This window comes from Symphalangus syndactylus, chromosome X (genome assembly GCF_028878055.3).
Source record: "Symphalangus syndactylus isolate Jambi chromosome X, NHGRI_mSymSyn1-v2.1_pri, whole genome shotgun sequence".
NCBI lineage: Eukaryota > Metazoa > Chordata > Mammalia > Primates > Hylobatidae > Symphalangus > Symphalangus syndactylus.
The window spans coordinates 143,891,101-144,035,279 of NC_072447.2; positions in this window are offsets into that span (position 1 = coordinate 143,891,101).

Consider the following 144,179-nt stretch of genomic DNA (forward strand, 5'->3'; position numbering starts at 1 on the left):
CTTCTTTCAAGACTCTGCTCAAATGCTACCTTGTCAATGAAGTTTACAGTGACTATTCTATTTAAAATGGCAACTACTCTTTTCTACATTTCAGACTCCCTTATCCTGCTGTACTTTTTCTTTTTTCCTTTCCATAACACTACTCATTGTTTAAACATACTTATTAATAGAATGATCATATAACATTTTGCAAAAACTGGGTTATTTTTGAAAATGAAAGCGGGTGCTATTAAATTATCCCAGGACAATAGATATAAATTTCGACTTAGTAATTTATAATGATTTTTACAAATGTTATGTTTCCCTTTGCTGGTTTTCACAAGAAAAAGGATCATTGAATGTTTTGTTGTTTACTTATTTATCTCATGTGCCAATAACAATGCCTGACACATAGTAGATTATCAATAAATATTCTCGAGTGAATGAATCAATAAAAATAGGTATAAAAGATGTTCATGGCCAGGCGTGGTGGCTCACGCCTATAATCCCAGCACTTTGGGAGGCCGAGGCAGGCAGATCACGAGGTCAGGAGTTCGAGACGAGCCTGGCCAACATGGTGAAACCCCTTCTCTACTAAAAATACAAAAAATCAGCTGGGCATGATGGTGCGCACCTGTAATCCCAGCTACTGGGGAGGCTGAGGCAGGAGAATGGCTTGAACCCAGGAGGCAGAGGTTGCAGTGAGCCGAGATCATGCCAGTGCACTCCAATCTGGGTGACAGAGCAAGACTTCGTCTAAAAAAAAAAAAAAATTCATTATCTATATAAAGTACTATAGATCTACATCTTAGTTAATTTGCTACTTTTTCTAAGGATATCTATATACGTTTATAGATACATATGGTGTGGAATATATACCTGTATATATGTGTGTATACACACACACACACACACACACACACACACACAGATATATATTTAATATCAGCCAACCCTCCCCACTTTACCCCATTTATTCCCTAGGATAGAGTAAAAGATAACTCTGCCATATAGTTTATGTATACTTTAAAAAGCTAAAGGCTGATTTGAAAGATAAACATGATGTAGGGACAATTATTACAAGAAAGTTGAAAGGTGCTATTTGTTTAAAAAGACTGTTTTTTTCCATGAGGGTACATGTCCCTGATGAGGGTTTACAGATGCTGACAGTCACCTCAAGGAATTGTTGATGCAGCTGGACTGAAAATTAGCATGATGCATGTACAAGGATGTGCAGTGGAAAGCAAGGTAATACTCTTTCCTACAGAAGAAAAGGGGCTGGGCGCAGTGGCTTAGGCTGGGTGTGGTGGCTCATGCCTGTGATCCCCAGCACTTTGGGAGGCCCAGGCGGGCGGATCACCTGAGGTCGGGAGTTCAAGACCAGCCTAACCAACATGGAGAAACCCCGTCTCTACTAAAAATACAAAATTAGCCGGACGTGGTGGCGCATGCCTGGAATCCCAGCTACTCGGGAGGCTGAGGCAGGAGAATCGCTTGAATCCAGGAGGTGGAGGTTGCAGTGAACCGAGATCGTGCCATTGCACCCCAGCCTGGGCAACACGAGTGAAACTTCGTTTCCAAAAAAAAAAGAAAAAAGAAAAGAAAAGGTACACTATCTGTTAGTTGAGGAGTAGACAGGAAGCATGGAGGAATTGAGAGAGTTCCTGCAAAGGATGAGCCGCATGGAGTGGAAGTGGTATCTGGTGAGAAGACAATCAATTGGTAAGAGTTAAATTAATGGTTGAAGTAAATTAACCCTTGTCAGGCTATACAAAATTCTTGACAATTGGAAACAGCCATTTCTGTACTTGTACACACTGTGCATCCACTCATCACTCCATCTACTCTATTTATTGACCTGTTCTTGAATGAATTTTTGGCAGAGACCAACATACAGTGTGCTATTATCAAAGTCAATGCGTGAACTGAATCCAAATACAAAATGGTTTAAATTCGATTTTGCTTACTCTGTAGTTTTGGAAATGCTTAGATAACAAGAGTGTGCAGTTTACTTATAAAGCCAAAGCAAAATCAATAGATAAGCTTTCATGCTTCCTTTCTCAGTTGATGACATCAATGGGAATGAATAAGCCAGAGTCTTGGCTTTTAACCAAATTTAAAAACAATAAAGCCTTATTGGGTAGGACTTTGTGGGCCTTTTATCTTCCTCCCTGCTTTGGTAAATCAGGTTTGGTTGAGTTGGTTTTCCATGCATCCCACCCCAACAACATCTGAAATATCTTTTTCATTTATAATGTTTTTCTTATACTCCAAGGATGTATCACAGAACAAAGGCAACAAAGTTTATTGGGTTCAGCTAGATCATGAAAAAAGACATTAGATTTTCTATTTAGGCATTTAGCAAATCATAGGAGAAATCAATATGTGAAGAAGTAAAACCTTTACAATTCCAGTAATGGAAAAGAGAGAAAGACTGTTTTCTACCTTCTTTTGACTTATTTTATGAGAGTTCAGCCTTCTGATAGCCTTAGGAAACTGGCCTCTAGTTCAGATTCATGTTCAGCTTTTGTGGTTTGTATTACCCAGAGTTGCGAAGTCAACTGTTTTGTTTAAATATTTAAAAAGTACCAAACTAGAAATACAAAGCCTGAGCGGAACTAGGCACATAGAAGGAACTCAACATATGTTTTAATTTAATGTGAGATGGTTGATATATTCTGTAAGCATATTCATCTGTCAATCTGTCTGATGCTAGGTAGCCTCCTAATATCTGAATAGCTAAAGAAGAGATATAAATGTATGAATATCACAGTCACAGACTCAAATATGCTAAAACATAACTTACTTTATTTTTATGTTAGTGAAAGCATTTTTTTTCCAAGTGCTTAGTCTACCTTATTAGCAGTAGAAAACAACAATGACCACCACCATAGCAACAGGAATAAAATCTTTAATTTAGCTGCTTCCAGGTAAACTCAGTCCAAATCTGTGATGTATTAATTAATACAAATTAATAATCTATCCACATTCAGATTTAAAACATCTCACATTTTTTCTCCCTTCTTCATCTTTTTGCACTTTCTTTTAGGCTTTTGAGCATGGTGATAACGCTATTGGGAACTTGGCTTATGCTGCTGTTATATGAGGTTTTTGAGGAAAGGGCCTCGAAATGCTCTCTTCTTGATTCTTATCTGTGTTGATCCTATTGGGCAATCCTACTCCAGTTGACCTTCTCTTGTATATCCATTATGAAAGCTTTTGCCTGAAAGTAACAAAAATCCAGTAGTTCCTCAAAAAAAGGATATTTACTATTTAGTAATAAGAAAATCTAGACACAGATGGACTCAGGGTTGGTCTGGAAGCTCAATGACCCAGACTCTTATTATTTTTCTTCTCTGCCATTCTTTGCATGTTGCTTTTTCAATTGTGCTGCCCACCTAATGATCACAAAATAGTTGCTGCACATCCCAACATCACATACTCTTTCCTAGGCAGAAAGAAGTGGAGAAGAACCACTATCAGTAGCTCTCCTCTTGTATATGCCTCTTTTATCAAGAAAGCAGCGGGTACTCAAAAACTTCCACTTAGGTCTTCTTGGCCAGATCTGAGTCACAGGTTATCACTTGCTGTGAAGAAGGCAAGGAAAGTGATGTTTTGGGCTTTACATTCTCTATAATGGGAGATGAGCCAGGGAGATAGAGTTGAGAACGGTATTTTGAGTGGCCAGCCTTCAATTTCTGCCATTATTAGTCTGGTTTTTGGTATAGGAAATGTGCAGTACTTCCTGAGAGTGTGATTGAGATGATCTTTGAGAGAATGACTCGGTTGCATCAGTATAAATTTTTTGATCCCTGAGGGGGACCTTTTGTGTGCAGGAAATGCTATTTGCAGTTACTTGGTTTTAAATTAATTTATTTAAAAACCACTTAAAAAGTAGTTATTTTTCTCACTTTTAAGTGTAATTTAAAACTCTTAGTCTATTCCATAAATCCTGTGTATTTTATCAATCCCTTGCAAGGCAGCCTTTGATTAATGTTGGATCAACTCAAGCTGAACAGACTAAATTCTGCTTAATTAAAAGAACTTCTAAGCGTAAACCCAGATTCCTCAATTCTTTTTAGCATTTCAGAGTACATGTTAAAGTCTAATATATCAACAAAGAAACACTGGACTGAAATCAAACTTTAAACAGAATGGACCTAACAGACAATTATAGAACATTCTACTCAGCAACTGCAGAACATACATTCTTCTTATCAGCTCACGGAACATTCTCCAAGACAGACCATATGTTAGGCCAGAAAACAAGTCTTAATTAATTTTAAAAAATTTGAAATTATAAAAAGTATCTTCTCAGACCACTGCAGAATAAACTAGAAATCAATTCTAAGAGGAACTCTCGAAACTATAGAAATACATGGAAATTAGACAACATACTCCTGAATGATCTTTAGGTCAACAAGGACATTAAGATGAAAATTTAAACAATTTCTGAAGCAGAGGAAAATGGAAACACAACATATCAAAGTATCTGATTTTCTTTTTAAGCACTTCAATACCTGACCAGGCAAACTTACGATCCCAACAAACAGAAATTGTAAACTGCTTGAACAACTCTTATATATTTAATAATTTAAACTTGTAAATATAAAGAATCTCAAGTTTTCTCTTAAATATTCTAACACATTAAAAAGTAAATTTAGTCAAAATATTTTACATCCTTTAATGAAAAAATGACAAACTAATAAAATATTTTAAATGAGAATCTGTCTGTTCTGTTTAAACTGTTACTCTAAAATATGTCATATTCTCTTAAGCATCAAAAGCACATTTAATACCAACTGCACACACATTATTCTGAATTTCACATACTGGTATTCATACTATGGACTTTGTTAACTTCATTATATCTGTTTTTTATTCCAAACCTCCCTAAGATTTTTAAGGATACTTAGTTTCAAGGAGAGTAGCACATCATCAGGCCAGGCAAGCTGATTTTGTCATTACAAGGCAACTGAGATCACTTATGAGCCAGAGATTTGAGGGTAGGATGCAGTACAGAGTCAATAGCATTCCAGGGAGATACTATTTGTGTGCAGTTGTGTAAACTAAGCTTCTTGTTTTTGTCACTGTGGTGAGAGGAAATTCAGAGACCATGTCCTTTAGCTAGGGTTGGTTTCTTGTAAGATCAAATTGTACCCTTACTTAGATCATTCTTCTGTCATCATTACCATCATTTGAATAGATGAGAGTCTTCAAACCCCTTATTCCCCCAATTCATAGCTAATGTCCTTGAACTGATTTCTACTACCTGAATGAATTCAGGATTTTTTTTGTGCTTTCCCATCTGAGCTACCATTGGAAACTCTGGTGCTACCAAACTTGCAGGGGTTTGCAAGCAAAAAGACCCTCTTTTTGCCTAAGTCTCCCATATACATGATAGCCTATGTGCTTTGTCACAATAGGCAGGTACCTCTCTCCAAAGCTTGCTCTTCTTTCTTCCCCCAACCCGAATTCTGTGAAGGATGGTGACAAATCTTTGGCTTTCCCCTCTAAAATGTCCTTCTACTCTCCTCAGCTCAAAAGGTGGGGGTGAAACAGTAAAGAGAACGCTGCGTGTCTGAATGCTCTTGCCTTTTGAACTTAGAGGCTGGACATTCTAATTTCTTTGTTTTTCTGGACCAATATGTCAACTATCTTCTGGGTTAATTTTAGCTCCATTTCTCACAGAAGAATTTGTGTGTTGGGCAGGGGGGTGGTATATGGGAGAAGAAAAGGACATCAGTTCAAGACTCATATAACTACTTGGCAAGCCATAGGGGAAGATAGAAGAATTTCTGTCACATCTTCTAAGTAGGCCTATGATTTAATAGCTAAAGCAACTATAAGGGGATCTGACAGTTTAGGATGAGAGTATCTTGCAGATTTATTGGAACCAAGGCCAGTGGCTTCTCTAAATGTAGCTGATTCCTATTCTTTCACGAGTTCTCCATAGAAATGCCACTGCATTGAGGTAGTTTTCCCTGACCCCTCTGGCCAGGCAAAGTCCCCCTCTTATATATTCTCAAAGTTATCGTGATTTGTCTTTTAGCACAAATTGCACATTTTGTTTAAAGTTTGCCTTAACCAGTAGACTGTGATTTCTCAGGGTACCTGGACCTTGCCTCTCTTCTTTATAGCTCTCCTCTCCAGTGCCTGATACTATATTTGGCCCTCAGTATCTGCTGAACAAATATTGGATGTATGAATAATTGTTAAGTTTTTTGGTGAGTGAAATACAGTAAACGTGAACAGTGGATTGTCATCTTTTGAATGCATGAGCTTGGGCAGTGGACTTTTGGTTACCACACTGAATTCTTGAACTTGCTGGGCAACTTTAATTTTCACCAAGTTTTTTAAAGGTCATGGGATTTAAGTGGAAGGCATGGTCTCAGGAGATGAGGGCATGTCTTGGCATACACAGAATGTGGCATCCTCAGTTTCCAGGAAGGATGACTTTTTTTTTCATTTCTGTCAATCAAAAACACAATGTTATCTTCGGTGTTTAGTCAAATAGATTGAATGGAGTGATTTTACCGATCTGTTGAAATTTGTTAGTCGAGAAAGACTTTTATAAACTCTAAACGGGAATTGAGATGAATCTAAAGCTTCCTTTCATTTTGTAAAGCAGGGGAATCTTCCGAGACCTATTTTCTCCCTGACATTCTTTTATATAATGGATTTGAGCAGACTAAAGATGAAACAGAGATTTTTTTCATGTCTTTTGACCCTGAGACATTTATATGAGAGAGTCTTTTAAAACATGAATATTTTTGGCTCTAACAACTGCACCTTTGAAATGGCATGAAACACAGTGTTTAGAACTGCAAATATCACTGACATTTCTAAAGTGCGAACAATGTTTAATAGCACGACAGAAACTGTATTGCTTCTGCAAGAACATAGATATTCTTTCAAAGTTGATGGCATTCAAGAGTTAAATAAGTAAGTGGAAAACTCACTACAGACTAGTCTGTGTAACCAGAGGTAGGTATCACAATTAGGAGGATCGTGAAACTCTTAATGCTTCAGTAAATATGCCAAATATCTGTGGCAGCCTTCTGTTCTCTGAGCCCAGATTGCTGCTTTGTAGGTAGGTATCAATCTTCACTACTTACTATGTTCAACCTTTCTGAATCTGTGATCAAGATCCATCTGTTTGACTACATTTATTAGTGTATTTTCTTATGACATAAATCCTTCAAAAATTGTCATCTCCAAGTAGGGTCATGATACCTGCTGGGTTATATTTGTTCAACACGATAATAGTATAATAGTCTTTAACCACAGAACACAGAAAGTAAAATATGCAAAATAAAAAGTTGTGTACATCTACCGAGGCCAGGGCTGCCTTGGGAGTAAACAGTGGTGCTCCTGACGGATTTGTCGGAAAGGATGGTAATTATGAAAGATGGTTGTGGCTCGGGAGTAGCAGGCTAACCTTTGACTCAGAAAAAGGAGCTGGGGCATGTGAGCTCACTAAGCACTTCTGAGGCTTCCATCCTGGTGATATGCTTGCTTAGTGTCCAGCCATAGAAAATAAAGTGGAGAGAAAAATGATTGCTTGCAAATGGCAGTGCAGTGGTGGCTAACCAGCCAGGGTCTACCACTGTTTTCATTAAGGAAAGAATTTGGTGATCCCTTAAAGATAGGAAAAGTGCTTTTTAAAATTTGGACAGATTTTAATTTTGAAAGATGTGATGCTCTATCACCCGCTACATTTTTCAATTTTTCATGCGGATATGTCTCTATAGTTTTTGCCCTTACAGGTTCTTTTTCATCCTTTTTTATGTATTTTCAGAAAAGAAAATGGAAAACTAATTTTTTTTTTTTTTTTGAGATGGAGTCTTGCTCTGTCGCCCAGGCTGGAGTGCAGTGGTGCGATTTTGGCTCACTGCAACCTCTGCCTACTGCCTACTGGGTTCAAGTGATTCTCCTGCTTCAGCCTCCTGAATAGCCGGGATTACAGGCACCTGCCACCATGCCCAGCTAATTTTTGTATTTTTAGAAGAGATGCGGTTTCACCATGTTGGTCAGGCTGGTCTCGAACTCCTGACCTCATCCTCCCAAAGTTTTGGGATTACAGGCGTGAGCCACCACGCCCAACTGGGAAAATAATTTCTACTTTTAAAATGACTTGAATATCTCCTTGAGGCTGGCTGTCTAAGAGGCAAGCATTTCCAGCAATCCAATCTCATGTAAAAAGGCATAGAACGTCAAATCGGGAAAGGACAGTTCTTTTATTTTACAGATTAATTTTTTTCAATAAACATATTTTGAGTGCTTATAGATAAGCAAACTAGGGTTCAGAAAGGTTGATGACTTAGCCAAGTTCATACAATCAGGCCCATATTTCTTCTTTTATATTTTATACATATCAACTTTCATGTCACTGTTTACAAGTATTTTTAAATTTCTGTTCCATCTTTTTTGTTTGTGCTATTAATTTACTCATCAATATTATTGTTATTTTGTATGCGTATGGATTGACCTCATGTTTAACAAAAGCTCACTATATTCTCTCACATCTCATGTCTTCTGCTGTGATTATTTTCTTTTTACCTGAAGTTCATACTTCAGTAGTCACTTTAATGAAGCTACATATACGAATGTGTACGTGTATACACAGACACACATACATATATATGTATACATATAACAGCTTTATGATTCCTTCTCCTATTTTGCAAATGAATATTCATACTATTTATTCATATTAATTCATCCTTTCATTTATTTATTTCATCCAATAGACATCTTTATGTATGTGCCTACTCTAGGGTGAATACAGTTTTACTTTCTAGTGAAACAATGGTTAATAAAAATTACCGTAATTGTTTTTCTTATCGAACTTAATCTCTAACGGAGAAGGCAAACAGTAAAGAAATTATCACATAAATATATAAGTGCAAACTGACAAGAGAGAATAACAAAGGACTTAACATAAATCCAAGAGAGAGGATAGGGAAGCATGGTCTGGCAAGACCTCTTTGAGAAAAAGAAGTTTAAGTTGAAAATTAAAATTAGGCCAGGCGCTCACGCCTGTAATCCCAGCACTCTGAGAGGCCGAGGTGGATAGATCACCTGAGGTCAGCAGTTCGAAACCAGCCTGACCAACATGGTGAAACCCTATCTTTACTAAAAATACAAAAATTAGCTGGGCGTGGTGGTGCGTGCCTGTAATCCCAGCTACTTGGGAGGCTGAGGGAGGAGAATCGCTTGAACCCGGGAGGTGGAGGTTGCAGTGAGCCAAGATTGCGCCATTGCACTCCAGCCAGGGAGACGAAGCAAGACTCCATTTCAAAAAAAAAAAAAAAAAATCCTTGATTCAGAAGTGGCATATATACTTCCATTTACAATCTAATGGCTAGAACGAATCACATGGCCAAGCCACATGTTGCAGAATCTTCTCAGCTACAACCTGACAATGCCAAAGATGGCCAGGAGCACCACCATAGGGAGCAAGTTGGGTTTAGTATTCATGAAGCAGGAGAGAATGCACACCATAGGAACCATGAGGCCTCTCAGGAAGAGGGTGTTAAATATTACTTATTATAAGTTTAAGGATTAAGTTAGGTGATATGGAGAAGGGTTTAAGGAAGTATGACTTTCCTCTGGATTGGGTGTGTTAGAAGGCAGGGGTAATTTTATGGTTGGGTACCTTAGTAAATCTAATCTAGGAGTGAAGACGAGAACGGGCTAAGGCTGCAATTAGTGAAGAAGCAGTAATCACTTACATTGGTCAGGATCAATGGATGCTTGATCATTTTTGTGACTTGCACAATGTTCATAATTTATTTGTATTTAAATGTGACTATAGCGTGGTCTTGTTTTTGTCTTGATCCATCATGGTCACATCACAGAGTGGCTTTGGGGGTAGGAATAGAGGCAAGAAGATTGAACAGAGTCATACAGCAACAGAGAGGCCTTGTTTGACGTTGATGTTCTATGATATTGCTCATGGTCAAAAGGAGAACATCAAGACCTTTCTGTGAGTGACAAGCCAGCTGCTAGCAACACCCAGGCCAAGCTGATAGAACCAGGATAGCTCGCTGATGTCAGGACTGCTATTCTCTTTCTCTAACTCTGTACTGTAAAGGGCAGAACAAATTTTTGTGAACAGCTATTACCTCTTACATAGTAACTAGGAATTTAAAATTATGTACATCTGGCAGGCAGGTTTTGTGAATTTCTTCAGTAATACTCAGCTTATCCTGTAAAATTCTGTTTTGTGTCTTTCCCTACCACACCTCTTGCTAGATGCCAAAGTCTTCAATGAATGAGGCAGAGTGACAAAGAGTTGGTAAATGATTGCCATAAAGAGGGGGAGGGGCCGGCATAACTGGAAGACATGAGCCTCCAAGGAACTGGTTCTGTATTTTCCATAAGTGAAGTAGATGGAAATAATTGTCTGGAAGTGATGCTTGAGAAATATGGAGTGAAGGGAAGGCAGTGTCCTCATAGAACAGCCAGGTTCAAATGAGGTTTTGGTGGTGAAACTATCAATTGACACGTGGCTTGGGACCTTCTACTTAAAATGTGTCCCACTGATCAGCAGCATTGTCATCACCTGGGAGCTAAGTAGAAGTGCAGAATTTCAGGTTCCATCCCACACCTACAACATCAGAATGTGCATTTTAACAAGGCATGCAGGTAATTCAAATGCACATTACTGCTGGTGAAGCACTGGTTTAGAATTTAGAGGAACTCGCCAACATAGATTGGGAGTTCCAAAGGTCATAGTGGAAGGCTTTGGGGGTAGGAATAGAGGCAAGAAGATTGAACAGAGTCATACAGCAACAAGAACACATACTTTCTTTACCCCTTCAGGCTGCCTTTCAACCTCCACACTCGCCTGCGACTCTCAGATACGACAGATCTTTCCCATGTCACTGCACTGAACAGTTATTTTAAGCAGTTTGTCGAAAATGATTGATTACAAAGGTGTTATTTTTTCCCTTCTCATTTTCCCTACTTTCTCAATTTCTGACAATGTGCATGCTACTTTTATAATAGGACAAAGTAGTATAAAATATATATTAAGGAAATACAGAAGTGAAAAGGGATTAAAATGTTAGGGGGTGCCATGATTTGCTATTCTTCAAGAACTGGCCTGTCAGCTGTTATCTGTCTGCTGACCCATTTACAACCTCCCGTTGTTTAGAAATCAGTACTATCTCTAGAGATAATAATGAGACCTGTAGTGTCGACTGAAGTTTCAGAATTTTTCTCCTTGCGGTGACTTTTCCTATGTGATTTGGCTACCTCCCTGATGCAGAACCTATCTGAGGAAACCTCTGTTAATCATGTGGTCAGGGATAGCTCACTGATTCTGCCAGGGTGTGGGAGGGCTTAGTAAAAGCAATTTCTCTCTGTATTTTTTCTTTTATTGAGATGGAGTTTCGCTCTTGTTGCCCAAGCTGGAGGGCAATGGCGTGATCTCGGCTCACCACAGCCTCCGCCTCCCGGTTTTAAGCGATTCTCCTGCCTCAGCCTCTCGAGTAGCTGGGATTACAGGCATGCGCCACCATGCCCAGCTAATTCTGTATTTTTTAGAAGAGATGGGGTTTATCCATGTTGGTCAGGCTGGTCTTGAACTCCCGACCTCAGGTGATCTGTCCACCTCGGCCTCCTAAAGTGCTGGGATTACAGGCGTGAGCCACCGTGCCTGGCCAGCAATTTCTATATTTACAGAAGGAGATGGTCACTTCTGTGACCATCCACGAAAAAATAACTGTTGGAAAACTTGGAAAGCCATCCATGAAACACAACTGTTTAGAGATGCTCATAGAATACTTTTATTCTCAGATGCTTTCAGTTATTGGAGCCATGTACCTACTACCAATTGGAGTCTTTTCATACTATTCAGAAAGACATTTCCTTATCCTTTAGCTCAAAATATATTTAGCCGTCCTATGACTCAGAGTTACAGTTCTCTTCATCAGTTCCACCTATTCTGCCGGAAGCAGCTGAACTTCTTTATAATTATAGAGTTTTCTATCATCCAGCTTGCAGAACTTAAAGAGAATCTTATCTCTTGACCCTTTCTCATACCTGACTTGTTCAAATACAGCACTGTGAACCTCCAAATGGCACAAAGTTTCTAACTTAAGTAGAAGTCAAGTGTGACTTTTCTTGTGGAGCGATGATTGTTAATCAGGCCAGATCTTGTCAGATTTTTGGAATGGGGATAAGTAAAAATTGGGATAAATCCATCTGTGATGGGAAAGACAGTATCAGGTAAAATGCTCGTATAAGACAGAGCTGGCTAGAGTTGACAATATTATCTATTTCCAGTTTTTACATCATTCACTGTTAAATACATACCCAGTGTCTTTCATTGGACAAATAATATTTCCCCGAAAATTATTTCTTTTTAATCCATGTATGTAAGAGTAATCAATAGTTACACTAACTCTGTTTAATAAGCGTTAATTCTGAAAAGAGTCCTGAACGGTGCTCCTACTTTTGTAATAAAAAATGTTTTTCTTACCAGTGTTTTTTAACATGTGGTCTAAAAATGTGTGTCTATGGCTGGTCTGGACGTGGTGGCTCACACTTGTAATCCCAGCAGTTTGGGAGGCCGAGGCGGGTGGAACACGAGGTCAGCCATTCAACACCAGCCTGGCCAACATAGTGAAACCCCATCTCTACTAAAACTACAAAAAATTAGCTGGGTGTGGTGGCGGGCCCCTGTAATCCCAGCTACTCAGGATGCTGAGGCAGGAGAATCGCTTGAACCCAGGAGGCGGAGGTTGCGGTGAGCCAAGATCACTCCACTGCACTCCAGCCTGGTGACAGAGCAAGGCTCCATCTCAAAAAAAAAAAAAAATGTGTGTCTATGATAGCAGTCACTTGGGGTGCCTGTTAAAGATGCAGATTCCTGGGTTTTAACTCAAATCTACTTAAACAGATTTTCCAGGAAGAGGCCTGGTTATCTGTATATTTATTAAACACCTTGAGTAATTTTTTTTTGTTTTTGAGACAGGGTCTCACTCTGTCACCCAGGCTAGAGTGCAGTGGTGCAATCACTGCTCACTGCAGCCTCGACCTCCCCGGGCTCAGATGATCCTCCCACCTCAGCCTCCCAAGTAGCTGGAACAGCAGGTGTGTGATACCATGCCTTGCTAATTTTTGTATTTTTTTGTAGAGATGGGTTTTGTCATGTTTCCCAAGCTGGTCTTGAACTCCTGGGCTCAAGTGATCAGCCTGCCTTCCCCTCCCAAAGTGTGGGATTACAGGCATGAGCCACTGTGCCCTGCCACCTTGAGTAATTCTTAAAGTGCTTGAGAACTTATTAAGCACCTTGAGTAACTCTTATTATCAAGTTAGTTTAGACCGGGCGTGGTGGCTCACTCCCGCAATACCAGCGCTTTGGGATGCTGTGGTGGGCAGATCACGAGGTCAGGAGTTCGAGACCAGCCTGGCCAACATGGTGAAACCCTGTCTCTACTAAAAATACAAAAATTAGCTGGGCATGGTGGTGGGCGCCTGTAATCCCAGCCACTCGGGAGGCTGAGGCGTATCATTTGAACCTGGGAGGCAGAGGTTGCAGTGAGCCAAGATTGTGCCATTGCACTCCAGCCTGGGTGACAGGGCGAGGCTCCATCTCAAAAAAAAAAAAAAAAAAAAAATGGTGGTGGTTTCTTCTTAAATATGCAAATTCTTGGGTCTCACTGACTCTGGGAGTGGGGCTTATCAACAGGGAACCACAGAATTTTTAGTGAAGAACTATGTCTTTAGCATTGACTGTTTACCTGATCCCAAAAGATAATTTCTTAAGTGTATCAGAAGTTCAGAAATATTTTCAGAAGGGCTCTTCAAGTTGAAAATGAAATATTTAAAAGCTTAAAATTATATTAAATTATATAAATGCTGGTGAATTTTACAGCCTAATAAACCCACATTTCAGAAATAGGTTGATAAACTATTTTAAAACATTGATAATATCTACAAGAGAATTACAGAAAAATTAAGTAAAAGAACTAATGCAGTATAATAATATAATAATTATGACAACAGATATTTTTCCAGCCCTTTACATTTTAGAGAAAGATTTACAGAGAATATTTTTACATGAGTCATCTTATTTTATCTTATAGCTACTGTGAAGCCTATATGCACAGATCAGGTTTTATAGTTCAAGAAGTTGGGGTTCAAGATGCAAAAGACAAGTGGCAGTCAGGAATAGAATTTGTCCTTTTTGCCTGAAGCTTCTTCTAATCTACGTATGACCCAGTTCCCTGCTGTTGCTGTAGTTGCTTTCCTATGGTCCACAGACTCTGCTGCTTGACAGCTGTCCTAGGAGCTGCTAAGCATGGTGTCTTACAATCAACCAACCACAACCAGGGGACTTCTAACTTTAAGGATATCCCATGCTTATACAACATAGCATTGCTGAGGCCAAAGAAAAGAGGTTCTGCTACTCTAGGTCTTCAGATAAGATAGCCTAGAAGAATTTTTCTGCACATGATTCTACTTCCAAAGAATCCTCACCTTCATTTCTTCAAGCAGGAAATGTTCTGAGAGGGAGTCTGCCTTCACCACCAAATAATTATTATAAAATTGTTATTTTATGGACTCCTCTCAAATGGCTACTCGGAATTCAACCTTGTGTTGTCTTTTTCTGTATATTCTCTGCAAGGAATGGTGGAAGTTGGTGGGGCAGAGACACACAGACAGTGACTTGGACATAACTCAACTGACTTGCTATTTTGTCTACTATTAATGCTCTTTAGAAAAAATAGAAATTTTGTGCAGGGTATTAGAATATGACAGAAAACAGAGTGGTATTACCTTGCCAGATCTTCCATCTTACATTTCAGAAACAGCACCACCTGTCTATATATTTTGGCTACATTTAAAAGGTAATAATTGTCTCTTTATTGAAAAAAACAGCAATAATCTTGGGAAAAGAGTGTAGAAAAATGTTTGAGAGAAGAATGTTGTATATCTCACATAAACATTTCTAAGAAAATGTTTGGGCTGTGCATGGTGCCTCATGCCTGTAATCCCAGCACTTTGGGAGGCCGAGGTGGGTGGATCGCCTGAGGTCAGGAGTTCGAGACCAGCCTGCCCAACGTGGTGAAACCCTGTCTCTACTAAAAATGAAAAAAAAAATTAGCTGGACGTGGTGGTGGGCGCCTACTCAGGAGGCTACTCGGGAGGCTGAGGTAGGAGAATTGCTTGAATCCAGGTGACGGAGGTTGCAGTGAGCCGAGATAGCGCCACTGCACTCCAGCCTGGGCAACAGAGCGAGACTCTGTCTCACAGAAAAAAAAAGAAAATGTTTGCTTTTTGATTAGATACTACATGTTCCTACCCACAGAAATCCTCAACCAGGTATGTACAGCCTTTCTACTTATGAATAGGTTACAGGCTCCTAAAGGCTTTTCTCAAGTCCATTTGTTTCTAAGTTCAAAGTTACACTATAAAAGTGACTGCTAATAACAGTTACTTGCGGTATCTGATATCACTCTTGCCTTGGAAGAACAATAGTTTTATTCTAAGTATTAAAATGGGTATAGTCATCCCTTGGTATTGAGGCAGATTGGTTCCAGGACCCCCTTGGTTACCAAAACACAGGGCTGTTCAACTCCCTGATATAAAACGGTGTAGAATTGGCGTATAACCTATGCACACATTTTTGTACATTTTAAATTATCTCTAGATTATTTGCAATACACAATACAATGTGAAGACTATGTAAATAGTCATTATACTTTATGATTTAGATAATAATGACAAGAGAAAAAGTCTGTACAAGTTAAGTATTTTCAATCCTCGGTTGGTTGAGCCTACGGATGCAGAAGCCATGGATAAGGAGGGCTATTTCCTATAAGTAGATGTTGGTGAGGTTTCCTCAGGTATCTGTGGGCAAGAGAATAATTTAGAGGGAGAAATCTAGGAGTGACTTGTAAGTAATTAAACGTATCGTTCTCAGATTGAGTTATTTTTCTCATTTGTGGCTTAACCCTTTTCCAAAAGGGGAAGAAAAGGCAGAAATGTGTTGCAGTCACAGCTTTCCATTCCAGAAACTCCTCTGAGCAATGTTAGAAGTAACACTCACTAGGCAGGTTCAGGCTTGACAGAAGACGGAGTGGGAATTGAAGAAATAGGGGAAAGATGCACCTATGTGGAGGCAAAGGCAGGAGTAATTTTTCACCCATGCAATGACAAGTAGTCAAACATTGGTTTAATTTGAGTTTGCTTTGTGAGGACAAAGCCTGTTTGGCCCTAAGTAAAACGTTTCCACTTTGAAAAACATTTTTTGGGGTTACTGCTACAGATCAGGAAACAAAAACAACAATTTGAGGTTGAGAGAGAATTATTACATGAGAAAATGTTTAAATTTTTATTTTATGAAGTATATGATTAAATGTGCTGACGTTATTTGTGAAAGTTGCCTCAGCTCGGCCGGGCGCGGTGGCTCACGCCTGTAATCCCAGCACTTTGGGAGGCCGAGGCGGGCGGATCACGAGGTCAGGAGATCGAGACCATCCTGGCTAACACAGTGAAACCCCGTCTCTACTAAAAATACAAAAAATTAGCCGGGCGAGGTGGCGGGCGCCTGTAGTCCCAGCTACTCGGGAGGCTGAGGAAGGAGAATGGCATGAACCCAGGAGGCGGAGCCTACAGTGAGCCGAGATCCATCCACTGTACTCCAGCCTGGGCGACAGTGAGACTCTGTCTCAAAAAAAAAAAAAAAGTTGCCTCAGCTCAAGAAAAATATTAGGTACCTTAATAGAATATAAGAAAACATGGCTTAGATTTAGATATTGCAACAAATAAAATGAAAGAGCAGGAGTGTTTGCATGAAATGCTGCTAGGGAAATTCCTCTCGCCCAAAGTAATATTATAGAGGGCTGAGCAAGCTGTGATAATTGTCAGTGCTGATTATATCAGCATAGAAAAACAGTCTATTTTAATGGTGAATTCTTGCAGTTAATTACTTATACTTCCTTAGTAACTAATATTTTTATTTTAAGAGTTGATTTTCAACACTTACATTGTGAATATTTGATAGGGGCATGAGTTATGGGTTTAATTACCTTCATGACTTTTGAGAGTTGAATGCATTAGAATAAAAACTATAATTATTTATCACATGGAATATACAGAAGCCTTTCTATTTATGAACAGGATCCAAGTTTTTAAAGGCTGTTCTTTAAGGCCTTTTGTTTCTATGTTCAAAGCTGCACTATAAAAATGACTGCTGGCCATGTGCAGTGGCTCACGCCTGTAATCCCAGCAGTTTGGGAGGCCAAGGGGGGCGGATCACTAGAGGTCGGGAGTTCAAGACCAGCCTGACCAACATGGAGAAACCCCATGTCTACTAAAAATACAACAATTAGCAGGGTGTGGGAGTGCGCACCTGTAATCCCAGCTACTTGGGAGGCTGAGGTGGGAGAATTGCTTGAACTCAGGAGGCGGAGGTTGTGGTGAGCTGAGATGATACCACTACACTCCAGCTTGGGCAACAAGAGTGAAACTCCGTCAAAAAAAAAAAAAAGGAAGGAAGGAAGGAAGGAAGGAAGAAAGAAAGACTGCTAATGACATTTACTGGTGACATGCAGTTTTACCCATTTGTTCTGGCTTATGGCTGCTTCACATCTATGCAATTTGGTAATTCAAAACTTTGTTAGTAGTTTCTGTAACACGGCAGGAAGCACTGGATAGTGTGAGATCCAGATGCTTGTCCTGGTACCACTAGTGACTAGATTTGTAACTTTGAACAGGTCCCTCTATCGCATTGGCTCTCAATTGATCATCTGTATTCTGAGGGATCTAGACTAGTTAATCTTGATTCAGGTTCTAGTTGAACTCCTCCTTAGGCTATAGATTAAAGCTAAATCACACACATATATGTCACACTGTTTATATTGAAATATTTTGATGTAAATTACAGACAACATAAATCCTCCCTAACACATTTTACGAAGCCAGCATCGTCCTGATACCAAAACCTGGCAGAGACATAACCAAAAAAGAGAATTTCAGAACAATATCCTTGATGAACATTGATGCAAAAATCCTCAATAAAATACTGGCAAACCGAATCCAGCAGCACATCAAAAAGCTTATCCACCATGATCAAGTGGGCTTCATCCCTGGGATGCAAGGCTGGTTCAACATACGCAAATCAATAAATGTAATCCAGCATATAAACAGAACCAAAGACAAAAACCACATGATTATCTCAATAGATGCAGAAAAGGCCTTTGACAAAATTCAACAACCCTTCATGCTAAAAACTCTCAATAAATTAGGTATTGATGGGACGTATCTCAAAATAATAAGAGCTATCTACAACAAACCCACAGCCAATATCATACTGAATGGGCAAAAACTGGAAGCATTCCCTCTGAAAACTGGCACAAGACAGGGATGCCCTCTCTCACCGCTCCTATTCAACATAGTGCTGGAAGTTCTGGCCAGAGCAATCAGGCAGGAGAAGGAAATAAAGGGTATTCAATTAGGAAAAGAGGAAGTCAAATTGTCCCTGTTTGCAGATGACATGATTGCATATCTAGAAAACCCCATTGTCTCAGCCCAAAATCTCCTTAAGCTGATTAGCAACTTCAGCAAAGTCTCAGGATACAAAATTAATGTACAAAAATCACAAGCATTCTTGTACACCAATCACAGACAAACAGAGAGCCAAATCATGAGTGAACTCCCATTCACAATTGCTTCAAAGAGAATAAAATACCTAGGAATCCAACTTACAAGGGATGTGAAGGACCTCTTCAAGGAGACCTACAAACCACTGCTCAATGAAATAAAAGAGGATACAAACAAATGGAAGAACATTCCATGCTCATGGGTTGGAAGAATCAATATCGTGAAAATGGCCATACTGCCCAAGGTAATTTATAGATTCAATGCCATCCCCATCAAGCTACCAATGACTTTCTTCACAGAATTGGAAAAAACTACTTTAAAGTTCATATGGAACCAAAAAAGAGCCCGCATCGCCAAGTCAATCCTAAGCCAAAAGAACAAAGCTGGAGGCATCACACTACCTGACTTTAAACTATACTACAAGGCTACAGTAACCAAAACAGCATGGTACTGGTACCACAACAGAGACATAGATCAATGGAACAGAACAGAGCCCTCAGAAATGATGCCGCATAGCTACAACTATCTGATCTTTGACAAACCTGACAAAAACAAGAAATGGGGAAAGGATTCCCTATTTAATAAATGGTGCTGGGAAAACTGGCTAGCCATATGTAGAAAGCTGCAACTGGATCCCTTCCTTACACCTTATACAAAAATTAATTCAAGATGGATTAAAGACTTATATGTTAGACCTAAAACCATTAAAATCCTACAAGAAAACCTAGGCAATACCATTCAGGACATAGGCGTGGGCAAGGACTTCATGTCTAAAACACCAAAAGCAATGGCAACAAAAGCCAAAATCGACAAATGGGATCTCATTAAACTAAAGAGCTTCTGCACAGCAAAAGAAACTATCATCAGAGTGAACAGGCAACCTACACAATGGGAGAAAATTTTTGCAACCTACTCATCTGACAAAGGGCTAATATCCAGAATCTACAATGAACTCAAACAAATTTACAAGAAAAAAACAAACAACCCCATCAAAAAGTGGGCAGAGGACATGAACAGACACTTCTCAAAAGAAGACATTTATGCAGCCAAAAAACACATGAAGAAATGCTCCTCATCACTGGCCATCAGAGAAATGCAAATCAAAACCACAGTGAGATACCATCTCACACCAGTTAGAATGGCCATCATTAAAAAATCAGGAAACAACAGGTGCTGGAGAGGATGTGGAGAAATAGGAACACTTTGACACTGTTGGTGGGACTGTAAACTAGTTCAACCATTGTGGAAGTCAGTGTGGCGATTCCTCAGGGATCTAGAACTAGAAATACCATTTGACCCAGCCACCCCATTACTGGGTATATACCCAAAGGACTATAAATCATGCTGCTATAAAGACACATGCACACATATGTTTATTGCAGCACTATTCACAATAGCAAAGAGTTGGAACCAACCCAAATGTCCAACAACGATAGACTGGATTAAGAAAATGTGGCACATATACACCATGGAATACTATGCAGCCATAAAAAATGATGAGTTCGTGTCCTTTGTAGGGACATGGATGAAACTGGAAACCATCATTCTCAGTAAGCTATCGCAAGGACAAAAAACCAAACACCGCATGTTCTCACTCATAGGTGGGAATTGAACAATGAGAACTCATGGACACAGGAAGGGGAACATCACGCTCCGGGGACTGTTGTGGGGTGGGGGGAGGGGGGAGGGACAGCATTAGGAGATACACCTAATGCTAAATGACGAGTTAATGGGTGCAGGAAATCAACATGGCACATGGATACATATGTAACAAACCTGCACATTGTGCACATGTACCCTAAAACCCTAAAGTATAATAAAAAAAAAAAAAAAAAAAAACAACAACAACAAAAAAACTATGCAGTGGCATGGTTTTTTTCTCCCGTTTTGTATCCTTTTTTGACAAATAGTTCTGCAGTTTTTTCTTGGTATACTGGTCAACCCCCACTCCTCACTCCCACTACCCCACAAATAAAAACAGGTGGATATTCTGCTTAATGGTATTTATAACTCTAATTACAGCACACTCCAAGGCTGAGAGAAAAAATAAGTAGTAATTGTTTAGAAGGACAGGGTCTACCTGGAAGAATTTACTTAGCCATTTGCAGAACTTCCTATCTCTGGATTAGAGTGTATCAACTGACATAGTATTTTTACAGTAAACAAATAATTCCCTAGGATTAAAATTGCACTAAAAATTATGGATTAAAAATCACACTGAAGTTTGTGTGCATACACTTTATATCATACTTGGTGCTATGGACTGAATGTTTATATCCCTCCAAAATTCATATATTGAAATCCTACTTCCAAATGTGGTAGTATTTGGAGTGAAATCTTTGGGAGACAACTAGATTGTGAGGATGGAGCTCTGATCATGGAATTAGTGTTCTTATAAGAGAAAGCTTGCCTCCTGTCTCTGCTTTTTGTCATGGAAGGATACAATTAGAAGACAGCCGGCCGTCTTCAAACCAGGAAGTGGGCCCTCTGCAGACACCAGATCTGCTGGCACCTGGATTTAGACCTCCCAGCCTCCAGAACTGTGAGAAATAAATGTTGGTTGTTTTACCCAGTCTATGGCATTCTGTTATATTAACCTAAATGCGATGAATCTTGGTATCTTCACATTAAAACAGTGATTGTATCACAAAAGGTAGCATTATTTTGATTACACACAACTTTTTAACGGAAAGAATAGTTACTTTATTGGAATAAATGAAGTGCTGCAGCTGACATCCACATGAGTAAACATAATAGATTGCGTTCCCTGAAAACAAACTCTGAGATGGAGAGTTAGGAGCAGGTTAATTGTTAAGTCCTCTTGGGACATCTACCTGCATGGAGGTGAGGAAGGCAGGATTGAGTAGAGGGAGAAGCTGGCCTCGGTTGAATAGGGGGAGAAGCTGATCTCAGGCAACCTTATAGAGAGTTCTGAAGCAGAGATAGACTTCAGAGTTGTTCAAATGGAGGTAAGGGGGCTAAAGCTTTGCATGTGGTCTTCAGCCAGCCATGAGCCGTGAGACAATCTTTGGGAGGAGGCATGAGCTTAGGTTGAGACAATGGCATTCAGTCAAAAAGGATGACTAGTGAGGGTCTTGGCTGTCAGCTATTAGCATCTGATGAATCCATCTGTCTTCCTTTTCCCCCCTAATAGCACATAAGTCAAGAAAATACGGGTGGAGCACAACAGTATTCACTCTTTACCCTGCTCTTTTTTTTTTTGAGACAGAGTCTCGCTCTGTCGCCCATGCTGGAGTGCAGTGGTACAATCTCGGCTCACTGCAACCTCCGACTCCTGGGTTCAAGCCATTCTCTTGCCTCAGCCTCCCCAGTAGCTGGGATTACAGGCACGTGCCACCATGCTTGGCTAATTTTTTGTATTTTTTAGTACAGATGGGGTTTCACCATGTTGGCCAGGCTGATCTTGAACTCCTGACATTGTGATCTGCCCGCCTCGGCCTCCCAAAGCGCTGGGAATACAGGCGTGAGCCACCGCGCCTGGCCTACCCTGCTCTTTATAGTGTCCCTTATAGTAAGTTTGCCCCATCTAGGAAAGTTTGTCCAGAAATCTGGTTGGCCATACTTACCTTATTTCCTGGAGAACATTCTCAACATCAAGAAATGTTGGAATGGTTTCTCATCCACACAACTGACATTTTGGGCAAAACAGTTCTTTGTTGTTGTCCAGAGCATTTAACAATGCTTAGTGGCATTCCAGTGTCTACTCATTAGACACAAGCAACACCCCAACCCCATTATTGAGACAGTCAAATGCCTAGGTAGATAAAAAGGGGTCCCCGGAGAATTCTGACCTGCCTCACAAGTGTTTACATCGATGCTTTTGTGCAGACGAGGGAACCTGCCCGGGACTTGTCTGGGCATGCCCATAGTGGACTGGAGCCCAACATGGGCATTGGGGGAAGTGGGTAGAGCCACAGGGTATTTGCACCTTATGCAGGGGAGAAGCCTGCTCTCTTCAGCTCCCGTGGTGACCTGGGATTCAATCTGTGAGGTGGAGGGCCTGTTAGGAGGACATCATCTCACTTTGTTGAGGTTGTTTCTTCTTTTTTTCCTTTTTGCCCAATAAAATCCTGCTCTACTCACCCTTCAATGTACCCGCATGGGGTACATTGAATTTTTCTGGGTTGTGTAATAAGAACCCAGGTTTTAGCTGAACTAAGGAGCAAAGTACTACAACATTATGACAATAAAAATGACTTCAGAGATTGCCAAATATTTCTTGGAGAGAAACATTTCTTGATGTCGAGAACCAGTTAGGATCACTGAATTTCAAAGATGATTGACTCTCTAGGTAAGTCTGTTATGCCAAGGCCAAGGACCTAGTTAGGAAAACCTGGCACTCCAACACATGAGATGGAGAAGTATGATTGTATATCCTAAATACTTTTGATTCCCGGACTCCGCTGAGCCCTCACAGACTGCAGAATGGTCCCCCATTCTCTATTAAGAGCTAGCACTACCTCTGTGCCAGAAGACACTGCAGAACCCTTGTCATCTCCTGGTTATCAGGCTGATAAGTAGGGTTATGTTACAATTTAATCCAACTGGACATGCAATGAGCATGATAACAGAGGTATGACACTATACCTCAAAGAAACTACAAGAAGTAGGCAGAATGTACAAACAGGAGCTGAGCTGTGTGACTAGATGTTGAAGATGCTTGACTAAGGAGATTGGATCATAAAACTAGACAAGAAAGAGTTATTGACTTGGGAGCACTCTTTCAGAACACTGATTTAATATCCATCTTAGTCCTTTCCAGCTGCTATGACAAAATATCAGAAACTGAGTGGCTGATAAACAACAGAAATTATCGCTCACAAGTTCTGGAGGGTGAGAAGTCCAAGATCAAGGCAAATTTGGCATCTTGTAAGGGCCTGTTTCCTGATTCATAGATGATACCTTCTAGCTGTGTCCTCACATGGTGAAAAACAGGAGGGCCTATCTCTGAGACCTCTTTTATAAGGACACTAATCCCATTAACAAGGGCTCCACTCTCATGATCTAACCAACTCCCAAAGGCCCCACACATTGGTGGTTAGGTTTTCAACATATGAATTTTGGGGAGCTCTGAAATTCAGTCCATGGTAACACCCTAGCAAGAACTTCAGGGAATGGTATAAACTCACTGCTTGGGAGCCCCCTAGAAACATGGATAAAGCAATGGCCCATTCTGAACAGGTTTATAATGTTATGATAGACAGCAGACAAAAAGATTAAACGGCTTAGGAGGGTGAAAATGCAGGAATGGATAGATGAGACCAGACCTACCAGAGGATTATAGTTCATGACAAGGCTATCAGGAATATGCCGGTGAGATAGGTAATGGTAGCATTCAAAAGTTCAGTGGTGGTTTTCCTCTGTAGGCTATCACTGATGGTAGGAGAGGTTGTCATGGAGTCTGTTGATAGTAATGAGGAAGATGGGGTCATGATTCAATAGTGGCCAAATGGGAGGCTTAATAACCAGAACCCAGGGAGTCATAATTACTGTAATAAATAGCCATGTCCTAGTGGCAGCCAAGAGGGCTTGACTTCCGATGAGTATGAAGAAGACTAATAGAATATAGTGTCCCTAGGCATCACTAGGAACAATGAATGTACTACTATATATATATATAAAATCAAAGAAAGGAAAGGTTAATTAGTAGGAGGCTGAGAACATTACCTCAATAAAAACTCATGCTACCTTGTCCAGTTATTGAATTTGAGCGAGATTTCAGACATATAATCTACTGGCTGAAGTTTGCTAGATATCTGGAAAGAAGAAACGTGTAACACTATGGCAAGCATATAGTGTGATGTTTCCTCTGATTCTTCCCTAAAGGGACCCTCTGGCCATTTACTCTGGTAACTGTACACTAGGAAAAAAAGGAATAATGAGACACTTACAGGACTCCTGGGCACAAGTTCTGATTCAATATTGATACCCAGAGACCCATATCATCATCATATCCCCTTTATTAGAAAGGGGGGCACATGGGGCCAGGTGATAAACAGGCACCTGGTCGAAATCTGGCTCATAGTGGGTCCAACAGGCCCATAGACTCACTTGATGATTACTTCTTCAGTCCCCAAAGATATAATTAGTACTGACATACTTCACAATTGGAGTATCTCCCATGCTGAGTTACTGGCCTAGGGGGTAAAAGATTTCATAGTGGTCAAGATCAAATGCAGACTTTTGAATCTTCCTTCTTCCCATCCAATGTAGTAAATGAAAAACAATATTACAACCCAGGGGGAGGATATGGCAGATTAGTGCTAATCTTAAAGATCTAAAGGATACAGAGTGGTTGGAACCTATTATATTTCCATTTAATTGGGCGATCAGGCTCCTGCAGAAACAAGATAAATCCTGAAAAATGACTGAAGACTACTGCAAGCTCAACCAAGTAGCAGCCACAATTAATGCTGCTGTGTCAGCTGCGGTATCATTGATATTTCAGAGGGGAAAAAAGGCCAGATTGATGTTAAATTGCTCTAGCATAGATGTATCATATGGTACACCAATATGATGTTTCTGAGGAAACAAATATTCAACCCACAGCACAAGGCTATAAAGGATTGTTCTCCAACTTTTCTGCGCACAAGAATAGGCAGAGTGCTTCACATAAATGCAGATATCTTGGTCCAAAAGTTTTGGAGCTTGTGGGAGGTGATGCGTAAGATTGTGCATTTTAATGAGAAGACCAGGTTATTCTAATGCAGGTGTCCTCAGGCCACACATTGGAACATTGACCTAAAAGCAAGCTCTGAGACATCACTTAGGGGATATCACTTGACCCCACTGCTAATTACCTCATCTTCTGAGTAAGGCTCATAATTCCTACCCTGCCTACCTCAGAGAATTGTTGCCAATATTCTTAGACAACTACTTGGGCTACTACTTGGTTAAGTTTCTGGTAGCCCATTGTTATTTATTATGATCCATTCAGTTTATATAGGCACCTGGCTGATGAATTTAAATGGGGGTATGCAGCTGGGCGCGGTGGCTCACTCCTGTAATCCCTCACTTTGGGAGGGCGAGGTGGGTGGATCACCTGAGGTCAAGAGTTCGAGACCAGCCTGGCCAACGTGGTGAAACCCCATCTCTACTAAAAATACAAAAATTAGCCAGATGTGGTTGTGCATTCCTGTAGTCCCAGCTACTTGGGAGGCTGGCCAGAATTGCTCCAACCCGGGAAGCAGAGGTTGCAGTGAGCCGAAATTGCGCCATTACACTCCAGCCTGGGCAACAGAGCGAGACACTGTCTCAAAAAATAAATGAATAAATAAATGGGGGTATGCTGGGGACCACCACCCTTGCATTTTTTTAAGTCTTTGAGAGTGACATCAATTTGTCATTTCTTGTATGAAATGAAATATTAATTTTTTTAAGAGACGGAGTCTTGTTCTGTTGCCCAGGCTGGAGTGCAGTGGCGTGATCTCAGCTCACTGCAAGCTCCGCCTCCTGGGTTCACGCCATTCCCCTGCCTCAGCCTCCCAAGTAGCTGGGACTACAGGTTCCCGCCACCACGCCTGGCTAATTTTTGTATTTTTAGTAGAGATGGGGCTTCACCGTGTTAGCCAGGATGGTCTTGATCTCCTGACCTTGTGATCCACCTGCCTCGGCCTCCCAAAATGCTGGGATTACAGGCGTGAGCCACCGCCTCGGCCTTGAAATATCATTTTTAATTTACTATTTTGGAGAATAGGCTCCAGTGGTTGTGGGCAATTAGCAGTGAATGATGCAGCTGTCAATTATCTGCAGGTGATATTTCCAGTAGTTGTGGGATGGGTATGTAGAGGCCAAAAGGGAAAGCTTCCCCTTCACTCTCTGAAAGTTCACTGAAAAACCAATTCATAACAGGCAGATTAATTGGAGAAAAGGTACACTGATTTATATAATGTGTACACACCAGAGCCTTTAGAATGAAGACTCAAAGATACAAGAAAAATTATCCATTTTTATGCTTCAATTCAACACAGTATGTATAACTGAGCAGCTTAGCAGCTTAACCTCAAAACATGTTATAAAACATTTTTTTCCTTTCTCCTTTCCTTCTCCTCCCTCCCCTCAGTTTCAAGATGTAGCTCTCAGACATACTTTACAGCCTCCAAATGTTTTCTTTCCCTTCCGTTTTCCACTTTATGCCTCCATGCCTTATGCACATTCAATTACCTAGATCCTTGTTAAGCACACACCATACTCACTTATCTGGTCCTATATTTCCTTACAAGCTTCACGGGTCAGATCCTAATATGGACCAGACACCTCCAGAATTCTCTCTCCAGTAAAAGATTACTTCAAGGCCGGAACCCACTCTCGGCTAGAGATTAGCTGCAAGATTGACTGTGATTAATTTGTAACCTCGTTGGGCCACGATGGCCCCTTCCCCAGATGAAACAATAATTCAAGATGAGCCATCGGAGCAAGTCAAGTTGCCTGGCACCTCCTATCCCTGCCTTGCCTCTTCTGCATTCCAAACCCTTAAAAAAAAAGTACTCCTGCATTCCTTCCACAAATTGAAGAGTGGAATTGTTTTCTGCCCTTCCCCTTGCTGGCACAGATAATAAAGTCTCACTCTCTTTTTATCATACCTTGTTATTATTTTGGTTTATTTCTATAAGTGGCAAGCAGCCAGACCCTTTTGCTGGTTACATATGGAGAGCCATGTAGAAATAGGATTGGACTAAAAGGTATGAGCTAATGATAATGGACTGGGTGGAGAAACCCCGCAGGACTTATCTCTCTAGACTCTTCTTAGCCTCTCTGAGAATACATTCCTTCCTTCTGGGAGTGCGGCAGGGCCTTCTCTAGAACGGGGTTCTTTGACCTATAGTAAAACAAGGTAGGTCAAATGATTTCTTTATGGCTACTTTTTACACAGAGAAGTGGAAAGAAATAGTAATATTTTTGGGTTTTATGGCTGGCTTTAAGGAAAAGGGGTTCTGGTTTCTATGACCCACCTTGGGGAGGAAGGGCTCTAGTTTCTATGGCTAGCCTTGGGGAGAATGGGGCTGAGATACAGGAGGGCAGAAGGTCAGAGAAAAACTTTTGCTTCTGAGGCCATCATTTTGGAGTATTGTTTTCTGAGCCCCAATAGGTTTAAGAACCCTTTAAGAGGAGATCTGGGTGGAGAACCATAGTATCCACCAAAGTAACCAGTAGGGCACATCGATGTATGTATGGATTTATACATGCATGCACCCGCATGCGCCTACAGGTGCTTGTGTTTTAAGAGGACACTTTTCTTCTATGTGTGCAATCAAGATGTCACAGCCTTCAGAGTGGTTCTGAGTTTCGATATAGTTTAGGTCACAGGTTATGGCACAAGGAGTACTGCTCTTGAGAGGTCAAGGAATATGCTGCTCTCACTCTCAAAGGGCCATTTCACAACAACACGGCTGCAAGTCCTTGTCCACTTTTCACAACTCTGGTAGCTGAGTACCAAGCTCTGTTGTTTGCTTTGATTTCTGGTGTAAATTGCTTGGCAGTTTCACTAGTATTATCTCAGTTGATCTTGGCAACCATTCTCTCAGGTAGGCAGAGAAGGAATTATGAGCTTTATTCAGCAGATGAGGAAATGAGGACTCAGAAAGGTCAAGTGATTTGTCCCAGGTCGAGTTTCAGAGCTTGCTTTTAAGTCAATGTTTCAATGTGTGTGGCCTGAGGGGGCACCTGGGTGAGAATCGCCTGAGCTTCTTGTTAAAATGTGCATTCTTTTTTTTTTTTGAGACAGAGTTTCGTTCCTGTTGCCCAGGCTGGAGTGCAATGGCACAATCTTGGGTCACTGCAACCTCCGCCTCCCGGGTTCAAGCGATTCTCCTGCCTCAGCCTCCCACGTAGCTGGGATTACAGGCATGCGCCACCACGCCTGGCTAATTTTGTATTTTTAGTAGAGATGAGGTTTCTCCATGTTGGTCAGGCTGGTCTTGAAATCCCGACCTCAGGTGATCAGCCCGCCTTGGCCTCCCAAAGTGCTGGGATTACAGGGGTGAGCCACTGCGCCTGGCCAAAATGTGCATTCTTAGGCCTCGCCTCCCATATGTCAACTCCAAAACTTATGGACCAGGAAATTTGCGTTTATATAAAGCATCCTACTAATTCTTGTGCACAGCAAAATCAGAGAAAAATCCCTCTATCTTTGTTCTATGATTTGAATGTTTTTCCCCTCCAAAACTCAGGTTGAAACTTAATCTCCAATGGGTCAGTACTGACAGGTGCATTGTTTAAGAAGTGATTGGGTAATGAGGTCTCTGCCTCAATGAATGGATTAATCCATTCATGGATTAATGGATTCCTGTGTTAATAAATTAATGGGTTATCACAAAAGTGGACTAGTGGCTTTATAAGAAAAGGAAGAAAAAAAAAAAGAAAAAAGGAAGAGGCCAGGCACGGTGGCTCACACCTGCTATCCCAGCACTTTGGGAAGCTGAGGCAGGCGGATCACAAGGTCAGGAGTTTGAGATCAGCCTGACCAACATGGTGAAACCTCATCTCTACTAAAAATACAATTCTCTCGCCTCAGCCCTGAGTAGCTGGGCTAATTTGCCGGGCGTGGTGGCACGTGCCTGTAATCCCAGCTACTCAGGACGCTGAGGCAGGAGAAACACTTGAATCAAAGAGACAGAGGTTGCAGTGATCTGAGATTGTGCCACTGCACTCCAGCCTGGGCGACAGAGCGAGACTCCATCAAAAAAGAAAGAAAGAACAAGAAGGACAGAAGGAAGGAAGGAAGGAAGGAAGGAAGGAAGGAAGGAAGGAAGGAAGGAAGGAAGGAAGGAAGGAAGGAAAGAAAAGGGAGAGAGAACTGAGCTATTATATTTAGCGTTCTCACCATAGAATGCTATGCAACACCTCAGTTCTCTGCAAAGCGTTCCCACCAGCATGAAGGCCTTACCCAGGTGCATCCACTTGACCCTGGTTTTCTGAGCCCCCATAACTGTAAGAAATAAATTTCTTTTCTTTATAAATTACCCAGTTTCAAGTACTCTGTTATAAGCAACAGCAAGTGGGCCAAGACACCTCACTACTCAAAATTTTTAGCTATCATCTGAGAGCATGTTGGGAATGCAGAATCTCAGGCCTCCCTTCGAATTACTAAATCAGATCTGCATTTTTATAAGACTTCAAGGTTGCTCTTATGCAAACCAAAATTTTAGAGCCATTGTTCTATGGTAGTGCTTCTCCAGCTTTAGAGTGCATCAGAATCAGCTGTAGTGCTTGTTTAAAGTTTGCTGGGCCCTCCCCTCAGTTTCTGAATCTGAGCATGTGGAGTGGGGCTGGAGAATTCACATTTCTAACCAGTTACCAGGTGATGCTGATGCCACTGGGACAGAGATCACATTTTAAGAACTGCTGCTCCAGGACAGAGATTTTCAAATATTAGAACTCGTTAGAATCACCCAGGGAGTTCTTAAAAGTAGCTAGATGCTGGCCGGGCAGAGTGGCTGACGCCTGTAATCCCAGCACTTTGGGAGGCTGAGGCGGGCAGATCACCTGAGGTCAGGAGATCGAGACCAGCCTGGCTAACATGGTGAAACCCCGTTTCCATTAAAAAGACAAAAAATTAGCTGGGCTTGGTGGTGCGTGCTTGTAATCCCAGCTACTCGGGAGGCTGAGGCAAGAGAATCGCTTGAACCCGGGAGGCGGAGGTTGCAGCGAGCCGAGATCATGCCATTGCACTCCAGCTTGGGCAACAAGAGTGAAACTCTGTCTCAAAAAAAAAAAAAAAAAAAAGTAGCTCGATGCCTAGGCTGCACTCAGTGAATTAGATATCTGGAGATGGGGCACAGGCATCTAGATTTTTAAAACCTTCTAGGTGATTTTTATGTGCAGCAGGGTTGAAAACTTATGTTCTGTGGAAGCAGGACTTCATTCTAAGACCATGTGCATTCCACTATGCCCTGCTGCCTATCTGCAAAACAGAAGCTGTGCAACCACCTTAAAGTGAAAAATATTAATTCAATTTATTGGTGTGTGAATACAGAATTCTTGTATGAAGGCTTCCCATCACCCCCCATTGATAGAAATATGAAGTAGAAGGCTATCTTTCTATTGAGTCTCTGTTTTTTCTTTCTGGTTCATTATTTGAACACCTAACTTCCCACCTACAACTTGGATAAACTGTCAGTGCAATACATCTTGTTCCTTACATTTTATTCTTGTATTTTTGATTATTTTGTCTGATGACTTTGGCTTCAGTCCCTGACAGCCTGTTTGAGTGTTTAAATGAAAGGGTATAGGTGTGCATTTAATATAATTCAGGACTGCCCTCTCACCCCCTCCTCAGCCTCACCATTCACTGTTAAATAAAATTCATATTTCAAGGGCCTCAATTTCAAATTATTTGAAGAATTTCAATTGGTGATTACATTTCGAATTTTATTGACTCTAACAGTGCACGTATTTTCCTATGTTCATCCATAAAAATGTGTGTCAGCCAGGCACGGTGGCTCATGCCTATAATCCCAGCACTTTGGGAGGCCAAGGAGGGCGGATCACGAGGTCAGGAGATTGAGACCATCCTGGCTAACACCGTGAAACCACATCTCTGCTAAAAATACAAAAAATTAGCCGGGCATAGTGGCATGCAACTGTAGTCCCAGCTACTCGGGAGGCTGAGGCAGGAGAATCGCTTGAACCCAGGAGGCGGAGGTTGCAGAGACTGCGCCACTGCACCCCAGCCTGGGCAACAGAGTGAGACTCCGTCTCAAAAAAAAAAAAAAAAAGGCTGGGCGCAGTGGCTCACACCTGTAATCCCAGCATTTTGGGAGGCCGAGGCGGGCGGATCACGAGGTCAGGAGATCGAGACCATCCTGGCTAACACGGTGAAACTCCGTCTCTACTAAAAATACAAAAAAAAAAAATTAGCCGGGCATGGTGGCAGGTGCCTGTGGTCCCAGCTACTCGGGAGGCTGAGGCAGGAGAATGGCTGAACCTGGGAGGCGGAGCTTGCAGTGAGCAGAGATCACGCCACTGCACTCCAGCCTGGGCAACAGTGCAAGACTCCATCTCAAAAAAAAAAAAAAAGTGTGTCTATAGTTTTTCCGTAATATTTTTATATGCTATCCTAGGAGTTCGCAAATAATTTTGTAGGACGGGAAGACTTTCTTCAGAAGCACTGAGATCACAGGACCGTATGCATGTGTGTTGGGGTGTGGAGATAGGGAAAGGGGACAGGAAGAAGTGTAGATTAGGAGTGCAGGAGGCCATGAGGGGAGAGGTAGAGAAAACGATGACCCCATTCCCAGAGAAGGATCAGAGAAGAGATGCTGCTGCAGTTGCTCTGCAACTGCGAGAGATTATTGAAAGCTCAAGTGAAAAAAGAAAAGAAAGAAAGAAACAAACAAAAACATACAAGAAAAAAAAAATACAAGAAAGCCCAAGTGGGAGAGATCTAATAGCAGCCACTGGCTTAGAGAGCTACCAGTAAGACTTCGAGACCTACTGGCATTCTACAACCTGGAAACCCTGACTCCCAGGCAATAGGCAGTGACATTGTTTGCTACATGCACCAGAAGTCATGTAACTGCAAAGTCTGACCTGTAGCTAGTAATCTTTCTGTATGTGTGTGAAGCTGGATAATTAACTTCCTTTTTTGAGGCTTGGGAAGAGCTTGAGTAGGCTATCACGAGACTCTCCAGCATAGTGGCTACTGTGGAAGAGCTGCTTAGTTTTGATTTTCATTAAGATAAGAATGCTGTGTCAAAGCCAGGCAACTCTTTTCTTCCTCACTGTTTCAAGAGATCTGGAGAATTACAACATTACTGTCACTCCATAATGAATGCCACTATCTTTCCCAGTTGCATTTTAAGGGGTGACAGAAAGAATCCGGGGATATTGTTTAATGCTGAAATGGCCTATATTCTGCCTAGTATGACAACAACAACAACAAAAAGACAAAGACTAGATGTATTTTTCTGTCATCTCAAGTCTTTACATCTATGATTCCATTACTGGTGGCCACTGTGGTCCTTTCAGACTAAACGGGATTGGATTATTATGCAAGATTGTTCTCAGAAATGAAACCTTTTTGAAACATGCTATGCAATTTTGGGAGCATAATTGCAACAAATATGATTATCCAGTCATCAGTTTCTGGTTTCATTATGAAAGCCAGATGTGTACATGCATGCAAAGATCTCTGGAGACCGATTTATTGTGGCAGTTCAACTGTTTACAGCTTGTACTTTGCAGAGCACTTGAAGGGATTTTCTTCAGAGAAAACTGACTCAATGCATTTGAACATGTTTTTGCTTGTGCTTGGTTATGTAGTAGGGATTTCAAGCTCAACAATTTGGATAAGAATCTTACTCTTTGAATTACTTCTTTAATCTGCCATTCAACTACAACTTGCTTGCAATCCTCTTGAGTGTCCTTCCACTTACCTCTTCAATCATTTTTATCAATAAATACTTTAGAAAAACATTGGATTTTTGTTGAGCTGTGTTTATAATTTTTTTATTTTCTGGTTTCCTCAGCTATAAAATGAGATTGATGAAAATGCATATATATGAATGTGGCTGATGTATGTTCTATAAATATAATAAATAGCTAAAGCAATGTCAGTTTCAAAAAGCAATCCTTAGAAAATATTAAAATATACTCACTACATTTTTTCCCTACAATGCCAAATTGTGATTTCCTGGAGAAAGAGTCCATGCCTTCTGTAGCATTGGTACACACAGGGGCACTGAATAAAATAGTTTGCACAAAAGTCACTCTGGAAATACAAACAAATGCATCTGTGCAACCTAATCTAAGTCAATTTATTGGTCAAACAGTTATCAGAGTTTTTGGGTACATATCAGCAACTTTAGAAAATTAGAGGTACATGAGAGCTATATGTCTCCCCTCTATAACCTTGCTACCAGGTGGCATGTTATAATGAAAGCAAGTCTCTTGCCACATTCTGGTACATAGGTGAACACTTATTAATGAGCAGGCACAAACACTGTTGCACAACCTATTTCTGTAAATGGTTCCTACTCTCTGTCCCTTTGGGAATCCTAGGCACTTAGGCAAAGCACTTTGCATGAAAGGTTTTTGTGAAACGAAGATACAATATTATGAAGGCAGAGTCAGTAAACATGTTAGTAGGCTCAGGTGACAGAATTCCTCATACAGCAGCAGCATATAGATCACAAGGAACAGAGTTCTAGAATTAGGGTGCTACTTCTAATGTGTAAAGTTACTGGTCTTTCCAGATTATCCAGCTTTCTTCAGAAAAGTCTTGAGATTAACTATTTCTCAACAACCATAAATCCTCATGCTAACTAACCAACTTCGTGGTGCAGATTTAGAAAGCTGTATCTGGAAGGTTTGTAGTAGAGACCTTTGGAGTGAGGGCTTCTGAGATGGCTGAGATGGGATCCTTCAGATGCTAACTAATCACATCTGGGGTGCACATTCCTGATTAGGGCAATTCAAATGTAACTGTCAGAACATAGTATTTAGGAGAAAATTAATTCACATGCTGCCTATGCTGAAATTTCTAAAATTGAATTATAAAAAAATATAAAAATGCTTCTTGTCCTTTGTCTCAAATACAGTCATGAATCACTTAATGATGGGAATACATTCTGAGAATTGTGTCATTGACTAATTTTGTTGTTTTGCGAGCATTATAGCATGAACTTACAAAAACCTAGGTGGTATAGCCTATTACACATCATCCCCTGCTGCATTATAATATTATTTGACCACCATTGTATATGTGGTTCATTGTTGACTGAAATGTCCTTATGTGGTACACGACTGTATCCTCTGTAGCAACACTGTTCTTAGGATGGTTGATTCTGACGGTTTCTGTCTTTATAATTTGTGGGGAGGAGTCTCAGAACAAGTCTAAAGATGCCAGACTTCCTTCCCTATCCTGATGTGGGTTTGTTTGGGATCCACTCTTCTTGACTCTTTTTAAAGGCAGGGTCTTATTGGCTCCTTGTGAGTTGCAGTTATGTTCATTGGACACATTGCAAAACTAAAGCAAATTGCCTCAGTGATGCAAATTAAAAGACCAAAATGCTGGACAGAAAGTGAATAATATTATCTACAAGATGCATTTCTGTACTCTGACCAAGTTGTCTGCAGTCCCAGAAATGTCAATGAGAGGTCTGCGAATTATGGTTCTAGGGCCAAATCTGCAATTCAGCTTTTCTTTACTTTGTAAAGAAAGTTTATTGGAACATGACCGTGTCTGTTCATATATATATTGTCTAGTTCTGCTTTCACATTATAACAGCAGAGTTGAATAGCTGAGACAGAGATGGTATATGTCCTCTAATACGAAATATATTTATTATTAGACTTTACGGAAAAAAGTTTGCTGACTCCTGTTACAGATCGTAGTGGGGCAGTAAAAATATGCACTTGTGTCTCAATTTTGTCATCTTTAAATAAAGGTAGTAATATTATTTATCTCATACGGTGTTGCAATGATAAGTGTTCATTAAATGTTAACTATTAGAGGAAAGCACATAAACAAACTTTGTTCAATACTCTCAGTGGATAGTTCTCTGGGAGACTCCTTTTTATGTGTCTACTGATTTTTCTTCATCTTCCTCTGCAGTACTGCAGGGAAAGACCATTGGTGTCACTTATGAAGACTTCCCACCATCTCCATCAGGCATTGGAAGTCCCCTGCCCACCAACAGACCTATGAGTGCCATGTGATATGATTTGAATGTCTGTGTCCCTCCAAAATTCATATGTTGAAGTCTACCCTCCAAGGTAATGGCATTAAGGGGTGTGGCCTTGGCTGGGCGCCATGGCTCATACCTGTAATAGCAGTACTTTGGGATACTGAGGTGGGTGGATCACAAGGTCAGGAGTTTGAGACCAGCCTGGCCAATATGGTGAAACCCCGTCTCTACTAAAAATACAAAATTTAGCCAGACATAGTGGCAGGCGCCTATAGTCCCAGCTACTTGGGAGGCTGAGGCAGGAGATCACTTGAACCTGGAAGATGGAGGTTCCAGTGAGCTGAGATCCTGCCACTGCACTCCAGACTGGGCAGCAGAGCGAGACTCCATCTCAAAAAGAAAGAAAAGAAAATGAGGTGTGGCTTTTGGGATCTGATTAGGTCATGATGGCTCTGCCCTCATGAATACGATTAGTGCCCTTATAAAAGGGCTTGTGGGAGTCTGTTAGCCCTTTCCGCCATGTGATGATTCAGCAAGGTGTCATTTATGAAGCAAAGTAGGAGCCTTGACCAGGCATCAAATCTGCTGGCACCTTCATTTGGGCTTTCCAGCTTCCAGAACTGTGAGGAATAGATTTTTATTGCTGTATATTACCCAATCTAAGCTATTTTTGTTATGGCAGTCCAAATGGACTAAGACACCATTCACAGGATTTCTCTCTTTCCCAAGGCTGCATTGCAAAAGCATCTACTTTAATCGTGCCATCTTTCTCTATTGCTTTTTCTCTTCTAACTGCTGATTCTGTTCCAACAGTGATTTACAATCTAGTTCATGGTTTGAGGAAATGGGTCTGTAATGCTGATATGGTTTACATCTGTGTCCCCACCCAAATCTCAAGCTGTAAACCCCATTGCTGGATGTGGGGCCTGGTGGGATGTGATTGGATCATGGAGGTGGATCCTTCTTGAATGGTTTAGCATCAACCCCTTGGTGCTGCTTTTGTGACAGAGATCTGGTTGTTTAAAAGTGTGTGGCACCCCTCCACTCACTTTCTCTCTTGCTTCTGCCCTCTCACCATGTGATGTGGCTGCTACCCCTTTGCCTTCTGCCATGATTGGAAACTTCCTGAAGACTCCCTAGAAGAAGCCACTATGCTTCCTGTACAGAACCATGAGCCAATTAAACCTTTTTAAGGGTGGAGCCAAGATGGCCAAATAGGAACAGCTCCAGTCTACAGCTCCCAGCCTGAGCGACACAGAAGACGGGTGATTTCTGCATTTCTGTTTCAGGTACCGGTTTCATCTCACTAGGGAGTGCGAAACAGTGGGTGCAGGACAGTCGGTGAAGCGGACGGTGCGCGAGCCAAACAGGGCGAGGCATTGCCTCACTCGGGAAGCGCAAGGGGTCAGGGAGTTCCCCTTCCTGGTCAAAGAAAGGGGTAACAGACGGCACCTGGAAAATCGGGTCAGTCCCACCCTAATACTGCGCTTTTCCAACGGGCCTGGAAAACAGCACACTAGGAGATTGTGTCCCGCACCTGGCTCGGAGGGTCCTATGCCCACGGAGTCTGGCTGATTGCTAGCACAGCATTCTGAGATCAAACTACAAGGCCACAGCAAGGCTGGGGGAGGGGCGCCCGCCATTGCCCAGGCTTGCTTAGGTAAACAAAGCAGCCAGGAAGCTCGAACTGGGTGGAGCCCACCACAGTTCAAGGAGGCCTGCCTGCCTCTGTAGGCTCCACCTCTGGGGGCAGGGCACAGACAAACAAAAAGTCAGCAGGAATCTCTGCAGACTTAAATGTCCCTGTCTGACTGACAGCTTTGAAGAGAGTAGTGGTTCTCCCAGCACGCAGCTGGAGATCTGAGAACGGACAGACTGCCTCCTAAAGTGGGTCCCTCAACCCCGAGCAGCCTAACTGGGAGGCACCCCCCAGTAGGGACAGACTGACACCTCACTCGGCCAGGTACTCCTCTGAGACAAAACTTCCAGAGGAACTATCAGACAGCTGAATTTGTGGTCTCACGAAAATCCGCTGTTCTGCAGCCACCACTGCTGACACCCAGCCAAACAGGGTCTGGAGTGGACCTCTAGTAAATTCCAACAGACCTGCAGCTGAGGGTCCTGTCTGGTAGAAGGAAAACTAACAAACAGAAAGGACATCCACACCAAAAACCCATCTGTACATCACCATCATCAAAGACCAAAAGTAGATAAAACCACAAAAATGGGGAAAAAACAGAGCAGAAAAACTGGAAACTCTAAAAAGCAGAGCACCTCTCCTCCTCCAAAGGAACGCAGTTCCTCACCAGCAACGGAACAAAGCTGGATGGAGGATGACTTTGACGAGTTGAGAGAAGAAGGCTTCAGACGATCAAACTACTCCGAGCTACGGGAGGAAATTCAAAACAATAGCAAAGAAGTTAAAAACTTTGAAAAAAAATTAGACGAATGGATAACTAGAATAACCAATGGAGAGAAAGGCGTAAAGGAGCTGATGGAGCTGAAAGCCAAGTATCGAGAACTACGCGAAGATTGTAGAAGCCTCGGTAGCCGACGCGATCAACTGGAAGAAAGGGTATCAGTCATGGAAGATGAAATGAATGAAATGAAGCGAGAAGGGAAGTTTAGAGAAAAAAGAATAAAAAGAAATGAACAAAGCCTCCAAGAAATTTGGGACTATGTGAAAAGACCAAACCTACGTCTGATTGGTGTACCTGAAAATGATGGGGAGAATGGAACCAAGTTGGAAAACACTCTGCAACATATTATCCAAGAGAACTTCCCCAATCTAGCAAGGCAGGCCAACATTCAGATTCAGGAAATACAGAGAATGCCACAAAGATACTCCTCGAGAAGAGCAACTCCAAGACACATAATTGTCAGATTCACCAAAGTTGAAATGAAGGAAAAAATGTTAAGGGTGGCCAGAGAGAAAGGTCGGGTTACCGACAAAGGGAAGCCCATCAGACTAACAGCTGATCTCTCGGCAAAAACTCTACAAGCCAGAAGAGAGTGGGGGCCGATATTCACCATTCTTAAAGAAAAGAATTTTCAACCCAGAATTTCCTATCCCGCCAAACTAAGCTTCATAAGTGAAGGATAAATAAAATACTTTACAGACAAGCAAAAGCTGAGTGATTTTGTCACCACCAGGCCTGCCCTAAAAGAGCTCCTGAAGGAAGCACTAAACATGGAAAGGAAAAACCCGTACCGGACCCTGCAAAAACATGCCAAATTGTAAAGACCATGGAGGCTAGGAAGAAACTGCATCAACTAACGAGCAAAATAACCAACTAACTTCATAATGACAGGATCAAATTCACACATAACAATATTAACTTTAAATGTAAATGGCCTAAATGGTCCAATTAAAAGACACAGACTGGCAAATTGGATAAGGAGTCAGGACCCATCAGTGTGCTGTATTCAGGAAACCCATCTCACGTGCAGAGACACACATAGACTCAAAATAAAGGGATGGAGGAAGATCTATCAAGCAAATGGAAAACAAAAAAAGGCAGGGGTTGCAATCCTAGTCACTGATAAAATAGACTTTAAACCAACAAAGATCAAAAGAGACAAAGAAGGCCATTACGTAATGGTAAAGGGATCAATTCAACAAGAAGAGTTAACTATCCTAAATATATATGCACCCAACACAGGAGCACCCAGATTCATAAAGCAAGTCCTGAGTGACCTACAAAGGGACTTAAACTCCCACACAATAATAACGGGAGATTTTAACACCCCACTGTCAGCATTAGACAGATCAACGAGACAGAAAGTTAACAAGGATATTCAGGAATTGAACTCAGCTCTGCACAAAGTGGACCTAATAGACATCTACAGAACTCTCCACCCCAAATCAACAGAATATACATTTTTTTCAGCACCACACCACAGCTATTCCAAAATTGACCACATAGTTGGAAGTAAAGCTCTCCTCAGCAAATGTAAAAGAACAGAAATTATAACAAACTGTCTCTCAGACCACAGTGCAATCAAACTAGAACTCAGGATTAAGAAACTCACTCAAAACTGCTCAACTACATGGAAACTGAACAACCTGCTCCTGAATGACTATTGGGTACATAATGAAATGAAGGCAGAAATAAAGATGTTCTTTGAAACCAACGAGAACAAAGACACAACATACCAGAATCTCTGGGACACATTCAAAGCAGTGTGTAGAGGGAAATTTATAGCACTAAATGCCCACAAGAGAAAGCAGCAAAGATCCAAAATTGACACCCTAACATCACAATTAAAAGAACTAGAAAAGCAAGAGCAAACACATTCAAAAGCTAGCAGAAGGCTAGAAATAACTAAAATCAGAGCAGAACTGAAGGAAATAGAGACACAAAAAACCCTTCAAAAAATTAATGAATCCAGGAGCTGGTTTTTTGAAAAGATCAACAAAATTGATAGACCACTAGCAAGACTAATAAAGAAGAAAAGAGAGAAGAATCAAATAGATGCAATAAAAAATGAAAAAGGGGATATCACCACTGATCCCACAGAAATACAATCTACCATCAGAGAATACTACAAACACCTCTGTGCAAATAAACTAGAAAATCTAGAAGAAATGGATAAATTCTTTGACAAATACATCCTCCCAAGACTAAACCAGGACGAAGTTGAATCTCTGAATAGACCAATAACAGGTTCTGAAATTGTGGCAATAATCAATAGCTTACCAACCAAAAGGAGTCCAGGACCTGATGGATTCACAGCCGAATTCTACCAGAGGTACAAGGAGGAACTGGTACCATTCCTTCTGAAACTATTTCAATCGATAGAAAAAGAGGGAATCCTCCCTAACACATTTTATGAAGCCAGCATCGTCCTGATACCAAAGCCTGGCAGAGACATAACCAAAAAAGAGAATTTCAGACCAATATCCTTGATGAACATTGATGCAAAAATCATCAATAAAATACTGGCAAACCGAATCCAGCAGCACATCAAAAAGCTTATCCACCGTGATCAAGTGGGCTTCATCCCTGGGATGCAGGGCTGGTTCAACATACGCAAATCAGTAAATGTAATCCAGTATATAAACAGAATCAAAGACAAAAACCACATGATTATCTCAATAGATGCAGAAAAGGCCTTTGACAAAATTCAACAACCCTTCATGCTAAAAACTCTCGATAAATTAGGTATTGATGGGACGTATCTCAAAATAATAAGAGCTATCTACGACAAACCCACAGCCAATATCATACTGAATGGGCAAAAACTGGAAGCATTCCCTTTGAAAACTGGAACAAGACAGAGATGCCCTCTCTCACCACTCCTATTCAACATAGTGCTGGAAGTTCTGGCCAGAGCAATCAGGCAGGAGAAGGAAATAAAGGGTATTCAATTAGGAAAAGAGGAAGTCAAATTGTCCCTGTTTGCAGATGACATGATTGTATATCTAGAAAACCCCATTGTCTCAGCCCAAAATCTCCTTAAACTGATTAGCAACTTCAGCAAAGTCTCAGGATACAAAATCAATGTACAAAAATCACAAGCATTCTTGTACACCAATCACAGACAAACAGAGAGCCAAATCATGAGTGAACTCCCATTCACAATTGCTTCAAAGAGAATAAAATACCCAGGAATCCAACTTACAAGGGATGTGAAGGACCTCTTCAAGGAGAACTACAAACCACTGCTCAATGAAATAAAAGAGGATACAAACAAATGGAACAACATTCCACGCTCATCGGTTGGAAGAATCAATATCGTGAAAATGGCCATACTGCCCAAGGTAATTTATAGATTCAATGCCATCCCCATCAAGCTACCAATGACTTTCTTCACAGAATTGGAAAAAACTCCTTTAAAGTTCATATGGAACCAAAAAAGAGCCCGCATCGCCAAGTCGATCCTAAGCCAAAAGAACAAAGCTGGAGGCATCACGCTACCTGACTTCAAACTATACTACAAGGCTGCAGTAACCAAAACAGCATGGTACTGGTACCACAACAGAGACATAGATCAATGGAACAGAACAGAGCCCTCAGAAATGATGCTGCACATCTACAACTATCTGATCTTTGACAAAACTGACAAAAATAAGAAATGGAGAAAGGATTCCCTATTTAATAAATGGTGCTGGGAAAACTGGCTAGCCATATGTAGAAAGCTGAAACTGGATCCCTTCCTTACCCCTTATACAAAAATTAATTCAAGATGGATTAAAGATTTACATGTTAGACCTAAAAGCATTAAAATCCTACAAGAAAACCTAGGCAATACCATTCAGGACATAGGCATGGGCAAGGACTTCATGTCTAAAACACCAAAAGCAATGGCAACAAAAGCCAAAATTGACAAATGGGATCTAATTAAACTAAAGAGCTTCTGCACAGCAAAAGAAACTACCATCAGAGTGAACAGGCAACCTACAGAATGGGAGAAAATTTTTGCAACCTACTCATCTGACAAAGGGCTAATATCCAGAATCTACAATGAACTCAAATTTACAAGAAAAAAACAACCTCATCAAAAAGTGGGCAAAGGACATGAACAGACACTTCTCAAAAGAAGACATTTATGCAGCCAAAAAACACATGAAAAAATGCTCATCATCACTGGCCATCAGAGAAATGCAAATCAAAACCACAGTGAGATACCATCTCACACCAGTTAGAATGGCCATCATTAAAAAGTCAGGAAACAACAGGTGCTGGAGAGGATGTGGAGAAATAGGAACACTTTGACACTGTTGGTGGGACTGTAAACTAGTTCAACCATTGTGGAAGTCAGTGTGGCGATTCCTCAGGGATCTAGAACTAGAAATACCATTTGACCCAGCCACCCCATTACTGGGTATATACCCAAAGGACTATAAATCATGCTGCTATAAAGACACATGCACACATATGTTTATTGCAGCACTATTCACAATAGCAAAGAATTGGAACCAACCCAAATGTCCAACAATGATAGACTGGATTAAGAAAATGTGGCACATATACACTATGGAATACTATGCAGCCATAAAAAATGATGAGTTCCTGTCCTTTGTAGAGACATGGATGAAACTGGAAAACATCATTCTCAGTAAACTATCGCAAGGACAAAAAACCAAACACCGCATGTTCTCACTCATAGGTGGGAATTGAACAATGAGAACTCATGGACACAGGAAGGGGAACATCACACTCCGGGGACTGTTGTGGGGTGGGGGGAGGGGGAGGGACAGCATTAGGAGATATACCTAATGCTAAATGACGAGTTAATGGGTGCAGCAAAACAACATGGCACATGGATACATATGTAACAAACCTGCACATTGTGCACATGTACCCTAAAACCTAAAGTATAATAATAATAAAAAAAATCATTATAAAAAAATAAAATAAAAATAAACCTTTTTTAAAAAAATAAATTATCCAGTTTCAGGTATTTCTTTATAGCAATGTGAGAACAGCCTAATACAAATGCAGACACAATTTTGACCTGTGGCAGATTAGAAATGTGTTAGAAGTTGTGATTTTTTTATATAGGTATTTTAGATCTCGACACTGTGTTGGGAGGGCAGGCGGGGGGAGTTCAATGCACCTAGTCAGGAGTTTGAACCTTCTTGTGATAGGGAATTCCAGGTTGTGGATGATGCAGACCTATTTCTGGAGCTGGGGCATGAGTGTAGTAATTAGAAGAGAAATGCCCTCTACAGATGTTGGCTTCCACAGGTAAAAGGCCAGTGGATGAACAGGGAGATGCTGCCAGTCTGTTTTACCTGGCACATGAATAAGCTTGCACAAGATTTGCTTGACTCTTCTCATGTTATCAGACCTCGTTACAGTCCAGACCAGCGGCCATAGCTCAACAGCAAGCTTGCAATTTTAGGAGACTTCATTTTCCAGTTTCGGCCAGTGCTTGAAAAATATTCATAGCTCAGAGAGATGTGCAATTTCATGAAGGATTACAGGTTCTGTATACCAGCTCTTAAAAAAAGGTGGTTAGTCAGTGAAAGTCAGACACTGAGATGGAGAGCAACTGAAGAGATGGGAACTAAGCTGTTGATATTTTTGTAGGAAAAGCATGTTTTTGAAGACCAGCCATACTGCAATGCATTGATAAGTGTTATTTAAACAGCATATGCTCTGCTGACCCATGAGTTGTCAGGGTTCCCATTCTCCTGTATTGGAGCAGTAAAAGGGCTGCTGACTCAGAGAATCTAAAAAAAAAAAAAAATCAACTAACCTATTTATTTCTTCACACTTCCCCCACCCCACAGACTTCGCAAAACAGAATTTTATTGCTAAAGATAATTACTGTATTCTTTCCAACCCTGCAGTCTACTCCTGGTGAAAAATCACTGGCCTCTGGCTGGGTCTGAGTCTTTTATTTTTCCTTTTGGAGGTACTTATCCCCAGTGAGGCCAGATGGATTATGCTAAGAATAGTAATATCCAGAAAATAAAGGGCCATTAAAGCCTTTTTCACGTGTGACCAATAGGTAGCATCTGGTCAATAGACCCTCTGCAAAATTCTAGCCTATGCTACATTTGTAATCTTTGTACAAGGAGTTGGCAGAAAAATAGAGAATGCTAATTTTAGCTGTTTAATCATTTCAGGAGACCAATTTATATAAAACTAGCCCACAAAAAGAAAAGTCCAGGAATTGTAAAGAGGATGCTTATTTATTTTATTTTATATTTCATAGACCTGAGTTCTCAGTTCTGATTGTACTTTCGTGGGAGGCCTGGAGGTGGATGTTGCTTTCCTGGCTGCACAGTCTGGTAGTCTTAAGATGCACACTTAAGCCTCTTTTGGCAGCCTCTCTTCCTCACTGCAGTTTGCCACTATTTCATGACCGCTCTTCTTTTCTGTATACTGCTTACCTTGCCACTAAATTCTGTGTGGGTGAGAAAATCCATGCTTAAAATAAGTAATAGGGATTAATTTTTTAGCTGAAAGATCATTCTCAGATAAATCTTTGGTTCTTTATCACAGCTATGTTGCTAACTATAGTGATCTATTTCCTAACTCCATTTTTTTTTGTTTGCATTGCAAAGCAATTTAACAGCACTAAAGCAATTTGAAAAAGAAAAAAATAACATTCTACTCTTAATCCCATGATCCAAAACAACTTCTTTTATTCATATTCTCTTCCAGGTAATGCCCACAAGCATATATCTTTTTTATAGTTGTAAACTTTGTGTGCATACAACTGTGTATTCTGTTTTTTATGCTATAGATTATGTTTTACACATTTTGGCCAATTGCTAGTCATGACAAATATATTTGACAACTGTGAAAATTCTGTGGAATGGATGGGATACAGTATCCTTAACGGTTTCTCTATTATTAGTAGACAATATTTTCCTCCCTTTTCTCCTCTTCCCTTCACCTTCTTCCGCTTCCTCCTTCTCCTCCCACCCCAAACCTCTTCCCTTCTCCTCCCTCATCCTCCTCCTTCCATCCACCTGTTCTTCCTTTCTCCCTCCTCCTCTTTCTTATTTTCCATCTTCCTTCCCTCTTCTGTATCCTTCTCTCCTTTTCCTCTTCCTTATCCTCCCCCTGATTATTTCTGCTCCTCCCTGTTATTATAGATATAATAAAGAACTTTGCATGTATATTATATATGAATATATATACTTATAGCAATTCATAATTCATATATATGTGTATGTGTGTATAGATACATATATGTACTATATATGGACACACACATATATATATATATATATATATATATATCCATCAGCCGAGAACATAGGTTTCTTTTTTCCTTAGAGATGAACATATATAAGATATTACTAGGAGAGAAAAAGAAACTCGAATTTTGTAATAGTCACCTAGATACAAAAACAATAGGAATGCATACAAATTAACTTTAGAAATGCCGAAGTAAATAATAAAATATAAGTATTGAATTATTTGAAATTTTAAGTTTCCTAAAAATGGTCCATATAATAAACAGAATATCATGGCTGGGCATGGTTGCTCATGCCTGTAATCCCAGCACTTTGGGAGGCCAAGGTGGGCCGATCACCTGAGGTCAGTAGTTCGAGACCAGCCTGACCAACATGGTGAAACCCCATCTCTACCAAAAATACAAAAATTAGCTGGGCATGGTGGTGCACGCCTATAATCCCAGCTACTCAGGAGGCTGAGGCAGGAGAATCGCTTGAACCCGGGAGGCGGAGGTTGCAGTGAGCCGAGATTGCACCTCTGCACTCCAGCCTGGGTGACAGAGCAAGACTCCATCTCAAATAAATAAATAAATAAATAACAATAAATAAAAATAAATAAACAGAATATTGCAACTGATACAAAATTTGCTGTATTTGAAACACACTTCACCCTGTAATATTTATAAGCAAAATTCTGAAGCGTTGACAGTACCCAAAGTACTTTAAAAAGTGCATTTTACAAGTGTATCAACATTTTAAAAATATCATTAACAAAATATACAAAGAACATGCTGTAAAATGAGTCTGAGATTAACTGCAAAATACATGGAACACATTTTATTATTTCAGGTGTTCTAAACATAGGCAGAATTAGGTTTTAGGATTTAAATCTTCATTTCCTAAGAAGTTCTTAGGTTTTCTGCTTCACTATTTCAACTTTTAAGCTTGAAGTGTTCTTTGTAGTTGCTTCTGATACTTTTCACCTTTTGGGGGCCTCTGACAAAGTATGTGGCGCAGAATGAGCAATGGCTCCATGTGGTGTTACAGAGAAAAAATTTAAAAGCCAAAAAAGAACCCAACAGTTTCTATTGAAGTTCCAGAGAAAGTTCCATATGTTCCTGATGAAGATTTAAGTTTTTCCTGTAATAATTATCTTGTTCCTTCTCCCATTTGAAAATAGATTCACAGATTTCATAGCAAGTGGCTTCTTCCTAATGCCATCCCAAACTCCTTGTCTGTAATGAAACTCTGCAGGGCTTCTTTTACAATTACCAGGGCATACACGCATTTCCACATTACTACTTGAAAACTGAGTTACTAAGGACACACTTTCTATGCACATCCAACATTCACAAAGACCCTGTAACCATTAACATCCCTTATGATGGTTTAAAGCTCTGGAGGAGTAGAGTGGCTTTAGTAGGTCTACTTTTCTTTTACATTTGGTTTCTTCTGTCCCCAATACACTTAACCCCATTCATTACATTTTAAAGCAGTAAGTCCCTTAAAAATACACTTAGCCTGACAAATATTGGGAAAAATCTATTGTTAGTATCTCAACTCTTAAATTGTTATCATCATTCTTCTTTTTCTTTTTTTTTTTTTTTTTTTTGAGACAGAGTTTCACTCTTGTTGCCCAGGCTGGAGTGCAATGGCACAATCTCGGCTCACTGCAGCCTCCTCCGCCTCCTGGATTTAAGCGATTCTCCTGCCTCAGCCTTCAGAGTAGCTGGGATTACAGGCGGGTGCCAGCACGCCTGGCTAATTTTTGTATATTTAGTAGAGACGGGGTTTCACCATGTTGGCCAGGCTGGTCTTGAACTCCTGACCTCAGGTGATCCACATGCCTCGGCCTCCCAAAGTGCTGGGATTACAGGCATGAGCCACTGCGTCTGGCCACATCATTATTCTTATTCTTCACAGCATCCCCTTTATAGTGAAACAATTAACACATTTGTGAACCATTCATTCAATTGACTTTTTCCTTGACTATCCATTGGTTTAGGTTTTGCAATATTTTACATGAAGAAGAGTTTTGAATAACAGCATTGGCATACAACATCCTCAGGTGTTTGAACGTCTTTCTTTTTAAAAGTTGCATCCATTACACCTGCAGCTTAGGGTTTACAGTTTGCTATCAGGTTAGCCAAATATATTTTCTTATCTTAATAGTTCGTCAGGGTTAGTTCACAGCCTTATAAGGAAGCAAATTATCCTTGAATTTGGTATTCTCTGGAAAATCTGCTTTAAAAATACCTGAAGGTATTGGTTCCACATGACATCTAAGAGGAATGGAGTGTTTTTCTCCAAAGTCAAAGTAATTTTGAATGTACCATATTTTTAACGAAAATAATAACAGGACCATCATTAATTCTCTGCAAGTTATCTATGATTTCAAAAATTGCCATCACCTTTTAAAATCATCTACCATGTTCTTAATATGGGCTTTATTTAACCTGCACCCTATTTTGTGGGAACTTGCAAATTGTGTTGTCCTCAAGTCCAATAGCAACTGCAATGATATGGACAAGTGTTTCCGATGTTCATGCCAAATGGCACCACACTCTTGGAACACTGTTTAGCCGGCAATGTCTGCAGTGGCTTTTGAAGTGCATGGCAATCATCTTCTTCTTATTAGTTATTTTTATTCTTGGCAGCTGGCCTGCTGCTTTCTGCAGAGGCTTGCCATTTGTTCAGGGTACAGCAGCCTTGAAGTAGTAGCGCAGATTGAGACACTCAGTGTGAGTTTGGTCTTAAGGATAATGTGGGGCCGGCCTCAGGGAGCAAAGGAGCTGAAGAAAGAGATGGAGAAGCAGGACTGAGTTCCTGGGAGCTTAAATGGAACCTCAAAGTGGCCCAGGTGGGAGACAAAGTGGAGAGATTACCGCAGCAGAGGTGGAAACTCATGTTCCTTCCCTCTTCCTTTGCCCCCTATTGCCAAGCCAAATATTGCCTGATAGTCCCCTTTGCCTCTTGCTCCAACTAGGCATGATAGAAAGACCTTCCTCTTCATTATTCTTCTTTTGCCTATTTGTCCTCTAGGCTTCCTACCACTTAGAAGATCATTTAACACTTACATGCATGAAGCTAGCTCTCTCTAATGCTTTATTTCTCAGATGATCAGAGAGGCCTTCCCTGACCGATAAAAACTGAAATAAGCCTCAGTGTTTTCCTGATAATTTAAGTGTTTTCCTACTCAGTGTAGCATAGGAGCTTAGTCTCTGCAGTCAGACTGCTTGGTTTGATTCACAGTTGCTCTACTTATCAGCTATTTAATCTTGGGTGAGTTGCTTAATATAGATGCACCTCAAGTTTCTCCTTTGTAAACTGAAGTCTACTCTTTGCAACAGTTCCCAACACAAGCCTACTCAATAAACTTAGGTTGGTAAACTGAGACTCTCACTGCAGTTTGTAATTATAAATTTAAGGGTTATTTATTTGTTCATTTGTTCATTCCCTCACTACAGAGCAGGGATTGTGTGTCTGTTATTTGTCACTGCATGCCCACCACGCAGCACAGTACCTGTCACAGAGGCACTTAATAAACATTTTATGAATGAATCACTCTTACAGTGTTTCAAAGTTGAACAACTGCATTTTATTGCAGTTTTATAACAATTTCACCTAATTATTTTACTTTTATGTACCTTACTTGATTATTTTTAGTTACGTCCCTTTTTTTTTTTTTTTTGAGACAGAGTCTCGCTTTGTTGCCCAGGCTAGAGTGCAGAAGCATGATATCTGCCACTGCAACCTCCACCTCCCGGGTTCAAGCAATTCTCTGCCTCAGCCTCCCGAGTAGCTGGGATTACAGGCACCCACCAGCAACCCGGCTAACTTTTTTGTATTTTTAGTAGAGAAGGGGTTTCACCATCTTGGCCAGGCTGGTCTTGAACTCCTGACCTGGTGATCCACTCACCTCGGCCTCCCAAAGTGCTGAGATTATAGGCGTGAACCACAGTTCCTGGCCAATGCTTTTATTTTCAAATGTTCTGCAAATGTTACATCTCAGTGGCTGTATAAATTCTTTTTGTTTGTGCCTATATATTGTGTATATATAATATACACAAATGTATATAAAGTTTATAATATACAAATGCTATTTTAAAAATTAATAGTAACATGGCAACAAATATGCCTACAATCGAGTTTAAGAAATATTATCAGTGCATTTGAAGCTTCTTGCATGTTTGTTCCCAATCTCAGATGTCCCAGTCTCCACCCTGAGATACTGTTTTGAATTACTAATTATACTCATATCACCTGATAGGTGTTTATCACAAATGTCTGTATCTTTTCACTGTGGAGTTTTATTTCATTGAATGACTATTCCACTACCTATTTATCTTTTGTGCTCTTTATGGACATCTAGGTTGCCATGCATTTTTTTCAATACAAACAGTGCTGCTATGAACATTCTTGTACATGCTTCCTGAGACACATATGCCAAAGCTTCTCTGGCATATACCTAAAACTGGAATTGTGTGCTTTTTGTGTATGTTACCTTAAACTTAAGTAGGTTGTTTTTCTTTTTGTGATCTCTACCTTCATTGATAAATAATGCCTGTATCAATTGTTTTACCACCAGTTTGCAAAAATAGTGATATTTTAATTTTATCATTGTTCATTTCTAGTCTCAGAGTTGCAATATTTCTTTCCAAGGATCCTTGCTTTCTTTTAGTGAGAAATAGTATTTCAAGACCATTCTCTGGGCACTCAGTATGTTGCCCTTATGTTGTTGTTCTTACGTTGATTATTGTTTTTAGGACATTTCAGTGGACAGAGCTAGGAAATATTATTTAAGGTAATTCACATTATGATTTCATACTGATCTTCCAGTTAAAATTCAGGATTATTCAAGTTTCAGTTAACCATTTTGATCTGTATTTCCTTTTGCTCATTGTATTAGTCTGTTCTCACACTGCTAATAAAATATACCCGAGACTGGGCAATTTATAAACAAAAGAGGTTTAACGGCCTCACAGTTCCACATGGCTGGGGAGGCCTCACAATCATGGCGGAAGACAAGGAGGAGCGAGTCACATCTAATGTAAATGGTGACAGGCAAAGAGAGAGCTTGTGCAGGGAAACACCCCTTTATAAAACTGCCAGATCTCGAGAGACTTATTTACTATCACAAGAACAGCATGGGAAAGCGCCACCCCTGTGATTCAATTACTTCCCACTGGGTCCCTCCCATGACATGTGAGAATTATGGGGGCTACAATTCAAGATGAGATTTGGGTGGGGACACAGCCAAATCCTTTTACTCGTTTTGAAAATTCCACTTCCCGATGACACTCACATAGTTGTTTGTTTTATCCCATGATACATATGCTTGATTCTCAGAATAGAAATCTACAAGTACCTTTATTAATACGATTTCTCAAAGTTTAATTATAATTAAATGCTCAAAAAGACATTACATATTTATCTTTATATTTTACATATGTATGTTTATATATATACACATATACATACATATTATATATATATTTCCGTTTGAGTGATTTTTTATTTAAAGTCCCTTGGAATGATTCTTCTGTGTGCTGTTTTGCTACCAACTTATACATAGATTCATGTGTTTCATTTTGCTTTCAAATTTTAGAGACTGTCTTATTTGGATTCAACTTTTTAAATTATGTAAAATAACTATGTAAAGTGAAATCTGTACATTAAGATATATTCCTAAAAATATAATTTACATTTCTCTATCCTCCATCTTATTCCTTTTCTCCTTAGACACTTTTTCAGTTTTTAGTTTATACTTTCATTTAAAAGATATAAACTATGCCGGGTGCGGTGGCTCATACCTGTAATCCCAGCACTATGGGAGGCTGAGGTGGGCATATCACTTGAGGTTGGAGTTCGAGACCAGCCTGACCAATATGGAGAAACCCTGACTCTACTAAAAAATACAAAATTAGCCGGGCATGGTGGCAGGTGCCTGTAATCCCAGCTACTCGGGAGGCTGAGGCAGGAGAATCACTTGAACCTGGAAGGCAGAGGTTTTGGTGAGCCGGGATCGCACTATTGCACTCCAGACTGGGCAACAAGAGAGAAACTCTGTCTCAAAAAAAAAAAAAAAAAAAAAAAAAAAAAAAAAAAAATATATATATATATATATATATATATATAAACTAATGCACATAAATAAGTTCCCTAGTATCCTCCAAAGGTGAAAAATGACTGTTTTTAAAATACCAGTATGAACCCATGGCTTTGAACATATCGTATGGGTGTTAATCCATTGAAATTATTATTTGAATTGAAGCCCCAATTTTTTTGGCACAACCTCAGTTATCTCTGACACCTTCCTTGATTTCTGGTATGACAAGATGCCGCTCCCCCTCTTTCTTAGCTGAACAGTGGCATAATATGCACACTTTTATTTACCTTATATAAATGTAATATAATTTACTCAAATAGTACCCTATTGATGAACATTTTGGTTGAGCCCAACTCTTTGCTATTATATATAATGCTGCAATGAATAACCTTGTACTTAGCCTTTCATATTTTTGCCAATGGATCCTTCCTAGAAGTGTGATCTCTTAGTCAAAGCATACACTGATACACAATTTTAGGCACAATGTTTTTTAAAAAGACCATTCTAGGGAGTGTAACCCATTTATTATCTTGTTGACCATACTGTTAGAATAGACTTTCTCATGATAGATGACCAATTTCACCTTTGGCCCTAGTGAAAATAGGGAAAACAGCTTAATCAGTCTTTCTTGACAGTCAGCAGGATTTGACTGATGTTGTGTGGAAGATTTGCTCACTGGCTTTGTTTACTCAAAATTCTTTCCATCTAGGCTAATAAAGTCAACCTTTAGGCTAAAGCATGCCTTTAATACTCATTGGGAACTTGGGTGAATAGGGTATGTGAAATGTTACCACAGAGTCTACATACCCTGTGTGGTATGTGGTTTTCTGAGACAAGATCAAGCCCCACAGCCAGTCTGTTTGCAAATTTAAAAACAAAACAAAACAAAACAAACAAACAAAAAAACACTTCTTAGGCACTTAACAAATGAACCCTAGTTGTTTTCTCTCAGCTTGCTCCCTTTGCTTTTGCTTTTCCCAAATCCCCCATGGATAGCACCTTAATATCCCACCTCTCTCTCATTCATTTTTTCATTCAACAAATATTTATTGAGATAATTTCCATGCATGTCTGCACTGGGATGTTATTTTTTCTCCGGGTTCATGTTACTTGTTGCAGAGAATTCTAAAGTTTTTGCTTATGATCTTTTTAAACATTAACTTTAGATACAGAGTATTTGTCAATGAATTGCTAAGGGGCTCCCTCACCCCACCATAATACTGGCAGCAAAATGTAGGCTGCCTGCCTTACTGTTTACTTGGAAATGGCTTCTTTCCTGTTTGTGTGAGAGTGTATCCCTTCATGTGGCTCACACTAATCTGGGCACTCAGTATCACCAGTGGCCAAGAAAAGGTTGTGGATAAGAATTTTCTGAGGTGAAATTTCTCAGGACTGCTTGTTGTTACAGAAAAGTCTTTATTGTATCTCTAACAATTTTTACTATTTATTCATGAGGAAACAGAGACTGAGAAAAGTTTAATAACTTGCCTAAAATTACACAGTTAGTAACTTGCATAGCCTGGATTCAAACTCAGGTCTCTGACTCTAAATCCCATGATTTTCAATATTATAGTAAACTGACTCCTTGAAGTCGGTTTGGTTTGTGTTTGGTTGCTATTTTACATGCTAACCAAGATCTAACTGGTCCTATGGGTTGAATAAATGAACTGTTTGTCTTGGAGAACAAGGCTCAGCTGCAGAATGGGCTTTTCCAAAGCCAGTTGATACTGGGTAGATGTTCAAGGCAGAATTATGTGTAATCCTCATTGCGGAGGTTGCAGGGCTAGGTATGAATTTTGACCCCCTGCTTTCCAACTAGCAAAATCACATTTACAAATATTTTACTTTCAGCCAGCCCCTGAGGCTTGATTTCCTTTGTGGCCTGATTTGTGAGGTCATCTCCAAGTAATCAACTCTGCTTTTTCCATTTCTTCTCTTGGAGCAAGGTAAAGGTCTTACACACATATACCCTGCTGAGATAAACTATAAATAGCTAAAGGAATGGTGTTTATTAAGTAAAAGGGACACTATCACAAAACCTTATTTCTCTGTTATAGAAATATCTATGCTTTGAAGGTCAAACAAATTTTTATCACAAAGTTCAAATATATTTATGCTTGAGTTTCTTCATTAGTTGTTTCATTAGTAAAATGAACACAAAATTACATATTAAGTAATTTTAATAAGCACTCATAAAGTGCTTCACTGATTTATTTATCAAATATTCAATGTTCATTCTAAGCTCTTAGAGTGATGCTATATTAGTTTGCTAGGGCTACCATAACAAAGTACTACAAATTGGGTAACTTAGAACAACAGTAATTTATTTTTTTGCAGTTCTAGAGGTCAGAAATCCAAAATCAAGATGTCTTCAGGGTTGTGCTCCTTCAGGAGATAGTAGAGAAGTATCCTTCGCTGTCTCTTCTTAGCTTCTGGTCACATTGTGAGGTAGTGGAGGTTAGGACTTTAATGTATCTTTTTTAGTGGGGGCACCATTCAAACTATAACAGATGCCAAGATGAATAAAATACAGTCCTGAGTTTCAAAATGATTCCTATATACTAGGAGAGATTGGCTGTACAGAAACAATTGCTCTATAAAGCATCAGGCAGAGGTTTTAAGTGAAGGACCATGACAATTTCAAGGGGAGAGAGATTGCTTTAAATGGGGTGAATATGGAAGGCAAGATTGGAAGTCCCAAGTGTATAACATAGAGAACTATTTCCAGTGTAATGTAGAATTTTTTTTTTTTAGACGGAGTTTCATTCTTGTTGCCCAGGCTGGAGTGCAATGGCACGATCTTGGCTCACCGCCAACTTCCGCCTCCCGGGTTCAAGCGATTCTCCTGCCTCAGCCTCTCGAGTAGCTGAGATTACGGGCATGCACCACCACACCTGGCTAATTTTTTGTATTTTTTAGTAGAGACGAGGTTTATCTGTGTTGGTCAGGCTGGTCTCAAAATCCCGACCTCAGGTGATCTGCCCACCTCTGCCTCCCAAAATTCTGGGATTACAGTTGTGAGCCACTGTGCCTGGCCTAGAAAATGTTTTAAAAGAGATTGCAATAAATTTCTTTTTTTTGTTGTTTAGTCCATAGCTGGCATATCTCTGAACACCCCTGTCCCCACAATAGTCCCTCTCTAGTTCTCTGACCCTGCCTTATTTTTCATAATACTAAATATAACCTGATATATTATGTATTACTTGTTTATTTATCTACCTGTGGTAAAATGTAAGACATATGAAAATAGGGCTCTTAGGAAAAGTCAAACTGTTTTTCCCTACTCTCTTACACAGTCACTCACAGTCAACAAAGAGGACTCCACCTCTAGTCGTCAAAATGTGTATGAGAACTTTCCCCACACACCAAGAAATTCTCCAGTGGATACCAGCTGTGTGTCCTATAATTTAACTTAATTCTGACGCTATCTACCTTGAGATAGTGTCAGATCCCACAGGTTAAGGGCTCAGTCCCATAAGACTGCTCCCACTTCAGATATCAATAGCAAGCTGCTGATGTCACCTATACTTCTGGCCGGCCAGCTATAAATTGGGGTTCCCAAAACCCTTCCCAAGGTTCAGCTACTTTTCTCATAGAACTCAGAAAAAACACTTTGCTTACATTGACCGATTTATCATAAATGATATTGCAAAGGATACAGATGAAGTGATGCATGTAACAAGGCATGTGCGAAGGGGTATAGAGCTTCCATGCCTGCTCTGGGCAGCCACCCACCTCTATGTGTCTAAAACCATCCAAAACCTCATCTAAGCCATCCAAAGCCATCCAAAACCTCATCTAAACCCTGTCTGTCCTTCTGGCTTTTTATGGAGGCTTCAATACTTAGGCATGATTGGCTATATCTTTGGCCACTGAGGATCAGTTCAACATTTAGCCCCTCTCCCTCCCTGGAGCTGGGGGTCGGGTAGGGCTGAAAGTCCCAACTCTCTAATCATGCCTTGATGATCTTTCTGGTGACCCTCTAGCCACCTGTCATTTCATTGGCATACAAAAGATATTCTTATCACTTCAGAGATTCTAAGAGTCTTGGGAACTATGTTCCAGAAATCAAGGGCAGAGACGAATTATATATGTCTTATTACATCACAATATTTTAAGGGCCCTTGTCTATCTTATATACTGTAGCACCTCTAGTGACTAGGCCAGTGCCTGGCACATAGTAGGTGCTCAGTAAATGATCTGTGAATGGACAAATGAATGATCAAGTGCATTGCTTAAAATGGCAACTTGATCGTTTACTTCACTTCCTTTTCTTGAGAAGGATCAGGAAGGTACAGTCACCTTGGACCCCAAGAATTACCTATAGTGGTGAGCATGTGTCCTTATGCTGTACCAAATTTCAGGATTGAAATTAAGGCTGCTAAGAAATTAAGGTTTTAAAGAAGATGATAGGCCCTTCCATGGTGGCCAGACGCTGTCCTGGTAGGTACAAGGAGAAACAGAATTTGGCTGCCAGGACTAATTTGTGTAATTTCATTTCTTTTTTGCGTCTTGGCCCTCCTTCATAGGTTAAAAGCCTACATTGCAGCAAACCCCTGCAATTTCCACAGCATGACAGTCAGAAGGAATTGCTTGGCCAGAAAGCTCTGCAGTACAACACAAATGGAGGGGTTTGCTGCACTGCAGTGCCGGCTCTTTCATTTCGCTGTCAGACAATGACACAATTATAAGTAATTACTTATTAGATGTTTGAAAACTATTGTAAAAAGCCAGCACCATTTGCCAAAAGTAATTTAATGAAATTGGGCATAATTGCACCCTGAACTAAATTTTTCTGATTTGCCCAGTTAGATGACTCCCCGGAAATTATTTAGCAAATGAATGAATAAAATCACATAGATGAAATCTTTACCCATTTGATGGAAATGCATGATTTGGAGACAGAAGGCACAAATCTTTGATTACTTATGGTGAGATGTTTGACAAACGTGTAAGCAATAAACTATTTGCTTGATAAAATACAAAACAGTATCATAAAAGAAAATAAGATGTCTTAAGGATCTAGAGCCCATTTGATATTTTGACTGAAAGTTGAAAACAATTATAAATTTCAAATGTTGATTAATGGCTATCTCACAGTTAATAAATATGAATAAAGGAATAAAGTAAGTTTTCACCAATTTGGATCAGGAAGGGTCTTCTAAATTTGTTAAAACTCTAATTCATAAGACAATATTGAATAAATGGAGTTTCTTTACTTTCTCATACACATAGTATCTACATAGACCAACTGTTTCTTCTTCCATAGGGCACATTATTTTCTCCAAGTAAATGAGAATAATTTATAATGAAATACTTGAATTGTTTGTAAATTGACGCATGATTAAAGTAGGTTTTCTTTTCTTTTCTTTATTTTGGAGATGGAGTCTCACTCTGTTGCCCAGGCTGGAGTGCAGTGGCGTGATCTCAGCTCACTGCAACCCTCTGCCTCCTGGGTTCAAGTGATTCTCTTGCCTCAGCCTCCTGAGTAGCTGGGATTACAGGTATGCACCACCATGCCCGGCTTATTATTATTATTATTTTGTACTTTTAATAGAGATGGGGTTTCACCATGTTGGTCAGGCTGGTCTAGAACTCCTGACCTCAGGTGATCTGCTCCCCCGGCCTCCCAAGATGCTGGGATTATAGGCGTGAGCCACCGCACTCAGCCTAAAGTAGGTTTTCTGATGGAGTTTAAATATTCTTCTTCACTTTTGTTCATTAACACATTATTGGTTTAGCAATCTTATCCCTGTGTTTTATTTTCTTTTTTATCAAATGAATTTACTTTTTTAGTAAACACCTGTTTGTTATTTCTTTTAAAAAATCAAGCAATACAGAGGTGTACAACAAAGTGGGGGAGTCACCTCAAAGCCCATTACCCGGAAACAATAATAATTAACATTGGTGAATATCATTTCATATACCTCTTTTTGTAAATACACAAAGGGCTGAATGTCTGGGTAGTTTTATAAAAGTGATATTAGACTGTATCTCTTTTGAATTTTAAAGGAGTACATAAAATAACTTGAATTTAGTAAAAGAAAAAGAAGTCAGAGTAAAATGGAAAAAAATGTTGAAGTTAAGAATTATTCAAGCTTTTTTTGTTTTGTAAGCTCTGTAAAAAAAATTTAGACAGTACTTGTTATTTTGTTAGTTATTTTGATTTTGACAAAGCTATTAGCATTTAAATTGACTTCTAAAATCCTAACTCCCATGACTGCTTAAATTTAATTCTCTACTCCAAAACATTCAGTGCTTGCCATTAGTTCTTTGGCCACAACTTCTCCAACTTTAAGTTCTATATTTTGATTAATGTGTTAGTTGAACTGATGGCATCACCAAGTAATTTTTTCAGATAGGACTCACGGAGTCCTTTGAATGAATGCATACTTGAAGAAGATTGTGTTTATATGCAAAGGACAACTTGACTAATGGGTATAGAATTATATGCCATGATTTTTCACCCTCTCAGGATTGCAGACATTGCTTTTTCTTCTTGCATTGAGTGTTGCACTTCTTTTTACCATAACTTCTTTAGTTATCTCTTGTCTGATTAGATTTCATCATCAATTAATTTATATAAGAGCTCTTTATTACCAAGATACCTTTATGTTGAATGTTACTGTGCAGAAATCTGAAGCCAGCTTAATATACCTATTTTTCCTTTTGTAAGTGCCTTTTCCCCCTTGTCTGGATGCCTGAAGAATTCCTGAAGGCAGTAGGCAATGGCTACTACTCTCAAGAGTTCGGTCCTGCCTTTTTTTTTTTCTTTTGAAACGGAGTTTTGCTCTTGTTGCCCAGGTTGGAGTGCAGCGGCACAATCTCAGCTCACTGCCATCTCCGCCTCCCGGGTTCAAGTGATTCTCCTGCCTCAGGCCTCCCGAGTAGCTGGGATTACAGGTGCCCACCACCATGCCCGGCTAATCTTTTTGTATTTTTAGTAGAGACGGGGATTTCATCATGTTGGCCAGGTTGGTCTTGAACTCCTGACCTCTGGTGATCCACCTGCCTCAGCCTCCCAAAGTGCAGGGATTACAGGCATGAGCCACCACGCCCGGCCCAGTCCTGACTTTTCTCTGGGATGTTCATCCATCCCTTTAGTCTCATTTTGACCACAGGATGGGTATTGGAAAGAATTTTTAGGCTTTTATTAACACTTTTTTTCTTTAATACTACCTCTGTGGGGTTATAGTTGGGTCAAATTTTTTGCTACATCACACTAGAATATCAGGATTTTTTTTCCCATTGGCTGTCATTTTTTGAAAGGGTTTGGCAAAAGGCTATATCCCTATGTTAATTTGCTGCTGGTATAGTCACTACCCTTCACGTTTTTATTAAAACATTTTTGTTGCTGTTTTTCATTGCATAAAATAATTTTTCTCCATTCTTCTGACTCATCTGGAAATAGAACACAGTAATGATTGTCCGAGTTTTTCCATTATTTTATTTTGACGTTTTTCAAACATATACAAAGATGAAAGAATTTAACAGTGAATACTTATATTTGCTTGATCATCAATGTCTAGTCAAGAAACAGAAACCACATCAGAATTTTCAACAGGGAAGTTTAATAGAAAGAATTGATAACAAAGTAAAAGGTGAATAACTATGGGCAATACCCCACTTTTTACAGTAGCGGGTAGCAATAAAAATGCCAGTACGAGCTGCAACTGTGCAAAACAATCTTAATATATGGGGAGTTATGATTGTTCTATGACATTTATAATTTTTTGTCAAAATATTGTAAAACTTTCTGTTGTAAATTTAAAGCAGAGTAAAAAATAGCAAAACTGATCTTTATTTGGTATACTGTGATTTAAAACAATAGAAACATGGAGAGTTAAAGCATTTTATTTATTTATTTATTTTTTATTTACTTATTTTTTTGAGAGGGAGTCTCACTCTATCACCTAGGCTGGAGTGAAGTGGCACGATCTCGGCTCACTGCAACCTCTGCCACCCAGGTTCAAGCAATTCTCCTGCCTCAGCCTCCCAAGTAGCTGGGATTACAGGCGCCTGCCACCGCGCCCAGCTAATTTTTGTATTTTTAGTAGGGACGGGGTGTCATCATCTTGGCCTGACCTCATGATCCACCTGCCTCGGCCTCCCAAAGTGCTGGGATTACAGGCGTGAGACACCGCACCCGGCCAAAGCATTTTATTTCTTTGAAAAATTTATAAAGGATGGTTTAAATAGTGCTTGCCTTCTTATGGAGAGAGCATTTGCAAATTGCTATGCTCCTTTGTAAGTTTGCATCTTCTTTCAATATTGTATCCTTGGCAGTTTCAATGTTGTCTAATATCTTCAAGATTTCCTTTAATGTGTATTTTTTTGCTGGTGTCACTTTCTCTGGAATATCTTCATTTTTGCGGTCACAACTTTTCATGTTAATGTTCATAATTTAATTCCTGTGGCTGTATTTCCAGGATCTCTTGAATGGCATGGCAGTAGTATCAATGTTCCCATGGTTGGCTATTTCTTCTATAACTTCATATATTTTTTATTCTAATTTCACATATAGCAATATTAATTTTTGTTCTTTTTCTTTCTTTTTTTTTTTTTTCTTGAGACAGAGTTCCGCTCTTGTTGCCCAGGCTGCAGTGCAATAGCGCAATCTAGGCTCACTGCAACCTCCGCCTCCCAGGTTCAAGCGATTCTTCTGCCTCAGCTTCCCAAGTAGCTGGGATTACAGGCATGCGCCACTACACCTGGCTAATTTTGTATTTTTAGTAAAGACAGGTTTTCACCATGTTGGCCAGGCTGGTCTCGAACTCCTGACCTCAGATGATCCACCCACCTCAGCCTCCCAAAGTGCTGAGATTAAGGCGTGAGCCACCATGCCTGGCCTTGCTGCACTGTCATCTGTGTTGACTGTTTCTCCTTTGACATCACATTTTTTAAAATGACGCATAAGTTCATGTTACTGGGAAAGAAGGATTCAACACAACAACACGCTTTGTTGTCTGTGCATAAACTGAATAACAGACGTGCAGTGATCAATCATTGACAGATTTTCAAGGAAGTGACAAGATTGGTCAGTAATAACAACATGCATTTGTTACTTGTGGACTGAAGAACTACTAGCAAAGTTTATATTTTATGCAGTTACTCACAGTTCTTATACACTTGTAACTAAAATTCAGACTGTTGTTGGGGAACTGATTTATTTAATTAGATGGTGGTATATTACATCCCTACAAAGTAAGGGCTGTTTGTACTAGCAAAGGTGAAAAAATATTTCTAACGTATATCAGAAGTTGAACTTGCAAAATGAGGCTACCACCCTAGGCCTGAAGGAAAATTGAACCAGGAAGAAACTAACTAAAAGGAAGCTGAGCTCCCTACAAGCTGAGATTCAGAGATTTGAGACGTCGTAACTGTGAAAGGAGGATGACTTCAGCTGCTGTGGATAAAGATGCCCCAGAACCATGAGAGAAGTTTATCCCTATGGCAGAAAAGGAAGTTGCTGGAGGCAAGAACAACTTGCCACGATGGTGAACACTACAGGAATCAGCTATATCTGAAATACTCACTGCTGCAGACACAAATTATAAATAGGAAAAAAAAAAAAAAGAAGTTATTTATTTCACATCCAGGCTTGCAGTCACCTTCCAGCATCCACTATTGTCAGAGAAAGACAACAAGGATCCCATTGGCAAAGGAGAGATTTAGTTGCACGGTCCAGAGCAGAATCACAAAATTGGGCCAAGAAGAGTGGGCTTGGAACTATGAAGCAATAAATTACTGGCACACCCATTTCACAGATTGTACCATTAACATTTTGTTATAGTTGTTTTATCACATACCTATCCACTGGTCCATCCCTTTATCCATGCCTCGATTCCCATTGCTTTTGATGGATTTTAGATAGCAATATACTTCCTTCTAAATACTTCAGCATGCGTAGTTAAGAATTTGATATTTGATTTTTTCACTTTTATGTAAAATGTGTGTACAATTAAATGCATAAATTTACTGATTTTTGCAAAATTCATATTTCTGTATAATCATAACCCTATCAGCATATAACATACATCCATTGTCCCCAAAAGTCCCTTCATGCCTTTTTCCTAGTCAATACCCTCCTCTACCTCCTCTACCTACCCACCCCCACCCCTGGGCACAAATGTTCTGATTTTTTTTTTCTGCTATAGATTAATTTTGCCTTTTGTGGAACTCCAAAGAGATGGAATCATAGGGTATGTACTCTTCTGTGTCTGAATTGTTTCTCTCAGCATGATTTTGAAATGTATCCATATTGTTGGTCAATATCAATAGTTCATTTAGTATTCCAGTGTAGGGATATGACAATGATTTTTTATTCATTCTCCACAAGGGCTATTTCCAATTTCTGCTATTGTGAATAAAGCTACTGTAAGTATTTTTATATAATTTTTCTGACTTTTAAAAATGAGGATAAATCTGTGTATGTGTGCATGTTTTCTTACAACAACACTTTGTATGTGAGTGGGAATGAAGTGACCTGTATTCTAATGCAGGGACCATTATCCTTATTCTAAAATTTATTTTTAAAAATCATAATTTTTTTCTATGCTTACCTATTAGGCTAGGAGACAGCAGTTGAACACAATCAATAGCAATTGCTGAAGCAATGCTCCCCCTCACAAATTGATGTGTCTCCATAGACACTGCCTCATTTTGTTATTACTTCTCACTTGCTTTTATTATTTTCCTGTTCAGTGTGTTATTAAACATACAAAACAACTATTGACAGACACATGCATGGAAACTTTCTTTTTTCTATTCCTTATTTTAATACTTCTAATAGTCATTCCCATACAATTATATACAAAATATTGTGGAATCTACTCTTAAAACAATAATTTTCGTATTTTTGTGTTGAAAAATACTTCATAATGACAGTCTTAAAATTTTGATTAGCGTGGTACATGCTCAAGCATTTTTATTTGGCAAACAGTTTAATCAAAATAGGGAAGTTTTGTCTATTTTCATTTTAAAGACTGTTGGAAATTAATCAGTGATCTCTCAATAAAATTTTTAAAATATGTGTTAAAGGGTGTAGAGAAGAATGAAATGAATTAGCTAACCATCTCCACGGTAACGGAACAGTGGGTGGCGGGAAAGCCTAGTAGTAATGAATGCAATACTATTTCTTAATGTTGGGAATATGATATGATCTATGCTTTTAAATAAAAGTTTATAAAAATTATTTGGATCATTTTTACTTAACATTTCTTTCTCATTTTGTTTCTGACTTGCACTAAATGTGACACAGTTGTATTACAGCGTTTGTTTTAGCATATGGGCTAATGACAACTATCAAATGTATTGAGTACCAAGTACTGAATACCAAATATAACATTTAATAACTTCAGTAGTTTTCAAGTCAGAACACATTGTCTCAGAAAAACAGGATTATCAAGGGGTTTGACTCTGAATCATACTTTAATTTAGATCTGCATAACATTTCACCTGGGCCACATACAACAGTCTTCTGTTTTCTCATTCACTATTGTCTCCTTCTAAACAGCCTCCAGAAGAGTCTTGTGAGTCAGTCCTGTGCAAAAACACAAATACTAGCTCCTCATTGCGGAAAGTAAGTCCTAGGCCTTTCGCATTTTGGCCCTACCTACTATTGCAGCCCTAACTTCCATCATACCTATGTGCTGCAGGTTTTCTTGCTCCTGCCAGTTCAAGATCTTTACTCTTTCAGAAACACATGGCACTTTTTGCCCTCTCTGCCTTCGCATGTCCTGTTCCCTGTATCCTAGGTGGCTTTGCCTATTCCTTTTTCTGGGCCTTACTTTGGCCTGGATGAAATATTCTTTGTAAAAGGAAAATAAATCTTGGGGCCCCTAAATCACTGAGCTAAAGGGAAAAGCCAAGGTGGGAACTGCTTAGGGCAAACCTACCTCCCACTCTATTCAAAGTCATCCCTCTGAGGCTCACCTGAGACAAATGCATATCTGATTGCTTCCTCTTCCCTATCGTTTATGAAAAATACAGATTCACTGAGTCAGGCTAAATTGTGTGTTCACTGGATGGCTGACCAAGGACTCAAAATAATGCAATCTTTTGTCTTTTATCTACTTCTAAACTGGAAACCCCCACTTCGAGTTGTCTGGTCTTACTGGACTAAACCAATGTACATCTTACACATATTGATTGGTGTCTCATGTCTCCCTAAAATGTATAAAAGCAAACTGTACCCATGAGCACACTGAGCACACATCTCAGTGAAATGGGAGAGTTCTCTCACCTCCCTCTAAAGATGTGCGACAGGCGTGTGGCTCCTCTGGCTGCCATGCATGTTCAAACCCCTCATGGGAAAGGAAACACACAGATGGGCAGGTGCAGAAGCTGGGGCAAGCACCCCTGGGCTCTAGACCCATGGCAGCATCCAGCGGTGGGTGCCTGTGAAGCCCAAAGCCCAAGTGGGTATGTATTACAGTGTGCTCTTTTAGCTTTGCCATCCACGGATGGCTTAAGTGTTAAACAGCTTAATGGACCCTCTGCCTTTTCACAAGGGCAGAAAGCCAGTGCGACAGCTTTCTGTATCCCAAACTCTTGTCTGGCATCCAGGAAAAATCAGATCACACATGGATTTGAAGGATGGTGAATGTGAGAGTTTTACTGAGTGGTCAGGGTGGCTCTCGGTGGGATGGATGGGGAGCTGAAAGGGAGACAGAGTGGGAAGATGATCCTCCCCTGGAGATTTCCTGTCCCCAGCTGAACTCCTCTCAGTGTTCAGATGCTCCTTCTCTTCTCTCCTTCTCTGCCATTCTTCTGGTCTTCTGTTCCTCTGCTCATCTGCTCATTGTCCCTAGGGTTTGGGGTTTATATAGGTACAGGATAGGGGGATGTGGTGGGTCAAAAGGCAATTTTTAGGCACAAAAACAGGAATGCTTGTTCCCATTCAGGGCTATGGGTTTCCAGGCTTGAGGGTGGGGCTTTTGCTGGGGAATTGCCCTCTTCTACCCAGTATTTCCTTGTCTCCGATCTGTATCATCAGGACTTCCTGAGGCTGCGTCATGGGTGCATCCTTAACTTTGGCAAAATTAATTTTCAAAATTGACTGAGACCAGTCTCAGATATTTGGGGTTCACACTTTGGTAACCACAGAGGGATTCTGAGTGTAGGTGCCCCTGACCTTTGAGAAATCTTCTACTGGTACTTGGTACCAGCTTGAGCTATCTTTATGGTTAAAACCAACAGGACAATTTGCTGAGGCCTGAAAGCCACCCCTCCAAAGAATCTCTGATCTCCAAAAATTTGGTTGCGATCTAAAGTTTATTTTGATGCACAACTCCTTTTCTGAAGATTTACTTGCTTTCAACAAGGAAGGCAAGTTTTCCTGCTTCCATGACAATGGAAGGCAGGTAATTCCTTTATGGAGTTTGACCTTGCTCCCAGCATGGAAGATGAATTTGAGTTTTTTCCTGCTTCTAGGGTAATAGACAGCAGCCTTCAGCCTGAGACCCATCACTAGGTAAGTAGCTCAATAGGGGTTTTGTCTTGTCTAAAGTTAAGATTAACAACGAGCTGGTCTTAATTTCTCCTTACCATAAGAGTGCTCAGTAATCATATAAATTTTGTGATACTTTGTGTTTTTGCTTAACTTTTTTTTTTTTTTTTTTTTTTTGGCTGTTGTTTGTTTCTGTTTTTGTTGTTTTGGTCTTTTTTTTTTTTCATTGGGAAACTATCCAACTTGATCAAATCTAAAGGAAAGTTCCAAATTATGAGGAACAAGGCCTCCGAAGTGGCTAAATTCCCACAAAAGGTGGGGAGGGCTTGGGAGGAAAAATGGTCAGCAAAAGAAAAAACAATAAAGAGCTTTGATTTTGAGTACTTAAGGGGCTTTATGCACATAACAAGGCCATTTTTTGCTAGCCAGGCCAAACTGAAAGAGCAACGCTGTTGCCCCATGCTGCAGTTTCATAGCTAAAGTTCTGCCTTCTTTTTCTTCCACCACAACAGCCTGGGTTTGCTTCCTAAATCAAGCCCTTTCTGGTTTGATACTTGATACTTTTGAAACATCAGCAATTTTTCCTAGCTAAAATATGGTAATGAGATTTAGAAAGATTTTTTTAAAGGAGCTCAAGGGTTAAAGGTCAGCTTAATTAAAAGCTAACATCTGAGATGTGTGTGTGTATGTGTGCACATATGCATTTGTATTAAAAGGCCTTTATTTTTTCCTCTGTTAGAAACAGATAATCAGTGCCGTGAAGAAAAGACAAAGGATCTCTCAGCAAGGCAATCTTTACTTTCTGCAGAAAGGGTGCCCCTCGCAGATCAAACAATGGTGAGAGCACACCTGAACAAAGGAAAAGCAGACATATTTATCATTTACGTATTTGGGTCAGCCTTACTGCTCTGTCCTGCATCCATTGGCTGGAGCTGGACCTCACAGTCTTCAACTGATACCCAATTTGCTAATAACCTAAAACTTTCCTAAACAGGTAAGTGCAAGGGAGAACAAAGAAGAAAAAGAAGTTGCTTACTAAAGGTTTAAGGAAGCAATAACATGTCAAATAAGGAAGGGGCATAAGCTATGACCTAAGACTTGCCTGGGCCTGTCCAGACATGCCTGAGTAAGCCAAAGCAACTAACTGGGCTGAAGTGTAAGGACTAGTAGTTGATAGGAGGCTTTAGAGCAAGGAGCTATTATTCCTAGTGTCTATTATTTTATTTTTAAACCAAGATGAGTTTTGAAGAGAAACTTTACTACTTTCTACATCTTCTCTCCTAGGACCTTGTCTTTTTTGAGCAAAAGTTTTTTTTTTTCTTCTCAGATGATGACATCCTGTTTTCTTCATTTACTTCTGCTGTCTCTCCTTTGTTTTGCTACCCTCTGTTGCATGAGGGACGTAAAATAGTTTATAATTGCCTGCATTCCTTAAAGAAAATGGAGAAGATGCCACACTCCCTTTCGGGGAGAAACCTCTGTTTTTCCCAAGAGTGTAAACAGACAAGTTCGTCTCAGATCTTAAGCTGCTTGCTTTTGTATTGTGTTACTTGATTTTTTGACTAAAACGGTTATTACAACAGAGGCTACTCTTGGATTTTTAAGGAAGAAAGTAGCTTGGACACTTAGAAACGTCTTTGTTAAAAAAAAAAAAAAGTGTACTGTAAAAGCATCACTTGGTCTAGCCTCAAAGTAATTCTCCCTTTTTGAAGACCTAGGATTCAGTGTGGGCTCTGCCCAGAGCTCAGAGATCCAGTTAAAAGATAGGTAGTCCCTATCTCAATAAAATTGGTCTCCCTATACAATCCTATATTTCTATAATTTTGTGTTTGATTTGGCATTCGTCTTTAATCTCCCTCTAACACCACCAGACTCTTTCTCTCTGTACTTTGAGATGTAAATTTCACTATCTGATTTTTTTACCTAAGGGTTCCTTTAATATGCAAATTTAGGGCTATCCAGCTGACAATTGCCTACGGCAATAAAATAGGTTATGAAGAAATTGCAAATCTAAAATAGGAGGAAAAAATAAAGGTCTTATGAATTTATAAGATCTACTTCTATCTACATGTCTAATACATCTATGTATTTATGTGTCATGTATACGACATTTCACTACTAAAAATGTATAAAAGAGCTCTAATTAATTGGCTTAACAAAGGCACTGAAATCTAATGCTTTTCAGAAAAATAGAGACTTTCAGCCAAATGCTTTTTCAAGTTCATGTGACTTAAGCAAATCTTCAATAAACAATCTGGTTTTAAAAATTGTAGTGAAATTGAATTAGAAATGGCTTCGGAATTGTCAACATACATTATTTATCTCTGCTGGATGTCAAAATTTGGCATAAGGGTTCTAAAGCTATGAATGCAGCTCAAATGAGAATTATCTTTGTTTATGTAAAATTTAATAAGTAAGGAATTTAATATTGTTTGTTTAATGAAAATAGCTAAATCCTGAGTTATTGGCAAAAAAACAAAAACAAACAAACAAAAAAAGACCCTTTATCTAACCTTAATGTTCTTACTCAGGAAAACCTGAAATTCACAGATCATAAAAATGGTTAACAAGGAAATAACTTTAAATGATAACTATCACAGTTTTCATAAGTAATCTGGGTAAACTATTAAAAATTAATTAATTACACAAATGTAACAGAATAATTGCTTGTAGATTATCTTGTCATATAATTTAAAATCTAAAGTTATATTAAGCTAAATAATAGATATTTATTAAACGTCTGGGTCATTTCCAATTTTTTTAATTATAGGAAAACATTTTTCTGGAAAAAAGAAATGTGATCTTAAAGGAAAATACTTTTTGTCTCATTCAAAGCTTATTTAAAAGTTATTTATGAAATTAGGTAGTCAGTGAATAAGAACAATGTGAAGGAAGTTATGAAGAGGTATTTTTGCCACAAAAGGTTAAAAGGAAAATAATTTTATCTGAGAAAGAATCTTGTATGGTAAATTTTTGTTCTAAAATAAAATAACTGGTTATTTAAGAAAAAGGAAGCCTGGGCATGGTGGCTCATGCTTGTAATTTCAGCATTTTGGGAGGCCAAGGTAGATGGATCACCTGAGGTCAGGAGTTCGAAACCAGCCTGGCCAACCTGGCAAATCCCTGTCTCTACTAAAAAATACAAAAATTAGCCAGGTGTGGCAGCACGTGCCTGTAGTCCCAGCTACTCCGGAGGCTGAGGCAGGAGAATTGCTTGTACATGGGAGGCGGAGGTTGCAGTGAGCCGAGATGGCGCCACTGTACGACTCTGGCCTGGGCGACAGAGCAAGACTGTATCTCAAAGGAATAAAGAAAGAGGAAGGGATAAAACAGAAAGTCTAAGCTGTCATAAATGATTTGTATAAAGTTGTCTATAATTAAAGGGAAATTATTTATAATAGTCTTCCCAGATTTAGGTTATGATATTTAAAAACACTAAAACATTCATTAGAACAATAAAATTTTCTTAAGGAATTGATTTACTCTTAATAAATTAAAATATTTTAATTTTTTAAACCCAAAGTTTAACTTTTATCAGATCTCACCATTTTCAGTTTGCTCTCCCCTTTTAAAAGGTGCAAAATAATAACTCTCTCCTTCAACTCATTTTCAGCTCATATAAGTTTTTTTTTTTTTCTCTTGTGTTGTTTGCTGTGGCCTGATGCTAAAAATGTTTTTTTTTCTTTTTTTTTTTTTTTTTTTTTTTTTTTTTTTTTGAGGTGGGGTCTCACTCTGTCACCCAGGCTGGAGTGCAGTGGCACAGTCTTGGCTCACTGCAACCTTCCCCTTCCAGGTTCAAGTAATTCTCCTGCCATCACACCTGGCTAATTTTTGTATTTGTAGTAGAGACAGGGTTTCACCGTGTTGGCCAGGCTGGTCTCGAACTTCTGACTTCAAGTGATCCACCTGCTTCAGCCTCCCAAAGTGCTAGGATTGCAGGCATGAGCCACTATGCCAGGCCCAAAATTTTTTCTTAAAGGTCTAAAAAAGTGTTTTCTTCCAACATAATATTCTGTACACTGCAGATGGTCTTTTATTTTGCTTATTGGTAACTGGCCTAAGATATTTTACATTTTATTGAAATAATTCCTATGTCATTATAAACGTTTGGATTGCTTAGAAAAAAAACATCAAAAATTTTTTACTTAAAGTTATTACATCTGTGTAACTTTCTGTATGTGCTTTTAAAGTCCTTGTGCCATTGAGTTATAGGGCTTTGACTCCCGGGTCTAAAAAAGACACCAAGTCCTGCTGTATCTTAAACACTGACAGCAATTATAGCCTTATCTTAAGGCCCAGGAGAAGATGCTAATCAAAGTAAACTGCGTTCACAGATGCAGGGCCAGAAATTAAAACTATTCAACTCCTCAAGGCCCAAGGACTATTGTGGAAGAGGTGGGCATGTGAGATTTTAAGGGCTGATATTAAGAGAAAAGCAGTTCAGTTTCTCTAGGAATTAACCATTAATATCAAAGGCACACTAAAGCAAAACCGGCATCTAGGTTGCTGTGTAGTTTAACAAGGTTTTCTTGGAGCATTAACTCACTCCTTAATGCAAAATTATAAAGGTTACAAGGTTTATAGAAATTATATTTTATAGTCAAGATGATTAAACTTTTATTATAAAATTTCAAAAAACCAAATTTAATTTGCCGCATCCTGTTTTTATTAGGGCTTATCGTTTGGGATATTAAGCCTCCTCTCTCAAAGAATAAAGATTTTCACCTTTTTTTTTTTTTTTTGAAATCTTTGAGTTACTGTTTTGGTTAAATGAATGACTTATTTTACAATGACCCATGACCCTATTTCGTGATATCAAGCATTTTAAACTTTTTATATTTGACGAACTTTCCAAAGTCAAATTCTAACTTGATTCCTCATTAATTTTTTGATATTAGTCCTCTGAAGTCCAAAAGAGACATATTTGTCTTATTTGGTATAAAAATCATACAAGAAGCATTGTCAAATATAAAATGGTGTTTGACTTTCTTTGGGCTGTATTTATATAAATGTTATTGATATGTGCTCCAAAATTATGGGAAACTCTTATAATTCTGATATAACTTGTGTATGTTATTAATTATAATTTTTATATTAAATTGTTGTATGCTACAGAAGTAACCAAAATTTCCTTGTCAATTGTGGTTTTAATAATGGCTGTCCTGGCTGAGCGCAGTGGCTCACGCCTGTAATCCCAGCACTTTGGAGGCCAAGGCAGGTGGATCACGAGGTCAGGAGTTCAAGACCAGCTTGGCCAAGATGGTGAAACCCCGTCTCTCCTAAAAATACAAAAATTAGCCGGGCGTGGTGGCACACGCCTGTAATCCCAGCTACTCAGGAGGCTGAGCCAGAGAATCACTTAAATCTGGGAGGCAGAGGTTGCAGTGAGCTGAGATCACGCCACTGGACTCCAGCCTGGGCACCAAGAGTGAAACTCCATCTCAAAATAAAAAAATAGAAAACAAACCAGCAACAATTATGATAGCATCTTTCTTTATTTGTCCTGAAACAACTACTTTAATAATCAATTGTTTGCTTGCTTTAAGGGTTGTGTCCACACACTGTATATATTTTCAAATATAACTGTTAAATTATTGAAGAAAGCCTGCAACTCTACGGATTTATAAATTAAAACAATTCATATGCTTATACATTATTATTATTGACACATTGTATGGGAGCATTTTGATATCATGTTGTTATAGAAATTAATCAGTTGTTATGGAAGTTATCAACACCTTCAACAATCATAATTTTGTACTTTTCTGATAAATTGCTCTTCAAATAAGGTGTCAAGGGCCAAAACACTTGTTAAGAAATAGAACTGTATGTCTTAACTAGGTAATTTTTGTAAAAAGTCCCTTTGACGTTATTTAAAAAGATGTTCTTGATCTTGAATTTTCTTCTAAAGTATCCAACTCCTGTTGATGAATGTAGCCCCACTTTACAAGATTGTTTGCATTTACCTTAAATCTTCATAACAAAATTGTTACTTGAAAAGCTAATGTGCAACTTATTTTGGACATATATATCTCATTTAAAAATGTTTTAGCATGAGAACCTGAATGAAATATAATGCTGGGTATAGATAATTCATATTTTATTGGTGTAAAAATGGGCTGTCTACATATACCCTAACAGAACATATTGTAATGTAAGCAAATGCATCATCTTAATAGAAATTTCTAAAGAGGCTTAGCTTAGTGTTTAGTATAGGTTAGCAGTTGAAGATAACTTAAGGAAGAGGGATTTTATATACATCGATCTTTGAGTCTGGGACTCTGTTCTAAAGTATTTGCCTTTTTAATTTTTAATCAATTATGAGATTAATCATCAACTCTATGCTTCAAGGCCTTTATTCTATAGAAGATGTTAATCATACAGCACATTTGTGCAATTTAAACCTCTGTGTCTTCTTTGTGCTATGCGAAATATATCTTTATGATTTGCTGTGTCTGTCTATGCAAACCAGTAGACAAATTTTTGCCCAGACTATAATATGCATCCAGTCAGCCCAGAAGAGCTATTATCATCACCTCTTCAGTGGAAAATATTGTGGCTACCTGTCAGCTACTTTATGATTTTTATTTCACTAGATTATACAAACATCTACTGAGTACCTAAGATATCCCAGGTTCCGTTGAGGATCAAAGGTGAACAAGACAATGCTGCTGCCCTCAAGATTTCATACTCAAGCAAGGGAGATGAGAAATTGGCAAAATTATTCTATCAGAAATAATGTGCTAGAATATACCTTTAAATGAACTACAAAGTGCTACAGAGGTTTGAAGAAGGGAGTAGCTGCATTAGGAAGGCTTTGTAAATGAGATATTCCTTGAAGGACAGACTGAGCACAGAAAGGCATTGCAGGTAGTGGGAATTTTAGCAAAAGCACTGACGGTGGAGAGGAACATTTGCCGTATACAGGTTGAACACATCAACTCTGTAACACTCCAAAATCTGAAACTTTTTGAGTACCAGCATGGTGCTCAAAGAAAATGCTTTTTGGATTTCAGATATTTGAATTAGGTATGCTTGACTGGTAAATATAATGGAAATATTCCAAAATCCAAAAAAAATAAAAAAATTGAAACACTTCTGGTCCCAAGCATTTAAGATAAGGGATAATCACCATGTATTACTCTGTGTCTGGGTCTGTACTGGTCCTTTACATTTGCTTGCTCATTTAATCCACACAAGCACCCTGTAATGTGCATGATACTATTTCTATTTTGCAGATAGCACCAAGGCCCAGAGCTGGTAAATAAGTGGCAGATCTGGTATTGAACTCAGGCTGGGGTCACATCAAAGACCGTGTTCTTTCCTCACGTGAGAGAAAGCACAATCTGTTTGAGAAAAAGGAGTCGAGTTACTTAGAACATAGAATGCTGGAAAGGTAGCAAAATGAACAAGATGATTGGTGGAGTTCATGTAGAACCAAATATGCTCTAGTAGACATTAACAAGTATTCTGGACAACGTCCCATGGTCAAATATATGGAAAATATTGCATGCTATATTCTAGTCCGGCCATGCAGAGGTTGTACACTACATAAATGAGTGTCATATAATAGGCTACGATGTGAATATTTACCTCTAGAGTTGTACACTCCACAACTTGCACAACCGTATGTTGCCAATCAGCTCTATCTTATTTTTTTGGAAATTGACAAATCACATTAGGATGTGAAAGAGTTCAGAAACTCTTATAGTAATGAAATACGTTTAACCCCCTAAATCTCAAAATTATTTGACTACAGAAGGGCAATTTCTTTAGTGTATAATAATATCTCATGGAATACTAGCATTCTATGAAACACGGTTTGGAAAATGCTGGGCTAGCCAGTCATACTTGACAAGTCAGTATAAAGTGGAGTGACCTGGCCATATAGCCTTTGTCTGGAAATTCTGCCAAACACACTCATCCATTAGTCTGGATGATGTGACTTCAATTTTCTAATGGTAAACATTTTCCTTGACCAATTCTTTCTTTTCTTTTTCTTTTTTTTTTTTTTTTTGAGACAGAGTCTCACTCTGTTGCCCAGGCTGGAGTGCAGTGGCACGATCTCAGCTCACTACAACCTCCACCTCCCAGGTTCAAGCAATTCTCCTGCCTCAGCCTCCTGAGTAGCTGGGATTACAGGCACGTGCCACCACGCCCAGCTAATTTTTGTATTTTTAGTAGAGACAGGGTTTCACCATGTTGGTCACGCTGGTCTCAAAATCCTGACCTCGTGATCTGCCCGCCTCAGCCTCCCAAAGTGCTGGGATTACAGGTGTGAGCCACCACACCTGGCCTGTTCCTTCACCAATTCTAAGTTCAGAGGAACAGGGTTATCATGAGCAGAGCTTGTGTGCTTGGTGAAAATGGCTGTGGGTGTAATCAAATATTTATTTCCCAAGCGTTGGGGTGGTTTGATGGGACCTGAGGCAGCTGGAGTCCCTGGGCCAGTCATTTCCTGCCCAAGCAGCCTCATCTATTTACCTCAGTATGCTGTACAAACATTATTTTTAAGGTATGCTACAATGCGGCAAAGGTTGAGAAGCAATGATTTTGAAAATGCCAAGTTACATGTTAAAGACTCCAGTCTAGATTTATAAGATAGTTTTTTCTTGTCCCATTTTGTTTAGCAGCTCCAGAAATAGTAATTGGTACAACCAGTGTTAGAAGAAAACATCATTATTACAAAATATATTACAAGGAAAGAAGAATTAGATATTTGAGAATTACCTTTTTTTGTTATTTTGCTTATCTAGTTAGGAACATCACATTAAACTGTTTTCCCCTCATGATTAAAACTTTTTGGGATAACAGCAATTACTCATTTATGTGCAAATATCTAGAAGATGAGCAATGTGAATCTATAACAGTAAAGGACGCATTCAGGATGAGGTGGCAGAATTCCTTAAATAGTCATACTTCATTTCAATTGAAAAACTTTGCACAACTGAAAGAATGACAAAAATGCTATTGTTAAAGAAAAAAAAAAACTTTGGAAAGTTATGAATGTCTAAAATTTCCTGCAGTTATTTTTGCAAGGATTGATTCATATTCAGATTAGCTTCCTGCCAGATGGAAGAAACACACAGTAAATCAGCTTTTGCAGGAGAGAAATCAAAAAGAAGCATAAGCTGCTATTTAAAGGGGTTTCTTCCTTTTTTGCCATATTAATAGCACATTAACCCTTGGGGGTGTTATTGCAAGAAGCTAAACCATGGAGGCTACCATTCCATCCTTTAGGAAGAATAAATATTTTTCAGCCCACTAGGTTGGGGAAAAATAGCTCCTTGGATTGCATACTCAAAAAAGTGTTTCTGCTTAATGATGGTCAAGTCTCATGCACTCCAAAGCAGCAATGAAAGAGTAAATGTATGGAAATAGGGAATGAATTCCTCCTCTTGCACCCAGCGAAACCCCACTTTAAGTAATTGTTCCTGGGATGCATTAAGGATACAGTAGATGAGATGGATAGATGCCCTTGGGGGTCTTCTAAACCGGGTGTGTGTTTTTTGGCTCACGCCTATAATCCCAGCAATTTGGGAGGCCGAGGCGGGCAGATCACCTGAGGTCAGGAGTTCTAGACCAGTCTGGCAAACATGGTGAAACCCTGTCTCTACTAAAAATACAAAAAAAATTAGCTGGGCATGGTGGCGGGCACCTGTAATCCCATCTACTCAGGAGGCTGAGGCAGGACAATCACTTGAACCTGGGAGGCAGAGGTTGCAGTGAGCCGAGAATGCACCATTGCACTCCAGCCTGGGTGACAAGAGTGAAACTCCATCTCAAAAAATAATAATAATAAAATAAAACTAAAAATAAAGATATGCCATGCTACCACTAATCAAAAGAAAGTGGGACTATCTCTATTAATTTCAGACAGAGCAGACCACTGGGCAAGGTAAGGTATCATGGATAAATTGAATAATTACATAATGATAATGGAGTCAGTTATCCAAGAAGACATAACAATCTGCTATGGTCTGAATGTTTGTGTCCCTACCCCACCCTCCCCCCAACACACAAGTTAAATGTTGTAATCCTAATCCCCAAATAGAGGGTATTAGGAAGTGTGGCCTTTGGTGGGTGATTAGGTCAGGAGGACTGAGGCTTCATAAATGGGATTAGAGGCCTTATAAGAAGACCCAATGAGATTCCTTCCCCCTTCCACCACTTGAGGACACAGCTGAAAGTGAGGGGCCAACAAATCAGGAAGAGGCCCTCTCCGGACACTGAATTTATCAGCACCTTGATCTTGGACTTCCCAGTCTCCAGAAGTATGAGATTAATGCCTGCTTATAAACCATCCAATGTATGCTTTTTTGTTATAGCAGCCTGCATGGACTAAGACACAATCCTTAATGTGTATGTACGTACAAACAGAGCATCAAAATGCATGAGTCAAAAACTGATAGAGTTACGAGGAGAAATAGATATATCCAATGTTATAGTCAGAGACATTTTTTCCTTTCTATAAAACAGGAATAATACTAGTGCCTACTCAATAGAATTTGTGTGAAGATTCAATGAGTTAATGGGTCTTAGAATAATACCTGACACATTCTAAAAGCCTGAAAAATGCTGGCCATTACTGTTACTATTACTAGTATTATTATAGTCTACACGGAACCATTTTTTTTTATGTTTGACACACAAATCACTATACTAATCTGTCACCTTTGCTTTTCTTCTGTAAATCTAGTAAAAAGGGAGGAAGAAAGAGGAGTACAGAGATGTTATAAAACACAGATCACAGAGAGAAGCCATTCATTTTTCCACCACTACCCATGACATGACTGCTGCCGAACTGAAGGAAGAAAATTGCGGAGGAAAGAGATCAATAAAAATTATTCTTTTCCACCTTCTTTCCCTGCTGTTGGAATTCAACCTTTAAGCTAACATTATGGCAAGATTTAGGATGCAGAGGAAATGGGATTCTTCCCTAGTACCTCACTCATGTTGCCCTTTGTCCAGTCTTGGCAGAAATATTGCAGAGTAGTAGTTGAGGTGTCACATTAATTCATGAGGAAATTAGAAAGGTGATATGGTTTGCCTCTGTGTTGCCACCCAAATCCCATGACAAACTGTAATTCACAGAGTTGGAGGAGGGGCCAGGTAAAAGATGATTTAATCATGGGAGCCAACTTCCTTTTTGCTGTCCTTGTGATAGTGCGTGGGTTCTCACATGATCTGGTTGTTGTAAAAGTGTGTAGCACCTCCCCCTGTCTCTTATTTTCCTGCCAGCCACGTGAAGACACGCCTCCCTCCTCTTCACCTTCTGCCATGATTGTAAGTTTCCTGAGGCCTCCCCAGCTATGCCTCGTGTACCGCTTGTAGAACTGTGCATCAATTAAACCCCTTTTCATTATACACTACCCAGTCTCAGGTATGTTGTTATAGTAGGGCAAGAACTAACTAATACAGAGGGTAAAGATAAATTTGAAGTAAGAAAGATGAAAAAAAAGAGGGGTGCAATATATATTTGTTTATAATAAAGACAGTATTTTGTTACTCTTAAGGGAAACGAAATTCACACCTGGAGGAAGTTTTGTTATTGTTATTGTTGTTGTTGTTCTCTCATTTTTGTGCATGAAGGTTCATTTTGTAGATAGCAGAGCCCTTGTGATAAGAAGTAGGGAGGAGCTAACACTTATTGAGCACCTACTATGGGAAGATGCCTGAGCTTAGCCATCCCCTGAACAAACCAGCAAGGTAAATTTTGTCCATTTCATAGATGATAAAACTGAAGTGCATCCAGGTTTAAGTCAATTGCTGAAATATGCATAGTAAGTACACTGCGTATCTGGGATTCAAATCCAAACCTGTCTGATTTCTAAACTCTGATGTTCCTATACTACCTACATTTAAAAAAAATATGTGCCCCAAAGAGAAATATACAGTTCCCCTAGAAAGCCAGTGGGTGATATAAATTGCACTTCTTCATACATGATCAGCCATAGAATATGAGTTCTGGTCCCTGGTGCCTGGAGACTTCTGTACTTCTCAGAGCTCATCTCCACTCAGAACTCTTCAGGAATGTCAGGTTGACTCCTCTGAGACCATACAGATTGATACAGCAAAAAGAACATGGAGTTGGAATCAGACAGTCCTGAATTCCAGTCATTGTTTCATAATTTCCTTGTCCACAACTTTGGGCAAGTTTCTTGGTCTCTCCGAGCTTCAATACCCTCCTTATAATTCTCTTTTCTAACTTCCTTCTTCCTAATCTCATGTGGGATACATAAGAGGCATCTTCTTCTTATCTTTGGTCAGTTCTCTTGTGTGAGTTAAATATTGCCACAATAATTATGTGTAACAATCCTCCAAATTCTACGGCTTATAGTTGTCTATTATTTTCATCAATCTGTTAATTGGCTGATGTCTCTGCTTCAGTGGTACAGCAGCTGGGGATATTTATCTCCAGATCTGTTTTTCTTGGGCTCAGATTGAAAAGTGAACAGCTATTGCAGGGATTTTCTTCTCATGGTCATGGCAGAGGCATAGGAGGGCAAGCAGAAACATGTGAATCCTCTTAAGTTATGGAATCAGAACTGGCATACTGTTATTTATGCCCTATTCTATTGACCAATGCAATTCACAAGGCCAAGCCCCAAGTTAAGGGAGACAATGTACATTTTCTCCTCATCAATGGCGTGGCCAAAGTGTACTTGCAGTGGACAGTGAAGAATTGAGGTTGACAAGTCAATCCCTCTTAGAAACTACTACTACTAAGTTTCTAAGTAGTTTCCTTTATCGTTCTCAGGCTTACTATTCTATTTTACCAGGAATAGAATTCTTCAATTTCCTGATTTCCTACTTAAAAGCTTTCTGTATCCACATTTACCAACGATTTTCTCTTTTCTTTCAGTCCCGGATATGCCATTCAACCTGTCTTTTGAATTGTATTCCCTTCTTGCTGCTCTGGAAATTATCAATTATCTTCACTGCCTCCCATATACTCAACTTATACTTCTCTGTTGTCCTCATCTTTTGAAATACTGTAGTTCCTGCCCCTTCGCTTAAACAAAATATAATTAAAAACAAATCAAAAAGTTTATTTGACCCAACACCTTGCCTTTAGCAACTCCCCTACACCTCTCTTTCTTTCCTCAGTCAAGATTCTAGTTATGCCATTTTCCTAAATTTCATTTATTCCTCAATATATTTAAATCTGGCTTCTGCTCCCCTCAATTTGCTGATAAGTGTTCTCTAAAATATCACTGTAGATCCCTCCTTTCCTGAAATGCCCTTATTGTGTTTTACATGATTTTACACTGCTCCTGTGCTCTTCTTACATCACTGTATGTTGTTCCTCAATTTCTTTCACGGAATTCTTTCCGATGTTTGATTTTTAAAATGTTGTTTCCTAGGGTCTTCATCTTATTCATTACATTTTCTACAAATTATCTAAGCTTTTCCCTTGGTTTTAATTACGTGTAAATGCCTCCAAAGCCTTTATCTCTTTTTTCTTTTCTTTTTTTCTTTTCTTTTTTTTTTGAGATGGAGTCTCGTTCTGTTGCCCAGGCTGGAGTGCAATGGCGCAGTCTCGGCTCACCACAACCTCTCCCCCCTGGGTTCAAGCGATTCTCCTGCCTGAGCCTCCCAAGTAGCTGGGACTATAGGTGTGCACCACCATGCCTGGCTAATTTTTGTATTTTTAGTAGAGACGGGTTTTCACTATGTTAACCAGCCGGGTCTTGAACTCCTGACCTCATGATCCGCCCGCCTCTGCTTCCCAAAGTGCTGGGATTACAGGTGTGAGCCTCAGTGCCTGGTCTGCCTTTATCTTAATTTAAGATAACTCTCTTGATCTCCAGATACCTCCAAACAGATATCACACAGATATAAACCCAACTGGCTCAATTATAAATCCACTAACTCCTACACAATACACACAAATTCTTTTAGTTCATATAGAATTAATATTGCCAGCTATTCTCACCCAATCTTCCAAGTAAAACCTTACACTTATCCTTGCTTCCTCTTTTTTCATCTTTACACGTCCAGCTAACCACCAAGTTAGATTGAATTGAAACAGATCCTTCACTACCACGGTCATTTGTTGCTTTATTGTTTTGCTTGGTTGTTTGGGGCAGGAATCATTTCAGTAGCTTCCTAGTTGGCCTTTTTTCCTTTGCCCTTTAGGGGTAACACTTTTTTAAAAACTCAAGTGCCTACCACAATACTTAATACACCAAGCTTAGGTGCTCAGTGTCAGTTTAGTCTCCCCTTCTCTCTCATCCTTAAGGCAAACCCATAGAAGTGGGTTTGGCACAAAGTGAAACTCTTCTGATGACTCGATGAGTTGATTCTTCTTTTCAGGTTTTTCTTTGAGCCTTAACATGTAAGGATTTATTCTCAAGATCCTTCTATGTTTCTTTTTGTTCATATACAATGAGCATTGCCATTAAGTAATTAATAGAAATACTAATTATCGAATTATAATCCATTAATTATAATTCGTATAAATTGATTATATTCAATATTCAAAACAATATTGCTATGTTTCGAAGCCATCATGGTTTTCATCTTCAAGGTCACCCAAGATGCTGCAGAAACATCTCTGTTTTGTTGCAGCCAATCAACAAACAGTTGAATCAACTCCCCTCAAACAAACATCAAGGATATTTTATACAGTGTGCTCCTTTGCATCTCTCTGTGTAAAACTCAATCACACTTGCTTCAAGGCAGACTGGGAAATGGCAGCAAATAACATTGTCATCTTCATTTTCTCAAATGAAAAAATCATTGGGAAAACAGCCAGTAGTTTTAACTTTGGGTGGTAATGTACCCAGCTTGCAACTGGGGTTCTGTGACTAAGGAAGAAGAAAAGAAATTTTGAGAGGCAACCAGCAATCTCTGTATATGCCCAGTACGTTGCAAGGTATCTGGCCTATTGACAGGGCCCAGCAAATGTTAAAAGATTGAAGGTTTCTTGATGTATTTTATAAAAATAACTGATCCTTATTTGCCAAAAGTGTCTTTGAACAACCAACCTTCCCTTTGTGACTTTTAAATCTGACCTGTCTGCCATAAGTTGCTACTTACGAAGCCTTAGCTTACTTTCTAAAAGGGTTTTGTTTTAGTTTGTTTGCAAAGTGAAAATTAGGCTTCTTTCTGGAATCTCTGGCCTTCCACTTAACTTTTTGCCTGGATCTCACTGTACTCACAGTTTTTCCACTTCTCTTTCTCTAGTCCTACTCTCAGGATAGGATATTATGAACACCATCAGCAGATTAAGCCTAGAGTATGACTTCACTCAGAGTTAATGTTTTAATAGGCTCCAAAGCCTTAAATTAAAGACATCCTCCAATAGCAGAATTTCAGGACTACATAACTGGTTAATGGAGGTGTTTGTGGATGGGGTTGGGGATACTCTGAAATCACAGCCTCCACCCTGGCCTGCTCCCATTCTCAGGATGGGTCTGTACCTTGTTATGGCATTACTATTATAAACAGTGATTATTTAACAGTCTTTTCTTCTGTTTGGAAATGCAAGGTACAATGCACTGGTAGCCCAAGTGACTTCCGCTCTCATGTTCAGATGGAGTTGAGTTTCCTTCAGTGGCTCCCAAATTGTTATTTTAATTAGTCAATTCATATGCCTATTACTGTTGGTAGATTACAATAAATTATCTTGTGGACTAAATAAATTCTGAAACAAATTGGAATCAGAAAGTAAATTTGTTTATAAATCTAGTCTAAATTTGAATTAATTTGAAAAATGATAATGTTTAGGACAACAACATGAATTTTGAATATATAATAATGAAATTAAACAACCTTGAACAAAGGTGATGTTAGAAAAAAATAGGTTACATGAAAAAATCATAATGACTAGCGGATAAAATTCATGAGAGACATGCTGCGAATTTTGACTACTGATCTAAAATTTGAAACGGCAGCAAATAACATTATCTTCATTTTCTCAAATGAAAAAAAATAATTGAGGAGCCAGTTTCATTTATAAAGCATGCTGAGATTATGTCTAGTAGACTGCTTATACTGTTTTCTTAGAAATCAGGAGAAAAGGTCTCCTCGGTTAAATATTTAAAAGAATTAATGCCACTGTTGGTTCTGTGTGCTATTTTTCCATTAAGTTTTTATGAAAGACTCTTATTTGTTCCATCCTTGGCCTTTTCTTGTTGGCAGAGGTTGAAAAGAGAGTATTTATTTAAGAAAAAAGGCTACATAAAAGAGATTCTAGATGCAGTATTAGGCAAAATTATTCTTGGGTTCCTTCCTTTTGTTAAAAAATGACTGATGAAGTATTAATTTCAGATTTACAACGCTTCCATTGGCATAACCTGGAGATATACCCTCAAAGTGAAGAGTAACAAGAAAAAATACTCAATTACATAGACTTGATGCTGGGGTAATTTTAGGTCAGTAAATTTCTCATTATTATTATATGTTAGCCAGATACATGTGGATTTGAATCTCAACATTGCTACTTACTCTAAGTCGTTTGGGCTAAATCTTTGGTCACAGTTCCCCATTTATAATATAAAAATGGTCTGACTTAACTTATGGAGATGTTCGGATTGTTAAATTTGATACTTTCTGTAAAATATAGGTATTCCTTAAATACTAACCCCCTTAAAGCTCCCATCTTCAACCAGGCCTTCCTTTCCTCACAGATAAGCAATATTCCTGATATTTAAACAAATAAATGTGATCTTATATAGTTAAAAGCGTGTTATCCACATCAAACTAGGTCTTTCGGCAGTCAACTCACTTTCTAGTGATACATACAACATTCAAACGGTATCTTTAGCTGCTCTTTGAAAATTCACTTCAAGTCATTCTCTGCATAAGTGAACAGTTTTATTACTTCAAAACTGTAACATTTTTAGCAGGAAGCAGAGAGTATGCGACCAAGTTTTTTCACCTGCTTTACATATTTTTCTGTGTGTATTCCCATCTCTTCTTTTTCCCTTGGACTCCAAAGATACATGTATTATAAGACTTGATAATGCCCTCAACTCATTATGATTTCATTTTTTCAGTCTTTTCTTCCCCCTCTGTGTTTTGGTTTCGATAGTTTCTATTTCTATCCCTTCTAGTTTACTGATCTTTTTTTCTGTAGTTTCTAATCAATTATTAATGCCATCCAGTGTATCTTTTATTACATACATTGCACTTTCACTTCTGGAAGTTCCATTTGGTCCTTATTTCTACTTTTGTCTCCACTACTCTCAAAGGCATAGGATTACCTATATAATCTAATGTTACAACTTATGCTTTAGTTTCAGTTATTTTGTACTCTTATTGGAATTGGTTAGTCTTCTTTGAGTACTGATCTTAGCAACTGTTTTACCAAGAGAGGCTTTTAGACCTCCCTCGTTAGTAAAAATCCTGTCTGGAAGAAGTACTTCCTCTTCATATTATCTATCAGTGCTGTAGTAATACACGTTTGGATGCAATTTTATTAATGTCTGTCTTGTGTAGTGGATTGTACATTCCATTTGAATAGGGAATTACGTTTATTTTTGACCAGTGATACATCTTCAATATGTAGCATATTGTAGTGCCTCGCATATTGTTGGCACTCAGATATTTCAACAATGCTTCCAAGAAACTGAAACACCTAAAAATGTATACTCAAATGATGTCCACGTGAAGCCTTCAGATTTTTTTTAAAAAGCTCCAGAGTTAATTGTGAACAGCCTCACATGGAATGATCATGACCATCATGGATCATGATGTCTGATTTTATAATTTTTCAGAGCTTGAAAATTGTAATTTGTGAAAGTCCTATAAGGCATATATCCAATTTATTCACTCATTTGGCTGTTTGTGAAGTACATTTCTCTCAATTAAAAAAGCAGACAGCTATAACAAACCGTATAATGTATGTATAATCACATTTTCATGTAGTCTTTTGGGAATACACAGAATTTCAACTTTCTCTCATGTTAAACTGAGAAAAGTAAAACTTTCTGCTCAGGAACTCGAGAAAGGTATTATGCTACTTAATTAGTTTTTGTTTTAGTTGACCAAGCTAAATTTTAGACTTTAGAATTGCCAGTAAAGACCATGATGTACCATGCCATTACATTATGTCATAAAAAGCCATTGCAACCATCAGTATTACCAATACCCCACCAGCACTGCCATGTACTGAGTATCTGTTAATGCTCAGGTCACTACTGTACCCATATATACTATTTGGAATCATTAGAAAATTCCTACGTGGTTGGTATTATCTCCATTTTGTAGTCTTGGACAGTGAGGCATAGAAAGGCTAGTAACTTGCCCAAGATCATGCAGCTAACAAGTGTCCAAGTTGGTATTTAAATCTATCAATAAAGATCAGAAGAATTAGGTTTTATTTACCCTGGTAGCATGCACATAACATAAAATTTACCTTTTTAACCAACTTAAAATGTGAAATTTAGTGATATTTAGTATATCACAATATTGTGCAACCATCACCACTGTCTATCTAGTTCTAGAATATATTCATCACCCTAAAAGGAAACTGCATACCCATTAATCAGTCATACCCCATTTCCCCATCTGATTTTTGAGTATTAATTTTGTACACTGCAATTTTTTATTTTTATAGATTAAGGGTGTACATGTGCAGGCTTGTAACATGGATATATTGTGTGATGGTGAGATTTGGGCTTCTAGTGTACCTATCACCTGAATAGGAAACATTGTACCGACTAGGTAATTTTCAATCCCCATCCTTTTCCCTCGCTCACTTTGGAATCTCCATGTGCCTATTACTTCTATCTTTATGTTCACATGTACACACTGTTTAGCTTCCACTTGTAACTGAGAATATGCAGAATTTGATTTGCTGTTTCTGAGTTATTTCACTTATGATGGTGGCCTCCAGCTCCATCCATGTTGCTGTGAAAGACATGCTTTTATTCATTTTTATGGCTACATTGTATTCCATGGTGTACATGTACCACTTTTTTTTTTTTTTTTTTTTTGAGAATCTCGCTCTGTCGCCCAGGCTGGAGTGCAGTGGCGCCATCTCGCCTCACTGCAAGCTCCACCTCCCGGGTTCACGTCATTCTCCTGCCTCAGCTTCCAGAGTAGCTGGGACTACAGGCCCCTGCCACCACACCTCGCTAATTTTCTGTATTCTTAGTAGAGACGGGGTTTCACCATGTTAGCCAGGATGGTCCCGATCTCCTGACCTCCTGATCTGCCCACCTCGGCCTCCCAAAGTGCCACATTTTTTATGCAGATATCTGTTGACAGGCACCTAGGCTGATACCATGACTTTGATAGTATGAATAGTGCTGAAATAAACATAGGGGTGCATGCGTCTTTTTGGAGAATGATTTTTTTTTGGGTGGGGGGGTAGATACCCAGTAGCGAGTGGGATTGCCGGGTTGAATAGTGGTTCTACTTTTAGTTCTTTATGAAACCTCCATACTGTTTTCCATAGGAGTTGTACTAATTTACATTCCCACCAACAGTGTAGATGTGTTCCCTTTTCTCCACATCCCCACCAGCATCCGTTGTTTTTTCATTTTTTAATAATAGCCACTCTGACTGGTGTGAGATGGTGTCTTATAGTGGTTTTAATTTGCATTTCTCTGGTGATTACTGATGTTAAGCATTTTTTATATGTTTGTTGGTCATTTGTATGTCTTCTTTTCAAAAATGTCTGCTCATATCTTTTGCCTACTTTCATTTTTTTATTTTTATTTTTTTAAATTATACTTTAAGTTCTAGGGTACATGTGCACAACGTGCAGGTTTGTTACATATGTATACATGTGCCATGTTGGTGTGCTGCACCCATTAACTCATCACTTACATTAGGTATTTCTCCTAATGCTATTCCTCCCCGCTCACCCCACCCCACAACAGGCCCCAATGTGTGATGTTCCCCTTCCTATGTCCATGTGTTCTCATTGTTCAACTCCCACCTATGAGTGAGAATATGTGGTGTTTGGTTTTCTGTCCTTGCGATAGTTTGCTGAGAATGATGGCTTCCAGCTTCATCCATGTCCCTACAAAGGACATGAACTCATTCTTTTTTATGGCTGCATAGTATTCCATGGTGTATCTGTGCCACATTTCCTTAATCCAGTCTATCATTGATGGACGTTTGGGTTGGTTCCAAGTCTTTGCTATTGTGAATAGTGCTGAAATAAACATACCTGTGCATGTGTCTTTATAGTAGCATGATTTATAATCCTTTGGGTAATATACACAGTAATGGGATGGCTGGGTCAAATGGTATTTCTAGTTCTAGATGCTTGAGGAATCGCCACACTGATTTCCACAATGGTTGAACTAGTTTACACTCCCATCAACAGTGTGAAAGTGCTCCTATTTCTCCACATCCTTTCCAGCACTGGCTGTTTCCTGACTTTTTAATGATGGCCATTCTAACTGGTGTGAGATGGTATCTCATTGTGGTTTTGATTTGCATTTCTCTGATGGCCAGTGATGATAAACATTTTTTCATGTGTCTTTTGGCTGCATAAATGTCTTCTTTTGAGAAGTGTCTGTTCATATACTTCACCCACTTTTTGATGGGGTTGATTTTTTTCTGCAAATTTGTTTAAGTTCTTTGTAGATTCTGGATATTAGCCCTTTGTCAGATGGGTAGATTGCAAAAATTTTCTCCCATTCTGTAGGTTGCCTGTTCACTCTGATAGTAGTTTCTTTTGCTGTGCAGAAGCTCTTTAGTTTTATTAGATTTCATTTGTCAATTTTGGCTTTTGTTGCCATTGCTTTTGGTGTTTTAGACATGAAGTTCTTGCCCATGCCTATGTCCTGAATGGTATTACCTAGGTTTTCTTCTAGAGTTTTTATGGTTTTAGGTCTAACATTTAAGTCTTTAATCCATCTTGAATTAATTTTTGTATAAGGTGTAAGGAAGGGATCCAGTTTCAGCTTTCTACATATGGCTAGCCAGTTTTCCCAGCACCATTTCTTAAATAGGGAAGCCTTTCCCCATTGCTTGTTTTTCTCAGGTTTGTCAAAGATCAGATGGTTGTGGATGTGTGGTATTATTTCTGAGGGCTCTGTTCTGTTCCATTGGTCTATATCTCTGTTTTGGTACCAGTACCATGCTATTTTGGTTACTGTAGCCTTGTAGTATAGTTTGAAGTCAGGTAGCATGATGCCTCCAACTTTGTTCTTTTGCTTAGGGTTGTCTTAGCAATGCGGGCTGTTTTTTGGTTCCATATGAACTTTAAAGTAGTTTTTTCGAATTCTGTGAAGAAAGTCATTGATAGCTTGATGCGGATGGCATTAAGTCTATAAATTACCTTGGGGCAGTATGGCCATTTTCACGATATTGATTCTTCCTATCCATGAGCATGAAATGTTCTTCCATTTGTTTGTGTCCTCTTTTATTTCGTTGAGCAGTAGTTTGTAGTTCTCCTTGAAGAGGTCCTTCACGTCCCTTGTAAGTTGGATTCCTAGGTATTTTATTGTCTTTGAGGCAATTTTGAATGGGAGTTCACTCATGATTTGGCTCTCTGTTTGTCTGTTATTGGGGTATAAGAATGCTTGTGATTTTTGCACATTGATTTTGTATCCTGAGACTTTGCTGAAGTTGCTTATCAGCTTAAGGAGATTTTGGGCTGAGATGATGGGGTTTTCTAGATATACAATCATGTCATCTGCAAACAGGTACAATTTGACTTCCTCTTTTCCTAACTGAATAACCTTTATTTCTTTCTCATGCCTGATTGCCCTGGCCAGAGCTTCCAGCACTATATTGAATAGGAGTGGTGAGAGAGGGCATCCCTGTCTTGTGCCCATTTTCAAAGGGAATGCTTCCAGTTTTTGCCCATTCAGTATGATATTGGCTGTGGGTCAGTCATACATAGCTCTTATTATTTTGAGATACATCCCATCAATACCTAGTTTATTGAGAGTTTTTAGCATGAAGGGCTGTTGAATTTTGTCAAAGGCCTTTTCTGCATCTATTGAGATAATCATGTGGTTTTTGTCTTTGGTTCTGTTTATATGCTGGATTATGTTTATTGATTTGCATATGTTTAACCAGCCTTGCATCCCAGGGATGAAGCCAACTTGATCATGGTGTATAAGCTTTTTGATGTGCTGCTGGATTCGGTTTGCCAGTATTTTATTGAGGATTTTTGCATCGATGTTCATCAGGAATATTGGTCTAAAGTTCTTTTTTTTTGTTGTGTCTCTGCCAGGCTTTGGTATCAGGATGATGCTGGCCTCATAAAATGAGTTAGGGAGGATTCCCTATTTTTCTATTGATTGGAATAGTTTCAGAAGGAATGGTACCAGCTCCTCTTTGTATCTCTGGTAGAATTCAGTTGTGAATCTGTCCAGTCCTCGACTTTTTTTGGTTGGTAGGCTATTAATTATTGCCTCAATTTCAGAGCCTGTTATTCGTCTATTCAGGGATCCAGCTTCTTCCTGGTTTAGTCTTGGGATGGTGTATGTGTCGAGGAATTTATCCATTTCTTCTAGATTTTCTAGTTTATTTGCACAGAGGTGTTTATAGCATTCTCTGATGGTAGTTTGTATCTCTGTGGGATTGGTGGTGATATCCCCTTTATCATTTTTTATTGCGACTATTTGATTCTTCTCTATTTTCTTCTTTATTAGTCTTGCTAGCGGTCTATCAATTTTGTTGATCTTTTCAAAAAACCAGCTCCTGCATTCATTGATTTTTTGAAGGGTTTTTGTGTCTCTATCGCCTTCAGTTCTGCTCTGATCTTATTTATTTCTTGCCTTCTGCTAACTTTTGAATGTGTTTGCTGTTGCTTCTCTAGTTCTTTTAATTGTGATGTTAGGGTGTCCATTTTAGATCTTTCCTGCTTTCTCTTGTGGGCATTTAGTGCTGTAAATTTCCCTCTACACACTGTTTTAAATGTGTCCCAGAGATTCTGGTATGTTGTGTCTTTGTTCTCATTGGTTTCAAAGAACACTTTTCTTTCTGCCTTCATTTCGTTATGTACCCAGTCGTCATTCAGGACTAGGTTGTTCAGTTTCCATGTAGTTGTGTGGTTTTGAGTGCGTTTCTTAATCCTGAGTTCTAATTTGATTGCACTGTAGTCTGAGAGAGAGTTTTTTATGATTTCTCTTCTTTTACATTTGCTGAGTGCTTTACTTCCAACTATGTGGTCAATATTGGAATAAGTGCAGTATGGTGCTGAGAAGAATGTATATTCTGTTGATTTGGGGTGGAGAGTTCTGTAGATGTCTATTAGGTCTGCTTGGTGCAGAGCTGAGTTCAAGTCCTGGATACCCTTGTTAACTTTCTGTCTCATTGATCTAATGTTGACAGTGGGGTGTTAAAGTCTCCCATGATTATTGTGTGGGAGTCTAAGTCTCTTTATAGGTCTCTAAGGACTTGCTTTATGAATCTGGGTGCTCTTGTATTGGGTGCATATATATTTAGGATAGTTAGCTCTTCTTGTTGAATTGGTAACTTTACCACTATATAATGGCCTTCTTTGTCTCTTGTGATCTTTGTTGGTTTAAAGTCTGTTTTATCAGAAACTAGGATTGCAACCCCTGCTTTTTTTGTTTTCCGTTTGCTTGGTAGATCTTCCTCCATCCCTTTATTTTGAGCCTATGTGTGTCTCTGCATGTGAGATGGGTCTCCTGAATACAGCACACTGACGGGTCTTGACTCTATCCAGTTTGCCAGTCTGTGTCTTTTAATTGGAGAATTTAGCCCATTTACATTTAAGGTTAAATTGTTATGTGTGAATTTGATCCTGTCATTATGATGTTAGCTGGTTATTTTGCTTGTTAGTTTATGCAGTTTCTTCCTAGCCTCGATGGTCTTTACAATTTGGTAGGTTTTTGCAGTGGCTGGTACTGGTTGTTCCTTTCCATGTCTTTTGAAAAACATTTGAATATGGGAGAGAGTAGGTCTCTTCTTCCTCAAATATCTGAGTTTTATTTTATTATTGTTATTTTGTTGTTGTTGTTTGGAGGAAGAGCACTATGAAAACTTCAACTCACAATTATATTTCTGCTTTTCACCAAAGGACAATTTAAATGCTTTTACATTCAAATTCTTTTCCTAGTGTCATTTAATGACTTTGGGGAGGCAGAGAGAGAGACCCTTGAGGACTCTCTGAGTCTCTGTAAAGAACTGTAAGTTATTATTAAACCACTATCTCCACTGTGGTAATTCTTTTTTTCTGCTAATAATTATTTCAGTAACTAGGGTGAGAGTTGTAAAAAGGTGCTGTGGCTATCCTTTCTTCCAGTTGATTGAATCGGCTACTGAAGCTTGTGCATGTGTCACATAGTTCTCGTGCCATGGTTTTCAGCTCCATCAGGTCATTTAAGGTCTTCTCTATGCTGTTTATTCTAGTTAGCTATGCGTCTAATATTTTTTCAAGGTTTTTACCTCCCTTGTGATGGGTTCAAATATCCTCCTTTAGCTCAGAGAAGTTTGTTATTACTGATCTTCTGAAGCCTACTTCCGCCAACTTTTCAAAGTTGTTCTCCATCCAGCTTTGTTCCGTTACTGGCGAGGAGTTGCGATCCTTTGGAGGAGAAGAAGCGCTCTGGTTTTTAGAATTTTCAGCTTTTCTGCTCTGGTTTCTCTCCATCTTTGTGGTTTTATCTAACTTTGGTCTTTGATGATGGTGGCCTACAGACAGGGTTTTGGTGTGTATGTCCTTTTTGTTGATGTTGATGCTAGTCATTTGCATTTGTTAGTTTTCCTTCTAACAGTCAGGACCCTCAGCTGCAGGTCTGTTGGAGTTTGCTGGAGGTGGACTCCAGACCCTGTTTGCCTGGGTATCACTGGTGGAGACTGAAGAACAACAAATACTGCAGAACAGCAAATGTTGCTGCCCGATCCTTCCTCTGGAAGCTTCGCCTCAGAGGGGCACCTGGCTGTATAAGGTGTCAGTTGGCCCCTACTGGGAGGTGTCTCCTGGTTTGGCTACTCAGGGGTCAAGGACCCACTTGAGGAGGCAGTCTGTCTTTTCTCAGATCTCAAACTCTGTGCTGGGAGAACCACTGCTCTCTTCAAAGCTCAGTTGGAAATGCAGAAATCACCCGTCTTCTGCGTCGCTCACACTGGGAGCTGTAGACTGGAGCTGTTCCTATTCGGCCATCTTGGAACGAAAACCAATACTATTTGTATGCATCAGGAATGACCAAGCTTAGTGCCAATCAATAATGCAATTCCATTCACAATAATCACAAAAGGAATATAATACCTAAGAATACAGGTAACTGGGGAGGTGGAAGATCTCTATGAGAAATATAAAACACTGCTAAAATAAATCATGGATAACACAAACAAATGGAAAAACATTCCATGTTCATGTAAAGGAAATGGCCACACTGCACAAAGCAGTTTAAAGATTCAATGTTATTCCTGTCTAACTACCAATGACATTCTTCACAGAATTAGGAAAACCTATTCAAAATTTTATATGGAACAAAAAAGAACCCAAATAGTCAAAGCAAATCTAAACAAAAAGAACAAAGCTAGTGGCATCACATTACCTGACTGCGAACTATATTACCAGGATAAAGTAAACAAAACAGCATGGTACTGGGAAAAAATCAGACACATAGACACACAGAACAGAATAGAGAGCCTAGAAATAAGGCCGCATACCTACAACCATCCGATCTTTGACAAAGCTGACAAAAACAAGCAATGGGGAAAAGACTCCCTATTCAATAAATGATGTTGGGGGAGCTGGCTAGCCATATGCAGAAGATTGAAACTGGATCCCTTCCTTAGGCCATATACAAAAATCAACTGAACATGGATTAAAGGTTTAAATGTGACAAAATAAAAGCTTCAGCCAAATTAAATTTAAATGAATTTAATTGAGCAATGATGGATTCGCGAATCGTGCAGCCCCCAAAATCACAGTAGATTCACAGAGACTCCAGGAGTGCCTTGTGGTCAGAAAAAATACATGGACAAAAAAGGTAAAGTGACATAAAGGAATCAGAAATGAGGTACAGAAACAGTGAAATGGGTTACAGCTTGGCCTTTGCCTTATTTGAACACAGTTTGAACATTCAGCAGCCTATAAGTAGTTGAAATATGGCCTCTGGGATTGGCCAACACTCAGCTATTGTTACAGGTGTATATTATTAAGTTAGGTGTTCTATTTTGTCTGACTGTCCGCAAGGTTAATGTTCATCCACAAAGACTCAAATATAGAATTACAGAATCCTTCTCAGGCCATATTTAGTTTGCCTTAACAAATGTTAAACCTAAAACTATAAAAACCCTTTTAGAAAATCTAGGAAATACCATTCCACACATAGGCCTTGGAAAATATTTCATGACAAAGATGCCAAAAGCAATTGCAACAAAAGCAAAAATTGACAAGTGGAATCTAATTAAACTAAAGAGTTCCTGCACAGCAAAAGAAACTATCAAACGAGTAAACAGACAACCTACAGAATGGGAGAAACTATTTGCAACCTTTGCATCTGCCAAATGTCTAATTTCCAGAATCTATAATGAACTTAAATATTTAAGCAAAAAATAAAACAACCCCATTGAAAAGTAGGCAAAATACATGAACAGACACTTCTCAAAAGAAAACATACATGCAGCCAACAAGCAAGTGAAAAAAAATAAAAAAAAATTCAACCTCACTCATCATCGGATAAATGGAAATCAAAACCATCTCACACGAGTCAGAATCGTTATTATTAAAAAGTTCAAAACAACAGATGCTTGTGACTTTTCAAAGAAAGGGCTACACTTATACATTACTTGTGAGAATGTAAATTACTTCAGCCACTGTGGATGGTGATTTGGCAGTTTCTCAAAGCAATTTAGAGAACTACCATTCAACCCAAAAATGTCATTATTGGGTAAATGCCCAAAGAATATAAATTATTCTACCATAAAGAGTCATGCATGGGTATGTTCATCGCAGCAATAGTCACAATAGCATAGACATGGAATCCACCTAAAGGCCCATCAACCGTAGACTGCATAAGGAAAATATGGTACATATACACCATGGAATACTATGCAGCCATAAGAAAGAACAAGATTCTGTCCTTCTCAGCAACATGGATGGAGCTGGAGGGCATCATCCAAAGCAAATGAACACAGGAACAGAAGACCAAACACTGCATGTGTTCACTTATAAGTGAGAGTTAAGTATTGAGTACACATGGACACATAGAGGGGAACAACACATACTGGGGCCTACTTGAGGGTAGAGGATGGAAGGAGGGTGAGGATCGAAAAACTACCTATTGGTACTATGCTTATCACCTGTGTGATGAAATAATCAAACCCCAGTGACATGCAATTTACCTGCATAACAAATCTGCACATGTACCCCTGAAAGGAAATAAAAGTTTAAAATTTATATATATATAATTTGTTGAATTTCTGCTCTCATGAAATTATTGACTTTGTTGGGCCCTACACCCTGCTATTAATGTATCCCCCCTAGTATTGTAATACAATGTGTATCTTCTGTTTACTGGTAAAAATACTGTCCATTTCTCTCTGTCTAATTAATCAACTTTCTAATAAAGTTATTTGGCATTAAAAGATATGAATTTAATTTCTGTAATTGATTTAGGATTTGCCAAGTTTACTGTTTTGTCTAGGGTTTTTTTTTTTTTTTTTTTTTTTTTTTTTTTTTTTTTTTGAGACAGAGTCTCACTCTGTCGCCCAGGCTGGAGTGCAGTGGCGCAATCTCGACTCACCGCAACCTCCACTTTCTGGGTTCAAGCCATTCTCCTGCCTTAGCCCCCTGAGCAGCTGAGATTACAGGCACGCGTCACCACGCCCGGCTAATTTTTATATTTTTAGTAGAGATGGGGTTTCACCATCTTGGCCAGGCTAGTCTTGAACTCCTGACCTCGTGATCCACCCACCTTGGCCTCCCAAAGTGCTGGGATTACAGGCATGAGCCACTGCGCCCAGCCTGTCTAGCGTCATTTTTAATAATTAGTGCTTTCTAAGAAATTTGTCAATTTCATCTAATTTTTTCAATTTCATTGGCATAAAATTATTCACAGCATTTTTTAATAGCTTTTTAATAATATAGGACACTCTTTTGGACCTGATAATGGTAATTTATGTCTTCTTTTTTTTTTATCTTTTTCAATCTAGTTAGAGACTTACCAAAATTATTATTTTCAAAGAACGAGACTACAATGACATCAATTTTTTTCTCTATTATTTTTCCAATTAATACTTCATTTCTTTTGTTATTACCTCTATTATCTCCTTCCACTTTTTTCTTTGGCTTTGATTTACTCATTTTTTGCTTATTCTTTTGTGATGGAAATTCAAATCACTTATATTACATCTTTCCCATTCTTAACATAACAATTCAAATCTATAATTTCCCTGTAAGTATTGCTTTAGATATATACTGACAATTGTTTTTTGTTATTCCTTTCATCATAGTGCCTAAATCACCTTGGTATTTCTTGTCTCTTGTATTGCTTTTGCTCGTTATTAATTTAACCAGTATTTAGTGTTTGTCTAGTTATATTATTGATTTCTAGTGTGATTTATTTGTGGTAAGAGAAAAGACTGTGTTATTTAAATCTTTCTAAAATTATTTAGACTTGTTTTATCACTGAACATATGATCTTAATATAACATATACCACTGAAAAGAATGTGCTATTCTACCATTGTTAGGTGCAGTGTTCTGTAAATATCAATTAAGCTGTTGTGGTTGATAGTGTTATTCAGAATTTCTATGTTGAACCACAGTACTTCAGAATGTGAATGTATTTTCAGATAGGGTCTTTAAAAAGGTAATTAAAATAAAATGAGTTCATTAGGATGGGTCCTAATGCAATATGTCTGATACCCTTTTAAGAAAAGGAAATTAGGCCAGGCATGGTGGCTCATGCCTGTAATCCCAGCACTGTGGGAGGCTGAGGTGGGCGGATCACTTGAGGTCAGGAGTTTGAGACCAGCCTGGCCAACGTGGCAAAACCCTGTCTCCACTAAAAATACAAAAATAAGCCGGGTGTGATGGCACAGCCCTGTAATCCCAGCTACTCGGGAGGCCAAGGCAGGAGAATTGCTTGAACCAGGGAGACGGAGGTTGCAGTGAGCCGAGATCATGCCACTGCACTCCAGTCTGGTTGACAGAGCAAGACTGTCTTAAAAAAAAAAAAAAAAAAGGAGAAAATTAGGATACAGACACTTACAAAAGAAAGACCATGTGAAGACATAGGAAGGAGACCACCATTGTCCAGCCAAGGAAACAGACCTCAGAAGAAACCAATCCTGCTGACTCCTTGATCTGATCTCAGACTTTCAGACTCCGGAATTGTGAGAAAATAAATTTTTGTTGTATTTATTTATTTAGTTAGTTATTTATTTTATTATACTTTAAGGTTTAGGGTACATGTGCACAACATGCAGGTTAGTTTCATATGTATACATGTGCTATGTTTTGTTGTTTAAGGCATCTTGTTCATGGTACTTTGTTATGGCAGCCCTAGCAAACTGCAACAGTAGGTTTCAGTCTACCTTTTAACTATTTCCTTTTATTTATTTATTTATTTTGTTTTACTGTCCCTGTTACTTTTTTCCTGCCTTTTAATAAGATTTTTTACTTTCTTTTCAGAATTGTATTTTATTTTTCTTATTGAGTTTTTAGCTATACTTTGCAGTTTTAAAAATTCTCCTCTAGAGATTCTAATCTACGTCCTTTACTTTTTATAGTTAATTTTCAGTTAATACCACATTACTTCCCGTAAAATGTACAAACCTTGCAACAGTCTAGGATCATATGCCCCATTTCTTCTATTATTCTACAGTTGTTGTTATATCTATTAAATGTACTTACGTTATAACACTACAAAGTAATATTATACATTTACCTTTAAATAGTCACACATATTGCTAAAAAACAAAGAGGAAAGGAAGCCAAAATAATAGTGATTTGCATGTACTATGGCACTTATCATTAATTATATTCTTTATATTCACACCACTTTATGTACCACACAATCAACTGCAATCGATCCTAGGATACAATCCACCAATGCAGAAACTTCTTCATGGAACTACCTACCTTCCCTCTTCTGAGTATGTATTCCTACCAGAGTCTTTTGCTTCCATTGACAATCCAGTACCTCCAAGTATTTGGTTTTTATATTAGGTTTACATTTTATAATTATTTTCTGCAAGTGACTTCCATCTGGTAGGGTCTTAGTGTGTCATTACAGAAATCCTCCAGATAGTTTTATTTGGATGAAGTGTTTGGTTTGAGTAGTCAGTTGTAATAAACTGGGAGTATATAGCTAATTTTTTTTTTTTTTTTTTTTTTTGATTCAGAGTCTCGCTCTTGTGGCCCAGGCTGGAGTGTAATGGCGCGATCTCGGCTCACTGCAACCTCCGCCTCCTGGGTTCAAGCAATTCTCCTGCCTCAATCTCCCAAGCAGCTGGGATTACAGGCGCTTGCCACCATGCCCAGCTAATTTTTTGTATTTTTAGTAGAGACGGGGTTTCACTGTGTTGGCCAGGCTGGTTTCGAATGCCTGACCTCGTGATCCACCCGCCTCGGCCTCCCAAAGTGCTGGGATTACAGGCGCGAGCCATGGTGCCTGGCCAATTTTTCATGTGAACGTTTATTAAATATCAGGCTGGTGGGGGGTTGTGCTAAATTTATAAGGTGATGAACAGTAACCATAGAATGGCAAGCTATTGTTATATTCTTTAAATATACCTGTATGATTAACTTAATTAAAGTAGTACACAAAAAGTCACTTGTAAAAATAGATATGTTTGAATAGAATCTGTATTGATATGTATTCCTCTCCCCAGAGTCTATGGAAAAACTTCAAGGAGAAACACAAAGGAATTACCAAACACACTTTCCTTCTTCCTGTAGCAACCAACACTCAGGCAAGAGCAGCAGGTAGCTAGCACATTGAAATTCAGTAACTGATTCTCCATTTCACGACCATAATTCTGAACTGACAGGAAGCAATGGGACTCAAACTAAAGCCCTTTAGTGAAGAGGGACCAGTATCTATGTGGAGTGTTGCATGTTCTACTTTTGTTTGTCAAATAATAGGATACTCTAGGGTGCTCTCATAATTACTTCATAGTCATTCACACAGTGCAGTCCACTAGCTACTGACCTTGAGCATTTTGAGTTGTTTCTAGCCAGGTAAATGAAAATGATGGAAGAAAATAATAACCCTCAATTTTATAAAGCCCTTAGGAAAAATTAGTTTTATTAACCTGATGTCTGACTCATCACAGGTACTGATTTTGAAACATGTTCTGTAATTTAGTTTTATATAAGAGCCTTCTTTTTGTTGTTTTTAAATTAGCATCAGGGTAACCAATGTTGGGTAGCAAAGGGACACTAAAGAAAGAGATTTGGGAAAAAGAGTAATTTTATCATTATGCTTTTATTCTTCCTAATCACCTTTTCCATTAGTAAAACTCCCAAGGATAGCAATGGAACACAAGCTTCTGAAGTGTCAGTGAAAGCTGAAATCAGCTAAAATAATAGTTTGCTGCATTTAAGATATAACAGAGGCAGCAGTGCATCAAGGTTACTGTGAAGGTGAAAATAATTGGATACAATTGAAAACTAGATTTATTTGTGGTTACCACCCTGGAATGGGAACAATTACTAACTTGCAAAGAGATCTTTATCACTTCTGTTCACCTTAAGGAACTATGAGGCAGCGTAACATGGCCCATAAGGCCTCAGAAAAGCATCTGTAATCATGAGATTGCATTTACTTTTATATAAGTTAGACCTTGTTTTATCCTGGATTCAGTTATCCTTCACTATAGCTTTGAAAATCTAAAATGTTTCTCTTATACTTTTCCTCCTCTTAAACGCTATCACAGTATCACAGTCTTCTATTGAAATTTTACTCCTGTCAGCGTTTAAAAGGTATTTGATAGAACAACAGGGTGACTGTAGCCATTAATAACTTAATTGTATATTTTAAAATAACTAAAAGAGTATAATTGGGTTGTTTGTAACTCAAAGGATAAATGCTTGAGGGGATGGAAACCCCATTCACCAAGATGTGATTATTTCACATTTCATGTATGTATCAAAACATCTCACGTACTTCATAAATGTATATGCCTGCAAGGTACCCACAAAAATTAAAGGAAATAATAAAAAGATAGCTTTACAATTGTTTGCAGAAGTGGTACATCATATATTTTGTAGCAGATAAACCTTAATTTGAATGTTAATGTGGTCTTTATATGCTAATTGTTTGTCTAATAGGGAGCCATATTGGAGAAATACCATCCTTAAAATATACTGATGCCTAAATGTGAAGTATGGATGATAGTGCTTTTATAGATAGAATGATCAACCATATACTTCATTGTGCAAGCTGGGAAGCATAGGGGAGTATAATGGGGCTTTTTTTTTTTTTTAGATGGAATCTCGCTCTGTCGCCAGGCTAGAGTGCAGTGGCGTAATCTCGACTCACTGCAACCTCCGCCTCCCAGGTTCAAGCGATTCTCCTGTCTCAGCCTCCCGAGTAGCTGGGATTACAGGCATGCACCACCACGCCCAGTTAATTTTTGTATTTTTAGTATAGATGAGGTTTCACCATGTTGGCCAGGATGGTCTCGATCTCTTGACCTCATGATCCACCCACCTCGGCCTCCCAAAGCTGCTGGGATTACAGCCATGAGCCACTGCACCTGGCCAATGGGGCATTATTAATAATGACACCAGGAAAAAGGGTATGAAGGAGGACTAACCATGAATTATACGGGAATATATATATATCTACACACACACACACACACACACACACACATACATATCCATCCGCATATTTGTGTGTGTGTCTGTGTGTGTGTGTATCTCCCCATAGTAATGGAATAGAGCCCAGAGAAAGAATTTCTTGATGAGAGAGAATGAACAATTATTTAAAACTAATAATGTTCATTTTTTTTGTTACTTACACAGAAATAATGCATGCTAACTTTATAAACTTTAAAAAATATAAAGGCAAAAATATATATTACGTTCACTACTGTTGATATGCCTCTTCAACTTCCAGCAGTGTCACACTGTTTAAATCTGTCTATTAAAATAAATTTTTAATGTCTAGTTGAATTCCTTAAACTCTGTTACATCACTTTAAAAATTATATATAAATGTTGGGCATTTATTCTGCCTAATAAACTTCAAAAAGTTCCACTTCTTTAAACTTACAAATTAATGTGAAAGGGATTAAACAGATTTAAAATATTGAATCTTTCCATCCAGGAGCATGATGCATATCACTAATTTTGCAGAATGTCTTTTGTTTTCTTGCATAAAGTTTTGTAGTTCACCTCATATATATCCTAGACATTTCTTGTGTATTTGTAAGCATTTTATAGTTTTATTATTATTGCAAACCAACTATATTTTTCATTAACTTCCAAATTGATTTTTGCTGATATATATATATATATATATATACACACACACACACACATATACACACACATATATAAATTTTTCAATGCATTTTCTTCTCTTGTGTTTCACAGGGGACATATTGTCCTGTCATTTATGAAAGTTGCCAAATAATTCTCTAAAACTTTCTTTGGATCCTGTAGTAGATAATATTCAGTAGCATGATATTCCTCTGAGTGATTAGTATTATTTCTTTTCTTTTCTTCAGTGGTTTTCATAATTCTCTATTTTGTTTCCCTTGGAATAAGAAGTAATCCCTTCAGAACTAGTGTTTACCAAACACAGGCCAGAAGCAACTTTCTCTTGCCATCAACCATCTGAGTTGTCTTATTTCAGGAGGAAAGCATCTGTAAGTCACTAATTGGGCTTTTTCTTTCAAAAGCAATGACCTGGTACTTATTATGAATTGCAATGCAATTCCCATCAAAACACCACAATCATTCTTCGCAGAACTAGAAAAAAAATCCCAAAATTCATATAGAACCAAAAATAAGAGCCCACATAGCCAAAGCAAGACTAAGCAAAAACAACAAATCTGGAAGCATCACACTACCTGATTTCAAACTATACTATAAGGCCATAGCCACTAAAACAGCATGGTACCATTATAACAGTAGGCATGTACACCAATGGAACAGAATAGAGAATCCAGAAACAAACCCAAATACTTATAGTCAACTGATCTTTGACAAAACAAATCAAAACGTAAAATGGGGAAAGGGCACCCTATTCAACAAATGGTGCTGGGATAATTGGCAAGCCACATATAGGAGAATGAAACTGAATCCTCATCCTTCACCTTATACAAAAGTCAACTCAAGATGGATCAAGGACTTTAATCTAAGACCTGAAACTATAAAAATTTTAGAAGATTACATCAGAAAAACCCTTCTAGACATTGGCTTAGGCAAAGATTTTATGATCAAGAACTCAAAAGCAAATGCAACAAAAACAAGGATAAATAGGTGGGACTTAAACTAAAGAGCTATTGCAAAAGGAACAGTCAGCACAGCAAACAGCCCACAGAATGGGAGAAAATCTTCACAATCTATACATCAGACAAAGGACTAACATCCAGAATCTACAATAAACTCAAACAAATTTGCAAGAAAAAAAAATCCAATCAAAAAAATGGGCTAAGGACATGAATAGACAATTCTCAAAAGAAGGTATACAAATGGCCAACAAGCATGAAAAAATGCTCAACATCACTAATGATCAGGGAAATGCAAATCAAAACCACAATGTGATACCATCTTATGATCACAAGAATGGCCATAATCGAAACTTTTTTTAAAAATTAGATGTTGGCATGGATGTGGTGAAAGGCACATCTACACTGCTGGCGGGAATGTAAACTAGTCCAACCACTATGAAAACAGTGTGGAGATTCCTTAAAGAACTAAAAGTAGAGCTACCATTTGATCCAGCAATCCCACTACTGCGTATCTACCCAGAGGAAAAGAAGTCATTATACAAAAAAGATATTTGCACATGCATGTTTATAGCAGTCATTATACAAAAAAGATATTTGCACATGCATGTTTATAGCAGCACAATTCACAATTGCAAAAATGTAGAACCAACCCAAAGGCCCATCAATCAACGAGTGGAAAAGAAACTGTTCTGTATATATATGTGATAGAATACTACTCAGCCATAAAAAGGAAAGAATTAATGGCATTCACAGCAACCTGGATGGGATTGCAGGCTATTATTCTAAGCGAAGTAACTCAGGAATGGAAAAGTAAACATTGTATGTTCACACTCACAAGTAGGAGCTAAGCTATGAGGATGCAAAGGCATAAGAATAATACAATGGACTTCGGGGACCAGGGAAAGTATGGGGAGGGGGGTGAGGGATAAAAGACTACAAATTGGGTTCAGTGTATACGGCTCGGGTGATGGGTGCACCAAAATCTCACAAATCACCACTAAAGAACTTACTCATGTAACCAAATACCACTTGCTCCCCAAAAACCTATGGAAATAAAAAGTTTTTTAAAAAAAGAGTTGCAAGCATTGTGGCTCATGCCTACAATGCCAGCACTTTGGGAGGCTGAGGTGGGAGAAACATTTGAGCCCAGGAGTTCAAAACCAACCTGAGCAACATAGTGAGACCATATCTCTACAAAGTAACTTTAAAAATAGCCTGGCATGGTGGTGTACACCTGTGGTCCCAAGCTACTTGGGAGGCTGAGGTGGGAGGATTGCTTGAGCCCAGGAGGTGGAGGCTGCAGTGAGCCATGATTGTGCCACTGCACTCCAGCCTAGGCGACAGAGTGAGGCCCTGTCTCTAAATAAATAAATAAATAATTGCATGCAGTTTCTTATGATTGTTTATTTTTAGTTTCTCTTCTATGTCTCCCTTAGTATTTTAGTGGGAATTTGGCAGAGCCACTTTCAAAAGATTCTGAAAACAAGTAATTCAAAACCTAAGGTGTTAGAACTCTAAATTATTTTGAGCCTTAAAGGTATGTGATTATGGGGCCTGAGTCATGTGACAAGCAGCTATAACCTAGACAGTTGTCACCTTTCTTTCTGTAATTATAGATTAAATCTTCTTCCTTACCTGCATTGTGTTCTAAAATGTTGTAAATGACTTAAGAATGCCAGGAAAGACCCTTTCCCTCTTCACTCAATTTTCATTATAGATTAACTTCCCTCTTATCTTTCCCACACAAGGCTTCATGACTATCACATTGTCTTTGGATTAAATGTTAAATACACTGTTTTAAATTGGAAAGGAAATGAAAACCAGCTGTAATGAAAAGAAAACAAGCCTTATGGGAAGAAAGCAAACTGTTAATTTTTGTAATTCTTAAACTAGCCATTTACAGAAAGTGTTTCAGTCTTATCAAATTTGTTTTCTGCCAATATAAGCAAGAACTCAACTTTTAATTTTGGAGAACTGATCCCTTTTCTCTGGGGTCTGTGTGTACCAAATGGTCATTTCTAGGTTTTCAATTGAATAAACTCTTTAGAACTGGATTCTGATCTTTTTGATTATTTAAAGTTGACAAAGTATATAAATGGGTAACATTTTGAATAAAATGTGAGAAATAGGCTGTTAAATATTCTCCTCAAGTTCTCCTATGTTTTTACTCTCAAATAACACACTCTATTTCTCCAAGGGAGTTTGAGAAAAATAGATGCATTAAAATTTAAGCTTTAGATAATTTTTAAAGAATTAAGAACTTCTTCTTAAATATAAGAAAATATAAGAGAGATATCAAATGGTAGCACTTCATTCTGATATACCTCCTATAAGCCTTTCAAATTTATTCATGTGACCTTTTTTATCTGAGTTAATAAATGTTCAATTTGCTTTAGTGAATAGATTCGATTGAGTTCATTACTGGAAATTGTACTTAAAAAACCGATATATTAATTAAAACTTTTTGGTTTATAGATGGCAAAGAAGCAACTTGAATTGGTTTAGGCTGTAAATATACTACATTGAAAGAAAATAGGGGAATTTCTCAGAGCTAATAAAAGTATATATTAATTAAACCATGGTAGCAACAAGGCTTCAGAACAACTGGAAGCAGAATTTTTGTTCTGGCTGTCATTTGATTTTCTCTCTACATCTAGTTATCATTTTCTACCTTATACTGGCTTGCTTTATATAGTGGAGAGCATAGTATCTCAAATTTGGGATCTCAGACCCCAAATTTCACATATTATAGTTCCTATTATCCAAGAGGGAATAACTCCTTATTGAGATTGGAAATATTCTAGAGAAGGACTGTCATCTTATGGAGTTGGTGGGGCATGTGAATTCAATATTTCCAATTCATCATCAATCATCGTTATTTAGGATAAAGCAGAATTGTAGGAGTTCTCATAATTACGTATTTTTTGACTTCACAGAGTTAGAAACACAGGATTCTGTTTTGGCAGAACACAGTAGTAAATATCAAAGTTGGGGTACAACTCTGTGCAGAAATGTCTTGTAAATAAAGAACTTAAGTCTTTTTTTTCATCTGGAGTGGCAACAAATCAAGCCTGTGAAATATTGTTTTTTTTTTTTTTTTGCAAAACTTGACCTGTCAAGAGCTGAATTTGAAGCTAATCATCAATGATGCTACTATATTGTGCCCCAATAACAGTCAATTATTACAGATTTCAGGAGATGTTACATATTGATGACATGATAGTCATGATAACTTTACATAAACACTTCAGGAAATTTTACATTGTATTGTTCCCTAATAAATATAAGCTATTACTGTCAATAGTGATCAAGGAGAAATAGAAAATGAGAACTTTCAGTTTCTCTTTTTTAGATGATGGTATTCCCGATGTAGAAATTTTGTTTAGTCACATTACCTGTTATGTTTTATTCAGCCATCTGTACCCCACATTGTACTATGTACCAAGGACCCTAGGTATAGTATTGAATAAAATGTCGTTTTAGAATTCAAGGTCTTTAAAATCCAGTGTGGGTTATTGGGCAGCTCCTTGTGAAAATTTGGTACGTAAGGAGTTTATGGTTGAATGTTCTATTGCATGTATTTTTATCGTTCACCAGAAATTCATGGGAAACATTATATTTTCTAGATTCCTTTTCAGTTAGGTTACAGTTACATGACTGGGCTCTGGCCAATGAAATGTGTATGGAATTGACATAAGCCTATTTTAGGACTGGCCCTTTAAATTTTCACATCACTCCTGCTCTTTTTTCTCCTGCTGCAGAAACCTAGAAGGCCATATGATCAATATAAGATGATATTAAGATAGAAGAAGATGACTTGACTTAATTTGAACTGTATGTTAATGATAAATAAAGTTTCATTTTGTTAAAACACTGCCTATGCCAGGAGATCCCAAAGTGTGTCCAAAGAACATTGGTATGGAGTCCCCAAGATCCTTTAACAAGACCCACAAAACAACAATTATTCTCATCAAAATTCTAAAATAGTCTTTGTTTTTTCCATTAATTTTGTCATGAGTTTACAGAGAATGCTCCAGAGGCTACATGACCTGTAATAACATCACTGCCCTTAAGGCTATTGGAATGTGTGCTTGTGTATTCTGTTTTCTACAACTTCAGAAGGTAGTATGTTTAAGATGTAAATATGCACTTCAGAGATAAATTCCATTTGTTCTTGATGCTTCTTTTCTATTCCTATGTATCTTTGGGTTATACGTGCTCTAATCTCTGTAATTTCAGAATTGTGCATTAAACTAAATTTAAAAAAATTTTCATTTCTCTTGGGCCTAAGGAGAAACACAACTGGAAATGAATATATGTTATTGGGTTTTTTTTGCAATATATTAAAAATTTTTTAAGTTACTTTTTAAATTTTGTCTAAAGTTATTACTTTATAACTTAAGCCATATGTTTTACTAAAACAAAATATATTTATAATTTCTTATATTTAAAGATAAACTCTTGCCTTAAAAAGAAAGACTAGAATTCCTTTCTCAGCTTACAATGTAATATGTATACATAAAGATGCTGAAAAAAATATTAAGCTGACATTCTAGATAATTGCCTGTTTTAGGGAAGAGAATAATCTACTCCAAAAAACTGTGAAAAACTAATAAGACAAAATATATGATGAAAATTTATTTTCTTCAGTCTTATATGTGGCAATAAATTATCTTAGTTTTTCATATGCAAAACATTTTGAATAGTATTATGGAGTCGACTAAGTTGGGTCATGATTTTGAAACCAATAATTTAAAATTTTGATAAAGAAGTATGTTGTAGTCATTTATGATGGATAAGGTCTAATTTACATCACCAGGGCTATAGTTAATAATTTTGTACTGTGTCTAGGAAATCTGAAAAGAGATTACATTTTAAGTGCTCTTACCACACCTACATACACGCACTCTAAGACAAAGGTTACACTATGTGAGAAGACAGATATGCTAATTGGCTTGACTGTAGTAATCTTTTCACCATGTATATGTATATCAAAACATTATATTGTACACCTTAAATATACACAACAAAGTTAAAAATAAATAAGGCATTGTATATTTTAACATAGACGTGATAAACTATTTAAAAGTCAAAAATTGCTTATTACAGACTTTTAAAACATAAATGGAAAAGCCAGTAAAGGATTTTATAGGGAACTTCATTGTGTTTTATTGTCTGGAGAAGTACACACAGTTTTTTACATTTTACTTTGCCTAATACCTGCTCAATGAAAAGTCAGTAAAAACAATAATGGTGCTGCCACTTTCCAAACACATAGTAACTCATTGTCTTAAATATTTAGCTGCAAACACTAAGACTGAGTTAACATCTTATCTTCAGAAGTGTACTTTTGCCTTACAAATGAACAAATCTACAGATGTAACTGGGCTTCCTGTTTTGCTTATGTTCATCTGGTATAAGCATGGACTAATCAGCAAAGTATATCTTCTTTCATTTGAATGCTGGGCAATAAACACAATGGTGATAAATATTAAAATAGAATAATATTTTTCACTCTCAGGTTCTATCCTGAAACAAGTGTGTTTACGGTTGCACTTGGTGGATTGGTACAAATCAAGGCAATGGCTCCTGCTTGTACTACTGGTCCTTGATCTTTTTTAATACCATACACTCAGAATGAAAAGAAAAAATTACCAGTTTTACCTGAGAATATCCTTTGTAAAACTATAATAGTATTAATTTTATAAGATTAATATTCTTTGTGAAGAAATGGGAAGTATGCATAAAGCACTTTTTTCTGCATGGCATAAGACAATGGTCTCAAGGAAAAGTGCTTTTGCAATTGTTTGAGTTGTGACATCGTTTTACTTGAAAGAGAAACTATTGGGATTTATGGTTTTTTTGACTTGGGTATTTGGCAGAACATTTTTTCTGAAGTTAAAGTGAGCTATTACTTCAAGGAAAACAACGGATGAGATCTGTTACTCATTGTAAAATTTGAAATTTCAAGTAAATATTAGAATTTTGAAAAACTTGTTTCCCTTGCCTTGAATTTAATAGCTACCCAATACTAAGACTTTTCCGATAAGATTGATGGTGATATGAACAAATGTGATGTTTTTGATATTGTGTAATAAAGATCTGCTTAACTTGTGAACTAATGGTTTCAAAGTGACTGTCGAATGATGTTACAAAATCATGCATGGGTGAAAGATTCATTCAAGATGCAAAGTAGACCAAAGAATTTTACTGTAAACTAATATTTTACTGATATATTTTTAGATTCCACATTCAAACTAACTTTTAAGAAACCACTCCCTGCCGAGTTTTAGTATAGTGTCCACGAACATACGCAATTATTTTTAAAGGCTATTAAACTGCTCCTCACTTTTCTAATTACATATACATGTAAGGCCAAATTTTCTCCACATACTTCCACCAAAACAGCATGTTAAAACAGATTAAACACAGAAGCAAATTAGGCACTTTGCCAGTGTTTTATTAGGTTAGATATTAAAAGACCTGTAAAAATGAAAACTATGTGAGCCTTTAACTCATTTGTTTTGGAAAACACATCAACTTTACATAAAAGTAAATTGTTAGCATGTAATGAGTTTGTCACTTTTAAAAATGAACTGATAAAGTAATTTTTTTTTTTTGAGGCAGAGTCTCGCTCTGTCGACCACGCTGGAGTGCAGTGGTGCGATCTCGGCTCACTGCAAGCTCTGCCTCCCGGGTTCACGCCATTCTCCTGCCTCAGCCTCCCGAGCAGCTGGGACTAAAGGCGCCCGCCACCATACCAAGCTAATATTTTGAATTTTTTTTAGTAGACGCGGGGTTTCACCGGGTTAGCCAGGATGGTCTCGATCTCCTGACCTTGTGATCTGCCCACCTCGGCCTCCCAAAGTGCTGGGATTACAGTAAAGTAATATTTTTAAAAGTTTCAGTTTTATTTTAAAAAGTGGTAAGGTTCAGTAGATAGAATCCAGTAAAAAATGTCTTTTGGGTCCTCAGTAACTTTTATGAGTATAAAAGGTCATAAAAAATGAGAGTCACTGACTTACATTATCTTGATTAATATGTAGTTTGGTAGAAGTTCTAGGAATATTGTGTAGCCATGTTTCCAAATAAACGATTTTAGAGTGTGCTATGTATGATGTGATTACCTTTCTATACTCATCTTACTATATGCAGTAAAATATGCATAATCTATGGAGTGGCCTAAAGTGCTAAAGCTATTCACAAAGACCAGTAGGCCCTTTCTGTTCACAACTAATGCACTTCTTTTCCTGTGGAAAAAATGGTCATCACTACATCTTGCCCATGACTCATTCAACAAGGTATTTTTGTATGACTCTTTCCGGATAAGATCATCCTGATTATGGTCAACGCTTTTTCAAAGTGGCTTAGAGTGGTACTTACTTGATTTCAAATCTCTGCTGAACAACTTTTGCTCTGATAAAGTTGATTGCATAAGATGTCAGCATTATTTTTACAAAAGTTTTGCATTCATTTTAGTTGAGTTTAAGGAATTTGTGGATGGAAATGTTATCCACTTTGTCACCACCTTGTTTAATCAAGCAAAAACCATGATGCATGTGAACTTGTCTGATCCCAGATACTGTTTGACTTTTCAGGAAGTGAATTCGGACACCTGTGTATGTTTGTGGACATTTTATCTCGTGGCTAGAAGAATTTATTAAAAGGAACAATATATTTTCAAGAATAATCTTAATTATACCTTTAATATTACTCTTCAACAAACATACATCAATCTCCTGCCGTATTCAAGGAATTGTGCTAGGTCCTGTCCATATAGACACAGCCGAAGGTGGTAAGTGCCAAAATAAAAGTTTAGTTTTCAGGATACAGTATGACAGAGATCACCATTTTTTACATGAAGATTGTATCACGAAACAAGGTAGATTATGTGTACATAGAAGCCAACTACAGATAGCTCATCATTCTTAAAGAGAATATAGGATTTTAAAAAAGATTTTAAGGAGATGAGATTTGAACTAGACTTTGAAAGACTGTAATTAACAGAGATGTTGCAGGGGAGTGTGTGAGTGGGGGTGGGGTGAAGAAACTCTAGGTGAAGGGAAATGCATAATGGGCCATGAGAAAATACCAAGCCTTTGGAGGGCTTCCTGGTGGAGCATAAGAATCTGGGAGTGGAGGGTGCAGGGGCTGCTGCTATATAAAGCGAGCAGGTGGACTGTGGCCAGGTCCGGACCTGGGTTGCAGAGGAGGAAAAAAAATATGAAAAGAGAGTGAAAGGGAAACATCTAATTAAGGATGGCATTATAAGACCAGAACAGACGTATTGACATGCCCTATGCTATTGCCTGTTGTGCTACTCTTGAACTTTTGTCTAAAGGCATTTTGGTGCTACTAATCACAAGAAGCCCAGAGAGGCTATTTTAAACATTCAGGTGCCCATGTTATTAAAGAGGCAATTGTAAGGCTGGGTGCAGTGGCTCATGTCTGTAATCCCAGCACTTTGGAAAGCCAAAGTGGGAGGATCGCTTGAGCCCAGTAGTTTGAGACCAGCCTGGGAAACATAGTGAGACTCTGTCTCTACAAAAAAATTAAAAAACAAAATTAGCCGAGCACAGTGGCAAGCATCTTTAGTCCCAGCTACTTGGGAGGCTGAGTTAGCAGGATTGTTTTGAGCCCAAGTGGGCGAGGCTGCAGTGAGCCATGATGACACCCCTGCCCTTCAGTAGCCTGGGTGACAGAGAAAGACTGTCTCCAAAAAAAAAAAAAAAAAAAAAAAAAAAAAGGGGGGGGGAAATTTGATAAATAAAACTCAACCTTACAGAAAAATTTAAGCTTTTTTTTTTTTCATAAAGAATTAATTTGTATCTTTTCAGGTTCATGCTAATTTAATGCGAATTTTATGTAAACCAAGCCATTTTCGTCTGCATTATTTTATTTGTTCTTCATGTGTACCAATGTAATGATGCCATCTGTGACATAATACATATATTTGGTCTCTACCAACCACCTCCCTTTCCTGGCACACAGCTTCTAAAACCCTTGGAATCCACCAAGTAATAAGTGTCTTTTGTCTGCTAATGAGATGACTGGTGGCTGGGGGTTCCTGTATAGTTTAATGACAGGGACTTGTTTCTAGGGGAACCAACCATGTGATTAGACGGTTGGAATTTTCAGCCCCACCACCTGATCACTGAAGAGGGGAGAGAGACTGGAGATTGACATAATCACCAATAGCCAACGATTTAATCAATCTTGCCTACTACACGAACCTCCATAAAAATCCCAGAAGTGTGGAATGCAGGATTTGGAAAGCTGAGCTGGTGAATGCAACCACGTGCTGGGAAGGTGGTACACCCCAAATCCAGGGGGACAGAAGCTTCTCAATTTGGGACCCTTCTGGACCTCACCCTATCTACTCCTTCATCTGGCTACTTATCTATGTCCTTTATCTTATCCTTTATAATAAACCAGTAAACAAAAATGTTTCTCCAAGTTCTGTGAGCTGTCATAGCCAACCTGAAGGGGGAAATCATGAAAATCTTCGATTTGTAGCCATGTTGGACAGAAATGTCGGTAACTGAGGACCTATTAATTGGGATTGGCATTTAAAATGGGCAACAGTTTTGTGATATTGAGCCCTTAACTTGTAGGGTCTGCACTAACTCCAGACAGTATCAGAATTCAATTGTAGGTTACCCAGTTAGTGTCTAGAGACTAGAATTGGTTGATGTGTGGAAAAACCCACACATTAGGACCCAGAAGTGTTGAGTGTGTAGAGAAAAATAGTGAGTTTTTCCTATAAACATTATGCCCAGGAATGCCTCTGAAATTGACACTTACTTTTTCCCTTGCTTCAGGTACATTGTTTTGTATAACATACTAAAAATAAGTATAATATGTGATTTATTTTGTTAAAAGTAGTTAATAAGATAGTTAAGTGTTTGTGCTTCTGTTCATTATTTCTTGTGGGTAATAAGTATATCATGGAATCTACTTGAATCCTTCGTTCATCTACCACGTGTATGGTGCTATTTCTTTCTTTTTCTTTTTTTTGAGATGGAGTCTCCTTTTGTCGCCCAGGCTGGAGTGCAGTGGTGTGATCTCAGCTGACTGCAACCTCCCCCTCCCGAGTTCAAGTGATTCTCCTGCCTTAGCCTCCCGAATAGCTGAGATTACAGGCGTGCGCCACCACACCTGGCTAATTTTTGTATTTTTAGTAGAGACAGGGTTTCACCATGTTGGTCAGGCTTGTCTCAAACTCCTGACCTTATGATCCACCTGCCTCGGCCTCCCAAAGTGCTGGGATTACAGGCATAAGCCACCGCCCCAGGCCTGTGGTGCTATTTCTTAAGTCTTCTGTTCAGATACACCATTTTGGTCTGATTTTATGACAAAATTCTAAAATATGCAGGAAGTTTGTCTTCTTGAATCGATTCTGATATAAATTCTAAATAGTTAAATAAATTCTAAATAGCTTCACATTGATTCCAGAAAAATACTCAGCATCTCCTTTAGGCCTTCCAACTAGACTTCTTCCTCAGGAAGAAAAAGTTACCATTCACTGATTGCCAAACTGTGTCAGAAGATAGGCTAGGTATATAATTTAATTTAATTCACATAACAACCTTATGAAGTTCATTATTATTACTGCTGTGTTTTACAAGTGAGGTAATTCTAGGCAACAGGGTTCAATAGAAGGCTCTTGATAGAGGAGTATGGACTAAAGGAATCAAGTAAGTTATTTAGCAAGGATACCTCATGCAGGATGCAGGATGCCTTGGAGGGGTGACAGACTGGGTGGCAGTGGACCAGGGAAGAAGACACTGTGCTTGTTTGGTGTGACATGATGGAGGCCTCACCTAGGGCTATGGTAAAGTGGTAAATCAGAGAAAACAAGAACCAAGAATGTTTTCAAAGGACAAATGGACAGAGTTTAGAAATTAATTGGTCATGGGGCATGGAGAAAGGGAGAAGTATCTACTGAACAGAAAGACTTCTGCTGCATATGCCAGTGTAAAAACATGCAGTTTTATTTTCCTACTGTAACTTATTTTTGTTGAGGTAAAATTCATATAACACAAAATTTACCATTTTAACATATACAATTCAGTAGCAGTATATTCACAATGCTGTGCCACCATCACCTCTATTTCTAAAATATTTTCATTACCCCAAAGGGAAATCTTGTACCCATTAAGAAGTTACTCTCATTATTAATTCCCACAGGCCCTGGAAACCACTAACATGCTTTCTGTGTCTTTGGACTTACCTATTTCTGGATATTTCATATGATGAAATATGATAATATGTGATGTTTTGTGTCTGGCTTCTCTCACTTGGCATGTTGTTATCATCCATGTTGTAAAATGTAACAATACTTTATTCGTTTTTATAGCTGAATGATGTTCCATTGTATGGATATATGACATTTCGTTTATCAGTTTATCCACTGAAAAACATTTGGGCAGTTTTTCACTTTTTGGCCATTGTGAATAGTGCTGCTATGAACATTCATGTACAATTATTTGTTTGAGTATCTGCTAGCAATTCATTTAAATACACACGTAGGAGTACGATTGCTAGGGAATTAAACATAGAATGACCATTTTATGTTTAACATTTTGAGGAACCATCAGACTGTTTTCCTAGCAGCTGCATTATTTTATATTCATACCAGCAATGTGCAAGGGTTCAAATTTCTCCACATCTTTGATAATATAGACATCTTAGTGGATGTGAAGTGATATCTTATTATGGTTTTGATCTGCATTTCGCTAATAACTAATGATGTTGAGCATCTTTTCTTGTACTTATTGGCCATTTGTTTTTCTTCTTTGGAGACTTACCTATTTATTCAAATTCCTTGCCTATTTTTATTTACTTTTATTCTCTTTGTTGTAGAGTTGTAAGTGTTCTTTGTATATTATAACTACTGGACCTTCATCACATAAATGATTTGGAAATAGGTAGTCTGATTTTGTAGGTTGTTTTTTCAATCTCTTGATAATATCCTTTGGATTAAAAAGTTTTAAATTTAGATTAGTTCAATTTATTTATTTTTTATTTCTGTTGCTTGTTTTTTTTGTGTCATATCTAAGTAAATATTGCCCAATTTAAGGTCACAAAGCTTGGCACCTGTTTTATTCTAAGTATTTTAAAATTTTAGCTGTTACATTTAAGTTTTTTATTATGAGTTAATGTTTGTATATGGTGTGAGGTAGGTATACCACTTTATTTTTTTCACATAAAAACTCAACTGTCCTAGCACGATTTGTACAAAACATCATACGTTTCCCATTGACATATTTTGGAATCCTTGTTGAAGATAAATTAATAATAAATATGAGGGCTTATTCTGGATCATCTGTTCTATTCCATTGATTTATATGTCTTTTCATATGCCAGTCCCACCTCATCTTGATTAATGTTCCTTTGTAGTAAACTTTGAAAGTTGAATCATCCAACTTTTGATTTCCTTTTTAAAAATTGTTTTCCTTTTTAAAAATGGTTATTCAGAGACCATTGAAATTGCATACAATTTTGAGGATCAGCTTTTCCATTTCTCCAACAAAGGCCATTGGAATTTTCATAGAGATTGCATTGGCTCTGTAGATGCCTGGGTAGTATCACCATTTTAACAATCTTAAATCTTCCAGTCTATCGATGAAGAATGTGTTTCCATTTATTTGCGTCTTCTTTAATTTCTCTCAGACATGTTTTCTAATTTTCAGTATGCAAGTCTTATACATTTTTGGTTAAATACTTTCTTATAATTTATTATTATTTTTTAAATTTCCATTTCAGATTGTCTACTGCTTGTGTATAAAAATGCACTAATTTTTATATGTTCATCTTCTATCCTGTAATTTTGCTGAATTGCTTTATTATCTCTAATATTTTCTTGAGAGAGTCTTTTTCTTTTTTCATGTCATTTCTTTTTCTTTTCAGAGACAGACCCTCACTGCATCACCCAAGCTGGAGTGCAGTGGCATAATCATAGCTCACAACAGCCTCAAACTCCTGGCCTCAAGCTATCCTGCTGCCTTGGCCTCCCAAAATGATGGGAATATGGGCCTGAGCCACTGCATCTGGCAACTAAAAGAGTCTTTAGGAATTTTTCTATATAAGATCACCTCATTTCTGAATACAGATATTAATAATTACATTTCTCCCATTCTGATTGAAGCATTTTCTTTCTTTTTCTTGCCTCATCATTCTGGTTAGAAATTTCAGTATAAGGTTGAATAGAAGTAGACATACTTTTCTTATTTCTGATGTTAGGAGGAAAGTATTCAGTCTTTCACAACTGAGTATAATATTAATGTGGGGCTTTTTTCATAACTGTAATTTATCATGTTGAAACATTTCCATTTTATTCCTAGTTAATTGTTTTTATCATGAAGCAGTGTTGAACTTTGTTACATTTTTATGTATATCAATTGGGATAATCATGAGCTTTTTTCCTTGTGTTAAAGTAGCATATTATAAAGCTTCATCTTTGCATGTTGACCCACCTTAGTATTCCTAAAATAAATCCCTCTTGGCCATGATATATAATCTTCTAAATGTACTACTGAAATATTTGCTAGTATTTTGTTGAAGATTTTTGCATCTACGTCCAAATAGATATTGGTCTATAGTTTTTTTGTTTATTTATTTATTTTTTTTTTTGAGACAGAGTTTTGCTCTTGTTGCCCAGGCTGGAGTGCAATGGCATGATCTTGGCTCACTGAAACCTTCACCTCCTGGGTTCAAGCAATTCTCCTACCTAAGCGTCCCAAATAGCTGGAATTACAGGCATGGACCACCACATCCAGCTAATTTTGTATTTTTAGTAGAGACAGGGTTACACCATGTTGGTCAGACTGGTCTTGAACTTTTGACCTCAGGTGATCCACCCACCTCAGCCTCCCTAAGTGCTGGGATTACAGGTATGAGCCACCATGTCTGGCCTATAGTTTTGTTTTCTTATGATGTGTTTATCTGCTTTTGGTATACAGGTAATATTGTTCTCATAGAATGAGTTAGGAAGAGTCTTCTATTTTTAGAAAATTTTGAGAAGAATTAGTGTTAATACTTCCTTAAATGTTTGGTTGTGAAGCACTGTGGTTCCGGACTTTTCCTTAAGAGATTTTTGATTATAGATTCAATATCTTTACTTTGTAAAAGTGTACTTACATTTTCTATTTTTTCTTGGGTCAGTTTTGGCAGTTTTATTCTCCTGACAATTTGCTCATTTCATCTAGCTTATCTAGTGGGTTGGGGTGCAGTTTTTCATAGTATTCTTTTATCTGTTTATTTCTGTAAGGTTTGTCCTAAGTTATACTTCTGATTTCAGTCCTGTCAGTCTTTATTTCTCTTTTTTCTTGGTCAGTCTAGATATAAGTTTGTGAGATTTATTTTTTTTAAACAGTCAACTTTTGGTTTAATTGATTCTCTTTATTGTTTTATATTCTGTATTTCTTTTATCCAGTCTGACCATCTTTGCCTATTGGATTAGATTATAAAGTTAATCTACATTCAATGTTATTGTTGATATAGCTGAATTTATGGTGGATATCGTTTTACTTTTTCTTCTTCTTTTTTCTTTCTTTCTTTAGACGGAGTTTCACTCTTGTTGCCCAGGCCCAGGTGTAATGGCGCAATTTCGGCTCACTGCAACCTCTGCCTCCCAGGTTCAAGCAATTCTCCTGCCTCAACCTACCAAGTAGCTGGGACTACAGGCATGTGCCACCAAACCCAGCTAATTTTTTGTATTTTTAGTAGAGACGGGGTTTCACTATGTTGGTCAGGTTGGTCTTGAACTTCTGACCTCAGGTGATACACCCACCTTGGCCTCCCAAACTGCAGGGATTACAGGCGCCCAGCCTACTTTTAATGCTCTATATTTCTTCTGTTTTTCTGGTTCTTCTAATTCTTTTCCTCTGTCTTTCGAATCAAGTGAATATTTTGTAATGCAGTATTTTAATTTATTTAATTATATTTTTACTATATTTGGGTTTTTTTTTTTTTTTAGTAGTTACTCTGGAGTTTACCATATATATCCTTGTAAAATTATGGTGATAAAAAATACATGAGACCTATCTTCCTAACAAATTTCTAAATGTATACTAAAGCATTGTTAAGTATAAGAACAATGATGTACATAGATCTCTAGAACATATTCATTTGCATATCTAAAATTTTATATGTGTTGAATAGCAATTCATCATTTACCTCTCTCCCCAGCCCTTGATAACAACCATTGTATTCTCTGCTTCCATGAGTTTGACTATTTACATACCTCATATAAGCAGAATCATCAAGTATTTGTCCTTCTTTGGTTGGTTTATTTCACATAGGGTAATGTCCTCCAGGTTCATCCATGTTGTCACATATGGAAGTAATTCCTTCCTTTTATAGGCTTAATAATATTCCATTGTGTGTGTAGATAGATAGATAGATAAACAGATACCACGTTTTCTTTATCTGTTCATTGATCCAAGGACATTTAGCTTGTTTCCACATCTTGGTTATTGTGAATAATGCTGAAATGAGCATGGAAGTTCAAACGTCTCCTCAAGATCCTCATTTCTATTCTTCTGGTTAAGCACTCAAAAGTGGGATCGTTGGATTATATAGTAGTTCTATTTTTAATGTTTTAAGGAACCTCCATACTGTTTCCTATAGCGGCTGCCCCATTTTTTACGTTCACACTGTATTTCATTCTCACACTCTTATAAAGAACTACCTGAGACTGGGTAATATATGAAGAAAGTAGGTTTAATTGACTCACAGTTCTGCAGGCTGTACAGAAAGCATGGTTGAGGATGCCTCAGGAAACTTACAGTCATGGCAGGAGGGTGAAGGGGAAGCAAGTACCTTCTTCACACGGTGGCAGGAGAGAGACAGAGTAAAGGGAGAGGTGTTACATAATTTTAAACAAGCAAATCTTGTAGAGGTGGGTTCTTGCTATGTTGCCCAGGCTGGTCTTGAACTCCCAGCCTCAAATAATTCTCTTGCCTGGGACTCCCAAAGTGTTGAAATTACAGACCACTGTGCCCAACCAAAATATTTCTGATGACTATAGAATTCTTGGTTGATTTCTTTGATATTCTTGAAATTTTTATTTTCTTTGATGACTTTAAATATGTTATCTCACTGCCTTCTAACTGTCATTGTTTCTGATAAGAAGTTAACTGTCAATTATATGGAAGTTTCCTTGTATGTGATGAGTCACTTTTCTCTCGCCAATTTTAATATTTTTTTTCTGTCTTATATATTGAACATTTTTACTATGGGGCTGTGTGCATCTCTTTGACCTTATTGTTCAAAATTTGTTGAGCTTCTTGGATGTGAAGACTGATGTTTCCCAAAAACTTCAGGAAGTTTTCAGCCATTCTTTTTATTTTCTTCTCCCTTCATTTTCCTCTTCTTCTGGTACTCTCACTACATATCTGTTGGTGTGCTTAAAAATGTGCCACATTTCACTTTAGGTCTATTTATTTTCTTCATTCTATTTTATCTTTGTTCTTTAGATTGTATAATCTCTATTTATAGTCAAGTTTCTGATTCTCTCTACTTTCAGTTCAAATGTACTGTTGAATCCCTCTATTACATATTTTTTATTTTGATTATTGTGATTTTTAACTCCATAATTTTCATTTACTTCTTTTAAAATAATTTCTGTTTCTCTCTCTTCGAAGATATTTTTTCTCATAGCTTCTTTTAACTCTTTAAACATGGCTTCTATTAGTTCTTTGAACACATTTATAATGGCTACTTTGAAGTGTTAGTTATAACATTTTGTCTTTCTCTTAATTTTCTGTTGCCTACTTTTCTTTTCTTCTGTGTGAGTGACTTGTTCCAGTTTCTTTGCAACATATCATAACATTTTGCTGAAAAATGAACATTAGAGATAATTTCTTTTGGCAATTCTGTACACTGATTCCACTTCTTCAATACTAGAGCTTATTTATGTTTTTCATTTGCTTATTTGTTTTGTTGCTTGAGTAGGGTATTTTTGTGAATTTTTGTGAAGTCAATTTCTCCTGCAGTGTGAAGCCTTTTGTGTTGTTCCTCAAAAGGTGCAACCTTTGGCATGCACATAGTCACCAGGAATGACAGTGGTTTTAGAAGGTTTCTGTTTCTGATCTCTTTTTTAACCTGTCTGCTTCAATTCTATTCTATCCCACTTTTAGGCTCTGCTAATTATTCTTATTTCTTTTTTAATTTTTTTTTTTTTTACTGTTTTACTTGTTTATTGTTTTGACAGTGCTCTGGGGCATAAATTGCTCCACTGTCTGATCCAATTATACCTAGGCAGGGAAAATTTTTGAGGTTTATTTGCATCTCAGTAGGGCTCTATGTAGATGTCTCTTTTCCTGGTTCTCTCTGGTGAATTAGCTTGTCTACGGTTTAAACTTGCTGCTTTTAATTATAATTTTTTGTTGTTGTTGTTTTTGAGAGTGCTCTTAAACTTGAATACACACTGTGTCAAATAAAATTATCTTCTTTGTGACTTACTCAGAGCTTTCTTTTTATGTGGACTGCTGCTACCCCTGGAAAAACTCTGATAGACCACATTCAGCACTATGTGGGTGCTGTGGGGTAGTAGCTACTGGTTGTTTCAGCTTGTGTCTCCAAGCATGGAATCCATGCCCTGAGAGAAAGGTGAAGTGAGAGTCACTGGGGTGCAGGTATTCTTTATCTCTGCCCTTCAAATAAAGACTGAGTGAAGGAAGGGATTAGTTACTTAAGCTCTATACTGTACTCACCAGGAATTTAACTTCTTCTACTCTGTCCTATGAACTCTAGTTTTCTTATACTTCTTGGGTTTCCAGCTCTTTCTCCTTACCTCAGGGATATTGTTGGTCTCTGCCCAAGTTCCCCCTCTCAGAGCCACAAATTAGAAAATCTCTTCAGGCAGTAAGCTGGGGTAATTGTAGGACTCACTTCAATTTTTCTTTCTCTTTCTAGCATCACTGCCCTGCATTGCCAGATATCCAGTGCCAGAAAGCCTTTCTTTAATAGACTTTGTTCTCTTCTTTATTAGCTGTGTTGAGGAGGTAGGTAAATTGGGTTCCTGTTGCTTCATTTTGGCTGCAAATGAGTCACTTTTGGTCTGTATTTTTAACAAATTATAGCATTTACATAACCCTGAAAACTCTGTAGCATAAATCCTTTTTTTTTCTAATGGATATTTCTTTGAAACACATCTGCATTTTAGGTTGTGAAAACATGTAAACAAGCAGCTTCTTTACTGAGGTAAATATTAAACACCATGTCTACTTAATGCTAAAGTGACGGGTCATTTTTGTGTAAAAAGCATCCAAAATGATTGGCACTGTAAAACAAAGATCTCAAGTTGATTAATTGTGTTCTAGGTATTTCTGTCAGTTTTTCATGTGTTTAAGATTTATATGACTGTTGCACTTCACAAACAATTTTTCTCAAGTACACATTACAGAAAAGTATTTTTAAGAATTGTAACTATTGGCTGGGCGTGGTGACTCACGCCTGTAATCTCAGCACTTTGGGAAGCCGACGCAGGCGGATCACAAGGTTAGGAGTTCGAGACCAGCCTGACCAACATGGGGAAACCCCGTCTCTACTGAAAATACAAAAAAATTATCCAGGCGTGGTGGTGCATGCCTGTAATCTCAGTTACTCACGAGGCTGAGGCAGGAGAATCACTTGAACCTGGGAGGCGGAGGTTGCGGTGAGCTGAGATTGCACCATTGCACTCCAGCTTGGGCAACAAGAGCAAAACTCCATCTCAAAAAAAAAATTTGTAATTATCATATTTTTAAATTTTTTTAGTAGACCATTATAATCAGGTCATCCTCTGGCTGTAAAAATATCGAAGATTTTTTTCCCCATCTACGTTCTTTCAGATATTTTAAAAATTAGGAAAATAGTCTGTAATTCTGAACACTATTCTCAGTCAGACAAGTTTTCAAAAGGAGAAATAATCCTGAAAAATAAGATACCATTGAGGTATGTAACATCCATACCCTCTAAAAATTTAAATTTTGTACATTCCAGTTATGGATTCATTCGGTTACTTGGAGTGACAGTCTGTTTCTTGCATCCTATTGTACCAAGAACAAAGCAACAAAAGATTATAGAGCTGCCTCAACTGGCATAGTTGCTTGTAATTTTAAACTTTTAATTATTTTAATTCAGTTCAATTTTACTCTTTCATCTTACTGGATCGGTGGAGGGTAAAGCAGAAAGACATACAAATTTGAGCTTTTTTGGCTTTTGTTGCAGAACACGTTTCGGGAAACACCATTTCAGATTTCAGAGGTTTTGGTAGGAAAAGCTAATATATAAGATAAAAAAAATACAAACATGACTGTGTGGTGGACTGAAAATACCACTGCTCTTTAGATTCAGATCTACTCCTCTCCTGTGACCGTGAACAAGTTGCCACCTCTCTCTGATCCTCAGTTTTCTTATCTGTAAACTAAGGTTTGAAATACATAATCTCTAAAGGAAATGCCTTTGAAGTGCTGCAAGCAGATGCTTCTCTGAAATGCTTCATTTCAGTCTGCAAAGACACAGGTAGTTTAGATACAATTGGATATCACCCCTGGCTAATTGGGCAGTTACATATGAGAGAAGCTTCAGGAGACTGAGTAACTTTTCATTTTCATTGTTTCATATTATTAGGGAAGGTTTGGCTCATAACCCACAAAGACATTATGAAAATGACCGTACTCATTTTGCCTATGCCATGTGCTTTTAAGTAATGATGACTTTTCCCATTTAATTATGTAGCTAGATATGCTTTCAAATGCATATTAACTCCTTCTGCTCACGTAATAATTTTCTCTGTAATATTCCTGCACTATATTATCTGTATTTATAGAACAGTAACATTTCTATATATTACTTTTCCCACATAACTGTTTTAAATATAATTTTTTCATTGGAAATTCTTTCACAATGATTTATTAATCAGCCAAAATGCTATCTTTATTTTTAAATCTGCAAAAGCCATTTTATGGGATATATCCAGCTCGTTCTCGTTTCCAGGGTTTCAAAAGAAAGAGCACCATAAATGAGGTAATTCCTGTGATGTGAGGCACTAGGTAGTGGGGGGACAAAAAATAAATTTCTTCCTAACACACCCAGTAAATGGGATGCTTCTTACCCTGTGTAACTTTAGAAGGGCGGCTACACTTTGAAGCTTGTAATACAAATATACTCCAATTCATATTTCTTGGTTCTGATTTGATCTTTTTTCAAGTTATACAAGTAAGGTGGTTAAAAGATAAAATATATTTCACCATTTGGAGTCCCTGTATACTAACAACTCTCAGATCTTTAACATTCAAACTGATTTTGTTTTTTTAGCAGCTTGCCCCCAGTGTCCACTTGTCTATTAAACATTGATAAACATATGCCAATTATTCCTATTTGTATACCATGTTGTAGTTTACAGCACATTTTCATATCTATCTATTTAAATCTTTACAATGACTCTCTGAGATAGGCTAGGCTATAATTTTCAACCACCTATAATTAAATTTACTATTATAAATTCAATTTTACATGGTGTTTTACTTTCACAGTTGAATTTTTTAAAATAATCTTTCATCTTCCTATTATATTAACTGCAAAATAGCTGTGCATGTAATAAACATATAGGCCCAACACCAACAACTCTAATTCAACATGTCTAAAACGGAATATACTTTCTCCCTTCCCTCCCCATCTTCTGCTTACCATCCATTTCACATACACCAAAGATGATCAATCATCCTCCTTTTGGTGTTACTTCAGATCTTAATGACCACCATATCCCAGTTCTTCAAATCCAGAAATCCCTTTCTTTACCTTGCCCTTCTGAGTCGCATTAGCTCTCTGGTTCTATAGCAGCAATTTCAGCAACAACTACAGTACATTTCCCTTCTTCTCCACTGCCACTGCCATAATTCTATTGCAACAGCCTTATAATTGGACTCCCGATCTCTAATCAAGGAATCCTTCATTTCTCATGCTGCCAAAAATGTGCTTTTCTTAAAACACAGCTGAGAATCCATCACACCCCTTATGAAATATTCTGTGGTGAGCAGTAAACTTAATGCTATGAAGTACAATGCCCTTAAATTTATTTTTTTTCTCTGCCACTTAGTAGTTGCATGATCTTGGGAAAATCACTCAACATCTCCAAAACTTATTTTCATCGTCTTTTAAAAGGGGGTTAAAAATAGTATTTTGCTCTCAGCATTGAGGATCAAAAGACAATGCTTGTAAAGAGGTTAGCACAGTGACTGGCACATAGTTTTTGCTTAGGAAGTGTTAGTTGTATCATATGTGTAACACTGGAAAGAACACATTGTAAACAGTACTGGCTTTGGGTCAGACAGCTAGTAGAGTGAATATTCCAAACTGTGTGTGTCTGAATGAAAAGCATAATTCTCTCCAGTATATTATGCTGATATTTTGACCTTCAGTTTGAGCAGGGAATATAAAATTGGGCCTTAAAGTGGGGAATCAACATCCATAGTCTTTATATTAGTGTCCTGTAGTGCTGCTTGCCAGATTAGTCCTTGCCCGTCTCTGTGAATCTTTGTCTTACCCTGTGGCTAAGAGCTCTTTATAGTCAAAGTAAGAGTTCTTTATAGCAGCATGATTTATAGTCCCTTGGGTATATACTCAGTAATGGGATGGCTGGGTCAAATGGTATTTCTAGTTCTAGATCCCTGAGGAATCGCCACACTGACTTCCACAATGGTTGAAGTAGTTTACAGTCCCACCAACAGTGTAAAAGTGTTCCTATTTCTCCACATCCTCTCCAGCACCTGTTGTTTCCTTACTTTTTAATGATGGCCATTCTAACTGGTGTGAGATGGTATCTCATTGTGGTTTTGATTTGCATTTCTCTGATGGCCAGTGATGATGAGCACTTTTGCATGTGTTTTTTGGCTGCATAAATGTCTTCTTTTGAGAAGTGTCTGTTCATGTCCTTTGCCCACTTTTTGATGGGGTTGTTTGTTTTTTCCTTGTAAATTTGTTTGAATTCATTATAGATTCTGCATATTAGCCCTTTGTCAGATGAGTAGGTTGCAAAAATTTTCTCCCATTCTGTAGGTTGCCTGTTCACTCTGATGGTAGTTTCTTTTGCTGTGCAGAAGCTCTTTAGTTTCATTAGATCCCATTTGTCAATTTTGGCTTTTGTTGCCATTGCTTTTGGTGTTTTAGACATGAAGTCCTTGCGCATGCCTATGTCCTGAATGGTATTACCTAGGTTTTCTTCTAGGGTTTTTATGGTTTTAGGTCTAACATGTAAATCTTTAATCCATCTTGAATTAATTTTTGTATAAGGTGTAAGGAAGAGATCCAGTTTCAGCTTTCTACATATGGCTAGCCAGTTTTCCCAGCACCATTTATTAAATAGGGAATCCTTTCCCCATTGCTTGTTTTTGCCAGCTTTGTCAAAGATCAGATAGTTGTAGATATGCGGCATTATTTCTGAGGGCTCTGTTCTGTTCCATTGATCTATGTCTCTGTTGTGGTACCAGTACCATGCTGTTTTGGTTACTGTAGCCTTGTAGTATAGTTTGAAGTCAGGTAGCGTGATGCCTCCAGCTTTGTTCTTTTGGCTTAGGATTGACTTGCTGATGCGGGCTCCTTTTTGGTTCCATATGAACTTTAAAGTAGTTTTTTCCAATTCTGTGAAGAAAGTCATTGGTAGCTTGATGGGGATGGCATTGAATCTATAAATTACCTTGGGCAGTATGGCCATTTTCACGATATTGATTCTTCAACCCATGAGCATGGAATGTTCTTCCATTTGTTTGTATCCTCTTTTATTTCATTGAGCAGTGGTTTGTAGGTCTCCTTGAAGAGGTCCTTCACATCCCTTGTAAGTTGGATTCCTAGGTATTTTATTCTCTTTGAAGCAATTGTGAATGGGAGTTCACTCATGATTTGGCTGTCTGTTTGTCTGTGATTGGTGTACAAGAATGCTTGTGATTTTTGTACATTGATTTTGTATCCTGAGACTTTGCTGAAGTTGCTAATCAGTTTAAGGAGATTTTGGGCTGAGATGATGGGGTTTTCTAGATATACAATCATGTCATCTGCAAACAGGGACAATTTGACTTCCTCTTTTCCTAATTGAATACCCTTTATTTCCTTCTCCTGCCTGATTGCCCTGGCCAGAACATCCAGCACTATGTTGAATAGGAGTGGTGAGAGAGGGCATCCTGTCTTGTGCCACTTTTCAAAGGGAATGCTTCCAGTTTTTGCCCATTCAGTATGATACTGGCTGTGGGTTTGTCATAGATAGCTCTTATTATTTTGCTGCTATAAAGACACATGCACACGTATGTTTATTGCGGCACTATTCACAATAGCAAAGACTTGGAACCAACCCAAATGTCCAACAACGATAGAGTGGATTAAGAAAATGTGGCACATATACACCGTGGAATACTATGCAGCCATAAAAAATGATGAGTTCATGTCCTTTGTAGGGACATGGATGAAACTGGAAAACATCATTCTCAGTAAACTATCGCAAGGACAAAAAACCAAACACCGCATGTTCTCACTCATAGGTGGGAATTGAACAACGAGAACTCATGGACACAGGAAGGGGAACATCACACTCCGGGGACTGTTGTGGGGTGGGGGGAGGGGGGAGGGACAGCATTAGGAGATATACCTAATGCTAAATGATGAGTTGATGGGTGCAGCAAACCAACATGGCACATGGATACATATGTAACAGACCTGCACATTGTGCACATGTACCCTAAAACTTAAAGTATAATAATAAAAGAAAAAAAAAAGAGTTGTTGCTCTAACTATATTCCCCATCTTGATTTATCTTGCCTTTTTCTGTCCATTTCCTTAGATAAGGCGTGATAAATCTTACCCCAAAATCTTTCTACTTAGCTTAGTATTGAGGATGATGTACAAGTGAGTTTGCTTAGCGCTATTTGCTTTTCCCTATCTGTGTAGAAAACTTCACAAGAAAAACTATCACCATTGTTTGTATAGAGGTTCTGTGATATAGTGAACATACACAGGCTTGGAATCACACAGATCTAAGTAGGAATACTAGGTCCTCTACTAGAGCTAGCTGCATAATTTGGAGGCAGGTCATTTTTATCTCTCTAAGCTTCAGTTTTCTCTGCCCAACATAAAGTAGGTATGTGTTACTATCTATTGATTGGGAAAATATCAAATGATTAAAATGCTGTCCAGAATTAAATAATACTTCTAAATACATTTACATTTTATTATATAACAGTATGTATATCTAGGAGATAAACTGTTTGTTCAATCTCTAGTTAATATTTGGTATACACGTGAATTTGTGGTCTGTTTTCCATAACTGTCTGATCACTTGAGCTCCACAGACCATTTGTTGTGACACAGCCCGCTGATTGGCTTTCAATACCCATTCTCATCTTCTTATGTAATCAAATAACTTTTAATTGGCCACAGAGCTGCCTAATGATTTCACTCTGTGGCCTGTCCCCAAATTATGCAGCTAGCTAATGGAGGACTTAGGATTCCTACTTAGGTCTGTGTGATTCCAAAGCCTACCTACGTCCCATACAACTATAAGTGGTCACGTGTCTAAATTACGATGAATGGAATGTAAACATAAGTGAAATGTGCAATATCCGGGAATGCTTATTAAGAAAAAGCTTTTTAAAACATTTTTTTTTTCTTTTTTTTCTTGAGATGAAGCCTTGCTCTGTCGCCCAGGCTGGAGTTCAGTGGCACAATCTGGGATCACTGCAACAACCTCCGCGTGCCGGGTTCAAGCTATTCTCCTGCCTCAGCCTCCATGGTAGCTGGGATTACAGGCACCCACCACCACGCCTGGCTAATTTGTGTATTTTTAGTAGAGACAGGATTTCACCATGTTGGCTAGGCTGGTCTCGACCTCCTGACCTCAAGCGATCAACCTCAGCCTCCCAAAGTGCTGGGATTACAGGTGTGAGCCACGGCACCCAGATGGACTCCATATCTTTTGTCCCTTTGGCTACTGACTGGAACGCAGAAGTTGTGTGGAATCCAGAGCAGCCATTTGTGATCATGAATGGAAAAGCCATGTGGCGAAAGGTAGAGCAATAAGACACTCTGATCCTGGACCCCTTATTGTGGAGTATCCATACTAGTCTGATCCACCAAACTGGACCGTTATGTGAAAGGAATCAATTTTAAGCCACTATTATACTATATTTTTAATAACAGCTGAAGAAAATTCTAATTAATACAGTTGAAAACCATTGAAATAATGTATATGAAATAACTGATCCATGTTAATTCATTCTTATAATTGCATTGATCAGTTCCTTCCTTTGTTGAGCAATCTTTCATTGTGTTTATCACCCTAAAATAATGTTGGGTTATAGACTCATGGGCCTCTGCAAGACCTAAAATACTTCCCTTTCCCTGAACAGACATATTTTGTGCTATATTAATTATTTTGACCTTCATGAACAGTCATGCATAGCAATTTTCTGAGATGCTCTCTGAAGTCTCTGAAGCTATAATACGCAGTACTTTTTATAAGAGGCACTTTTGATTATTAACTTCACTGAAAGTAATAGGCAGGAAAATTTGTGGTGCTGTCTGTTTCCATGTATTCGAGATTGCATTGCCACTTCATAATGCTTCTTGTTATCGCAAGCTGATTAGATAGAGTGTAGAAACCAAATGGAAAATGACACAACTTAATACCTTTACAGAGTAAATTATAAAAGTATTATAAACAATAAAAAATTCTTCAGAATTAATTGAACATAAAGCATCCTTTTTTCTCTCAGTATAAAATTATAGGTGGAATTGGATCGCATCTGGATAGTGATGAAAAATCCTGTTAGCTTTCAATTATGGTCCTGAAGAGCAACTCTTGCTCTCATGCTCTCTTGCTCTCTCCTTTTTGCCTCTTTCACTTGGTTTCTCTTTCTCTTTATCCTCTTTCTCCCCTTTTCTCTGTTTTTTTTTTTTCTGTTCATTGGTGAGCTAATCTGGGACTGTGTGTTCAGGACTCTCAATTCAATAGATATTAAGGTTTTAGACCAGAAGATAATACGATTGACTGAACATTAAATGCATTACATGATAATAATTGTAATTTTATACTTATTATGCACATGCAAATGTACTAAATTATTACAAAAGAAAAAAACTCATTCAAACCAGAAGTTTAATTACAGTGGAAAGAGGCATATTGGTTGGGCTACAGATAATAAAATATTATTCTATTTCCTTGTTTTTACGTGATGCATTGTTCCCTCAACTTTACAGTGTTGGTTTGGGGTATTTAATGCTATTAACTCTTGCAATGAGATACTGAGAAATTTTATTCTTTTTCATTAGGATTGAGGATACATGCCTACAACTAAATACTTAAAGAACTCTGTGCCTAATGTTCTGCTCCTAACTACAACAGTGCATCACTGCGGCATCTCCATTAACTTGTTCAATATTCTAGAAACTGCTGTGCCTGGCAGTTGGAGAGCATCAAGAAGATAAACTATGAGAGCTATTTTTCACTTATATATAGAGCACATCTGTTGACATCTCAAATGCTAATTAATAAATAAAAAACTTGGGCCTCATTCAGAATTGATATAAGATAAATTATTTCATTTTCTCTCTCCAAATATAGAACATGAATGGGAACTGAAGCAGAGTTCTCCCTTCAGTAAATCAGTCGTGCTAATTTACACATACCTACTTTATGTTGGGAAGAGAAAACTGAAGCTTCCAGAGGTAAAATGACCTGCCTCCAAATTATGCAGCTAGCCAGTAGAGGACCTAGTATTTCTACTTAGATCTGTGTGATTCCAAGCCTATATATGTTCACTGTATCACAGAACCTCTAAGCAAACAATGGTGATAGTTTTCAGAGTAAGAATAACAATTCTCAAAGCTCAGGTTACTTTCAGAGAGAGAAAGTTTTTTTTTTTAATGGCACTTGTCTGTCTCTGTAGGAAAATGCATATTGATTTTTAGGCTGTGCCAAGAGAAACAGGGACACTTTGAGGGTCACGTAGGCCCCTTTGCTAATTAGAATGTTGTCTGTGAGCTGTTTCTATTGGTTTCAGGGCCTATATTGACCAATCCTATCAAAGAGCTTTAAGGAAAGGCCATTCGCATGCACAGTAGAAAAAATACACTGAACATTGAATACCTGCATGGCTATGACTTATTATTATTATTTTTAAAAAATACCATTAAATGGCAGCGTTGTAAAAACCAGAAAGAGTTCTACTCACTTATGTGACAGAAAATACTTCATGGCAATATGTTTAAGTGATATGAGCCATTTTTCTCTCTTTAGATTTTTGGGATAAAGAAAATTATCGTTCTGTAAAGTCGTAACATAGGCATACACTATTACTGGAGCAAAAAGTGTGATTAATCCATATTCTGCAACACTTTTTCAGTAAGCTATATTTTATGTAAAAAGACAGAAGTCTTAAGCTTCTTTGTGTGTTGTAGTTGCTTGACTAGAACTGAATCCGTAGGTGTACTGATCCATTTATGAGATAGAAACAGTGATTCTATATTATATTAAATTATAAGGGAGTTTGTTCTGGTATCTCATAGCGGCTCATGCTCTGGTCTTTTTTTCTTATTATTTTGTAAAGAAGACTGTGACACGAGTGATTTGTCAGAGTTATAGATTTTTATCTAGTTAAAGGTCAGGTGCTGAGCAATTGATTTGATTACTGAGCCATTCGGTCATTAAGTTGTCCGAAATAGCCTTATTGCAAATGTTCACTGGTGAGCTAATCTGGGACTCTGTATTGAGGGCTTGCATTACTGTCTATGGAAAATACTAAGAGAAAATTGTGAAAAAAATTGTAGTCAGTGATGGGTATGTCACAGGAGTACAAGATTAGTACATGAAACCATTTGTGATTCGAGGATATACATTCACTTCCTTTCCAAGCTCATTTCTAAGGCCTGAAATTCCACTATTGGAGATTTTTTTTTTTTTTTTCATTAACATCTGTGGCAACCTTAAGGAGTGGAATGACAAAGCTCTGGAATATGCAACATTGCCCAGAAGGATTGGACTGTGTGGAGTGCAGCAATTCTGAGCTTGCAAACAAAATGAAAATGCTGTGGGAAGCCAAGACCAAACTAAGCCTCTTTCAAAATGTTTTCAAGGAACATACTTTTCTGATCCCATTTTACAAAACCCAAAGAAACCTAAATTATAGATAATAAAAAGAAGAGTGCTGGACTTGGAGTTCTGGGTCCTAGCTCCAGTTGTGCTTTCTTATTGTGTGCCCTAGGACTAATAAGTGAACCCCTATGTGGAAACTCTGCTTCCTCATGTAAAGCCTGAAAATTTCAGATGACGCTCTCTAAGCTCTAACATTCTACATTTTATAATGTAGATAGCTAGAATTTGGTTCAGTTTTCAGGGAAACGCATAACACTTAGCAAACAGATGAATTATGTTTCCATTTCAACTACCATTGCCCAAATTAATTGTTTAAACCATAGAGTCTTAATTATTGTTGAGAGTGACTTTCAAGTTATGATTCTGGTTTGGAATTTGGGGAGCGGTATTGTAGAATGTATTTCTACATACATTATAGTAAAAAGGGCATCCAGTTTTAACTGTGCCACTGTTTCAGTAAATTCCATTTTACTCTTTCTAGTTTAGTTTCTTTATTTCTAAGTCCTTTTGAACTACTCTATTTTACCCTTTTCTATTTGCTCCACATAACAGCTCATCATAGATGTGTACATTTTATCTTTTATATTTTTCAAGGAAAATCAGAATTTAATCATTCTAAATAATTGTTATATAATCATGATTTAAAAGGACAACTTTTTACATTCCCTAAAATATTTCTAATGTAGCCATATTTCGAAGCTTCCACAATCCTGCTCGTAAAATACATAGTGGAGTTTTATAGTCTCTAAGAGCGTATATCCTCATGCTAGATAGTTTAAGTGTCCAAGTCATAGCATTTTGGTGACTCTTAGTCATTTCCTTGTGAGTCAACCATCTCAGGCTGCTTACATGCTTTTATGTTCTTCCAACTTCCATGACCAGAGGATGGATTAATTTCCGGTAAATATATAATTATACACATGTCCACTTGTTCCAAAGTGACATCAAATACCCCTTATCAATAGCAGTGTCAGAGCAAGCTTTCATTAAAGCACAGGAGAAGAGCTACTTTAAGTGTTGCTGAGAACAGGATCATAGGTCTATGAAACAGAGAGAGAGAGAGAAAGAGAAACAGAGAGAGAGAGACTGCTGAGGCAACCTCTGCTCCCTGAGGTCACTCCTCTGCAGGTGTGGGAGAGCTGCATTTACACAATATTGCATAACACCGGATTGAGGCTCGTAGCTAATGTTTATGGAACAAATAAATCTCTCAGTAGCATAAGTAGAAAATGACTCATGAAAATATAATCTGCTTCAGGGCTGTGTTTTCTACTGGAAAAAGGATGAAAGCAAGTTATTAAAGACAGTTTTCCAAAGGAATCTCATCAATAATCCGTTTACCTTAATGTACAAAAAAATGTTGTTTTTTGTATGTCTCAATCCTTGTTCCAGCTTCCTTATTAGCTGTCTGACCTTAGGCAAGTTTCCCTTGGTTTCTTCATCTTTAAAACAGACATACTAACAGTACTTATTTTATAGTCTCACTGTAAAGATTAAGTGAAATAAAGTATTTTTAAATGGTTTAGCACAGCATTGAGGTGATAGTAAATGCATAGTAAATGTTATTCTTTTTAGTTGTCTACAAATTTGGGTGACTCATGAGCTCCTGGAGAGTGGAAAATGTTTTTGATGTATTATTCATCCTTGTATTTGATTGACATTGTTTTAGTGAGGTAAGATAAGCAATAGGTTTGGAGTCCTGGCTTTGCCATTTACTATCTCTGTGCCTTTGGGAGAGTTCCCATCTTCTTCTCTTCCCATCCTTGCCTTAACCAGTGAGCTTCAGTAATAATTGTAATTACATTACATGTTTGATAGAGGAATTCAATCAGATAAAGTACATGGTGCTATTAGAGACCTCAATAAATTATAGCTATTATTTATGTGTGCTCCACTAATGGTAGATCTGCTTATTATATGCATTACATTATTAAGTACATAAGTTATTTTCCATTCTGCTTCTTTAGGTTAATTTGTCATAAATAGTTTCCATGTTTTTTCTCACTGTAATAATTTTATTGAAAAATGTCTCAGTCCATTCCTGCTGCTATAACAAAATACCTTAGTTCAAGCAATTTATAAATAATAGAAATTTATATCTCACAGTTATAGAGATTGAGAAATCCAAGAGCAAAGCACTAGCATATTCCTTGTCTGGTAAGGGCTCACTCTCTGTTTCCAGGATGGTGCTTTGTTGCTGAATCCTCTGAAGGGAATAAACACTGTGTCCTCACATGGTGGAAGGGACAAAAGGGAAAAAAAGGACTATGGTGCCCCTTTCAACATATTTTATAAGATCACTTATCCTATTCATGAACACTCATGACTTAATCACTTTCCCAATGGCTCCACCTCTTAATATTATCACAGTGGGTATAAAGTTCCAACATATAAATTTTGGAAGGACACTGCTATCCATCCAAATTTATACGTTGGAAATTAAATCCCCAGTGCAACAGTTTTGGTAGGTGGGGCCTTTTGGGACGTATTTAGGTCTTGATAACTCTGCTTCGATGAATGCATTAATACTGTTACAAAAGGGCTTGATCGAGGGGAGTTTGTCTTTTTTTGCCTTTCTGCCTTCTGCCATGTGAGGACACACTGTTTTTCCCCTCCTGAGGACACACTATCAAGGTATCGTCTTGGAATCAGGGACTGAACACTTACCGGACACTAGATAATTGTGCCTTGATCTTGGACGTACCAGCCTCCAGAACTGTAAGAAATGCATTTATGTTCTTTATAAACTACTCAGTATCAGGTATTCTGTTACAGCCACATAAGTTATTTAGACAGACACATACATTCAAATCATAGAAAAGGGCTTTATAATTATGTCCTACTTATATTGTTCAGGATGGTTAGCATGTAGGGATCTAACAAAATTGAACCTTATGAAAGCTGGAATTTTATCGGTTTTGTTTACTCATATATCCTATAAGTATTTGTGCCAGCCACCCAACAGGTGATCATAAAGTATTTTTGAATGGACATATACACATAACTAAGAATTTTAGTTTAAGCATACTATTGGATTACAGTGTTAGAAAACACAGTGATAACTGAATAGAACACTATAATTAAAAGATGGAGGAAAAAATTTCAATTGTCTAATTTTTTACCATTATTACATAGGAGTCAAGAAAACCTGCATCAATTCATAGGCCTGAGACCTATACAAGTTTTATCAACAAAATAAGAAGACTCAGTTGAAGATTTGAAGCTAGTTGACTACATGCAGCCAGATGGTATAGCTGCCACTGAGGGATTAAGATGACTGGTGCACTCCTAACAGATCTTCAGAAGGAAGGCACTGAGGTGGATGCAGGGAAGGCACAGAAGATGGGCTGAAGAGAGAGGAAGCTGGGAACCCTGCACGGGGCTACTGTACCCTGGGACTCATTCCTGGTCCCGAATGGCACAAATGAGTGAGTTGAACTGGCAAGGAGCAACCTGGGTCTCTGGAATCCTGGCAGGAGGAAATTGCTAGACCACCATGGACACTTGAGTTGGCAGGGAGAGCTTCTTACAGAAGTGCTAAGATGAGCACACCAGCCTATGCGGAGCCCAGAGGGTTTGGTTTGGGAGTGTCTGTGGTGGAGCACAGCCAGGGATGCCCATCCTTTCAGCCTCGACTTGCTCCCATAGGAGACTTTAGCCTTAGGGGAGCTGTCGGACCTGAACTCTGTAGGGCAATCTTGCCCATCAAATAGGGCTGGTCTGACCTGAGCACTCCTTGTCTGCTGGCCTCTCTCAGGACCCCATCCTGGTTGTACTTGCTTGCAAGGCAGCGTGGGGTGCCCCAAGGCACCACGTCATAGCTCCTGCACTAGTGGACTGTGTCTGATGAATGAGAGCTTCAGTGGGGCAGCCCCCATGGCCATGCACCATCCTGCCTACTCCCTCCCACCACTGTAGCTTCCCCCAGGCCTATGGCTGCCCTTCACATCTGTCAGCATGTGTGTCTGTGAGTGGATTTTGCCTTACCTGCCCTGCCAGTGAATGTTTGTGTGCACACACTGCCCTGCTTCTGCTGCTGGTGGGAGTGTACTCTGCCTCCACTCCCTTGCCTTATCACCATTTCATTCAGAGTTTTGGCAGGCACAGATTCTGCTAGCCCTGCCCCCATCAGCGCCCTGCCCCTGTGCCAGCACTGCTGCTGGAGTGAAACTAGGCATGCAGAACAGCAAGCCCTCCACAACCCTGAGCAGTCAGATGGTGCACACAGACCTGTTCCCACCAATGCTCCGCCCCTGTGCTAACACCACAAGTGTGACAGCATGCACAACCACCAACGGCGCCCCCTTCCTACTCCCCCCATATCAGCTGTGCTGCCTCTGCCACTGCTGTGAATGCTCACAAGAAGACAGGCACCCTGGCACCCACTAACACCCTACTGCAGCCAGCTAGCATGCACCCGTCCACATTGTTGCTTGCGTGCACCCCTTCATACTGTCACTGCCACTGCTGCTGGGATGTGCAAATGAGAAAAGATCCTGCTACCATTGCCCTAAGAAACGCTTTGGCTGGCACCAACCATCAGAGTGTAGTGACCACTGGTCCAGAAGCATTTTGGTCCCCTAGTGCAGTGGGTTGATAACCTCAAGGAGCCAGAGAATAACACTGGGGTCTGATACAAGTCCCTCAGAGTTGGAGCACACAGTACAAAAGTTGAGAACTAAGCCTTGGCCCCTAAAATTTTCCAAAAATGAAGATAATTAACTGAACCCACCTGTGATAGTTAAAACTGAGTGTCAACTTGATTGGATTGAAGGATACAAAATATTGATCCTGGGTGTGTCTGTGAGGGTGTTGACAAAGGAGATTAACATTTGAATTAATGGGCTGGGAAAGGTAGATCCACCCTTAATCTGGGAGGGCACAATCTAATCAGCTGTCAGTGTGGCTAGAATATAAGCAGGCACAAAAATGTGAAAAGAGAGATTGGCTTAGCTTCCCAGCCTACATCTTTCTCTGGTGTGGATGCTTCTTGCCCTCGAACATCAAACTCCAAGTTCTTCAGTTTTGGAACTCAGACTGGCTCTCCTTGCTCCTCAGCCTGCAAATGGCCTATTATGGGACCTTGATTGTGTGAGTTAATATTTAATAAACTCCCCTTTATATATATATGTATATATATACACATATATATACATATATATACATATACATATATATACACATGTATATATATGTATATATACATATATACATATATATACATATACATATATATACACATGTATATATATGTATATATACATATATACATATATATACATGTGTATATATATGTATATGTATATATATGTGTATATATATGTATATGTATATATATGTATATATATGTGTATATATATACATATATATATATATATACCATTAGTTCTGTCCCTCTAGAGAACCCTGACTAATAAACCACCTTATACCACCATCAAACCCTCAAGGTCATCAAATAAGATAAAAGAAAAAATATATATACACATATATATACATATATATACATATACATATATACATATATATGTATATATACATATATACACATATATATGTATATATACATATATACATATATATACATATATATATGTATATGTATATATATGTGTATATATATATGTATATTATATATATGTGTGTATATATATATATACCATTAGTTCTGTCCCTCTAGAGAACCCTGACTAATAAACCACCTTATACCACCATCAAACCCTCAAGGTCATCAAATAAGATAAAAGAAAAAAAAAAGCCCTCCCAAAGGACAGTAACTTCAAAGACTGAAGGAACACCAGCCCACAAAGATGAGAAACAACCAGTGCCAGACCTCTGACAATTCAAAAACCCAGAGTGCCTTCTTTCCTCCAAATGATTGTGCTACCTTTTCAGCAAGTATTCTGAACTGGACTGAGATGGACAAAGATGGACTGAGATGGACTGAGATGGTTGAAATGACAGAAATAGAATTAAAAATATGGATAGGAACAAAGATCACTGAGATGCAGGAGTACATTGAAACCCAATCCAAGGATGCCACGAATCACAACAAATGACATAGGAACTGACAGACAAAATAACCAGTATAGAAAAGAATGTAACTGACCTGATAGAGCTGAAAAACAGACTACAAGAATTTTATAATGCAATTGCAAGTATTAATAGCAGAATAGACCAAGTGAAATAAAGAATCCCAGGGCTCAAATACTGGATTTCTGAAAAAAGACTGTGAAAGAAGAATAGGGAAAAAGAATGAGAAGGAAAGAATGAAACCTCTGAGAAATATGGAATTATTTAAAGAGTCAAAATCTATGACTCATTACTGTCCCTGAAAGAGATGGGGAGAATAAAAGCAATTTAGAAAACATATTTTGGGATATCATCCAGGATAATTTTCCCATTCTAGCTAGAGGAGTTAACATTCAAATTCAGGAAATGCAGAGAAGCCCCACAAAAATATTCACAAGAAGACTATCCCGAGGCACATAATCATTGTCTATTTTTTTAACCATTACCATAAAGGAGTAAAGAATCTCTGCATTAATCTATAGGCCTGAGACCTATACAAGTTTTGTCGACAAAATAAGAACACTCAGTTGAGGATTCAAAGGTAGCTGCCTGGACACAGCCAAGTGGTACAGCTGCCACTCAGGGACCAGGAAGACTGTCAGAGTTCTTGCGCAGATTCTCCAAGGTCAAAATGAAACAAAACACGTTAAAGGCAGCTAGAGAGAAAGGCCAGGTTACCAGCAAAGGGAAACCATTTAACTAATAGTGGACCTCGCAGCAGAAAGCCTACAAATCAGAAAAGGTTGGGGCCAATATTCAACATTCTAAAAGAAAAGAAACTCCAATTCAGAATTTTGTATCTGGCGAAACTAGGCTTCATAAGCAAAGAAGAAATAAGATCTTTTTTGGATCAGCAAATGCTGAGTGAATTTGTTCCCACTAGATCTGTCACTGGAGCTCCTGAAGGGAGCACTAAATATGCAAAGGAAGAACTGTTACCAGCCATTCCAAAAACACACTTAAGTACACAGAGTGACACTGTAAAGCAACCACACAAACAAGTCTGCAAAATAATCAGCTAACATCATGCTGACAGGATCAAATCCACACATATCAATACTAACCTTGAATGTAAACAAGCTAAATGTTCCAAGTAAAAGGCATAGAGTGGCAATATAGGTTAAAAAAAATCAAACAAACAAACAGAAAAAAAAAAAACCAACCCCATTGGTATGCTGTCTTCAAGAGACCCATCTCACATGCAATGACACACATATGCTCAAAATAAAGGGATGGACAAAAATATGCCAAGCAAATGGAAAAAAAAAAAAGCAGAGTTGGAAACCTAATTTCAGACAAAATAGACATTTAACCATCAAAGATCAAAAAAAGAAAGAAAGGCGTTACATAATAACAAAGGCTTCAATTCAAGAAGACCTAACTATCCTAAATATATAGGCACCCAAAAGAGGAGCACACAGATTCATAAAACAAGCTCTTAGAGACCTTCAAAGAGACTTAGACTCCCACCCAATAAAACAGTGGAGACTTAAACACTCTACTGACAATATTAGACACATCATCAAGGCAAAAAATTAACAAAGACATTCAGGACCTGAACTCAACACGGGCTCAAATGGAGTTGACAGACATCTACAGAACTCTCCACCCCAAAAGAACAGAATATACATTCTTCTCATCTGCACAGGGCACATACTCTAAAACTGACCACATATTCAGATATAAAACAGTCCTCAGCAAATGCAAAAGAACTGAAAACATAACAACCACTCTCTCAGACCACACAGCAATCAAATAAGAAATCAATACTAAGAAATTCACTCAAAATTATCCAATTCCCTGGAAATTGAATAACCTGCTCCTGAATGACTTCTGGGTAAATAATGAAATTAAGGGAGAAATCAAAAAGTTCTTTGAAGCTAAAGAGGACAAAGATACAATATTTCAGAATTCCCTAGGACACAGATAATACAGTGTTAAGAGGAAAAATTATAGAACTATTTGCCAAAATCAAAAAGTCAGAAATACCTCAAATTAAAAACCTAACATCACAACTAGAGGGAAAAGAGAAGCAACAGAAAACCAATCCCAAACCTAGCAGAAGACAAGAAATAACCAAAATCAGAGCTGAAATGAAGGAGCCTGAGACATGAAGAACCATTCAAAAGATCAACAAATTTAGCAGTTGGTTTTCTGAAAAAATTAATAAAATAGACTGCAAGCTAGAATAATAAAGAAGAAAACAGAGAAGATCCAAATAAATAAAATTACAAATAACAAAGGGAATACTAACACTGACCCCATAAAAATACAAATAACCACTATAGAATATTATGAAAACCTCCATGCACAGGAACTAAAAAATCTAAAAGAACTAGATAAATTCCTGGACAAATACACCCTCCAAAGACTGAGCCAGGAAGAAATTGAATCCCTGAACTGACCAAAAACAAGCTTAAAAATTCAGTCAGTAATAAACAGCCTACCAAGTGAAAAAAAGCCCAGGACAAGAGATACACAGCCAGATTCTACTAGATATACAAAGAAGACCTGGTGTCATTTCTACTGACTATTCCAAAAAAAAAAAAAAAAAATGGAGGAGAGACTCCTCCCTAACTCATTCTGTGAGGTCAGCATCATTCTGATACGAAAACCTGGCAGAGACACAATAAAAAAAGTAAAATTCAGGCCATATCCTTCATGGATATAAATGCACAAATCCTCAGCAAAATACTGGCAAACCATATCCAGTAGCACATCAAAAAGCTAACCCATCACAATCAAACCAGCTTTATATCTAGGATGCAAGGTTAGTTCAACATATGCAAATCAATAGATGTGATTCCTCACATAAACAGAACTAAAAGCAAAAACCAAATAATCATCTCAATAGATGCAGTAAAGGCTTTTAATAAAATTCAACACCCCTTCACGTTAAAAACTCTCAATAAAGGAAATGTTGAAGGAACATACCCAAAAGTAGTAAGAGCCATCTATGGCAAATCCACAGCCAACATCATACTGAATAGCAAAAGCTGGAAGCGTTCCCCTTGAGAACCAGAACAAGACAAACAAGGATGCCCTCTCTTACCACTCCTATTCAATATAATACTGGAAGTCCTTGCCAGAACAATCAGTCAAGAAAAAGAAATAAAGGGCATCCAAACAGGAAGAGAGAAAGTCAAACTATCTGTTTGCAGACGACATGATTCTGTGTCTAGTAAACCCCATGGTCTTGGTCCAAAAGCTCCTTGATCTAATAAACAACCTCAGTGATGCCTTAGAATATAAAATCAATGTACAAAAGTCACTACCATTTCTATATACAAACAACCGTTAAGCTGAGAGCTTAAACTTTCTATATAAAACTAAATCTCCTTGGATGCATATAATGACTTAGCATCTATTCTAGACTATCATGGGAATTAAAAACAAAAGCCAGAGTTGATTCCAGACTCTGGAATCCTATGTGATTAGCATTGGTCAAACAGTTCCACATAGAACCACATCTCAAAGGAACTATATTATTTCTTCCAACGATGATCATAGAATAATATTTCAGTTCAAATTTAGAATGGACCAAGAACTCACAGCTCTCAGTCTTAAAGCATCTTTACAGTTTTATTTATATTATTGGTATCTATAGTTGATGTAACCTGAATCAAATCCAGGACATTTTGCCTCCAGTCCATGCTGTTGATTACAGTCATATATTTCCTGTTCTGTGTCATTCAAAAGTGTAAATTTTGTCTATAGAATTTATGAAAACAAATATAATCAGGATAGACAGGGTTAGACTATTATTTTGATTAAGCCCTATAAACCAGCTGTAGCTGTCATTACTTAATACTCTCAAATAGGACTTCTACAATGTTTTAAAAATTCAAATTTATCACTGAAAATGTGCCATTTTGAACAACCGTTTTTATGAAATAGTTCATATATGCACAAAAGTATATGTAACATATAAAGAATAAAACGTAGTAAATCCGTAGGTACTCACTATCCATCTTAAACGGAGCCGTTATCCTAAATTATATGTTCAAACGTTTTACCCTATGTATATGACTTGTGCAATATTACACCATCAAATTTTGCATTATCTTGAAATCTGGTATATGCTTGCTTACCTTTTTTTCAATATCATATTTAGCAGCAGACATTCCATGAATGAGATATGAACCTTTGCTTTATTAAGCCACTGAGATTTTAAGATTGTCTATTCCTACAGCATAACCTAGCATATCCTGAGTAATAAATATAGCCACTTTCCTTTTCTTAAAAGATGATGTTAAGAGCATATAAGAAAAAGAGCATAGGTAATAGGCCAAGGTAAATGAATTTAAGGCTGCAATTGCCTGAATCTTTATACTTGATAATTATAGTGATGTAATTCAACCAAGTTTAGCATTCAGTCTCATATAAATACATGGTGTCAGATTTACAAATGAAACTTCTTTGACTAATGGAAGGGTATACCTGTAGCAACTCAGGAAAAAGAGATTCTAAAATTGAACTCAGACTGAATCAAACCACTGAAGAAAAATAGCTTTTAACACCACCGGCTTGCATCCCTTTGAGGCATTTGGGTGGGATGGCTACCTTGTTGTGCAGGCACCATCTAATGTTCTTTTTTGTTTTTGTTGGGTATGCTGAATTTCAGATCTAAACCATTTTGGACGGCTTATCATAATACTGAGTCTCCTGGCTTCACAAGTCATTTCCTTTATAATATGAGGACTCTAGGGAAATCGGGCAGCCATTTCACTTTGTCTCTAATATTGAAGTAGAAAACATTGAAGCCATATGGTGGCATCTGGTTTGTGAAAAACAACAAAAAATCAAAACAAAAAAACCCTAAGTTCATAAACATATTTTAAAATAAATTTGGATGGGGGTTTCAGAAACTTTTGCCACAATCATAATATTGAAAGGGGAACTCTCTTGCTCCAGATTTCTTGGAAATAATTTTAATTCAAAAATTTTTTTGTTTGCTTTTTGTTTTTAATACTAGGACGTGCCACTAGAGAAAGAAAATATGGAATATTCAACAGCTTAACAAGTTACTGTTTGCCAAGGCTTAAGGAGGGATGGGGCAAGACAAAAATGGGTGTGGCTATAAAAGGACTATATGAAGGATTTTTGTGGTGATGAAAGTGTTTTCTTCTATGACTATATCAATGTCAATATCCAGGTTGTGATATTGTATTACGATTCTGCAAGGTATTACCATTTTGAAAACTGGAGTATATGGGACCTCTCTGCATTATTTCTTACAATTGCATGTAAATCCACAATTATCTCAAAATAAAAAATTTCATTAAAAAAGACAAGAAACAGAAAGAAAGGAAAATATGTATAAACATGTATCTGATAAGGTATTTGTATCTAGAATGTACAAAAACCTCTTACACCTCAAATGCAAATAAACAATCCAATCAAAACATAGGCAAAAGAGGTTTTAAAATGCTTCACCACCTTATGCTACCCTCTACCTCTCCCCAACTATTTCCACCACACTATCAATCTCACTCTCTCCTAGCCGTTTCTAATCCTTCTTTAACAAGCAGTTGCTGGCTTTGCATTTCTCCTTCCTCCAAAATCGCAGAGGCCCTGACTTACTCACTGCTAAAAAAAAAAGGGTGGGGGGACTCTGTATATTTTTAAATGAAGAGTGTTGTTTTTACTTAAATCAATCTAGCCTGGTATATGACAACATAAAAAAACTCAAGGATACAGCCCAAAAACTCGCCAACCAAGCAAATAATTATGCTGAACCCCCTTGGACACTCTGTAATTGGATGTCCCGGGTACTCCCAATTCTTAGTCCTTTAATACCTATTTTTCTCCTTCTTTTATTCGGACCTTGTGTCTTTTGTTCAGTTTCTCAATTCACACAAAACCACATCCAGGCCATCACCAATAATTCTATATGACAAATGCTTCTTCTAACAACCCCACAATATCACCCCTTACCCCAAAATCTTTCTTCAGTTGAATTTCTTCCACTGTAGGTTCCCACGCTGCCCTTAATCCCACTCAAAGCAGCCCTGAGAAACATCGCCCATTATCTCTCCATACCACCCCCCAAAATTTTCACCACCCCAACACTTCACCACTATTTTGTTTTATTTTTCTTATTAATGTAAGAAGACAGGTATGTCAGGCCTCTGAGCCCAAGCTAAACCATCATATCCCCCAAGATCTGCACATATACATCCAGATGGCCTGCAGAAACTGAAGATCCACAGAAGTGAAAATAGCCTTTAACTGATGACATTCCACCACTGTGATTTGTTTCTGCCCCACCCTACCTGATCAACGTACTTTATAATCTCCCCCACCCTTAAGAAGGTTCTTTATAATCTCCCCCACCCTTAAGAAGGTTCTTTATAATCTCCCCCACCCTTAAGAAGTTTCTTTGTACTTCTCCCCACCCTTGAGAATGTACTTTGTGAGATCCATCCCCTGCCCCCAAAACATTGCTCCTAACTCCACTGCCTATCCTAAAACCTATAAGAACCAATGATAATCCCACCACCCTTTGCTGACTCCTTTTTCGGACTCAACCCACCTGCACCCAGGTGAAATAAACAGCCATGTTGCTCACAAAAAAAAAAAAAAAAAGTTTCACCAAAGAAAATATTCAAATAACTACTAAGCACACAAAAGGATCCTCAACATCACTAGTCATTAGCAGAATGCAAAAATAAACCACAATAAGATACTCCTTCACATCCATTAGAATGCTTTAATCAAATGACAGACAATAATGTGTGTTGAGAAATTGGAACCTAAATATAATCCTGGTTGAACAGTAAAATGGTACAGTTGCTTTGGAATACAGATTGTTAGTTTCTCAAAAGTTAAACACAGAATTGCCATATGATCCAGCAATTTCACTCCTAAGTATATACCCAAGAAAACTGAAAATATATGTCCACAGAAAAACTTTTACATAAATGTTCAAAGTAGCATTACTCATAATAACCAAAAGATGGAAACCATCCAAAAGCCCATCAATTTGTGAATGAATAAACAAAATATGGTTCATATTTACAATGGAATATTCAGCCATAAAAAGAAAGACATGTTATCACATCTCAAAAACATTATGGTGGTGGGGTACAGTGGCTCACATATATAATCCCAGCACTTTAAGAAGCTAAGGCACAAGGATCCCTTGAGTTCAGAGTTTGAGACCAGCCTGAACAAAATGGCAAAACCCCATCTCTACCAAAACACCAAAAAAATTAGCTGGGTATCATGGACCATGTCTGTAGTCACAGATACTTGGGAGGCTGAGGGAGGAGGATTGCTTGATCCTGGGAAGTGGAGGTTACAGTGAGCCAAGATCTCGCCAATGCACTCAAGCCTAGGTTGCAAAACAAGATTCTTTGTCAAAAATAAATAAATAAAATAAAAACATTATGCTTAGTGAAAGAAGCCAAACTGCAGACCACATGTTTTATTATTCCATTTATATAAAATATCCTACAAACTAAAACTTTAAAGATAGAAAGTAGGTAAAGGGTTGCCTGGTGATATGGTTTGGCTGTGTCCCCACCCAAATTTCATCTCATAACTCCCATAATTCCAATGTGTTATGGGAAGGACCCCATCAGAGATAACTGAATCATGGGGTTGGGTCTTTTCTGTGTGGTTCTTGTGACAGGGAATAAGTCTCATGAGATCTGATGGTTTTTAAAATGGCAGTTTCCTCGCACAAGCTCTCTTTGCCTGCTGCCCTCCATATAAGATGTGACTTGCTCCTCCTTGTCTTCTGCGATGATTGTGAGACTTCTCCAGCCACTTGGAACTGTAAATCCATTAAACCTCTTTCTTTTGGAAATTGCCCAGTCTCCAGTATGTCTTTATTGGCAGCATGAAAATGGACTAATACATCTGGTGTGATGGTGGTGGGTAATAGGGATTAGTAGTAAATGTGCATGAGGGTTTACAACAAATGATGAAAATGTTCTAATACTGATTCATGGAGATGGCTTTGATAATTTTACCAAACTTGGTAAATTTACCAAAAAAAAATGTATTGTAAACTTGAAAAAGGAGAAATATATAATATGCTAATATACCTCCATAAAATTATTTCAAAACAATGATAAAATTTTACATATTGACAACTGTATTAGTCTGTTCTCATGTTGGTAATAAAGACATACTCAAGACTGGGTAATTTATGAAAAAAAAAAAGGTGTAATGGACTCACAGTTCCACATGGCTGTAGAGGCCTCACAATCATGGCAGAAAGCAAGGAGGAGCAAGCACACATCTTACATGGTAGCAGGCAAGCGAGCAGGGGAACTGCCCTTTATAAAATCATCACATCTCATGAGGCTTATTCACTACCACAAGAACAGCATGGGAAAACTTGCTCCCGTGATTAAATTATCTCCCACAAGGTCCCTCCCATAACACGTGGGGATTATGGGAGCTACAATTCAAGGTGAGATTTGGGTGGGAACACAAACAAACCATATCATTCCACCCCTGGCCCCTCCCAAATATCATGTCCTCACATTTCAAACACAATCATGTCTTCCCAACAGTCCCCCAAAGTCTTAATTCATTCCAGCATTAACCCAGAAGTCCAAGTCCAAAGTGACATCTGAGACAAGGCAAGTCTCTTCCACCTATGAACCTGTAAAATCAAAAGCAAGTGAGTTACTTTCTAGATACAATGGGGGTATAGGCATTGGATAAATGCTCCCATTCCAAATGGGGGAAATTACAGGCTCTATGGAAGTCTGAAGTCCAATACAACAGTCATTGAACCTTAAAGTTCCAAAATGATATCCATTGACTCCATGTCTCACATCCAGGTCACATTGATACAAGAAGTGAGCTCACACAGCCTGGGGTAACTCTGCCCCTGTGGTTGTGCAGGGTACAGTCCCCCTCACAGTAGCTTTCACGGCTGACGTTGAGTGTCTGTGGCTTTTCCAGGCACACGGTGCAAGCTGTCAGTGGATCTACCATTCTGGAGTCTGGAGGATGGTGTTCCTCTTCTCACAGGTTCACTAGGCAGTGCCCAAGTGGAGACTCTGTGTGGGGGGCTTCAACCCCACATTTCCCTTCTGCACCGCCCTAGCAGAGGTTCTCCATGAGGGCTCCACTCCTGCAGTAAACTTCTGCCTGAACATCCAGGCATTTCCATTCATCCTCTGAAATCTAGGTGGAGGTCTCCAAACCTCAATTCTTGACTTCTTTGCACCCACAGACCCAACACCATGTGTAAGCTGCCAAGGCTTGGGTCTTGCACCCTCTGAAGCAACAGCTTGAGCTGTACCTTGGCCCCTTTTAGCCACTGCTGGAGCTGAAGCAGCTGGGATGCAGGGCACCATATCCTGAGGCTGCATGGAGCAGGAGGGCCCTATGCCCAGCATACAAAACCATTTTTCCCTCCTAGGCCTCCAGGCCAATGATGGGGGGGGCTGCCATGAAGGTCTCTGATATGTCCTGGAGATATTTTCCCCATTGTCTTGGGGATTAACATTTGGCTCCTTGTTACTTATGCAAATTTCTACAGCAGACTTGAATTTCTGCCCAGAAAATAGGTTTTCCTTTTCTATTGCATCATTAGGCTGCAAATTTTCCAAACTTTTATGCTCTGCTTCTGCTTGAACGCTTTGCTGCTTAGAAATTTCTTCCACCAGATACCTTAAATAATATCTCTCAAGTTCAAAGTTCCACAGATCTCTAGGGGAGGGGCAAAATGCTGCCAGATTCTTTGCTAAAGCATAACAAGAGTAACCTTTGGTCCAGTTCCCAACAAGTTCCTCACCTCCATCTGAGACCACCTCAGCCTGGACTTTATTATCCAGATCACTATCAGCATTTTGGTCAAAGCAATTTGACAAGTCTTTAGGAAGTTTCAAACTTTCCCACATTTTCATATCTTCTTCTGAGCACACCAGCCTGTTCCAACCTCTGCCTGTTGCCTAGTTCCAAAGTCGCTTCCACATTTTCCGATACTCTTTTAGCAGCACCCCACTCTTGGTACCAATTTACTGTATTACTCCATTCTCACACTGCTAATAAAGACATACCTGAGACTGGGTAATTTGTAAAGAAGAAGAGGTTTAGTAGACTCACAGTTCCACATGGCTGGGAGGCCTGACAATCATGGTGGAAGGCAAAGGAAGAGCAAAGGCATGTCTGACATGGTGGCACGCAAGAGTGTATATGCGGAGAACTGGCTTTCATAAAACCATCAACTCTCATGAGGCTTATTCACTATCACAAAAACAGCATGGAACAACCGCCCCATGATTCAATTACCTCCCACCAGGTCCCTCCCATGACATATGGGGATTATGGGAGCTACAATTCAAGATGATATTTGGGTGGGAACACAGCCAAACCGTATCAATAATCTATCAGAGCTTACTGGGTAGTGTAGGTTTACTCATAAAAATACTGATTATTTGGTTCTTTTTCCTCATGATCGTTCTCTCAGATGAAGTCTATCAGGAACTCTAGTCAGATGCAGAATTTGTAGTGCAGTTAGTATCTTGAGAATTGTTAGGTGATGAGTTATTGAATCTTCCCGTGGTGTAAATGATGGAAACAGGTACGAATAAGTTTTTTAACAAATAAATCAGCTACATATGCTAAACAGATTGATTTTGCCATTCCACAATGTATACATACATCAAAAGCATCATGGCTAACATACACTTATTTAATTTTTACTTGTCAATTAAAAGAAAAAATCTCAATTATGATGTTTTAATTGCATTTCAAAATTATTGAGTAAAATTCTTCCTCAGATGCATTAACCAAGTGCTATGCTTTCATTGTTTCAATAGTCTCTATTGAAAATCTACAGAATATGTGAAAAAGTAATTATTTTTATCTAATAGTTCCAAAGTGCTTTTATGGATGTGTTTTAAGCATTTGGTTTATTGCAGGCATACACCAAAGATGACTTTGTTTTCTACATGTAGCCAGTAATTGTCATTTAAAATATACTCTGTGAAAGGAATTCACAGTAACAAAAATTCATTATGCAGATAACTTTCAAACATTCTCATCTTTGTTACCTAATGAAATAGAACATTCCTTCAAGGTCTGCTGGAACTGATTGTGTATGTGTGTGTGAGAGTGTATCTGTGTGCACGTGCACATGGATTGGAAAGGAACAAATAAATGTCTCTACTCACAAACTGTCTATATAGAAAAATCCCAAGAAATATGTATATATAAAACCTTGCAGAGAAAGTAAATAAATTAA